Raw genomic sequence first — 144179 nt, forward strand, 5'->3', positions numbered from 1 at the left:
TTCCTAGGGGAAAGTGCTCTTCAGTAGATGGGTGCACGACACCCAATCTGGAAAACAAGCGACTTCTTGAATTTCTTGCAGGGATCCGTTTTCAGCCAGGATGGAGCATTTGCAACAGAATCTTAGGTAACCAAGCCCCCATCTCATCTGATCTAACCTAACCCAATTTAGCTCCCATTCTCAGGCCCAAAATCACCACTGGAATTGCTTTCCACAGCACTTGACGGCAAGGGGCTGGGTACTTTATTGATAAAGATTAGACACTCAGCAGGGCTTGTTCAAGAACTAAAATTATACATCTGCCACACAATGATCACAGAGACTTTCAACCATAAGGCAGATGCAAGTTCCGTGTGGGAACTCAATTCAGAAGAGTGAGACAGAAGCAGGGGCCCAATTCGATTTGGAATGCAGTATGGCAGGAGAGGCTCCTGCCTCCCCCAACACCAATGTCTCAACCTGAAATGCTGGTGTGTGTGTGTGTGTGGGGGGGTTATTTGCACCATCAAGGAGGCTGCATATGCACTGCTTGCTTTCATGTGCAGCCTCGCATCCCTTCCACCCCCCTCACAGGGTAAATCACAGCTCAGGCGGTTTCAGGTCAGGAAAATGGGATGGGGGGGGATGAAGGATCCCCTCCCCCTGCTGCAGTCCAGATCCGAATTGGGACCCTGCGGTGCTTCTTAATTGAGTTCCTCTGGGGAACTTGCAGCTGCCATATGGATGAAAGCCCCTGTGGCTATCACGTGGTACATGTAATGTGTACTTCATTAAGAAGTGTATGATGGAACAAGAAACTGTTTCTCAAATTCTTTTCCCTAATGCCTTTCTCTCCCAGTTCCCTTAATAGCATTTTCTGAAATTTTCCCTGCCATGGGGAATTAGTAAGAAAAGGAAGTAAACTGTGTGCCTGCTCATTACTGGAATTCGTGTCTTGCCTGTTATAAACACCGTGTACATTGCAAAAGCAATATGTGGGCTCAGTAAAAAGAGACAGCCACCTGTTGAACATGTGCTCATTTTTGCATGATGCCTTTCGAAACAACAACACACTCCTGGCTCCTCATCCATTCTCTACTGCTTTTGGGTTGAAATTCCACTTCCTGTGAAAATCGGCATCTCATTAGAGAAACATTAGCCTCCCTATAAGTGTCTTCCCTATGTTTGGGCAAAATCTAGGCAAGCGAAACAGGGGTCTAGTGGCACCTTAAAGACTAACAACGTTTATTTATGAGACTCTGGAGAGCTGCTGCCGGTCTGAGTAGACAATACTGACTTTCATAGACCAAGGGTCTGGTTCAGTATAAGGCCGTTTCGTATGTTCAACTCCACCATGAAGTTAGTTCTGACTCACTTTTGTTTGTCTTAAAGGGGCTGCTGGAGGCTTGTTTTATTTTGCTGTTACATGCTAACACAGCTACCCATCTGGAATTCTCATCATTTCTTGTTAGTGAGTCAGCCAACCACCCAACCTGATTTTATCAGGAAGTGTATGTATCCGAAGTTTGCAAACAGCATGAAACATGGCAATACAAATTAGCCTAAGTGCTAATCACCTGTTCTGCTCTAGGAGAGATCACCTACATGTCTCAATACTCCCAAGTAAGAAGAATTTGATTAAAAAGAACACAATCAAGGCAAAGTATGCTTTTGCTCTAAAATGAGTGGGCATCATTAGAGAACTGCCTTTCAGCCGCTACCTAGAAAATGATAGTAGGCATCTGTCAGTAACCAGGATGCCTCTTAAATTACATAAAAAGTAACAGCTCTCCAGAAAGGTCTTTCATTACTGTGCTTCTACTTAATAAGGTCACATCTGGATCTCTGGGAGGCGGAGCTCAGTGGTAGAGCATCTACTTGGCATGCAGAAGGCCCCAAGTTCAATCCCTGGCATCTCCAGTTAAAGGGACTAGGTGATGTGAAAGACCTCAGCCTGAGACCCTGGAGAGCCACTGCCAGTCCGAGTAGGTAATACTGACTGTGATGTTCCAAGGGTCTGATTCAGTGTAAGGCAGCTTCATGTGTTCATGATCTGTAACTTTTCTTTACAGCTTGTAAACAAAAAATGGAAATCTGATAAAATTTCATCAGCGAATCAGTGGCTGCACAAAATGTGGGTGCTCTTTGTCATGGAGAAGTGCTCACATCACAACAGAGAAGCGACCGGTCTTGAACATCCTTCTAACATGGGATCTTTTGATCTTAAAACATCTGCTAGCAAACCTCAGCATTTTGTTTTGCTTTGTTTTTCACTTACATATCTGACCTCTTTTTTAATCTACAGTGAAGAAGCTCATCACATCACAACAAATTGTAAACTGGCAGCATAGAAAGATGTTACCAGAAGAATTAAAATTAAGCACATTTCAGATTTAAAACATTACCACTGGTTACTTCTGTTCTGTTAATTTTTATTAAGAAATTCTTATCCTGCCTTTCAGTCAAAAAGCTTCTGACTAAGCTACAAAGTATGATTAAATCATCATAACAAAGGAAGTTTTTTTGAAACCCCACACAATAAACATTATAAACAGCAACTCAACTGAGTACCAATCCCAAAGCAATTCAGGAGTAGAGTGAAAAAGGAGTGGGAAATTAAACACACATACAAGAAAAGCAAATCAACATATAATTGCAAAGTGTTTTAGGAATGGAAATTCCAAATAGTTATTAAAAAAAAGAAACATACCATATTTTTCCGTGTATAAGACAATGTTTTTTTCTTTAAAAAATTAGTAAAAAAATTGGGGGTCTTCTTATTCACAGAATGCACAGTTGCTTCTGGCCGCACCCGTCAGCTGACGGGCGGGGAAGAGAGCGGGCGGGGAAGAGCCCGGTCGCCCTGGCCGGCCGACATCTAGCCTTCTGATGGTCCCCGCTCTCTTCCCCGCCCATATTTTTCCATGTATAAGATGCCCCCATGTATAAGATGACCCCTGGTTTCTTAATTTTGGGTTAAAAAAAACAGGAGTCGCCTTATACATGGGGGCGTCTTATACATGGAAAAATACTGGGCATCCATTCAATAGACAGTTTATGTCAGCACAATTCCTAAGGAGTAAATCCCACTGAATGAATGTACCATAGGCACAGGTAGGGGAGGGGAGGAAGGATTGTCAATGGATTTGCAGTCATTATCTTAGCAAAGTCACATGGAATATGTTTCATTAAAAATCAGTGGGGTGAGGATTGCTTCTGTCAACTCAGACATCTACCATGATTTCCAAGCACTACTGAAGACAATTCACGCTCAACTTGTTCCACTGGTTTCAACAATGTTTACAGCACAATCCTGTTCATGTGCTAGAAAAACATGATCTGGCTTGGAGTATTTAGCCTGGGGGGTGATAGGGAAAAGTGTTCTAATGCAGCTTCTGCTGTCAAACAGCCTTTATAATCTGTTTTAGCAGCTGGTTGTTAATGGATTTTTGTGTCATTTCAGGCACAACCGTTATGGCTCCAGGTTGCTAACGGATTTTTTTTTAACCTTTTCATACAAATCCGCTTGTGTCCCGTTTGCAAAGCGAGATTGAGCCAGTTTCCTTTTAAAGCCTTTCGCCCCCTTTCAGATTACCGTTCTAAATCGGATGTCATCCATTGTTGGCCTGAATCCAAGTAAAGCGATACAGGGATGGGTGTTTCACACAGCTCATTTCAGTCCGTCTATGAACCGTCTCAGAAGCACTCTGGCTGTTTCAAAGAGTGCCACTATTTTTCCCTGTCTTTTTTCAGGCCAGGTCCTTTTCCAGCTTTTTAAAGAACATTCTAAGATTTGTGCTATAGCAGCATCATTGACATGCCTGTAGCTGTTGAAAAAGAACACGGCATGGGGGCAAAAGGGGGGGGAATAGTGGTTCTTTTGGAAGCAGTCCAGACAGATAGAACAGCACACTGGAGCAATTTAGAAGTGCAAGGAAGAACTGAAAATGAAAGAAAGAAGTTTTCATAAAAAACAGCTAAGCCCCGGGATGTATCCTGTTGATACAAGCAGCTTTGTCAGTGGTTTTAAAAAATCCATTAGCGGCCAGGAGCCAAAGCGGTTGTGTCTGAAAAGACACAAAAAAACTGTTAGCAACCGGCTGCTCAAATGGACTATGGCCATTTATGCATGGGAGGTTTTGATTTGGATTTGCAGCTCTCTAGATGCACATTTTCCCCATCCGAATTCTCAAAACTCTGCATGGGGGCTTACTGTTGAATTTTGAGTATTTGAATGGGAAAAATGTGCATCTAGAGAGCGGCAAACCCAAGGCAAAACCTCCCATGCATAGTCTGCCTATCAGGGCAGTTTGAAAGGGGCCTTTCTTCTGTTTTCAAGTCTTCTTGGCGCTTCTGAATCGCTGTAGTGTGTTGTTTGAAATGTCTGTGGCACCGCTTCCCTTCCCCCCGCCACTGCCTTTTCCATGGTGCAGTCTTTTCCAACATTTTTTTTAAGTTCTAACTTTTGTGCTATAGCGCCAGACCAAGATAGCAATTCAATGCTATAGTCACAGCATTCAGATGCTTCCACACACACACACAAAAATACGGAGAAGTGCTGCAAAAGCGAGGAGAAAGAAACAGTGTGGTTTGAAATGGACAGAGCGCTTCAAAGGTGGCTCATTAATGGATTTAAATGCGCTGTATGAAACCTCCATCCCAATGTCGCTTTACTAGGAATCGGGCCAACAACAGATACACCCGGTTTAGAATGGGAAAGCGAAAGGGGCCCTGGGATCAACATCCCAAGCCAAGGCAGTAGGGGCCATTTATGCCTGGGAGGTTCTGCCTTGGGTTTGCCGCTCTCTAGATGCACATTTTCCCCCATCTGAATTCTCAAAACTCAACAATAAGCCCCCGTGCAGAGTTTGGAGAATTCAGATGGGGAAAAGGTGCATCTGGAGCGCAGCAAATCCAAGGCAAAACCTTCCGTGCATAAGTGGCCAGCGTCTAGAGCACTGGTTCCCAACCGGGGGTCCGCGAGAACTAAATTAAGGTCCGCGAAACAGTTATAAACCCATAACAAATTAATATTTTCAATTAAAAGTTCTCTATTATAAAAATATATATTCAAATATTATTCTAAGTTTAACGTTTAACTAACAGTTATGATTAAGGTTTATGTTCAAATTCTCGAGATTTTTAATTTTGAACCTTGGGGTCCCTGCTCCGAACAAAAAAGTCCTAGTGGTCCCTGGTCAAAACAAGGTTGGGAACCACTGAGAGACCCATAGATCGCATCGTACTAACAAAGCTTGCCAGCTTCCAACCAAATCCCCACTGCTCCCTCGGGCTTTCACCGCACCCCCTCTCTCATCCAAAGCAGACGGGCAGCTCTGCGTGTTAAAAGAGCGGCAAGATTATTCGCCCCACGGGAAGGAGCCACGATGAAGATTTGTGTCCCGGGCTTCTATTCCCGGTCGAGGTCAAAAGGTGTGCCCACTCCCAGCCTTTCTTCCCTGTCGAGCCACCGTTTCACATCTTGGATTGTTTCTAAGGAACGAAGAGAGCGAGCAGGGGACACCCCGGACAAACACCAGTCAAAGGCTACTAACTGCTTAGAACCAGTGCGGCTGGGAGAGAAGAAGAAGAGCCGCTTTGCATCACGGCCGACAAGGAGCCGGGCGGAAGCCCAACGGTGTCGGCAGAACCGACGCTTACCTGGCAGGAGGCAAGAGATGCAGGTGAGCCGACCCCGCTCCCGACCCTCATCCTTTCTCTCCCCTCCTTAGTCGCGCGAAAATCCTCCACTACAACCAGCAGGCAAAGCCGAACTGTGTGCCGCGCGGTGCACGCTGGGGCTTGTAGTCTTCCGCCCAGGCAATCGCCCGAGCCGAAGCACATGTCTAATCCCGCAAGGACTACAAGGTCCCTACGGTGGCGCCGGCGGCTCAAACGAATAAAGAGCCGACGCGCAGAAAGAGGGCGGAGAACTAAAAGGGAACGGCAAGTCCCGAAATGCTTGGCGACCAGCGGTGTTTCCTTAAAGAGCGGCTCGTGGGCCGGCCTTTAAATTTGGCGAGCAAAGTAGTTAAAATGTGTGAACTTCGGCAAAGGGGGCACCCCTCGACGCCACAAGGGTTTTCGTTATTTTGCACAGAAGTAGTTTTCTACTGACCTGGGTGGCCCAGGCTAGCCGGATCTCGTCAGATCTCAGAAGCTAAGCAGGGTCAGCCCTGGTTAGTATTTGGATGGGAGACCACCAAGGAAGACCAGGGTTGCTGTGCAGAGGAAGGCACTGGCAAACCACCTCTGTTAGTCTCTTGCCATGAAAACCCCAAAAAAGGGGTCGCTTTAAGTCGGCTGCGACTTGACAGCACTTTACATACATACATAGTTTTCTACTGCCAGAGCCTCCACATTGGGGGTGGAGGAAGAGAGTACACTTTACTGGTGCCTGGAGGTCCAGGTGCCTGGAGGCGCTCCAGACTTCCATCCCCATTGCCAAGAGGAAGAAAACGAGAGAACTATAGATCATGCAGTAGTAGAAAAGGGCCAGAGTCCAGTAGCACCTTAAAGACTAACAAAAATATTTTCTGAATATTTACCAGAAAATATGTTTGTTAGTCTTTAAGGTGCTACTGGACTCTGGCCCTTTTCTACTACGGCAGACAGACTAGCACGGCGACCCACTGTGAACTATAGATCATGCGTAATGGTATTTTTAGAAACTTGAGCTCCTTGTATCTATTGTCCCGATCGCTTGTAAGATTTGCTGGAGCCAGAAGTGTTAGAGCAGTGGTTCCCTATGTGGGCAGTACCACCCCCTGGGGGGCGGTGGGATTACCTGGGGGGGCACTAAGAGGCAAGGGGGCAGCAGGGGGGTGCTAGAGGTGGGCCTCTTCAATTGTGTTGCTGGATAGGGTAGGGGGTGCTGGGGTTGAGTTTGTGGCCTGAAAAGTTTGGGAACCACTGTGTTAGAGCATCAATCTCAAGCAACATTCTGGACTGCTGGACCTCTTGGCCCAGCTTATGACCCTTTTCTAGAATAGGGTGGTTGTGCGGTTAAACCAGGTCTATGTGAGTGAGACTGAGAGACAGAGATTCCGTTCCCCTGTATTTGACGTGGTTTATCGTATCAGGTAGGGAGCCTCGTGGCGCAGAGTGGTAAACTACAGTCAAAGCTCTGCTCATGACCTGAGTTCAAGCATAACCGAAGTCAGTTTTAGGTAGCCAGCTCAAGGTTGACTCAGCCTTCCGCGGTTGGTGAAATGAGTACCCAACTTCCTTCTTTCTAAGGTTGGTGAAATAAGTACCCAACTTCCTTCCTTCCGAGGTTGGTGAAATGAGTACCCTACTTGCTGGGGGTAAAGTGTAGACGGCTGGGGAAGGCAATGGCAAACCACCCCGTAAACAAAGTCTGCCTAGTAAACACCATGATGTGACGACACCCTATGGGTCAGTAATGACCCGGTGTTTGCCCAGGGGACTACCTTTACCTTATTGTATCAGGAACTACAAGTCCAAGAGTGTCTTGTGCATAGGAGCCCTGTTACAGCAAATGCATGTACAACCTGCATGTGAATGCGAACACCTGATTGTAAGAAAGAGTGGTGTGTGGTCATGTTACAAATGGAAATGGGGACTGTAGGGTTTAAATCATATGTTCAGCTGTACATGTGTTCAATGTATCAGAATGAACACATTTACATTAAAAATCAAGTGTATACTGTATACAGATTGTACATGTGTTCACTGTAGCTTGAGAGCCAGGCTAGCCAGGAGGGAGAGGCACCCAGTGGGGAGGGCAGAGACACTGGAGCAAGTACTTCAGCTCATTTTTATGCCTTTGGATGGCTAGTTTGTGGTTCAAAGCTCTTTCAAGTACTGAGGACAGAAACATGGGCATTGTGGCACAATAGCCAGTGAAGAAGAGGGATAAAATGGAAATGATTTCATGAAGCATCTGAGCCTGAGAAATCATGTCCTACAATCTCTGATGAATCAGATTTTGTATACAAAAGAACCTTTGGATGCAACTTTGGACAGCGTCACCTGTGCATTAGGGCACAGATTCAGAGCAACCAATAGCATTTGTTTTACATTCCGTTCAGTCCTAAAATATGTGACTCTACTTCACAGGTCTCCTCATGATCTTTCTGAGAATTTTCCTTGTGAAGTGCTGCACCTGAAAAAAATCTTCAAGTCTGCTTTTGGAAAGAATATGAACTACTCCCATTTATATTATTAAATGAGATTAACAAGAAACAACTGCAACTAGTTTTCAGTTAAGTGTGGATAGCCGTGGGGATTTTTTGCACACTCCCAGAGACTGCCGGCAGAAGCTGAAAGACGTTTCAGCAAACTAGAACATCAAAAAATGCATGCATTCTAAAATGGGACAAGAATAGCATTCTAAAATGGGACAAGAATAGCATTCTAAAATGGGACAAGAACAGTTAAGAATAGTTAACTTCTGCCTGTGGCTCCAGCCCTCTGGAATGGCCTTCCCAAGGAGCTCAGAAGGGTACCCACGTTGACCCATTTCAGGAAGTTGTGCAAGGCTGTTCTACTTAAAAAGGTTGTTGAGAAGAGGGTAATCCTTTCACATGAGCTCTAAGTAGTCTTCACTGATTGCTAGGGAGGGACTGTGGCTCAGTGGCAGAGCCTCTGCTTGGCATGCAGAAGGTCCCAGGTTCAATCCCTGGCATCTCCAGTTAAAGGGACTAGGCAAGTAGGTGATGTGAAAGACCTCTGCCTGAGACCCTGGAGAGCCCGTCTGAGTAAACAATACTAACTTTGATGACCCAAGGGTCTGATCCCGTATAAGGCAGCTTCATGTGTTCAGGTGTTATGGTATTTTAATTGTTACAGTGCTGGTGCATGTTGGTTTTTGTAAGCCACCTTGAATTGCTGTTGATAGAGGGAAAGGTAGGGTATAAGTATTTTAATAATACATAAAAAATCTTTTGTGAGCTTTAACATTTAGGTGTAATGTATTCCGTGTTCTTTTTGGGTGTCTGTTCCAAATAAGTTGAGTTGGAATCAGCCTGAGAGAACTCATAGACCTCATGTGCCCAGTCTGTGCATCCCCATGCTGAGTTCATCAGTACCAGTTGATTCCAAACAGCTGTGTTCACACTTACACCCATCAGAGTGGCTGACACGTCTCTAAGTTCATGAGTGCATTTTAACAAGCTGTAATAACCCCCTTTTATAGAGCAAGTAGTAAGTAGACTAGATTTTCCAATGACTCCAGATAGACAAGACTTTGTGCTAATGTGCTACTTTGTGTTAATGGGTATGATGCATTTTTTTTTTAAAATGTATGCATTGGCTTCTTTCTGCTTCTGTTAATCATGGAGAGGTACAAGAAATAGGCTAGGATAAAGACAGCTCAGAGGACAGTGGAATCTTCCGCCATGGGGTGAGCCTAGCTTCCTCATGCCTTTGCAATTTTACTAACAGTTGTACATACCAACAAATTAAACACTAGTTACAGTTGTAAATACTGCCTCCTTCATCCTCATGTTTGACATTTGCCCTTCTTTGTATTAAGACCTCTGCATGTTTATCTATTAATTTGTTTCCTTTTATTAATAAAACAAAACCTCCCAGATATTTTTATTAACAGTGCAAACTGCTTTTGAGGTTTTTTTGGAGGGGGGATTGACAAGGTACCTGATGATAAGCACTATGGTCGGTTCACTTTCACTCCTGGTCTGTCTTGGTTGTTCCTTGGAGTTACGCATGAGTTTTCTGTCCATTTGAGATGACCTCGTGGCCAGCCCTTGCAATTCCCGGGATTTCCCATTCCTCTATTAATCCAATTCTACCATCTCCCCTGAGCTGCATAAGGCAAAACATGGGACGGAAGCTTGGGGGAGTGACTTTTTTTTCAAAGAAAGCACTACAGTCAATTACAAAGCAGCGTGTCAAGGGGCAGGGATTCAAATGCTTCCTGCTTCCTCAGAGTTCTTTCTGAGCAGAAGAAAGAATTTAAAAAACAAGGCTTGGGCTTCCTCCCCTCCCCTGTTTCTTTTAGAAAGCTCCGGTTTTTAAAATGCCTTTTTTCAGGGCACTTGGGTTTCCACGGGGGGGGGGGAGACGGGGACTTTTTTCTCACAGTAAGTACTAAAGCCAATTACAAAGCAGCGTTTCAAGGGGTGGGGACTCAAATGCTTCCTGATTTGAGCTTGGAGACTGCTGGTGCATAAACCCGCAATAGGAAAGTGTAGTTTCAGTGAGCAACGAACTTCAGATAAACTCCCATGCATAAATGACCAGTCTTCTGCTACCAAGTTGAAGAACCAATTTGCCAGACCCGGGAAACAAAAAGATTATTTGAACTAAACAGAGGGAGGTTGCTTCCAGAATCAGGTTCATCACTTTAATAGTATTTTCATCCCTTTTCTTTTTACCCCTGGGAGTACAAAAGCCCAACTTGGCCAGTCATTTCACATTTATCTTCACAGCCACAAGAAAAAGAGAACTGCAGAAATTCATAAGGATTCCGAACACAATACAAAAGTCTGCACTTGTACAGGGAGCTTGTGGGCACAGAGAATACACAGACCTATTAATAACCTCCTGCTGGTACAACATGCCCATAGGGATATAAAGAGTCCAATCATTGCTTCTTATCGTGAATGTACTGCTCAAGAATAAATAAGGAGAAAAGAATGGATGCCAAAAGTGTTTGAGCCAACCCATGAACAAATGTGTTTAATGGTTTTCAGCAGACCATAGCTTTTTTTAGGAGCTCCACTGTCTCATCTATTTGAAGATGGACATACAGTAAACACAACATTATATGATACAACCCATCACAGCTGGATTAAAAAAATACACAAAATATATAATACATACAAAAATGGTTTTACAATGTGGACTGACAGAGCTCTAAAAAGGTGACCATAACCCTGGTAAGCTTTACAAAGTCTTTAAAAAAATAAAACAGTACTTCATGTGAAATTCATAAATACATGGGATGTGAGGGGTGGGGGGAAACTTGGTTAGTGACTTTTGGAGTACCTGTATTATGTCCGGCTAAGAGAGATCCATGCAGCTGGCATCTCCTTAGCCTTGCTGCCATTCTTTGCTGGGGAAGTACAATAAAATGGGCAGTGGTTTGCGTGTACATTTGTGCCTGCAAGCTAGGGGCCAATGGGTGAAGGGATGCTGCAGCAGGGAGGCTGGGGGGCGGGGAGGGTAGGATTTAAATGCATGCTGCTCAGAAACTAAAAACTGTATGACATCGAAGGAGTGAAAAAGAATGAGAAATGTAACACAGTCCAGTTTATTGGGGGAGATATGCCAAAGACTCTAAGCCAATCTCCAAAGATGATTGTGGATAAAATGCAAGGAAATTGTTATATATAAAAAGAAATGTGGGGTTAGGCAAGACTAAAGTCCCGCATTACTCTCCCCCATTTGTACACTTAAGTCTGCCCAGTGATGGGGGTATGCATGCATGCATGTGGCTCCTCTCTTAAAAGGCATGTTTAATAGGAAAGAGGTTTTTTTTTTTTAGTGTATATGGGCTCAGGAGAACAGGGAAAGCTTTAACCTTAATTCCCAGAGTTGTTAAATCTAGGAGTGAAAATAAACATGCTACATATAAACTAACCACAGCCCGCTCCTCCTTGCATATGCAGAGATCTTGGCTGTAATGGAAAAGGAATTCAACATCCCACCTCCTTTCTAACTATGCCTCTTCCCATTTTCATTACTATGGGTGTTAGAAGAAGAAAAGTTGGTTTTTATATGCCGACTTTCTCTACCACTTAAGGAAGAATAAACCGGCTTACAATCACCTTCTCTTCCCCTCCCCACAACAGACACCCTGTGAGGTAGGTGGGGCTGAGAGAGCTCTAAGAGAGCTGTGACTAGCCCAAGCTTACCCAGCTGGCTTCATGTGTAGGAGTGGGGAAACCAACCCGGTTCACCAGATTAGCATCCATGGCTCATGTGGAGGAGTGGGGAATCAAACCCAGTTCTCCAGATCAGAGTCCACCGATCCAAACCACCATTTTAACCACTACACCACACTGGCTCTTAGTTGATTCCAAGGATGCTGTATCTCTGCACAAGGGATCTCCAAGCGTACCTGAATTTTGAACCAGCACTACAATGTTTTGGCACACCAGAGACCAGCTGCACAGAACAATCACACACAATCATGCCTGCAACCATCCACGTTGCCCAGAAAGACTGTGTGGCAGAATCAACATATTGGAGGCAGGGAGCAGAAGAGATGCTCGTCTGAACTCTGCTTACAAGGTTCTTCCTGGGACTTCCAGCACCTGTTGCTCATCCCCTGGCAGCGCAGCACACATTGCAGACAAGGCACTGTTCCTAAGCGGTGAATATCTTGTTGTTCTACCAAAGTGGCCCCACGTACCGTTACCATCAGGGTTACCATTTCAGGGAGTCTGATATAATACACAGAGGAGTGTTCATTTCAACGTCCTGGTGGAGTTCTCCAGAAGTCATCCTTGGGTGGCATCAATTAAAAAAACACTTCAGAGGAAAAATCTTACATTAATTAAAAATGTCCTTCAAAAAAGTTGGGAGACTACTCTGTCAGTCATTCACATGGTGTCGCTTTGTAGCACAACAGGCTACATATTGCATTCAAGCGACAGTCCAAAGACTTGTAGGAACTTTCTTAGTCTGCTACTCAAAGTCTGCATCAACCAATGCCTTTGTTCCTGGTCCTTCAGGCAAAGATGACCGTCCAAGTAGCTGAAACACATGTGCTAACGCAGCAGTGCAGTGGCGATGCAGGCCAAGACTGAATGCAAGGCCCAAGTCAGCTAGGAAATGTAGGGCATCGAGACTTTTATTTTTAAAAGCTCAGTCTCCATGACCTCACCTCCTACCTTCTAAGGCAGATGACGGCAAGTAAAAACAAGGAAAAGGAAATCTTCAGAGCGATAAAAACATGTGAAGGGTGGATCTCTGGCTTTTATATCCCAACCTCATATTCTAATGACATGTACCAAATGTTTTGCTTCTTCGGTGTCGCTGTTCTTATGTTAACAGACTTTTCATTCCAGCACAATCCTGAATTCCCAGCTCCCTCTCACTTCCTCTCTTTTTTTTAGGAGGAGGTGGCATTCCACACATACTGATGTCACTATGAAAATCATTCTGGTGGTGAAGCCTCTTTTTGTAGCACCTTATAATAGATTATATATAACACCAGACGGACATCCAGGTATTTGGATTTGCAGAAGCAGGCAGACTTAGGCCTGGGCATTCTATTTCCCTCTTCTTCTTTTTGGGCATCAAGTCACATCTGACTTATGGCCACCCCATAGGGTTTTCAAGGCAACAGACGTTCAATGGTGGCTTGCCATTGCCTGCCTACACAATCTTCCTTATACTCTCCCTCCTTGAAGCAATGGCTTTCGTACCCTTTTGTCAAAGACTCGTTTTGGGGCACCTCCAAAGGTTAGCACAGAATGCTGAGTGGAGGCTAGTCTGATCAAGTTTATTAGGATTATACCAGGCTTTTTTTAAAAAAAGAGGGAGTAAGGAAGGGGAAAAAACCAAGTCAACCAATGTTAAAAATGGGCAATGTGGCCGAGGAAAAGTTGAAGGACAAGATAAGAAAAGTTCAATGGTAGAAAAACATACAAACCATACATTCTGTTAGTTCCTCTATTATTTAAAACTACAAGCTAAGCAACTTAAGACAGACAAAGTATAGCTAAAACCTATGGGTCAGAGCCCTGGAGGTGCCCTGTGCAGTGAGGGCACTGAGGTCTTGGCACTATTCATGTAACAGGATTCCTAAAAGCACCAATTTAAATTGTGGGCCCATCGGATTATACTCCAGGCTGGAGGAACAGGGGCTCACGTTCATACTGAAACCTTCCATAGAAACTTTCCCCCAGTATGGCAAACAGTACAGCATTCCAATGACAAGGGGTATACCCAAATTGTAAGTCATTCCATCTTGTCAGCATGTCACTGGATTTGGGCTTCTAGATGACTCAATTTTCACTTTGGTTCTAGCCACCCCCTCATGGGAAATACAGAATACAGGGGAAAGACAGCTCACAACCTGTCCTCTTGTCTTGGTTAACTACTGCAGGTGAACAGAGAAGCAGAAGGGGAAATGAATCTCTCACCCCAAACAATGCCCAGAGAGCAAAAACTTTGGTCTAAGCTTTCCCCTACTTTTTTAACATGGCAGACATAAAATGCTTCAAGAGCTGGTTAAAAACCCATGGATTTCCCCTTCAAGCTTCACCAGCCCAAATATTTCTCCGAACCACCATTTCACCTCACAGCCCAACTAGAACCAGGCTGCTTATCTTCAACCTGCATTCTGTTTTATCAATAAGCTTCCTGACTTGCTTTTCTCCAGCTATGCCCTCCTTTCCTTCCTCCTAAAACATACTCAAACCTTTTCTAGATCTCACAGACACTTAAGAGCCCCCTTTTCTCATTGTGGTTAACACAAATAACACTCGTTCATTCTGAAGCCACACTCCCATGTATGACCCAAATGTCTGGGACATGGGTGTAAGGTGGCCGACGACTAACTGCTGGTGCCTTCCCCAGCTACACCATAACAAGAGATGCAGTGGCAGGTCTGACCCTGCAACGGAAAATGGGAACCAAATCACTTTCTTATAATTAACCAAATGGGTCAGTGCCACCCCAAGATGCAATCTGCCAATTCCCTGTGCTGCCTCTGCACGCAGCCTGCAGCAATAGTCTTCATTGTCTTTGTCAGTTTCCAGAGCAGAATGGGGACCAGTTGCATAAGCAAGGCAACACCTGACTTCTCCTCGCTTGTCAGAACAGACATCCTCAGTGTTTCCGCACAAACTCTTTTCTGCAGATGAAAGCCACCAATTTGGTTTTGAGGACAGAACCCAAATCTCAGCAAGAAAAACAAAACAAAACAAAACAAAACAACAGGCATGTTTGGGTATTAAGAAGAGAGTGACAGTCTCATTTCCCCAGATGCTGTTGTGGTACTGTGTGCTGGGAAAGGCCTCCAGAGATACCAGGCCTTAGCAACAACCCATCCTGAAATACTGATGACCTAAACCCCAGGGACAGTCCCGCCCCTGCTGCATTCAGATATAACTCCTCCGACTTCATGGTTTCCTGTATTTTTTTCTGTTTGTTTTAAAAAATAGTTCCTAAGTAGAAAACATCTGTGATTGTGAAACAGTCCTTTTTGGCATTTTGTTGTTGTTGTTGTTTGCTTTCAAAAGACTTGCATCAAGGCATCCTATACGGGTGGCTTCTCTTGACAAGACTTCTCTCCTCTCTCAAATAGCCTGGTTACCCAATCGGGGCCTCTAGTCTTTGACCAACTTGTATACATGATGCTGGGCACCGTGTTCACTGGTGGAGACCTCAAAAACAAAGGCTATGCAGAGCAAGGTTTCCTGGGTATCTCTATTCGTAACAACCTAGGGAAAGAAGAAAGCACAACGTGAGATCAAGAAAAACAGAATGTGGGGGAGTCAGACTTTGGGATATGACAACTTAGTCTAATCTTTTATGCAAAAACAAAAGTTCATAAACGTATCCACCTATTTCTGCTAGAAATCGATGCAAAAAGCTTCTCCTGTCAAATTAAACTTTAAATTCAAATTAAAGATTACAAAAGGACAAGGCAATCCACTAAAGAATCAGGAATCTGGTTTCCACTAATTTCCCATACTGATTTTTTTAAACTGATTTTTTTAAACTTAGGTATAGATAACCCAAGCACAATGGGTTTGTTCAGTGGTAATCTTCTGCCAGCAGAAAGGCAGGGTTTGCTGTTTTCATTGATTTCCTACCTCCCATAGATGACCCTGAATTGCCCCCTCGTGCTGTTCCTGATGGTCCCCTGGAGCAGCATTTTGGGGAACTCGGTGGGAGAAGGAGGTGGGAGCCAAGAAAGTTCTGTTCCACTGACAGAAGTTCCTTCCATGAGCAGAAAATTATTGCTGGATCAAATCCAATATGCAGGCACTTGATGCAGAAATAGCTGGAGAGATTTCTGTAGCGCCAAAAGCTTATTGCTAAGCTAATAGCTATGGAGAGGGAGTTCCAAAGTCAAGGTGCTGGAAGGACTTATCTCTTGTCATTTACAACCTTATTCCCCATGGTGAGCATACACACAACAGGGCTTCTGGCAAATAATTTTAGCTGATGAGTATAATTATGTGGGAATAAGGACTGACAACCTACACTGGGAGAGTGCATCCCTGTTGGTTCTCCTGGATCTGTCAGTGACTTTTGATACCATGAGCCATGGCATCTTTTCTGGAGAGGCTGGCTGGGTTGGGAGGGGGGGGCACCATACTTTCGTGGTTCCGCTCTTACTTGACCAACTAATTCCAGAAGGTGGTGCCGAGAGACTGCTGCTCGACCCAGTGGCATTTATGCTCTGGGGTTCTGCAGGGTTTCCGCCTTATCTCCCGTGCTATTTGACATCTACCTGAAACCACTAGATGAGGTTTGGATTTGGAGTGAGTGGTCACCAGCATGTGGATGACGCCCAGCTCTGTTTCTCCTTAACAGCTACGTCTGTGGAAGTCCTGAATAGGTGCCTGGAGAAAGTAACGGAATGAATAAGGGCTAATATATTTAAGCTCCATCCAGACAAGACTTGTGGTGCTGGTCAATGGAAAAGTTGCTCAGGGACTGCGGAGCCAGTCTGTGCTGCAGAAGGCTGCACTCCCTGAAGGGGCAGGTTCATAGCTGGGGGGGGGGGGTACTACTAGAGATGGATTGACTCAATGAAGGAAGCCACAGCCCTCAATTTGCAAGATCTGAGAAAGGCTCTCAAAGATAGGACATTTTGGAGGACTTTGATTCATAGGGTCGCCATGAGTCAGAAGTGATTTGACGGCACTACACACACACACACACACACACACACTAACTACTAGATCCTGGCCTACGTGGCATGTAGTGCCTTTTCCCAGCTCCAGCTGGTTCGCCAGCTATGACCATTCCTCAAAAAGTGGGATCTGGCCACACTGATCTATGCTGTGATCACATCCAAGTTGGATTATTGTAATGCGCTCTATGTGGGGCTACATTTAAAAATAGTTCAGAAACTTCAATTGGTCCAAAATGTAGAAGCCAAGCTGTTGTCAGGGGTGGGTCACAGGGATCATATCACTCATTCTAAAAGATCAGCACTGGTTATCCATCTGTTTCTGGGCATGATTCAAAGTGCTGGTTCTTGCCTTTAAGCCTCTGAACATCATGGGGCCAGGGTATCTGAAGGACCATCTCCTCCCATACTGTCCAGCCTCAAGCCCTGCTCTCTGTGCCCATAACAGCAGAGGTAAGGCAGGTGGTGACTAGAGATGGAGCATTTTCAGAGGTGGCACCCCACCTCTGGAACACCCTCCCCCTTGCAGTTTGCCTGACGCCTACTTTACCTTCTTTTAGGCACACTAGAAATATCCTAAAGAAATACATAAAAATCCAGAAAGACCCTTGGTCAACAGTGGAGCCATTTAATGATCAACAGCACCACAGTCTTGTATGTGCCCGGTAGCATGAACCAGAAGATGAACTGCCTGTCTTCTCCCTTTCTGCTGACTCTCCAGGCGTACCTGCCAGTGGGTACCCTCTTCTTTCCTCAGTTGCTACACAGTGGCAGCAACCAGGCAGTCCATCTCTCAGGTCCATGCATACCACACGCCATTTTAAGCAATGGAACATGAAAACTGCAGTGTACGCACTGTGCTCCCTAGCATTAAACCAAAGCTTGCTCAGATTCTGTGACGCTAAAATGGGATCGAAATCTCTTCAGGCATGGCTGCAATCCTGCCCCTAGTTAATGACATGCAAGTCCCATGTAGTTAGTTAGCACACGTAACTGATGGTAGAAATAGATTTTAAACGAGATAGCCCCAGAATAGCCCCACAACACTCATTCTCATCATGAGAAAAACCAACATCACTTGATAATCACTAAACCACATCCTGAAGCAGCTCTGAAGGGAAGAAGAAAAAGTAACAGAAGAAAGGGATGCAACTGTCAACTTTTAAGTCTAGAAAAGCCCATTAGGATAATCCGGTCAGATCTTCTATACATTTAATGTCAATCATAATATGTAACTTGTTGAAAACCACCACCAAGTATACGTAGAGAAATTGTGCAAGCATAACACATGACCTGAAGGGGATGTAGATTAAAGAGGGGAAAGTAACAGATTTTTTTACCTGCAGGATGGTGAAATTCTCCAGGACGCTGTTCATCATGTATTTTTCTGGGAGGTGTTTCAGTTTATGGATGAAGTTGATCATATACTCGCACATAGGGGACCGATGGATCCGGTATACAAACCGTCCATTTTCCATCCGTGCATACTCAGTCTGCATAAAAGAGCCCCACAAAGACATTAGATCTCATACAAAAAGAGGATAATATAAAGCTGACAGAGGAATCTATGGGGGCACCGAGAGTGATGGACCCAGGAGAACTGCAGACATGAAACACTGCAGAACTCCATGGAGGGGAAAAAAGTTTATTTGGAGGCTGGAAATAACAGGGCTGCATCCCACACATCCCTGGATATTCCACTATAATCGCACTACAGCAATCTTTTGCTACTAGATTGTGTGTCTACACAGGAAAATGCAGGTGCGAACGAACTTCTGCTATTGCAAAATGATACTGCAATATCCAAAGATGGCTGTATGGAATCGAAGGTACATTCAGACACTTCCACTAATCTTGGGACCCACTCATCTATCGCAACTACAAGACTAAAATGAGACCTGGGCCCTGGGGGAATTAGTTCAATTCCGCAGGGCCTGCAAGATGGAGATGTTCCGCCAGGCCTGTGGTTGAGGGCAGCTGATGGTTCCACCATAAGCTGGCCTCCCTATTCCACCTCTGATTTATCTTTATTTATGCCCGCCCGCTTTCTCACCTGACTGTTTTATCACTACCTCTGGTATGGTAAGCACCATTTGGATTTATCTGGATTTTTTTTATTTCTCTGGCTTTAAATTGTTCAAGTTTTAGACTATACTATAGATTTTTTAATGATATTTGTTACTTTGTTATGATATATTTATGCAATGATAATATCGTGATGAGAATATTGTGAATGCATTGTTGGATGGAAGCCGCCCTGAGCCCAACCTTGGTCAGGAAAGGGCGGGATAAAAATCTAATAAAATAAAAATAAATAAAATAAAGCACTTTCCCCTTTCAGTTTTAAGCTTCCCTACTAGAACTGAAACAGAGTTCTTAACTTCCTGCCCCACACTGACAACTAGGCAGTTCTCCCCTTATCCCATCTCCCTCTAGCTGGACCCACATACACAAGAACCCCAGGACTCACCTCCACCTTCTCGACTACTTGCTTCCCAAAGGAGCACACCTTAGTGGAGACTGTGATGGTCATGTTTTCTGCACTGCTATACTGACTGCTGACACCATAAAAAGCACCAGGACCATCCTGAATGGTGCTGTTCAGATCCGCCTACAGCAACAGCAGGAAGGAGATGTTACAAATCAAGGGTGAATTACAAGGAATTCTCAGTTTCTGTCAGGGATGAACAGGTTTCGGACAGAGTTTTGGGATTCTTGCACTGGGGGAAAGAGATGGTGACATGAAAAGTGTTTCCATGGCGATACTACTAACAATTTATACAGGTATTAAACCGCTTTTTTTAAAAAAGTGTTTCATAACCCTGATCTCATTCAACCTCATCACAACAATTCAAGGCAAGTCACTACTGTGCTCATTGTGCAGATGGAGATTTAGAGTTATGTAACTTGACCTGGATGGCCCAGGCTAGCCTGATCTCATCAGATCTCAGAAGCTAAGCAGGATCAGCCCTGGTTAGTATTTGGATGGGAGACCACCAAGGAATACCAGGGTTGCTGTGCAGAGGAAGGCACTGGCAAACGATCGTCTCTTGCCATGAAAACCCCAAAAGGGGTCGCCGTAAGTCGGCTGAGACTTGACAGCACTTTACACACACACACAACTTGCCCAAGGCCTCCTCCCAGAGGTGCACAAATGAACTGCAACTTGCATTCAAGTTTCAGAACTGGACCAAGCATTACTCACTACCTAGGCTACCACACGTTTTGAGCCAAAAGTGGAGTAGATGAGCTGAAGATGGTCAGTGTACACTCCCTACTCTTATTAGACCTGTGGGCACAATTTTGAGGACCGGTAATAGGTGCCAGAACAAAATGACTGCCGTGTGGGGGGGGGGGACCAATTACAAAATGGCTTCCATGGGGGGCTGGGTTTATTAATAAAATGGTGGAAGGGTCAACAAATTTTGGGAAGAAGCAGCAAGTGGGTACCAGGAAACATAACAGCAGGTACCATGGCACTTATGGGCATTATGTTGGTGTTCACTATGATGAAACAAAAACTGTTCTTAGACAAAGGGTGAGGAGCACGATGGCAATGCCGGGTGTATTCACTTAACGGATTCAAGATAGGACAAATGTCACTAGAAAATGCAAACAAACCAAATACAGATGCCAACTATTCTTACAGCATGTGCTATGGAAACCAGAACACCCACTAGACAAGGCATTGATTTGTCTTAAATCTTAATGTATGCTTATTAGCAAGTGGAACAAGTTTTTGACATTCCTTAAAAGCTCCCATTCAGGTACCGGCTTCTATCTTGCCACCTGGCCCAAGTGTGTTTAGCAGATAAAAGCTGGCGAGACCACATCCAACACAAAATCTGTTTGATGTTGGGCTGGCTGGCTTATGCCCTGTCTGAATTCTGATTTAGAAGATAATGGAAATTATTTACAGAAAGATTCTCTGGTTCATTGCCTATCCAAATCAATCTGATGGATTGCTATTCATGCTTTGCCTCTTACCCTATTGCTATTGAAGCAGCTAAGGCTCCAACTTGACATTACGACTTTTAATGCTGTGCAGATTCAAAACAGGGCAAATAACATCCCTAGGCTGTTTCGGCTTGGGAAAACAGCATAGCAGGAAGGCGGAAAGCCTCTCCTCCCTTATGCTACAATCCCAAGAAGGACTGGGCCTCTGAGGCTCTTTAAAAAGCAGTTCCCTGTAGCTCCTGCGTGACTGCAGGAACATGAGTCGGGTATGGGAAAGCCCAACCCAATTAGTTAAAAGTCATGTCTAGTTTGAGCCTAAGAATCCCAAGAATGGGTTTTCAAAAGAGCCTTGTTCAGCTTCAGCCCTGCTTGGTTCTTACCCAGAACTTCACTAGGAAAAAGGAGTTCTGAGGTCCCCTCTCGTAGAGCTCCTTCAGGCCACCTTTCTTCTCAGGAAACTTGTCATAGATCTGGCGGATGTCCACTGCCTCCAGCAGAGGGTCACTGTAGGAGGGGTTCGTCTGCCCAATATGCACAAAGAGGTGCTTGCTATACTGTAGGGGGAGAAACAAGAGGTGCAAACATGTGGGAGCAGATGGCACCATTCCCTACCACAAAGGTTCAGCCATGGCAAAGGCAATCAGATGCTCCTGCTGATGCTGCACTGGGAAATTCAAGGCTCAACTCCCTTATTGCCAACCACCACCAAATGGCCTACAGTAATGCCTGTCTTGCACACAGGAGCAGCAGAAAGTCAGTCTTAGGTCCCAACTGCAGGGACCTGTTGCTTTTAAGAGCAGGGAGGTTCCATTAGCACTCCCACCCCCCCAACCTGGGTTGACAGCAGATCCAGCCTTTCATAAGAGTTACCGTTTCTGGGTCCCGCTGCACTTCCATGAATGCTGAATACTCAAGGAGCCGCAGCTTGGTGGAGGCGATCGTACGGTCCTGCCAGACTGGCACAGCCGAGGCAGCAGGTGGGAGAGGAGCCAGGGGCTCGTAGCCTAGAAGAAGAAAGAGTTCTGACATTTCTGAGCACTCTAGGAGAGATTTCAGCTGCAAAGGCAAGCAGAAATCTATTGCTAGGCTCCTGTCTAGCTGGGAAAGCCATGTTTCCAAGCAGCCAAGGATTATTTTCTACATTTTTGCCTTTTAAAAAAAATAGTGGGATGAGATTTCTCAAATTACTGGAATTTTAAGAAATGTATTCATAGTTTAGATTTGCATATTTAGTTATATGAAAAGCTCAGAGCTGCTCATTAATTTAGCAGACACCAGTAGCACAATGGATTCCCAGGACCAAAACACAAGTCTACTTATATACCAAAAGGTGGAATTGATTAGCAATCTCCTAAATTCCAGATGAAGCTATGAGGAAGCACACAATGAGACCATCTTCCTTGGGTAATGTGTCATTTAAGTGCTCATGTGCCAAAGCAATCGACCCACCTCTACTCCCACTGAAGTGTCTTTAGCTGAAGAGCATGAGAAACATCACCAGACAAATCTGTTTCCTAGAGAATTCCATAATTTCCTGGGATCAGGAAGGTTTTCCATCCACACACCCCATCTCACAGATGCGTAGCTGGGAAAACTGAAGTGCCACCTTGCTTCCCCCCCTTGCAGTGTTCAGGTCTCCGAAAGGAAGTATGGATTCAAATCCCACTCCTGACAGCATGGCTTTAGGGAGGAGCAGAGGCTCAGTGACACAGCAACTGCTTTGCATGCAGAAGGTCCCAGGCTCAGTCCTTGGCATCTCCAGCTAAAGGTGCTGGGGAAAGGCACCTTTCTCTACTTGAAACCCAAGGAAGTCACTGCTGGTCACAACAGACAGTGCTGAGCTAGAACACTCAGTAGGAGGCAGGTTCATATGCTCAAAGTGAAAAGCTCAAAGGGCAGTCAAGCAGGATAAAAAACTTTCTCCACATTGATAGGCAGTTCAAGCTCTGTGCTGTTTGGGCTGCAGCAGACTGCTATCTCTCTCAAATCTGTCATATTATGGAGGTTTTGCCCAGCGTGATACGACTGGGAATAATTTTGGTGGGAAAAGCAGCACATCTGCACATAATTTCTCAATCCTCTGCATTAAAACGTTTCCTGTACTTCTGCATTTGTATTCAGATGCTCCCTCCTTGCAAGTGCTATTTGACCTTGATGATAAAGACACAGCAGCTCAACACTGGCTTGGTCTTGTTGAGAAAACGGACTACGAGACATATTGCTCCAGCTGGGGAACATATAGCTCGAAAGAGTCGGATTCACTCACACAGGAAATCCAAGCCCTCTGCAAAAAAAAACCCTAGTAAACCCAACCATGCCATGCGAAGGCTGAAACCACTCTCCTGCCAGTCATGCTTTAGAATGGGTAAACGAAACTAAACTTCAAATACAAAAAAATGGACTAATGGGATGGGCAAAGTCTCTGAAGGAAGCAGGGGAAATCTACTATCCTGGCTGGACAAGGAACAAAAATTCAGACTTAGAGAGGTCCTGAAGTAAAGCTGTGTATATAAATGAGATAAGAATGGGAAAAGGGTAGCTTATAAAACTTTGATTAACTTTGAGGCAAAGAATTGGAGAAACCCAGTGAACCAGACCACTTACTGGCTAGTGATGGAGGCATGGGTGGCTGGATGGGGTAGGCTGGTTGTGTGAAAGGTTTAATGCTGAAAAATAAATGGTGAAGCAGGTTAGTCAGAATCTTATTTTATAAGCTTTCTGCTTATCCACCCACACCTCAAATCAAAGATGGATGTATCTCTTTATTATTATGAATTTATCATATTTTATCCCTTCCTTCCGCCAAGGGTGGCATACATGACCTCTCCCCCATTTAATTTTTACATCCACTGTATGAGGAATGCTATCCTGGGAGAGAGTGTGTGTGAGTGGGTGGTGCTTAAGGTTACCCAGTTCTCCCTGGTCCTAGCCTGACTGTCTATCCACTACACCAACTGGCTTCCAGTAAGTGAAACCAGTAAGAGCTTCTTATAGACCCAAAACTATCACTTCTCAGTGTTTGTCCCTGACCTGCCTTTCCCACTCTGTGCTCAGCAGGAGTCATAACAGGAGCCCTTCTCTCTCCAGGCAAGGCAACTAGTTCATGGGGGCCTGGACCATCATAATCGTGGCAGCACATCTACTGCCTGTTGGTCTATCTATTAGTATTAACTTGTTGGTTATCAACAACAAATAACTGCTTTCTTGGGGCTTTCCCCCCCCCCCATTGAAGTATTTATATTGGAGAAGCCATATATGCCTCTGTGTAGGTTAGAAGTCCACCATGCAAGTAATTTTTCTTCCTCCTAAACCACAGAAATCCACTTCAATTGATGGGCAGAGACACTCACCCTATGCCCCTCTGTTGTAGCAAAGGTTGGGGCACAGGACAGCATCCAGACCTCTGGAAAAATGGTGGTAGGAATAGCTAAGTAAATAGCACAAGACTGAGCTCTCGCATGAGATCTATGCTAGTCTATCCCGAACAGCACATTTCTTCAGTGTATTAGAGGATCTCAGAAAGGTTTTTATTTTTGTTTTTATCAATACTTCAAAGACTAGAGATGGAGGGCTGATTTTCATTCCAACTGATAAGCTGAACAGGGTTGTTGTCGTTGTTTTATAAATACATCTCAGGACATCTTGTAGTTGTACCTCCAAGTACCTTTCACCTAGCCATCACTAACACCTACTCATAAGGCTGTTCTGCACACTGTGGGCCAACCTCAAATATACATAACCCAGGTGGAACAGTATGCAGCTGCCACGTCGCTTATTCAAAAACATCAGTTGGACAGATACAGAATTTCACGTCAAAAGCTCACCTGATCAGATCAAGAAATTTTCATTTAGTCTCTTTCTCTCTCTCTCTGGCTGTATATACATGCAGGTTTTTCTCTGTATGGGCTTCCCTTCAACTGCACTATTTTGCGTAGCATCTGAATGACGTCATCTATTCATCTTGTGTCTGCTTTCCCCCCTGCTTTGCTAAGTTTGATACTATCTTTGTGGAAAGCTTACCGCCAAAGGATCATTGGATGCTGTGTGGATGGGAAGGTGCACATGGGTGCCATTTTCCTTGATTCAAGCCCTCCACTGATGGCTGCCATTTGCCCCACTGCCACCAGAGGGCTTTTTCAGGATTTTAAAAACAAAGCTAAAAGGTATAGTGCTACAGCTCTATACTGCAACAATATATTAGTTCCCAGCTTGCTTGGTTGCAGAACTCTAAAGGAAAAGATACTTTGTATAATTCTGTAACCCAAAGTGCTAAGAGACTTAGATGTTCAGAGGTGGTTTGCCATAGTGTGCCTCTGCGTTGCAACCCTGAACTTGCTTAGTAGTGTCACATCCAAATAATAACCAGGGCTGACCCTACCTAGCTTCCGAGGTCTGGTTATCCCGGGCTATCCACGCAATACCTATTACTTTTTTGTTGTTGTTGAAAAAAGAAAACCTTGAAAAAGCCCTCCGGTGGCAAGAGGGAGAATAGCAGCTAAGGAGGACTAAGGCAAGGAGAGGGGAAACCGAAGTGTGGATACTTCTCTGCCAGTCCAAATGCCTCTGCCTTTGCAGCACCAACGAGAGCTTCAGAGAGAATCATCTCATGTAGAATCAGCTTCCATCACTGTTTTTTGAAGTGACACACTATTCTTGAATGGGTGGAGTTTTCAAACAAACACCTCCCCCTCAGCAACTTCAAATCTGGTCAGTTCCCATCTGAGGACTACATCACAATCATTTATGTATGCTCGAATCAGCCCTTCCTTTGGAAGACTTTGAATACAGTGGTTTAGAAACCCGGGAATAAATGAACGACCTGGTCAGAGGCACAGCAAATTAGCATCAATTTCTGTGGAACAATACAGGAACCCTACACCAGCGTTTGCCTTAAGCAACACAATTCTGAATTCCAAAGATACATGCAAGTCTAACAGATGTCTTTACTTACTCCTGAGAAGGTCCAGACTGTCCTGGGATAGGCCCACTCCAAAACTAAGGAAATGAACACAGAAAACAAAATGAAGGTTATTCCAGATAGCTGACTTCTTCACCTTCATTGCTTAGATCAAAGCAGCTTAAGGGATTTTTATTGTAATGTAAGGTAACAGCCAGCCTATGTAATATTTTTTGTGGCCTGGAAATGCTTTGACTACAGGGCTGAGAAAAGTTAGAATGGGAGCAAGCTGGAGTTTTACACAAAGCCAGGGCATAGCCCCATTCTCCTGTGAACTTCTAGGGGGAAAATCTGGATGAGATTTGCCACAGTTTAGTGGTGTATATGGAGCAGAGAAGATGAGGATGTTTCCTCGTGGCATGGGTTTAGAGGGATTCTATGTATACAGGGCTGGTTCATGGCACAAGCAGCTTGGCATGCCAAGAGGAAGGGGGCAGCCCTTTTGTCCCAGTGGCCCTCAGCTTCTTTGGCTATCTTATTCTTTCCCTGTGCCCCCCCCCCTCTGGTCACCCTTCCAGCATGGTGTAGTGGTTAAGAGCGGTGGTTTGGAGTGGTGGACTCTGATCTGGAGAACCGGATTCAATTCCCCACTCCTCCACATGAGCAGCGGAGGCTAATCTGGTGAACTGGATTTGTTTCCCCACTCCTCCACATGAAGCCAGCTGGGTGACCTTGGGCTAGTCACGGCTCTCTTAGAGCCGTCTCAGCCCCACCTACCTCACAGGGTGTCTGTTGTGGGGAGGGGAAGGGAAGGTGATTGTAAGCTGGTTTGATTCTGCCTTGAGTGTTAGAGAAAGTCGGCGTATAAAAACCAACTCTTCTTCTTCCTCTTCCCTCTGATTGTAACCAGAGGACTCATATCATGGAGAAGCACCACCTCAACTGAATTGCTAGAGTCAGGGCAGAGCTTCTGAAAGATATCAAGGCCCTAATGATTATAGGCAGGTGGAGGTGAGGAAGGCAGTGAGGACAAGAGCAGGTTATGGGAGCAGGCTGGAGACTAAAGCTTAAAAAAAAAAATAATGCAAAGGTTTCATCTCTCTCCTGCCCTGGGCCCAAGCGGCAGCAGCCAAGATGAGAGGAGGCTTCAGCTGCTCTGGCCTGTGCTTGATTACAGGAGAGGTTTGATTCCAGAAGAGGCTGCAAAGGTAGAGGGGAGGGGCTGTGGCTCAGTGGTAGAGCATCTGCTTGGCATGCAGAAGGTCCCAGGTTCAATCCCTGGCATCTCCAGTTAAAGGTACTAGGCAGGTAAGTGATGTGAAAGACCTCTCTGCCTGAGACCCTGGAGAACCGCTGCCGGTCTAAGTAGACAATACTGACTTTAATGGACCAAGGGTCTGATTCAGTATAAGGCAGCTTCATGTGTTCATGTGTAAGACTTATGGAGTTCATCCTGGCCTCTGAAGCAGTGCTGCAAGGATGGGAAGAGGCTCCCCCTCCCCAATCTGTGCCACCATTGCTTCAGTCCTGTGCCTTGCCTGCTTGGGGCACCTAAATGGTTGAGCTGGCCCTGTGTGCGTAGTTCCATTTGTTAGGTTTATAAAAGTATGTTTTGGGGGGGAGTAGGAGAGGTAGGAAAGGATAGGATAGAGAGGATATATTGGACATAGAACAGACATCGAAGGGAAGGTATGCTCAAAATGTTCTAAGGCAAAGACTGATTCAGGTGGATTACAGAGATAAATACACAGCTAGATCTTCTAGCAAAGACTTGAAACAACTAGTGCTGAAAGTTAAAGGAGAAAGTGCCAAAGCAGGTCTACAGCTGTACATCAAGAAGACAAAAGTAATGACTACAGGATAACTACTCAACTTTAAGGTTGACAATGAGGAAATTGAAACTGTTCAAGACTTTCGATTTCTTGGCTCCATCATCAACCAAAAGAGAGACTGCAGCCAAGAAATCAGAAGGAGGTTGAGACTGGGAAGGGCAGCCATGAAGGAGCTAGAAAAGATTCTTAAGTGTAAGGATGTGTCAACTGGCAACCAAGATCAAGGTAATTCATGCCATCATATTCCCTATTACTATGTATGGGTGAGAAAGCTGGACAATGAAGAAAGTTAATAGGAAGAAATTAGATTCCTTTGAAATGTGGTGTTGGAGGAGAGTGTTACAGATACCGTGGACTGCCAAAAAAACAAATCAGTAGGTTCTAGATCAAATCAAGCCTGAACTGATCCTAGAAGCTAAAATGACTAAACTGAGGCTGTCGTACTTTGGCCACATTATAAGAAGACAAGAGTCACTGGAAAAGGCAATAATGCTAGGAAAAGTTGAAGGCTGCAGGAGAGGAAGACCCAACAAGAGATGGATTGACTCTATTAAGGAAGCCACGACCCTCAGTTTGCAAGATCTGAGCAAGGCTGTTAAGGAGGACATTGATTCATAGGGTCACCATTAGTTGGAAGCGACTTGACGACACTTAACACACACACAGATCTTCTCTTGGTGCCGTCTCCACTTGTGCCAGCCCCACCCCCTCCATAGATGCAGCAGCTGACACCATGGTAAGATCTATTCTCAGAGTCATCACCTCTGGGTGTGACCCTCACACAAAAGGCAGGAGCATGCTGGAGCATCTCTTACCCTGGGAGGAGCAGAGAAGACAGCCTGAGGGAGTGGCGGAGGGGGGCTGAGCTTGCTCTGCAGGACGCTGGCAGAGACAATCTGTGCAGACGACATGGAAGCCATATTCTGCAGAGCCTTGTCCTTTGAGACCTGATCCTTTCAAAAACAGAGACAGAAAGAGGAACACAAAGGACTGTTATCAACCCACACCTTTCAAGGCTACAAAAGTCGCAGCCATTTGGGGTTGAGTGCCAATTTACATAACACTTATTGATCACATTAAGCCTGCTGGTTTCTAATCAGGGAACCATTCATATAAGCAGTTTCTCAGGAGCACAGACTAGAGGTTTGCAGTCCCCACCCCTTAAAATATACTTTCAAAGATCCTACTTGCTCACTATTACGAATGATACAGCAGGCATGTAGTTCAGAGAAGCTGGTGTTTAGCAATGTTAATGGTCCAATTCTCCAAAAGGTGCCAGTCTAATGGCTATTAATTTGGTACTTCCAAAAATTTCATTTAAGCCTCCACTGAACATCAGGGTTTGGATCTTCTAGACTGTTTCCAAGGGTGGCAGCCTATCCATGGGAAATTAAAGGGTGGGGGGAAAGGAAACTGAACTGCACTTACCAAGTTCATAGCCTGTTTGAAGGGAAAAGAAATAAAAAAATGTTAGAACTTCTATCAGAACTATAGGCACTGGGGTATACATTATTCACAACAGCTATCAATACAATTGGAATTCAGTATATCAAAGGCAGTTGAGTTTCATTTTGCAAACAAAGTAAATCTGATTATTTAGCACTTATAGCTCAATTGGGATAAGAAAAAAAGAGTGGACTGCAAAGGACTAGTAGCTTATCTGTCCTTATTGGGACAGGAAACTTTTTTACATTTACAAAACAATGAAAGTATGTGGGAAGTTAGCAAAACATTAAGAAGGGCTTTCTCCTTCTGCGGCTATAGAAGACTGATCCAGGTCTGTGTGTAGATCTTTCACAAAACTGCTTATGTATGTATGTATGTATGTAAAGCACCATCAAGTTGCAGCCAACTTATGGAGACCCCATACGGTTTTCAAGGCAAGAGATTAAGAGAGTCCATTGTCTCCCATCCAAGTACTAACTAGGGCCAACCTTGCTTAGCTTCTGAGATCTGTTGAGATTGGGCTAGCCTGGGCCGTCCAGGTCAGGGCCAAAACTGCTTAGACACTGGCAAAAACAATGCAGGAGGTCTGGTCAGTGCTCCCTTCTGCTATATGCCTGCATAACTACATAGAATAAATAAGAGTGCATTGCTATATGAATGAGCTCAAGCTACCTTGGCTTTGTGCACACCACTCTCAAAGTAGACACAAAAGCACAAGCAGAGTGAACAACATTGAGATAATTAAATTACGCTCTGGTATTTTGGGAGGGACTAATTTGGCCAACCCTAAGTAAGTACAAAAATATTAGCTTCGGCCTACAAATTCAGTTTGCCTCTGACCTCCCTTAAGGACCCAGGTGGCAGCTGGACACAGTAAAGTATGAAACAACATTGTGCTGAGGCTAACTGGTATTCAGCAGTATAGGAGTGGTATATTGGTCAGGAAGGAGGACTGTGCAGCATGGTGCAGAAAACACTATAGAATATTAAGTTTCAGCAAGTTTTATGGTGACAAAGCAAAGCTTTGTGTGTTTAGGGTAAGGGCTTCTATGCTCTGTCCTGTTCTCTTCATTTCCATTACTCTAATTTTTCAAAAATCCTGCATAATACTACATGCACACACATCACTTAAAAGTTCTCCAGATGGGCTCACAACAGCACAACGCGGCCACAACTGGGAATCTCCAATGCATCCGTTCAGAGTGTAGCTGTAGCTGAGTGTAGCTTAGCTTCTTGAAGTATAAGTGGAATGATGTACAGCTGACGTGGGGCAGATGCAATAATAAAAAACAGAAGGTTGGTACATGGCAGCAACACTGTATCAGTGGTTCCCCAATTCTACTGCACTGCAACTGAGATTTTTTTCAGCAACAATGTATAGGTCAGTATATATACTGGAATATTTCTTTAAATACATATATCTGTTTTCACCAGGGCTTTTCTCAGTTGAGTCTCCTCTTTTACCTTCCTTCCCATCTTGGCTAATTAGATTATAAGTCTGCTGAAGGGGCATGCTATATTTTTAATTGGTATGCAGTGTCTAGTATTTTTAGTTTTTATCTTAACAACACTATATACATCATATTTTCTAGGAAAGGCAATAACGAGGGCTATGGAGTCCTGGGAGATGTTATGAAAGCCACTATTTCATTATGGGAATGCACAAAGCCCCAGCTATGGGGATGTAGATACACAGGCAGAAACTAAACTGCTTAGCAAAAGTAACTGCATTAAATAGATGTAACTAATATATATACTGAAGCCCCGTTATTCACTTTTTAGTACTCCTCCTACACCCAAAAGGATAAGGCAGAAGTCTCAAAATGAACTCTGAGGCAAAGACATGCTATAAAGCAGATGAATTCCAACATGATCTACCACTGCATACAATCCTGTAACATTTGCTACTGACAACATGATGAGATTTTGCCACTATCTTACATTGCTCTAGAACAGTGAGACATGTTACAATATGTACTATGCATTTGGGACAATAAATATGGAGAAACTCTGCTTGTGGGCCAGTCAAGATTTTCGTTATCCTCAGGGAGAAAAGATATTATTCATACTGAGTATTTACTGTTGCTGCTGTCTTGTGGTTTCTAGACAGGGGAGGTTGTGCGGCTCAGATGAAATAGTTTGCTTAGCTGATAGGGGCTGGAATCTCTAGGTACTTTCCAATGCATAGAACAAAAAACAGTGGGCAGAGAACCAATTAAATAACATTTCAAAATACCCCTCACCCTTAGACCCGCCTTGCCTTTAATATACCCTCCTCCCATATGTGCCTTGTGTAGGCACTTACTCTGCAAATCACAATACACAGAACATACGGAGGACAGAGTTATAGGAAAGGTTAGCCAATCTCCAGTTAAAGAAAAGAGGAGGAAAGGAAAGCCAACCACAGAAGAAAAGTTCTCCAGTTTTATCTCTGCTCAGCTTCCTTTGCTCCTGGTCCACCAGCTCCAAGCATCCTGAATCAGCAACAGCAAAGCAGTTTTTCTACAGTTTTACGCTCCTCCATCCTAATAGGGTTGTCACATTACATGGGCACCCAAAGAACCTTCTCAGATAATGCCATATTTCCATCCACATGACAGAAAAAACCACACCCTTCAAACTTACCTATTCCTACACTTATAAGCTAAAGTTAAATCACATGGGCCTCAACTGCACATGAACAGCCATTCTAATGAACTCTTGAATATTAGAACAATGTTCTGGCCATAATTTGTGTATCTGTCTATTAGATTGATATACTTTTCCCATATAAAATTCCTGCCAAATTGTTCCAGGGCAGATGTTTTTACCTTTGTTAATGTTTTGGTCTGGTGCTTCAGTGGCCATTCTAGGTCAACCCTGGTTTAAGGAGCAGTTCTGTCCTACTGACCGACCCAGAACTACAATGAAAATCTTGACTCTAGGGTAGTGGTTAGTGGACTGCCACTATTGATCAATTAAGTGAGGGGAGGGGAGCACATGCTTAATGGCAGGCACCTTCCCTCTCTGTCAGTAGCAACAGCTACTGCTTACTACTACTACACCTTCTCACTCTCTTCCAGTGATCCTACTCCTCTATTTAGACAAGATCCCAATATCTGTGACTACAGTGGAGCACTCACACCTGGAATATACCTGCCTTGCAGGGTTGTTGTGAGGGTAAAATGGAGGAGAGGAGAACGATGTAAACTGCTTTGGCTCCCCATCAGGGAGAAAGCAGGGTAAAACTGAAGTAAATAACTAAAGGTTGACATATGGGGTGAAAGAGTACTAGTAGATGTCTGTGGAGAAATATACAACTACTGCTTGCCATATCATTACCCACGGACTTCAGTGGACTCTGGGAAGTCATTCTCCCACCCTCCTTATTGCAGCTGGGATGGTTTCACCTTCTTGGAAAGATGCATTAGAGGGTTTCAAGGTGACTACTCTAGCCAGATTCTGACAAGCAGGGGTCTCCTATTCTATGTGAATCTCCCTGGCATTACTGACGTGCAAACGCAACCCTGTTACAAATGCCATTCCATATGGAGGCTAGACTTAACTTGGCAAGAAGCAGGGCCTTTTCTTTCAAAGCACTGTGCTTTGGAAAGTCTTCACATTACAGGTTCACTGAGTTTCTCCTCGTCATTTTGAAGACACATCAAAAACCTTGTTTCAAAATGCTTTTGATTGTCACATCTGATCTTTTCATGTTTACTTTATTAGCTTTACTGTATTCGCGCCAATTCCTAGTTTTAACACCGCTGTGCATTAATTTTATTTGTTGCACACTGCTTTTAAATTTTCTTTTGAAAAGCATGTAACTTAAAAAAAAAATACAAAAACCTCTCGCTTTCCTTCTAGCTCTTTCTTACCTCGGCAGGGTTTTTGAAAACGTCTGGTCCCAGGAACAAAGGGAGGGGGGCAAAGACATAAAAAGGAAAAGAGTGGCAACCACAGGGCAAAGTGTGTTAGTCGCCAGCATGGCCACGGCTGAAAGTTGGGAAAGCCAAGGAAGCGCGTACCTTCAGTTTGGACTGAATCTCACGAGATTTCCGTCTGGCTAGAACCTGCAAGTGGCTAGAGACCTGCAGAGAGAAAAGCAGAAGGAGAGGGGGAAAAACAGCAGAGCCGTCAACCAGAGGAAAGGAGAGGAAGGAGAGGGGGCTGCCCATGCTCACACACCACGGATGCATGGGCAGGGTCTCCAACGTACCTTAATGCCAACCTGGTACTCGCGCACCTTCTTCCGAGCTAGAACCTGTATATGGCTGGACACCTAAGTCCCGCCAAGCCATTCAAAAAGGAAAACACAAACAGAATGAAGACATGATCCCACAGTGTTCTGCGTGACAACAGTGCTTCAAGCACCAGGCCTCTTAAGCCAGCTGCGGTTCCAGAGGAGCGGTATTGGCACATCTGAACAAATAGCAGCCAAAGATGGCCATAAGAATATGGCTAAGCCCGCATCTGGAGGAAATGGGTACCACCCGCTGAACTTAAACAGGTTTAAACTACAACACTTGGGAATGTTATCTCCAAGAAACAGCATCTTGGAACATACTTTGCTTTCTGATGGCAAGTACTGGCAGCTGCATCATTACTTTCTCTCTGTGACTTCTGTACGCTTACTACACATGGCTTCAGGGATCATCCACCTTGCAGATTCTGGGCTACTTCCAACATAACATTTGTGACGCTCCAGACCTGTAGCACAGCTCTGCTCTCCCCCACTCGTCAAAGTCAGATGCACTACTTTCATTTGCCTTAGCAAGTGACTGAATTGATCCCTTACATACAGCCCAGGATGTTGAAAAATGTTTCCGTTCAGGATCTGACACATCGAGTGCTCCTCCACTCATCCCTGGCCCTTAAAACACTGTTGCCGCTACCCAGGAATTTGAAATATTTTTCAATGGAATTGTCTTCAGAGAGGAGAAAAGAGGGCAGTTATAATTGCCATCAGTGGGGATTTCACCATCCCAGGCTGGCCCGGCGTTCTATTTCTATCACTTGACCAACCCACAGCAAGGTAGAGCCTTTGTGCTTGCAATGTTTAATGTTCTACCTTCAGCTGTGCTAGCTGGGAGGTTTCAGAAAATCCCATACATAAACAGGCTCTGCCATTGTAGACCGAGATGTGTAGAATCATTACAATGTGTTTTTCTGTAATGCCCTTTTTATGCTGACATTCGGGCCAAATTCCTCAATTCACTCCTAGTTGAATGGAAAGGAGCCCCGGACAAGTGTAAGGTACAGCTCCTCCTTTCCGGACAAAATCCTGCCACAATAGATGTGTGTGTGTAAAGTGCCGTCAAGTTGTAGCCGACTTATGGCGACCCCTTTTGGGGTTTTCATGGCAAGAGACTAACAGAGGTGGTTTGCCAGTGCCTTCCTCTGCACAGCAACCCTGGTATTCCTTGATGGTCTCCCATCCCAATACTAACCAGGGTTGACCCTGCTTAGCTTCTGAGATCTGACGAGATCAGGCTAGCCTGGGCCATCCAGGTCAGGGCGCCACAATAGATAGGGTAGCAAAATTTTTGCAACAGGCTATGAGGCTCCAAGAATTTAAATCCTGACTTTGTTTAGTCCTAGTTTTTATGCTGTCTAGGTCTTTGTACTTATTGTGAAAATATGCAAATAAAGGCGTTGTTGTTGTTGTTGTAAACTGCCATCAGCATTTCAGAAGTTTACTCTTGCCACAGAAGTTACTAAATGTTAAAGAATCTAATTTTAGGCACAAGGGTGTGGAATGTTCTCCAATTTATCACTAATTTAAGCAACTAGAACTCTGGAGGCAGGCATAAAGCTACCTTTTGTCACCATCACTATGTGACATCCCTCTTGTTTGTCCAAGGCTCTGGACTCCTTCTGCAGAGCAGGAATTGCCAGTTAGCCATGAAACTATAGCTCTGACACGTAGGTAGCTGTTTTGGATAGAAACCCAACTGGTATTTGGTGCAGATGTGCCTCCAGAAGGAATCTCTATAGTAATTGCAAAGCATAGTTCTCCACTATAAAAACAGAATCCGAATCTGGCATATGCTGTAAGTGGCTTTTTGACAGTCTTAAGAATGCTGAGGCAAAGGCCACCAAGTACACTAACTATCGGTCTGTGTCAGAGACTGCCTATGGAGACTGGTGTTTCTCCAGTGTTTAGGCTAATCTATTCCAGTGATCCCTTCTATGTTTCTATGAACATAGCACTATACTAGAGCACCTCTCCAGTGATTAGCGAAGTGCGTGACATGTAATAAGTCAATGAGCAGCAAAGGCAAAATGAAGTCTGCCCTCTTTTACCATGTCTCCCACCATCTATCAAAAAGTTACAATCAAATTAAAGGAATTTAAGACTGTGGTACACGGCAGTTTTCAGTTACCTACTACCTTCAATATTTGGCCTGACCTGCTCCCAGCTGCTCCATAAATTCTGATATTAACAACATTTACAGAATTTGTGGATTGTCAAAACATTCCTCCTGTAGGCTGACATCAGAATGTCACAGGGGCACCAAATCTAGGGGCTGGGCTTGGGTGTACAGAATAACTGCAGGTACAGGTAAAGTTCCCTAATGCAAAGGGTCCATAAGAACACCTTCAGTCAAACATGAGCATAGTAGTACCTGGGAAACCAGCACAGATAAGGACTTGACACTGGTAGCTTCTCAGCGTTAAGAAGACAATAAATAGGGTCCAAGGAAGACAGCAGATGTAATCTTTGCAAATGGCTTTTAGACTGTTTCTCTACACATCCCAACTTCCATTAATTTATTAATTGTGCATTCCATGAAGGATTTTCCAGTTGCCCACCTCTAAAACCTGAACATCCTGGGTTTCTACCGCATGGTAGTGGTGATGGTGCGGAGTAGCAGGGAGGAGAAAAGAGATGAAAGGAAGAACTCTCTCTCTTCCCGTGTCCTTGGTTGCTGGGACAATTGCTTCACCAGCATTTCAGATGTCTATGCAATTAAACTCAACCCATCACAAGATACAAAAGGTGCAAACTTGGAATACAGATGGACCTGGAGCTATGTAAAAAAGGGAAAGGTAGTCCCCTATGCAATCACCAGGTCATAACTGACCCACATAGTGACGTCACATCACGATGTTTACTAGGCAGACTGTGTTTACGGGGTGGTTTGCCAGTGCCTTCCCCAGCTGTCTACACTTTACCCCCAGCAAGGTGGGTACTCATTTTACCGACCTTGGAAGGATGGAAGGCTGAGTCAACTTGAGCCAGCTACCTGGAACCAAATTCTGTTGGGATCAAACTCAGGTCATGAGCAGAGCTTTTGACTGCAGTACTGCAGCTTACCACTCCGAGACATGGGGCTAAGTTACAGATTGACTATATGGTTAAACATGTGTTACAGAGGAATTCTAGATTAGGTGTTTGATCTGACTTCTTGTCAGATGCTCTCTGGATTCCAAGGAAACATTTACAATATCTTATAGTTAGCCAGATTATTCCTGCAGTACAATGACAAATAAAGAAAACATACCCATTGCTGTCGAGAGGCCTGCCTGTATGAGGATTTTTTCAACTCTCAGATGGGCTCATCCAGTGGATCCTATCCCCTCCCACAATCCATATGGCCTCCCTGCCAACTTATCCCCTCATAGACTGCAGGGTGAATGCGTGCAGTGCCTCCCATCAATTCTTGTTTTCCTGCATTTCCAACAGGGCACAAAGACACTGAATCGGAAAAGTGGGGGGCACAGGACTCTTATGCTCAAAGGGCAACAAAGATCCAGCAGTGATGTCTAGTCCAGGGTGCCTTTTTGTGCAATCAGCCACTGTTATTCATAAAAAGAGGTCGTGCGATCTGCATCACCTCCCGTGATGTTACAGTTTGCAGTCCATCCTGGGTCTCACACACAAAATCTTTCACTTCATTAAAACTGGTCTCACGCCAGGCCTCTTCCTGACCACTGTCTCATGTCTTCTACTATGAACAGCTTTTAAAATAAATTACCTGTGCACATGAATTTGAACCAGTGGACCCATGCAGGTATTCACTTAGGCACTATGTTTTATTTCCCCGGTTAGCAGGAATTTTAAACTTCTGATACCAAAACCTAGTGACTCACAATCCCATTTCAAGGTTCCCTCCATATTTTGGGGATGCACCCTATAAGGTTTATTAAGGATGGGTGAAGTTGTTCAGATTCAGCATTTATTACAAAAAATTAATTTATCCTAACAATCCAGGAAGAAGCCCCATGTATAACATGGGTAATGTGCAGATATTAGTTCCCGAGCAGCAAGAGACAGAAGTGAGGCTGACAAGAATGCAACAGTAGATGCTCTCCTCACCCTCTAAGGGTCTGAGCGCATCTACAGCTGTAAGTACAGCTGGTAACAGCAATGAGTTGTCAATAGTTTACCCCAGTGGCCACTTCCTTTTTGAAATGTATCCACACCAATCCCACTCCTGTTGTCCCTTTGGCCATCTATCAAGTCCGCTGCTGTCTGGCAAACCCTGTTATGCTGCATAATAAGCTTCTTATTCAGAGCATTCCACTAGACCAAAGAGGACTCAAAGAAGAGAGTTTTTAGAAGTCTGCGCTTACTGCTTACAAAAAAGCACAGTTGTCAATATGGCATCCTTCCTATAGCAGCTTCCAATCAAGGATGCAAACCATTAATCAGGCAGATGTTGATGCTCATAACACTTATGTGAGGCAGGCAACTATTATCCATGTCTGGAAGGAAAAAATTGGCAGAGGGTGGTGAAGCATGGGTCTGACAACATACTAAGGAACTAAGCCAGAAGAAGAGCCTCAAAGTTACAGGTCTCCCCTTCATGTTGGTTGCTAACTGAGATGTGTATCACCCAACGCAAGAATAAATCAAATTATGAAAATGGATTACGTATGCACACGCATGTGCATGCACAAACACACACACACATGATTTCAGTGGGCCCTCATATGGTGCTCCTTCTTGATACAACTACACTCATTTTTTGGTAAAGCACCAAGGACATCTTTACCTGTTTTCTTGTCCGTGTTTTCCCCGTTCGTAACTTGATGTACCTTGCTATTAATTCATTGCGACCTAAAACACAGAAAATAAATAGAAGCAAGATGAAAGCTATAATTTGGTCTCTGAATCCTTCTTCAAACTCTCTAGCGTATGAAAGAAAGCCTAAGATTAACTACCCCTGCATGCTCAGTCTATAAAACACCGAGAACAAGATCCCTGAGTCAATGACATTTTACCAGAAGGTGGCACTACTACAATGGTTGTCAAAATGTACAGGGCAGCCATGAAAAATCTGTGCCTAAGGCCCTGCTTGTTTATACAGTGAACAAGACACCTACAACTCTCCACAGGGATGGCTGAAACTGAATGATGCACACTGTACACTCAAAGCAAGACACAAACCCGGGACACCCAGAAACCTAGCAGGAAAGCCACCGCTCCCATTGTGTTAGTTACAGGATTTCCTCCCACTGCCTTGGGAGGGGCTGAAGACTAAGAGGCCACTGCTGAAGACCGTGCTGGGAACCTGGAATGCTTCTTGCCCAACTCCCCTGCACTCCACACTCACAGCACAGGTGAGTTCTTGATGCTTTGTTCCAGAACACCTAAGAGACTTCCCTGGCCTTCCCTTGTGTGACTCCAGAAAGAGGCTGCAGCATCCAGAGTTCAAAGAACTATTGAATAAAGGCACAGAGCAACCCTCCCACTCACCCCCCGCAGAATTTGGGGTTCTGTTTTATGACACTCGACAGGACACGCTCCCTACAGAAAGTTTTAAGTGGCACTGGCCTTTTAAAAAAGCACTTCCCATCCTCCTCATCCCTAATTTGAAGCAGAAGAGCTTTTGCTCCACATTTTACAGGCCAGCTGTGGCCAATCTAAATTCAAACGTCAGAGCAGCTGGGAGCTTTCTTTTCCCTCGTCCCCTCCCCTCTGAACACAGTGGGGGTGGGGTGGGGTGGGGGGGAGAACGGAGTAGGGAAGCACGCCAGATTTGTTTTAATGGACCAGATGGTGGTGGCTGAAGCTGGCTGAAATGCCCTTGCAGTTAGCTTCATATGTCTTAAAGAAATGTTTTAGAATCCTTAAGTAACGGTGGTTGTTCCGGCGGTGCCCGCAGCCCTGAGTTCTCTTCAAGGCAGGCATGAGATTAGAGCTTTGAGAACAGGCCTCTGTCTGCAAATTCCCCCGCCCATCCGCCCCCCACTCTTCAACAGACAAGGCCAGGTGCTCGGAAGGGTCAAACAGCACCCTGCGAGATGGACACAGAGAGATGGTGCCATATACTGGCGTTAACAATGCCCGCCCTTTAAAAGCACACTCGCACACAGCTGGACAGTCTGTCAAACCCACGGCATGTCTCTTGACACGTGTCGTTCCTGTCGGGAGCAGGTCTCAGAGCACTTGCTTCCTCCTTACTGGGGGGGGGGCAGGAATCAGCACAGCTCCATAAATTTCTCTTTACAGTTGGCCTTTTGACAGTTAAGGGAGCACATACTTTTGAGCCTGAGAGGCCAAGCAGCAGCTCCCTGAATTTGTGAGGAACTGTCACTGTCTCTATTGTAGGTATGGCCAAATCACAAATATTTATTTTAACAATTGGTATTTAATCTCCCCCCCACCACATACCTTCCCCCCACAAATTCACTGTGAGGAAAATGGGGGGAAGAACTACTCAAAGATCTGATGTCAAAGCTTCAAGAATCATGCTTGGCTTCTTGATTGACAGCATCGTGCCCTGGATTCCCCATTGTGTTCCCATGCGAATTTTAGAATGAAAAAGATTCACTAGAGGCTGCGGGGCTCAATGCTATATGTAGAGATATTGGCACTTTCTTTTTTTTGGGGGGGGGGACACTCCTCAGTCCAGCAATTCAGTTGTCACTCTGGCTGGAAATACTCAACTTAGTCTTTCAGCCATATACTAGTTCAAAAAAACATGAATTCTGGATCAGACTATCCATTGAATATTGAAATAATCACATCTGCTGTAATGGCAATGCTGCCACAACTCCATGTGTCCAAGTATTTATTTAGTTAATAATTGTTTAAAACATTTTTAAGCTGCCTTTCCACCCAGCTTAGGGGCCTGTAAAGCAGATAAAACATTAAAGCAAGATTCAAGTTCTTCACATAAATATATACAAGCAATTTAAAACAATGAAAACAAAACACATAAAAGGGATGGTGGTATGGGACAGAGCAACTCAAGCGTGCCTCCATATGGAGGCCCTGTACTCTCAAGACCCTTAATTGTGGTTGTGCCTCCAGACTGAGGAGCTGCTCGCGAAAATCTGACTCTTTGCCACAACCAGGTTCCTATCCATGTGTGCTACAAATCCCATACTAGGCACAAGCTGCAGGCAGAGGTTGGCTCCTCATGACCTAAGGCCATTTTGACAAACAGCTATGTAAACAACACACAGATGTCGCTAACTTTACTGAACACCAACATTCAATTTGCCTCTTTTTCTCCTGCTTGCTTTCCTCCTTGTATTCCACATTCATATGAATTAGCCAATCATTAACTAGAGAGCCTCCAACAATTCCTTTGGGTTGGATCTCCCCCACGTGGGCTCTGACATCACACTAGATCAAAGCAACATCCACCCCCCCCAGGGGAAGCGTTTTAAGTCAGGATGTCCAGTTCCTGTACTGACTGAATCACTTTTTCCATGGATGCACACTGCATGCCTACTACCTGGGAGGGGAAAAAAACTTGGCTTTAAAAAATGCTTTTCTATAGACTTAAATATTTTACTTATAGGCCTACTTGTGTTAAAAAAGAAAGGTGTGCAGGATTACACAAAAAGAGTATGTGATGTCTCTTTGATACATAGACTGCTTGCTCACTTTCTCCATACTCGTTCAGTTGCAGTATCACAGAGCTGTCAAGAAGACGGCAGCTTTCCTGTTTGTCAAACTCGCCTGTTGAATGCTGGACTTCCTGGTTCAGGCTTTACTTTAACTGTTACAGCTGCTAGCACCCGGAACACTAGCACATGCCACCATGTGCATGCTAAAGGGCAGCACACAAAGGAGTTGTTTCTTTGGCATGTGACTTGCCCAAACCAGAAAGTCTTGAGGATGACCAGCCTTTACGCACCATGGAGCTGAGCATTTGGCAGATGACTAAATTGACTACTGAATTTCTCTCTTAGTTTAACCAGCTTACCAGATTGCTGATTTGATAGATTCAGAAGCACTTAAATGTATGTTGACAGTTTTTTGCAGTCTGTTTTTGGAACAATTTGTCTTTGGCAAATGAGTTCGTGGACTAATGATTTTATGGTACTAACTGAATTATCTTGGTTAGCATTGTTCCCCTTTTGAATATTCTTCTTCTAAGTGTCAACTGATCATTTTACTGGTTGGATGGATTCCTATTGGCCAACTTTGTCAACTATTTATTGTATGCCCATATATGTACATGTGTCAGGATGCTGCATTGCTGGAGAGCAAGATGGAGAGGAGAATATCCTTTGTTGAGGCAGCAGTAACAACCTTCCACCTTCCATTCATGTTGCTGGCCTCTCTAGCCATCCTCTCAGCCTTGAATTGCTGCAATAGACAGAGAACAGTGGAACAACAGGAAAGGCAAGAGACCATCCATAGCCACCACCACACTGTGTTCACCACCCGGCTGCTGAGACTCCACCTACCATCAGTCCCCAACAGCTGCCTCCACAGTGGCTGAAAAACACAAAGGAACCTCCTCTTTGTCTACACTTCTTCTCCACTTTTTTCCACATAACTGGCATTTTCTTAGCACGTATCTAGCACCAGAGGACCAGCTTTTCATATAAGAACTTTCTTATACCATCATGAAAGATGGCTTCAGAAGCCAGCCTGAACATTTCTCAAGTACTTTTAATTAACTCAGCCCAGTCTAGAATTTGAGGATACCCACAGCTTGATTTGAGTTGCTGGCCTGGAATTACATCTGCAATCTTGTCCAGTATGAACTCCCTCATAGTCTTCTATGTGTTAATTAGTAAGCACTCAGAGATCTGACTGCTGTTGCTACTGCTTTGGTACCTCGCCTGAAAGCCTCACTTCAGGGGCTGCAGGTACCTCAGTGCAATCGGCTCTTCCATAGATGCCATGAACTAGAGTGTATAGAGTTGCTCTGGTGTCAATGTAAACTGTCACTAAGAAAGGAGCCACTTCAAGCTATTAGAGCTATCAGAGGCACTGGTCTGAAGGCAATCTGCTAGCCAAGAACAAGAAGGCAAGCAAATACGGGCGGTCCAAGACTGGCCAATGAGTTGTTCAAACCAATAGAACAGGCTAGAGTCAGGTGAAGCCATATATCGGCTCCTTGTGTCACCGGCTGATCAAGTAATATCAACCCATCGCCAACTACAGTGGCAGCACTGAACTGCCACAGAGTACCCACCTCCACCAACAAACCGCTGCAGCGACGCAGAGTAGTGTGCTTGGATCTGACTGCTAGAGCTCCTGATTTCCAAACACATGGTGCCTTGAAGAGAGGACACTCCCTCAATGCTGTTGTGCCCAAAGAAAATGTTCATGGAGGCATCATGCGAATTTTAATTGGCTGCTTTATGGGTGATCATAGGCCAGTTCAGTGCAGTGGTTAGACAGTCAGACTACGATCTGGGAGACCCCGGTTCAAAACCACGCTGCTGTGGAAGTTTGCTATGTGACTCTGGGCCAGTCACACACACACAGCCTAACTTACCGTATATACTCGGGTATAAGCCGACCCGAGTATAAGCCGACCCCCTCAAACTTGAGGGGGTCTATAAGAAATTCCCTTTTCTGGTAAAGCTGCGCTCTAAAATGGCGGCCGCCATTTTAGAGCGCAGGGGAGATCTTGCCCCTGCCCCAGGTCGCCCTCCCACCGGCCTCCCGGGACCTCCCAACCCACCCCGACCCCAGTGCCATTCAAGGGGGGGAGGGGGAAGAGCCCCTGAACCCCCTACTCACCAGGAGAGTCGGCGGCAGCAGCAGCGGCGCAGCCTTCCCGGCCCTGCAGGAGGCCCCTGCCGGCCGGAGGAACCCTTGCGGGGCCGGCGGCGGCGGGGCGGCCTTGCCGGCCCTGCAGAAGGCCCCTGCCGGCCCCTGCCGGCCGGAGGAACCCTCGCGGGGCCGGCGGCGGGGCGGCCTTGCCGGCCCTGCAGAGGCCCCTGCCGACCGGAGGAACCCTCGCGGGGCCGGCGGTGGCGGTGACAATGGTAAGTTCCCCCCTCCCTCCTCCCCTACCGTATTGACCCGCGTATAAGCCGAGTTCGGCTTTTTCAGCCCTTTTTTTGGGCTGAAAAACTCGGCTTATACGCGAGTATATACGGTACCTCACAGAGTTGTCGTGAGAATAACACAGAGGAGGAGAGAATGCTGTAAGCCACTTTAAGTCCCCATCGCAAAAAAGTGAGGAATAAGGGAAGTAAATAAAAACAGCTGCCTTGCTTCAGTTGATAACTTCACTTGATTCAGCCAGTTGACAACTTGCTGGAATTGACTTCAGTACTATCAGGGCTTGTTATTTTACCAAGTTGATAAAGCTGATTAGGCAATAGCTTTCTTATGGAGGTATTAAGCGCTAGGCTACCAAAGGAGGTCACAGTTCTTTTGTTTCATATGCCTCTCTGCAGTAGTCAGTACTGGCCATTGCGTTGCTGACAGGGAACTCGATTAGACGGACCATTGTTGTGATTCACTCTTGTGGTTATGTACTTTGTACTGAAAGTCTAAAATCCATGGGCAACACACGAGAGTAAGTATTAGTAGTATCAAATCACACACATGCATGATATTATTACAAGTGGAAACACGCAAGGACTTGTGGGAGGCATCTTATTCCCCCTCCCCCACTATTTCCTCTTTCCCTTTCCTGAAAGCCTTCATAGTCTCTCCCCTTTCCCTGCCTCCTTTCCCCCTTCCCAACCAACAGCCAACCTACATTTATGTGCCCCTTTGTCTTCAGGTTTCCCTCTCCCCTCCAGGCAGCCTCTACCTAGCAAAACTATGACCCAGTTGTGTGGTGCCAGCCACTGGGCAGGCCCACTTGCATGGTAGGGAACCCTCAAGGACTTGTGGGGAGAAACCTCACTTTCTCCTGTAGCCCCCTCCCCACACGATTTCCTCTTTCCCTCCTCCTGGCAATCCCCATATCCTCTCCCCTTTCTCTGCTTCATTCTCGCCTTCTCAGCCATTCACTGACCTTTGTTTTATCTGCTCTCTTTCTTCAGCTATATTTATTATTTATTTATTTCATTTATACCCCACCTTTCTCCATAATGTGGGCCAAAGCAGCTCATATTATTCTCCTCTTCTCCTTTTTGTCCACACAACAGCCCTGTGAGGTAGGTTGGGCTGAAAGTGTATGACTGGTGCAGGAGGAAACTGAAACCTGGATCTCCCAGACCCTGCTCTGAAGCTCTAACTTCTACACCACCCTGTCTTTCATAGGGTCACTGCTGTTGAACAAGCAAGCAGCAAGGCCTAGCTGAGTAATGCAGCTCAGGTGGTATCAAGTCACCCAGATGTTGCTGCCTGGCCTAGGGTTGCCAACCTCCAGGTAGTACCTGGATATCTCCCAGCATTACAATTGAACACCAGATGACACAGATCTGCCCCCTGGAGAAAATGGCTGCTTTAAAGGGTGGACTCTAGGGAATTATATCTGGCTGAGGGCTCTGCTCTCCCCAAGCTCTGCCCTCCTCAGTCTGCATCACAAAATCTCTCTAGCAACTCTAGCATGCCTGGCCCCAATGAGTTGTCCCTCAAAGGCCAAAACAACACTGGAAAAGGGCTCTGCCTCCTTCCCCTGTCTTTTACTGAGGAAAACCAAGTTTTACTGAGGAAAACCAAGTTTGGAACGCTTTGGCTGCCTACCAAAGGCCATTGAGGGGCTTCCATTTCTTAAAGCTACAGGCACTCCTTTCATCATTTTGAGTTTTTAACAGGAGGCTGAAGTTGGTTCCTTATTCCCAGTTCGTTCCCTATTCCCAGTTCCTTATTCACATTTCCTAGTTCCTGAATGATTTTGCGGACATTACAAAAGCTCTACACCCCAAGATATGGATTGGACCACCACATATGATACACCCCCACATTCAGGGGACCGTGCCCTTCGAGATGGCGCATGCTGGGTCCTGGTCCAAAGTTCGGTTCTTGTGCCAGCGGCTCCCAAGTGGGGTGCCCCCAGGACAGATGCCCATACAGGCACTGCACCCCAAAATAATCTTTGGACCACCCCAAATGACACATCCCCACACTCCAGAGACTGTCCCCTCCAAGAAGACATGCAGTGGTGCCCGGTCCAAACACTGGTTCTGGTGCCATTGGCTTGTTTTTGGGTTCCCCCCCCAGAAACCTGTATTGCAAAGAGGTTTTGAATAAGGAACTGGAGCTCTGCACCCCAAAATATGAATTGGACCACCACATATCATACACCCCCACATTCAGGGGACTGTGCCCTTCGAGATGACATATGCTGGGTTCTGGTCCAAAGTCCGGGTCTTGTGCCAGCGGCTCCCAAGTGAGGTGCCCCCAGGGCCAAGGCACATGCAGACCCTGCACCCCAAAATAATCTCTGGACCACCCCAAATGACACATCCCCACACTCCAGAGACTGTCCCCTCCAAGAAGACATACAGCGGTGCCCGGTCCAAACACTGGTTCTGGTGCCATTGGCTTGTTTTTGGGCCCCCCCCCCAGAAACCTGTATTGCAAAGAGGTTTTGAATAAGGAACTGGAGCTCTGCACCCCAAAATATGGATTGGACCACCACATATCATACACCCCCACATTCAGGGGACTGTGCCCTTCGAGATGACATATGCTGGGTTCTGGTCCAAAGTCCGGGTCTTGTGCCAGCGGCTCCCAAGTGAGGTGCCCCCAGGGCCAAGGCACATGCAGACCCTGCACCCCAAAATAATCTCTGGACCACCCCAAATGACACATCCCCACACTCCAGAGACTGTCCCCTCCAAGAAGACATACAGAGGTGCCCGGTCCAAACACTGGTTCTGGTGCCATTGGCTTGTTTTTGGGCCCCCCCCCCAGAAACCTGTATTGCAAAGAGGTTTTGAATAAGGAACTGGAGCTCTGCACCCCAAAATATGGATTGGACCACCACATATCATACACCCCCACATTCAGGGGACCGTGCCCTTCGAGATGGCGCATGCTGGGTCCTGGTCCAAAGTTCGGTTCTTGTGCCAGCGGCTCCCAAGTGGGGTGCCCCCAGGACAGATGCCCATACAGGCACTGCACCCCAAAATAATCTTTGGACCACCCCAAATGACACATCCCCACACTCCAGAGACTGTCCCCTCCAAGAAGACATACAGAGGTGCCCGGTCCAAACACTGGTTCTGGTGCCATTGGCTTGTTTTTGGGCCCCCCCCCCAGAAACCTGTATTGCAAAGAGGTTTTGAATAAGGAACTGGAGCTCTGCACCCCAAAATATGGATTGGACCACCACATATCATACACCCCCACATTCAGGGGACCGTGCCCTTCGAGATGGCGCATGCTGGGTCCTGGTCCAAAGTTCGGTTCTTGTGCCAGCGGCTCCCAAGTGGGGTGCCCCCAGGACAGATGCCCATACAGGCACTGCACTCCAAAATAATCTTTGGACCACCCCAAATGACACATCCCCACACTCCAGAGACTGTCCCCTCCAAGAAGACATACAGCGGTGCCCGGTCCAAACACTGGTTCTGGTGCCATTGGCTTGTTTTTGGGTCCCCCCCCCCCAGAAACCTGTATTGCAAAGAGGTTTTGAATAAGGAACTGTAGCTCTGCACCCCAAAATATGGATTGGACCACCACATATCATACACCCCCACATTCAGGGGACCGTGCCCTTCGAGATGGCGCATGCTGGGTCCTGGTCCAAAGTTCGGTTCTTGTGCCAGCGGCTCCCAAGTGGGGTGCCCCCAGGACAGATGCCCATACAGGCACTGCACCCCAAAATAATCTTTGGACCACCCCAAATGACACATCCCCACACTCCAGAGACTGTCCCCTCCAAGAAGACATACAGAGGTGCCCGGTCCAAACACTGGTTCTGGTGCCATTGGCTTGTTTTTGGGGGGCCCCCCCAGAAAACTGTATTGCAAAGAGGTTTTGAATAAGGAACTGGAGCTCTGCACCCCAAAATATGGATTGGACCACCACATATCATACACCCCCACATTCAGGGGACCGTGCCCTTCGAGATGGCGCATGCTGGGTCCTGGTCCAAAGTTCGGTTCTTGTGCCAGCGGCTCCCAAGTGGGGTGCCCCCAGGACAGATGCCCATACAGGCACTGCACCCCAAAATAATCTTTGGACCACCCCAAATGACACATCCCCACACTCCAGAGACTGTCCCCTCCAAGAAGACATACAGCGGTGCCCGGTCCAAACACTGGTTCTGGTGCCATTGGCTTGTTTTTGGGTCCCCCCCCCCAGAAACCTGTATTGCAAAGAGGTTTTGAATAAGGAACTGGAGCTCTGCACCCCAAAATATGGATTGGACCACCACATATCATACACCCCCACATTCAGGGGACCGTGCCCTTCGAGATGGCGCATGCTGGGTCCTGGTCCAAAGTTCGGTTCTTGTGCCAGCGGCTCCCAAGTGGGGTGCCCCCAGGACAGATGCCCATACAGGCACTGCACCCCAAAATAATCTTTGGACCACCCCAAATGACACATCCCCACACTCCAGAGACTGTCCCCTCCAAGAAGACATGCAGAGGTGCCCGGTCCAAACACTGGTTCTGGTGCCATTGGCTTCTTTTTGGGTCCCCCCCCCCAGAAACCTGTATTGCAAAGAGGTTTTGAATAAGGAACTGGAGCTCTGCACCCCAAAATATGAATTGGACCACCACATATCATACACCCCCACATTCAGGGGACTGTGCCCTTCGAGATGACATATGCTGGGTTCTGGTCCAAAGTCCGGGTCTTGTGCCAGCGGCTCCCAAGTGAGGTGCCCCCAGGACAGATGCCCATACAGGCACTGCACCCCAAAATAATCTTTGGACCACCCCAAATGACACATCCCCACACTCCAGAGACTGTCCCCTCCAAGAAGACATACAGAGGTGCCCGGTCCAAACACTGGTTCTGGTGCCATTGGCTTCTTTTTGGGTCCCCCCCCCAGAAACCTGTATTGCAAAGAGGTTTTGAATAAGGAACTGGAGCTCTGCACCCCAAAATATGAATTGGACCACCACATATCATACACCCCCACATTCAGGGGACTGTGCCCTTCGAGATGACATATGCTGGGTTCTGGTCCAAAGTCCGGGTCTTGTGCCAGCGGCTCCCAAGTGAGGTGCCCCCAGGGCCAAGGCACATGCAGACCCTGCACCCCAAAATAATCTCTGGACCACCCCAAATGACACATCCCCACACTCCAGAGACTGTCCCCTCCAAGAAGACATACAGCGGTGCCCGGTCCAAACACTGGTTCTGGTGCCATTGGCTTGTTTTTGGGCCCCCCCCCCCAGAAACCTGTATTGCAAAGAGGTTTTGAATAAGGAACTGGAGCTCTGCACCCCAAAATATGGATTGGACCACCACATATCATACACCCCCACATTCAGGGGACCGTGCCCTTCGAGATGGCGCATGCTGGGTCCTGGTCCAAAGTTCGGTTCTTGTGCCAGCGGCTCCCAAGTGGGGTGCCCCCAGGACAGATGCCCATACAGGCACTGCCCCCCAAAATAATCTTTGGACCACCCCAAATGACACATCCCCACACTCCAGAGACTGTCCCCTCCAAGAAGACATACAGAGGTGCCCGGTCCAAACACTGGTTCTGGTGCCATTGGCTTGTTTTTGGGCCCCCCCCCGAAACCTTTATTGCAAAGAGGTTTTGAATAAGGAACTGGAGCTCTGCACCCCAAAATATGGATTGGACCACCACATATCATACACCCCCACATTCAGGGGACCGTGCCCTTCGAGATGGCGCATGCTGGGTCCTGGTCCAAAGTTCGGTTCTTGTGCCAGCGGCTCCCAAGTGGGGTGCCCCCAGGACAGATGCCCATACAGGCACTGCACCCCAAAATAATCTTTGGACCACCCCAAATGACACATCCCCACACTCCAGAGACTGTCCCCTCCAAGAAGACATACAGCGGTGCCCGGTCCAAACACTGGTTCTGGTGCCATTGGCTTGTTTTTGGGTCCCCCCCCCAGAAACCTGTATTGCAAAGAGGTTTTGAATAAGGAACTGGAGCTCTGCACCCCAAAATATGGATTGGACCACCCCATATCATACACCCCCACATTCAGGGGACTGTGCCCTTCGAGATGGCGCATACTGGGTCCTGGTCCAAAGTTCAGTTCTTGTGCCAGCGGCTCCCAAGTGGGGTGCCCCCAGGACAGATGCCCATACAGGCACTGCACCCCAAAATAATCTTTGGACCACCCCAAATGATACATCACCACACTCCAGAGACTGTCCCCTCCAAGAAGACATACAGCGGTGCCTGGTCCAAACACCGGTTCTGGTGCCATTGGCTTCTTTTTGGGTGCCCCCCCCCCGAATCCTGTGTTGCAAAGAAGTTTTGTACAGGGAACTACTGTCCCCTGCAAAAGGACATACAGTGTTGCTTGGTCCACACACTGGTTCTGGTATCACCTGTTTCTATTTGTGGTGGCCCCTGAAAATCCTGTATTGTGAAGAAATGTTTGTGACATTTGTGAGCCTTCTGCACCCCAAAATTAAGTTTTGAGCACCACATATCATACACCACACATCATACATTCAGGGTACTGTGCTCTTCAAGGGGGTTTGTGCTGGGTCCTGGTTCAAAGGCCATTTGTTCTGCCATCTGCTCCTAAGTGTGGTGGCTCCAGGACAAATGAGTAGTTATCAGCTCCCTTAGCATTTGTGTTAAAGGCCCACTTGCAGGTCACTTTATAACTGACAGCCGTTACCTAAGTAATTAAAATTCTATTCAGGGATCTTGGAATCATTCCTTCTTCCTGGGAAAACTCTCCCCAAAACCATTTCACTCATCTGGAAATGTATAGCGAATACTTAACAGTACTTTTTCCGAATAATCTGGGTATTGTGCCTCTCTATTTCTATCACCTTTCCTTTCTAACTAAATGTTCAAAGGTAATATAAAAGCAATCAGTTCATTGTCCCAAGGTTGTGTTAGAACATTTACAAACAGGTGTATGTATGTGTGTGTGTGTGTGTGTGTATATATATATTGCTGATTCCCCCAAATTAAGAGGAGACCCATCTAACTGGTGTAACACTGTCATTGTCTGCGGTTTGTTAAAATGCCTTGGAAATCCAGACACAATGATCCTGCCTTTGAGGACAAAATCATAAATGCATTCTTGGAAGAGTATCCTTTGCTACAGAGACAAGGCTATCGAAAGAACACTTCCATCTGGGGAAGGATAGCAAGTAAGTTACATTCAAATACTATACAATTCAGGAAATGGCTGTATAATTTTTGGCATGAAGACAGAAGGGGACTCAGAACTAAAACCATTCTAAAGATTCAAGAGGCGGAAACATCTCGTTTTTTAAAGAAGCCTGAAGTTTCACACTCTTCTGTGCAGTGTGATAAATGCAAAGACTGGTTTCCTACAATTAACAGAAGCCATGAATCTATAGTTAATGTTGCACAGCAAAAACCATGGCTTTGTCCCATCTGTGAGGACACCAAAAACAGTATACTTAGCAATGATAACCTATCTGAAGATAATACTGTTGACCTTCATGATGATCAGCTATCTATTTCTGGAGACAATGAGATGAGTCTCAGCAATGGAGAGGTGGTGGTTAGAAATTCTACCTTGCAGCAGATGCTTTCTACAGAGCTACCTGTTTCCACTTCTGGGGAATTTAGAGCTTCATGCTTACCAACCTTTACAATCACTTTGTGTATAAGTGAATGGAGGAAGATATACTTCAACACATCACAATCTGGATTACAGGCTGGTTGGGCAACTGTGTTGGGGAGGAAAATTCAGGAGTACAATAAATTTTGTGTGTTCACTTTCACATACAACCGCATTAAAAGCAAGAATTCTAGGAAAATAAATGCTCCATTTTGGTATGGCAAAGCAAAATGTAAATTTAACGGGTGCATTATGCTATACATGAGTATTAAGAATAGGCCTCAAAAGGAAGCAAATTCTGTTAGAATCAATATCAATGTGAGAGGAGAAATCTGTCACAAAATTGGCCACGAATACAAAAGACACACACGGCTTCCAGAAAGAATTAAACTAAGAAAAGAACTTAAAGGAGATACTCCAAGTCAGCTGAGGATTAGGCTCATCAATCGTTGTGATCCTAATGCATTAATTGCAGGCAACCACAATGAAATAAGGACTTCTTCAGTACTCCAAAAAATTTCTAGTGAAGGTAATCTTGATGGGCGGACAGACTGCAACATTTTCCAAGACTGCATTAACATACAAGGGAAACAGGATGCTGCTGAACATTTTGTTTATAAAACGGGTCATTCATATGTTCAGTACATTGCTGTATCACCTTTTGCATTACACATGTATATGGAAGTGCAACTTCACCTGCTGTCAGATCTTCAGAGAGTAGGTTTATGTGAGCTATACCTTGATGCCACAGGATCTGTTGTAAAGAGGCAACCTGCAATTAAACACCAAATTTTATACTATGCCTTGTGCACCAGAGTACCCTCAGACTCATCATGTATACTTCCAGTAGCGGAGATGCTTACCTCAGACCAGAGCACTCCTACTATTTCTCACTGGCTGGCATTACTTTCACGTGATGCATTTCGAATCACGGGACGCCATCTGAAGCCTCAGAAAATAGAATGTGACCATCGCTGGGCTTTAATACATGCTGTCACAGAGGTTTTCAATCATGTGACACCACTTCAGTACCTCTTCATGTGTTATGAAGTCTGTGTTAATGATAGAACAATCAATTTCACAGTAGTACATATCTGTGCAGCGCATATGATAAAACTTATAGTTGGACATGTTAGTAAGTTAAAGCTTTCAAGAGATGTGAGGAATGTTTTCCTATACTCATTTGCACTGCTTCAAAATGGAACAACCACACAAGAATGTGGTGAACTTATTAAATGCCTCGCCATTATTTTGGTACTAAATACATTACAGAGGCTTGTAGGGTGGCAGTCAGCACTGTAAAAGAGGCTTTGAAAAACCAAACAATATCAGTAAGTGATCAAGACTCCCATTTGAAAGATGATATCATGGAGACACCGTTGGACTCTATATATCAGGCATCACCATTTGCCAAATTAATTCCACAAGATAACTTTGAAGATGAGATGCTGAACAGTGCTTTACAGCCCAAAGTCTACTACAATACTGAACTTAAGAAACTGCTCTCTAAATACACTCGGACACTGCCATTATGGAGTGGAATTATGCTGCAGGCTAAGCAGTGCCCCCAAACCAGAGACAGTAATTCTACTGCTGAAAATTGGTTCAGAATTGTTAAGAATCAAGTTCTGAATGCCAAGCTTCATCGAAGACCAGCAGAATTTGTTGAGATCATGAAAGATACTATCCAGGGAAAACTACGTGTGGCTGCAATAGGCATCTTCAAGGAAAGCAATCAAAAGAAGCAATTTAAAAAAGGAAGGCCCTCAAAGAACACAGAAAAAATCAAAGATATTCCACATCCATTGACTCTGGAAGAAACTTGGAGCAAACGCCCACAATCAACAGCCAAGAAAGTTCCAAAATACTACAGAGCTCCACCGGTGTCCCTGCACAAAGAAAAAAATGGAGATTCTGACTGTCCTCCTTGGAATGGAACAGCTCGATTACAGAGGAGAAAGATAGTCCTCACAAACACTTGCACCATTGACAATCTTCTGTACATCATTCATATGAGCATGGAACAATACCCACAACTGAAAAAAGAGATCCAGGCATTGCAGAACACTGTGGAAACAGCCAACATTCTTCTCAGAGTAAATGATGCCTTTCAGGAAAAGAAATGGAGTACAGGGAAAATTGAATGGCTGTTGCAATTCGAGAGGTTCAAGGGAAAGAGTTTATGGGACTGCTATGGAACTGAAGAAGAGATGGTGATCTCACAGCTTTCCTACTTCTTGCTTACCATTCAGTACTCCACCTGTGACAACAAAGATTGCTCAAAAAAGGAACATCATGTTACGTCTGCAGAGATGGTTGTGTGGTGAGTATGCATTGCTCGAACGTCAACCAATCTATGAAGTTATGTATGTGATGTCTTGTATCATCATTATTGGTCAGTAAAGTTCTTTTATTGGTTTTATTATTGTGAACATAGTTTGAATGATGCCAAGGAAGTCCAGGAGGCACTAAATTTATTTGATGAACCATCTTCTTTGCCATGTCCCATGTACTTTGTTGTGAAAAAAATGACCATCAATGAACAGAATGCTTGGCTCACATGTCCCCAAGGTAGCAGGTAAGTGTTATATTGTCTATGATGTATTTGTGATTTGACTAATTCAGTCAGATCTTACAGCACATGTGGAAGTCACACAAATATAGATGACAGCACATTGTTCAATCTTTCATCCCTATGGAGGGCAGGTTTTGCAATTTAAATTGGGTTGCAAACCAAACAGAAAAAATGGATTTTCTAGATGTTGGTATGTAACCAGGCCAATTATTTCATTTGTCTATGTAATGTTTTTTCTTGAGATGGGGGAGGGGGGGCTACGTGACAAGGCCAAGTAATCCCCATTTCCCAAACTTGAAATTAGGGTGTGTGTGTGTGCAGCAGTAGGTCTGATCAAGAGTTAAAATGTAGAAAGTGACTTTAAAAATGAAGGATTTATTTTGTCAACTTTATGTTATGAAACTGTGATAAGGACATCATCTGATGACTGAAATCATTCTGATATACTCAAAGCACCCTTTCAATGTCCATTTCAGAATCACTATAAAAAGCTGCGGAGGCACACGCCAATTGGGCTCTCGTTTATTTGCCAATGGACCACCATGTATGCTGCTTATTACTGTTGCAGTCAAAACTCCATACAGAAATACAGACCAATTTGACCCACGGAACTTCCCAGCTGAGATCTCAGTGCTTAGCATTATGTATGTCGCAAGCTCAATTTTCAACTTTAAACACATTATTATGCTTCATTGTAATTGAATATCTATGAAGTAAAAAACCTGATGTCTTCTTTAAATTGTAAGGTAGTCCCCTGTGCAAGCACCGGGTCATTACTAACCCATGGGGTGATGTCACATCCCAGCATTTACTAGGCAGACTTTGTAAATGGGGTGGTATGCCATAGCCTTCACCAGTCATGTACACTTCACCACCAGCAAACTGGGTACTCATTTTGCCCACCTCAGAAGGTTGTACTGCTGAGTCAAACTTGGGTCGGCTACCTGGACCCGACTTCTGTCAGGATCAAACTCAGGTAGTGAGCAGAGCTAGGACTGCAGTACTGCAGCTTACCACTCTGCACCACAGGGCTCCTGATGTGCTTTCTACTTGCTCATAAAGTCAACAGGAAAAAAATTAGACTGCATTCCTCCCATCTCCCCACCCCAACAGTGCAACACATTAACAACTGTATATAATAAACAATTATGTTTTCTCTTGTCCAGATACAAAGTTGTTGGCATAACTTATAACACAGGACAACATTTTGTTTGCTTCCATAAATGTGGAATGAAGGGCCACTGGCATCTATATGATGGACTGAAGGAACTACAGAGCTCAGGACATGGCAACATAGAGGCTACAGAAGCTGTCTTCAGCAATTTTCTCAAACGACATCCATTTCCCAACCACATTGTTGCTATACGTCAGTCGTGCACCTAATGTTCCTTGCCTCACCTGGAGAATAGACTCACATTTCCAGGGACAGTCAATAAAAAGCATCTGAAACAAGTATGCAGTTCCATTTTTGTATGATTTATAATTTCATGGTCCATATACACTAGGATCACAGTTAGCTGTATTGTCAACTTCCTTGGCATCAGGGCCATCAGTGGCCAAGGGCATGTAAATATATTTTCTTGTTCCTTAAACATAAGGGTGTAGCCTCCTTGGTGCATTCAAAGTTAGCTCCCAAGAAAAGTCCCTTACAGTTTCTTATTCAGATTTTCCATGGCTTTGGACAAGGACAAAGCATATGCCCTCTCGGATGCCAGAAGCGGTGTTTGGACCGGGCACCGCTGTATGTCTTCTTGGAGGGGACAGTCTCTGGAGTGTGGGGATGTGTCATTTGGGGTGGTCCAAAGATTATTTTGGGGTGCAGGGTCTGCATGTGCCTTGGTCCTGGGGGCACCTCACTTGGGAGCCGCTGGCACAAGAACCGGACTTTCGACCAGGACCCAGCATGTGCCATCTCGAAGGGCACAGTCCCCTGAATGTGGGGGTGTATGATATGGGGTGGTCCAATCCATATTCTGGGGTGCAGAGCTCCAGTTCCTTATTCAAAACCTCTTTGCAATACAGGTTTCTGGGGGGGGGACCCAAAAAGAAGCCAATGGCACCAGAACCAGTGTTTGGACCGGGCACCGCTGTATGTCTTCTTGGAGGGGACAGTCTCTGGAGTGTGGGGATATGTCATTTGGGGTGGTCCAAAGATTATTTTGGGGTGCAGGGTCTGTATGGGCATCTGTCCTGGGGGCACCCCACTTGGGAGCCGCTGGCACAAGAACCGAACTTTGGACCAGGACCCAGCATGCGCCACCTCGAAGGGCACGGTCCCCTGAATGTGGGGGTGTATGATATGTGGTGGTCCAATCCATATTTTGGGGTGCAGAGCTCCAGTTCCTTATTCAAAACCTCTTTGCAATACAGGTTTCTGGGGGGGGGGCCCCAAAAACAAGCCAATGGCACCAGAACCAGTGTTTGGACCGGGCACCGCTGTATGTCTTCTTGGAGGGGACAGTCTCTGGAGTGTGGGGATGTGTCATTTGGGGTGGTCCAGAGATTATTTTGGGGTGCAGGGTCTGCATGTGCCTTGGCCCTGGGGGCACCTCACTTGGGAGCCGCTGGCACAAGACCCGGACTTTGGACCAGAACCCAGCATATGTCATCTCGAAGGGCACAGTCCCCTAAATGTGGGGGTGTATGATATGTGGTGGTCCAATTCATATTTTGGGGTGCAGAGCTCCAGTTCCTTATTCAAAACCTCTTTGCAATACAGGTTTCTGGGGGGGGGGACCCAAAAAGAAGCCAATGGCACCAGAACCAGTGTTTGGACCGGGCACCTCTGTATGTCTTCTTGGAGGGGACAGTCTCTGGAGTGTGGGGATGTGTCATTTGGGGTGGCCCAAAGATTATTTTGGGGTGCAGTGCCTGTATGGGCATCTGTCCTGGGGGCACCCCACTTGGGAGCCGCTGGCACAAGAACCGAACTTTGGACCAGGACCCAGCATGCGCCATCTCGAAGGGCACGGTCCCCTGAATGTGGGGGTGTATGATATGTGGTGGTCCAATCCATATTTTGGGGTGCAGAGCTCCAGTTCCTTATTCAAAACCTCTTTGCAATACAGGTTTCTGGGGGGGGGGCCCCAAAAACAAGCCAATGGCACCAGAACCAGTGTTTGGACCGGGCACCTCTGTATGTCTTCTTGGAGGGGACAGTCTCTGGAGTGTGGGGATGTGTCATTTGGGGTGGCCCAAAGATTATTTTGGGGTGCAGTGCCTGTATGGGCATCTGTCCTGGGGGCACCCCACTTGGGAGCCGCTGGCACAAGAACCGAACTTTGGACCAGGACCCAGCATGCGCCATCTCGAAGGGCACGGTCCCCTGAATGTGGGGGTGTATGATATGTGGTGGTCCAATCCATATTTTGGGGTGCAGAGCTCCAGTTCCTTATTCAAAACCTCTTTGCAATACAGGTTTCTGGGGGGGGGCCAAAAACAAGCCAATGGCACCAGAACCAGTGTTTGGACCGGGCACCTCTGTATGTCTTCTTGGAGGGGACAGTCTCTGGAGTGTGGGGATGTGTCATTTGGGGTGGTCCAAAGATTATTTTGGGGTGCAGTGCCTGTATGGGCATCTGTCCTGGGGGCACCCCACTTGGGAGCCGCTGGCACAAGAACCGAACTTTGGACCAGGACCCAGCATGCGCCATCTCGAAGGGCACGGTCCCCTGAATGTGGGGGTGTATGATATGTGGTGGTCCAATCCATATTTTGGGGTGCAGAGCTCCAGTTCCTTATTCAAAACCTCTTTGCAATACAGGTTTCTGGGGGGGGGGGGCAAAAACAAGCCAATGGCACCAGAACCAGTGTTTGGACCGGGCACCTCTGTATGTCTTCTTGGAGGGGACAGTCTCTGGAGTGTGGGGATGTGTCATTTGGGGTGGTCCAAAGATTATTTTGGGGTGCAGTGCCTGTATGGGCATCTGTCCTGGGGGCACCCCACTTGGGAGCCGCTGGCACAAGAACCGAACTTTGGACCAGGACCCAGCATGCGCCATCTCGAAGGGCACGGTCCCCTGAATGTGGGGGTGTATGATATGTGGTGGTCCAATCCATATTTTGGGGTGCAGAGCTCCAGTTCCTTATTCAAAACCTCTTTGCAATACAGGTTTCTGGGGGGGGGGACCCAAAAACAAGCCAATGGCACCAGAACCAGTGTTTGGACCGGGCACCGCTGTATGTCTTCTTGGAGGGGACAGTCTCTGGAGTGTGGGGATGTGTCATTTGGGGTGGTCCAAAGATTATTTTGGGGTGCAGTGCCTGTATGGGCATCTGTCCTGGGGGCACCCCACTTGGGAGCCGCTGGCACAAGAACCGAACTTTGGACCAGGACCCAGCATGCGCCATCTCGAAGGGCACGGTCCCCTGAATGTGGGGGTGTATGATATGTGGTGGTCCAATCCATATTTTGGGGTGCAGAGCTCCAGTTCCTTATTCAAAACCTCTTTGCAATACAGGTTTCTGGGGGGGGGGGCCCAAAAACAAGCCAATGGCACCAGAACCAGTGTTTGGACCGGGCACCGCTGTATGTCTTCTTGGAGGGGACAGTCTCTGGAGTGTGGGGATGTGTCATTTGGGGTGGTCCAGAGATTATTTTGGGGTGCAGGGTCTGCATGTGCCTTGGCCCTGGGGGCACCTCACTTGGGAGCCGCTGGCACAAGACCCGGACTTTGGACCAGAACCCAGCATATGTCATCTCGAAGGGCACAGTCCCCTGAATGTGGGGGTGTATGATATGTGGTGGTCCAATTCATATTTTGGGGTGCAGAGCTCCAGTTCCTTATTCAAAACCTCTTTGCAATACAGGTTTCTGGGGGGGGAACCCAAAAACAAGCCAATGGCACCAGAACCAGTGTTTGGACCGGGCACCGCTGCATGTCTTCTTGGAGGGGACAGTCTCTGGAGTGTGGGGATGTGTCATTTGGGGTGGTCCAAAGATTATTTTGGGGTGCAGTGCCTGTATGGGCATCTGTCCTGGGGGCACCCCACTTGGGAGCCGCTGGCACAAGAACCGAACTTTGGACCAGGACCCAGCATGCGCCATCTCGAAGGGCACGGTCCCCTGAATGTGGGGGTGTATGATATGTGGTGGTCCAATCCATATTTTGGGGTGCAGAGCTCCAGTTCCTTATTCAAAACCTCTTTGCAATACAGGTTTCTGGGGGGGGGGCCAAAAACAAGCCAATGGCACCAGAACCAGTGTTTGGACCGGGCACCTCTGTATGTCTTCTTGGAGGGGACAGTCTCTGGAGTGTGGGGATGTGTCATTTGGGGTGGTCCAAAGATTATTTTGGGGTGCAGTGCCTGTATGGGCATCTGTCCTGGGGGCACCCCACTTGGGAGCCGCTGGCACAAGAACCGAACTTTGGACCAGGACCCAGCATGCGCCATCTCGAAGGGCACGGTCCCCTGAATGTGGGGGTGTATGATATGTGGTGGTCCAATCCATATTTTGGGGTGCAGAGCTCCAGTTCCTTATTCAAAACCTCTTTGCAATACAGGTTTCTGGGGGGGGCCCCAAAAACAAGCCAATGGCACCAGAACCAGTGTTTGGACCGGGCACCTCTGTATGTCTTCTTGGAGGGGACAGTCTCTGGAGTGTGGGGATGTGTCATTTGGGGTGGTCCAAAGATTATTTTGGGGTGCAGTGCCTGTATGGGCATCTGTCCTGGGGGCACCCCACTTGGGAGCCGCTGGCACAAGAACCGAACTTTGGACCAGGACCCAGCATGCGCCATCTCGAAGGGCACGGTCCCGTGAATGTGGGGGTGTATGATATGTGGTGGTCCAATCCATATTTTGGGGTGCAGAGCTCCAGTTCCTTATTCAAAACCTCTTTGCAATACAGGTTTCTGGGGGGGGGGCAAAAACAAGCCAATGGCACCAGAACCAGTGTTTGGACCGGGCACCTCTGTATGTCTTCTTGGAGGGGACAGTCTCTGGAGTGTGGGGATGTGTCATTTGGTGTGGTCCAAAGATTATTTTGGGGTGCAGTGCCTGTATGGGCATCTGTCCTGGGGGCACCCCACTTGGGAGCCGCTGGCACAAGAACCGAACTTTGGACCAGGACCCAGCATGCGCCATCTCGAAGGGCACGGTCCCCTGAATGTGGGGGTGTATCATATGTGGTGGTCCAATCCATATCTTGGGGTGTAGAGCTTTTGTAATGTCCGCAAAATCATTCAGGAACTAGGAAATGTGAATAAGGAACTGGGAATAGGGAACGAACTGGGAATAAGGAACCAACTTCAGCCTCCTGTTTTTAACCCCCCATGTTTCACGCTTTTCTGGAAATCTAGGCCATTTTTCGGGTTTGCAAAAAGATCTGTCTTGTCCATTCACAGTTCCAATCACTGGATTTAAGTATCCTCAGATTCAGCTGACTTGGCTATAAGTATATAGCCAAGTGGGGACCAGCAAGAAACTTGTGAAGAGGGTGCATCTGTCCCCCCTTTGCTTCCTTCCCTCTTCCCCTTCTCTAACAATCCTCCTCCTCCCTTTATTTGCCAATCTACCTCCATCATTTTGCCCCCACTCCTTCTCTGTCAACCTATCCCATTTCCCCCTTATATGCTAGCCTACTCTTCTCTACCTTTTGCCCTCACCCCTTCTCCATCAACCTATCCCCTATTTCTCCTCTTCTCTTATCTGTCAATCTACTCCTCCATCTCTTTTGCCTGCCACCCCTTTTCTATCACTCTACCCCACCCTTGCTGCTCTCCCCACTTACTGCCCACCCTTGGCACTCCACTCACCCCCACCCTTGCAGCTCTCCCTATCTATCTCCACTCCCTTGTTGCTCTCTCCACCTACCTTCCAGCAGGCAGGTGGTGGGCTTGCTGGCTCAGCCGAGTGGGGTGGTGGTGGCAAGGACTTCCTTCCCAGCTGGGGGGGGGGGCTGCAAGTCTACCAGAAAGGAGAATCCCATTCACCCCCACACTCACTTTCTTGCCAGGCTGGGCTGAGGGAGGTACACCCCTTCTTCATGCACAATGCACATAGACTACTCTTTTATTTTGGAGGGGGAATTTAAACCCCTCAATGTTTTTTTTAATGTCAGGTTTTTCTGCAAATCTAAGGGGTCCCCTAAGTTTGCAGAAACATCTGTTTAGTGCAAGAGTGGCCCCGATCTGAGGATTTAGACATCCACAGATCGGGGGCACATTTGGAGAATAGTATATAGATGATATTCAAATAAGACTTCGACAATATAAGGGGGAAACAACACAGACTTTAAGAAGTTCACCAATGTGCCCTCAACTGACATGGCAAACCTGAGTATCCGAATGCTTCAAGGGAAGATGGCCGCCTTTTTGGATCCAGGCACAGGACATGCAGACATTCTTCCAGCAGTGCTCCTGATGGGGCAAAGGCTTCAAGAAGGCATCAAGTCCTACCTGGAACCCCTCACCAAGTATAAGGTCTACATGTTGGTGACCATGTATAACCTGCACATCAAGGAAAGCCTTGCCAAGCCTGCGGGGGGGGGGGGGGCATACTGCTTCCAGAAGAGAAGGATGAGGGGGAAAGCAGCTTTGCTGCTCTACCCACCACTTCCCCTTTTGGGCAAAGTCCCCTAACAGCCAATCCCAAGATGGACATGGTAATGGAGGCCACTGGTGAGGAAGTCAGTATCAGTGGGAACATGAGGTGAACAGGCCAGGTTTTGGTGGGCGCAATGGTGAGGGACTACTCATCTGAGCCCTATGAGTTGCATGCCACTGATCCAGTGAGCTACTGGGCCACAAAAAGACTGTCTGGCCAGACCTCTCCTGTGGCTGACAGGTTCCTCCTCCTGTGCCCTCCAATGAGGGTGCAGAGTGAACATGTTTTTTTCTGAGATGGGTAACATTGTAAGCTTGAACCTCTCATGTCTGCTCCCCTAGAAAGTTGAGCAATTGCCCTTCATGAAGATCAATTTGCCACTCTTCAGCTACCCAACTCTGGACTTTCAGAGTGAGTGAAATGAGCACATGCCTGTGCCTGTATCCTTTCAGGCTGTGTTGGGGAGCCAGAGGAAAATGCTCTTCCCAAAACATAAAACCCAGAAGTAGAATGAAACAGCAGGGAAGTGTTTCTATTTGTCTGGCACTAAATACAATCCACATTCCAAATTCTATTCTAAAAAAACCAACAAAACAAAACTCCTCAATTGAATGCTAGCTGCCGTACAGCACGGGGAGACGCTGGTGGAACTCAGCACTTCTTAGCACAATTCTGCGCAGAAAATAAATAAGAGCTACAATTTTGGCAACGTATCAGTCTCATAAAGAAAGACCCTCAAACATGCCGTTGGAAGAAGAGATGTTAGTAAAGTAGACAAGTATCTCAATTAAAACAAACAGAACCTAGGGAAGCACCTAAAATGAAGCTCATGCATGCTGTATTGGTGGTGTGTTTTGTCTTTACAGGGGATGGAGGAAACAGGGAACACCGGAGATCATTACAGTTCCCAGGTACTATCTAGTTCGGTAGCAAAATGGAATAGTCACCTAGCTCATGTGGACGTTGCAAAGTAAATACACTCATGACTGCAACGCTTTTCAGCAACTTAGAACTGATACCCAAACACCTGATGAAATGCAACACCAACAGGGCATCTGCACAGCCCACAGGAAACCCTTTTTAATCCCATCTCACTGCATGGCATTTCTGTTCCTGTCTGCGCCTGCCGAGAGGTTCCGCACATGGGATCTTCCTTCTCTAGGGCACCAGCCATGGCTAATCATCTCTCCCTCTCCCCCGTACCAGCAGGCACTGAAGAGCTGTCTCTGCTCAGCTGTCTCAAGTCCCGTGATTCACCAGAGGTTGTGCCATTCCCTCTCGGAGGGCACGTCCTCCTCCAAATTACTACATTCCCCAAATTCCTCTTCTCTGACACCACCACGTGAACCAGTTGTACAGCTCTGTTAAAAATAACCTAGTGGGGCAATCTTCCAGCCAATCAGCATTCAGCAGCATACCAGCCCTGATAGAGCGCAACTCAAGTTACACCTGCTGTCTGGGGCAAGCGCACAGCCTCCCGTGCGCCTGGCTCTGCTCTCACCCACCAGAAAAGAAAGAAATGCCCCTTGCCATACACGGACCAGACCCTTTGCTGCCTGCCTCTCCACTCTTGCACACTGGCCACTGTTCAAATGCTATAGGTTACCACAGGTCACGGCTCTCCCTCCTTCATCCCCTCAGCCACTCTTCACAGCAGCTGGGAGATCAGTCCCGATGTCAGTAACCGGCTCACTTTTAGCCAAGTATGACCCATTTATTGTAGGCGTTCGGCTCGCCTAGTCAGTGTTCTGAGATTCCTGAGGCATCCTACTTCCAGCACCTGCCTGAAAACGAAGCTTTGACCTTCCAGAAGCCCCCTTTTTCCTACTCACCCATGGTATGAAAGAAGAAATGTCTCACCAAATTCAGTCTCAACACTCACACTTGAAAAATGCTGTCCCTATAAGAGTGCTAAAAAAAAAATGCTTTGGCAACCAATTTCTAAGCTTTTTGTATTGTATTCATAACAACTAAAAGCAATAGGCTAGATTTTTTGGACATTACTACACCTAATAATAAAGTGGCTGGCCCCTGCAATAAGCACAAAAGCAGAACAGCAAGGCCACCCATAGACAAAGTAGGGGTTTCTACGTGTATGCAAACAAAAGGGAAAAAAAGAGTAAATAATTGTAAGTAACCAAAAGGAAAAGGAGGGGGGGGGGAAACCCTGAAAAGATCCTGGTGAAAATTGAACATGTTGTACAAGGGACAACATTGTTAAAAGCAGCTGAGTATCAGTTAAATGGAAGGGATGGAAAGTTAACCTGCTCAAGTCCTTAAGGATGCATAGAAGCCAGAACAGCAGATATTTGGAGTAGGGATGACATTTCCAAACTGTTCCCCTTCCCACAATTCCTTGCAGGCCCCCAAGTTTGTAAATAAAAACACTGAAAAGGAACAAACGCTAAAACATGCAGCAAGAAAAGGCTTCATACAAAGCAAATAACATTAGGTACTACATAGCTGGGATTACTCTGGTTGGTGTGGCTAACTTATATTGTTCACATGCTTTTTATATACCAACTCTCAAACACTCACGTAGAGGAATTTGTCAAGTTGAATAATTCTAGAGCTATCTCCTCTCTAGACTGAGAAGGCTCATCTTGGTCTACACCACAAACTCAGGCCTGGGAATTTCTGGAGTGGACCCTGTTATGTTTGTCTGTGTGAACAAGATACAAGAGCAGACTACAAAAGTCTCCAGAGTCCATATTCCTTGATTTAAGTTTCATGATGAGCACTCTACTTTTGGCATTTTCTCTTGCAGATACCAAAATGCCAACTAGAGTTCAGAGACCGTTGTGGACAGCATGCGCTGCACACATAAAAAGCAGCTGGGGGGGAGGGAAGCCCTGCATAGATGAACTTGAAGATCTTCAGCCAGCACCTCAATATCCTGCAAAAAGACCTTGCTGCAAACAACACTGCAAATTTCACTGTGAACGAGAGAGAAGTCCCTGTAAGTGAAAGCACTGGCAAAATGGAATGCTTCAAGCACTTTCTCCCTTTTTAAAGGATGAAAACAAAAGGGTTTGGGCTTTAAAGAGCCAATGGTCCCTTTCCAATCTATTGTCCTGTAGACAGGTCTAGAGGCAAATAAGACGATTTGCACTGGAATTAATTAATCTAGGAATCCTTTCCCCAACTTGCTTAAAAGTTAAGTGCCTGTCCCTTCCTTCCAGTCATACTCTGGGCAGGAGGCCAACTAGAAAACTTTACTCAGCTCTATTCTTATTGCAGATGTAGTCTAGAAAAGATTACGGCGAGTGAAGAAAAGCAGAGGTGGGGCACAGTGTAAAACAAGGTAAAAACAAGCTTCTAAACTGAAAAGCAGGCAAATTAAAGACAGAAGCAGAACAGAACTGCTGTCTCTTTAAGCAACTGCCAGATGTCTCCAAGTAGCTGGAAAAACCAGTTTGTACACTTTGGTTCGATGAACAAAGGCCAAGCTCCCCAGCGGCACTTCAGCTATTCCTGGAAAAATCTAAAAAATGTGCTTCTTTGGAAGCCTTCCATCTCTGCTTCTGTCACAGAGACCCTGGGCAGGGGGACACACTTGCTAAGTTGCTAAGTTGGCATGCATAGGGGAGACAAGGTGCAACGTGACCACTGCTTTTCCTTAGGTAGCTGCTGCTCCCAGGAACTGGGAATGGGAAGTTGTTTTGCTGTGTTTATTGTAGAATGATGAGGAGAGCTCAAGGACTCTAACTAGACCAGAAATAGAAGTGAGCTGGTTGAAAACAGCTCAGGGCTCAGCCCTAAAATTTGGGAATTAATAACAGAGTGCCTCTGAACATAAGCAGTTTCCTCACCAGGGGCAAACACAGCCTCTTCACATCCATTTAGGATAAGGGATGGGTTTTGACAGCAGAGGATATCTGTTCCAGGCTGCCTCAGACCTCCAGGCCTTTTCTTTTCCTTGTCTGAATTTTTTATTTTGCAAAATTTATATCCCACCTTTCTGCCCTCACAAGGGCCACCAAGGTGTCTAACAAATTAAAACATACATAATAAAATCACACTTTAAAAGCATTTAACTCTCCCCAAAACACATCATTAAAACAATTAAAAGCAGAGCTAAAATACATACAAAGATATAAAAACAACAATTAAAACAATTAAGTTTTTTATGGGAGGGGCCGTGGCTCAGTGGTAGAACATCTGCTTGGCATGCAGAAGTTCCCAGGTTCTATCCCCAGCATCTCCAGTTAAAGGGACTAGGTAAGTAGGTGATGTGAAAGACCTCTGCCTGAGACCCTGGAGAGCCGCTGCCGGTCTGAGTAGACAATACTGACTTTGATGGACCAAGGGTCTGATTCAGGATAAGGCAGCTTCATGTGTTCATGTGTATATTTGTGCCATGCTTTACACATAAACCTTATATTTTCCTACAAATAACTGTGTAAGAAAACTGTAATAAGTGAAGAGACCCTGAAACTCCAGGAACAATTCTGCGGACACACAGTCTGCAAGACTCTGGGACAAAACAAAGAAGTCTTCACCCGCTGATAGAAGATGACAACAGATGGAGACAGATGAATTGAAAGAAATTAACCACTGGAATTTCTAATGCCTTGGTTCACACAAATGTGGGTAGGGAAAAGACGTCTAACTGAATCTGGCCAATCGTTTAAGAAATCCATGAACAACACACGCATACAGGTTGTAAGGTGCCCTTAGACATTCATCTGGGAGCCACTTTATCCTGAGCATTTTGATGACGCAACTATCTGGGTGGGGTCCAATTGTCAGAGACTGTCCCACGGAGCTGGCACCAGGAGAAAGAAACACACAACCAGACCTCGCCCACGTGGTCATTAGTGTGGGAGCTGCTCATGGTTAATTGGCTAGGAGAATGCCTAATGAGTACCTTGTTCCCTGTTCCCCAAAATGGAAGAGAACAGGGCTCATTCCTCTGGGTAAGGGGGACAAACACTTCGGAAGGCACAAACGTGCTTCCTTGACTCAAGAAGGTTGCTTGCCATGAGAAAATTGCAATTTTGCACTTAAAGCATTGCGCAAAACTCGGGACTAGTGAGCACGACTCACTAGGCATGGTCATTAATCTGGCGTTTGTTACGGGACCATCAATTCCCAAGGAGATCATTCTTTGAGGTCATAAACATAGGATTCTGACATCATAAAACAACTGCACAAGAAGCAGGAATCAGCAATTCAATGTTTATATATTTCACTCCACAAAGAGCAGAAAACACAGATTGATGAGTCAGGACCTAAATCCCACAACAGACAGTAAAACCTGATTAAAGGAACTTGTCCAAAATCAGCAATTCTCATAAACTATAGTGATATCCTGGATTTTTCCTTTCCCGCCAAACAGAAATAGGGGATCTTAATTTATTCCTTTTCCCATTTGAAAAGTTTTCTTTAAAGAGAATGTGATAATTTAACTATCCTTAGGAATGACAATTCTAATGATAATACTCACTGTAAACCAAAATTGTTGTTCCTATAACCACAGTTGAACTGTATCAAGGACAATTTGGATTCTACAGCTCACTCATTTTACAATCTTTCTGTGAACGTTATGGGGTTTTGTTATTAAAAGTAACACTACACTATTTCTCAACCCCAGTTGATAAAATACCACCTCATTCAAGCCCACACGCCCAATGTTCGTGAACCTGCCTAGACAGAGCTGGCTCCAAAGATACACTGGTGGTCACCTTGAGCAAAAATCTGACTCACATAAGTGGTCCACTCATTTGAGAAGAGCAGCATCAGAACTGTGATTTCACATGAACTGATGGCTTCAAATGTTACTTTGCTCTTACAAGCAGAGCACTTGGAGGAGCAGAGCTTTTCTCAAAATGTCCACTGGGGTATTTTTGAAACCAACTGACACAGGCAATATAATTGTTATTTCAAGATCTGACATAAAATAACTCCATTTAATACTTAAGAGAATGCATTCATAAACCCAAAGATAGAAAAGAAGAGGAAGAATCTTAATACTGTAAATCCTACAGAGAGTTGTTGGGCTCACTCACTGAGAAGAAGAGTTGGTTTTTATACCCTGCTTTTCTCTACCATAAGGATTCTCGGAGAGGCTTACAATCACCTTCCCCCCCCCCAACAGGTACCTTGTGAGATAGGTGGGGCTGAGAGAGTTCTGAAAGAACTGTGACTGGCCCAAGGTCACCCAGAACGCTTCATGTGGAGGAGTGGGGAATTAAACCTGGTCCGCCGCTCTTAACCACTACACTACGTTGGCTCTATACCATGCTAGCTCTTAACCACTACAGCAAAATATCTATGGGAATTATGGTTGCCAACCTCCTGGTGTGGCCTAGAGATCTCTCAATTTCAACTGACCTCCAGGCTAGACAGAGCAATTCCCCTGGAGAAAATGGCTTCTTTGGAGGGTGGATTATGTGGCTTTATACTCTACTGAGGTCCCTCTCCTCCCCAGGCTCCAACCCCAAATCTCCAGGAATATCCCAGCCTGCAATTGGCAACCCTAACGGGAATATCCTGTTCTGCACTGTGCGTAAAGAGAACAATTTGTGATGTCAGTGGCTTAAGTAGGGCCTATTAAGTGTGAAATTTAAGAGGATACAAAGGTAGGAGTGGCTCTTTCATTGAGATCACAGATTCAGTTTCTCTCAAGTTACAGCCTCATAATGAGAAGCAAAAATAAAAGTCATTCATACAGGCCACACTGTGGTATCAAAAAAAAAAACCTAATACAAGGAAGATGGTAATGATCAAATCTTGAAAGCAGAACAAAGTGTTTTGTTTATGACCTGCATGATAGGCCAGATACACCACCTTTCACGCCCAACAGCAGGCATGTGGGTTCTTCAAGCAGACAAAAATCAATCTCTCCCTGACAGGAATGAACTTACCAAACCAGTCAGTCAAGCAAGGCAGAGAAAAGAGTGGGAGGGAGAGAAGAGGTGAGGCATAAGGGAGTGGGAGGGATATATAGACTGAAGGAAGTACAAAGGAAATATGACTCACCAACCTAGGGAAAGAAGAGTTCAACATTACCCTGGAGTTCTTTATTTGCTTCAAGATGGCCACCCCCACAAACATTTCATCACCCTTAAATATGGCCTTCATGTAGGCCATCTCCTTCACATCCAGCTAGCACAGAAATTAAACACAGCAAGGGCCACGCTATTAAAGCTGACTGAAGAGCAACAGGCTCAGGTGCCACCCTCCACATTTTTAGCTTCCAAGGCCTCTGTGTCAGAAAAACATATTTCAACTTCAGAATGTTGATAAGATTATCTTAAAAACAAACTTCTACTCCCCCACCATGATCTGACTAACTATGGGGGTTACCGCACTTTGTATTCCCAGCGATGTTTTAAGAGTTTGAAAATGTTATAAAAAACATCGCTTTAAAAGGGTTTTTGGATACCATGGCTTATAAATGGTTGGAAGATGTCTTCACAGCTAAAGGGGCCAAACAAAGTGCGAACAGTATTTTTTATAACGTTTTCAAACTCTTAATACATCGCTGGGAATACAAGTGCGGTAACCCCCCAAGAGTTGTGTGGCTTTAATATGTCCCAACGCATGAACTTGTTTATAGGATGGCAATTGGGCTAAGACTACTTCAGCAACAGAACTGCAGATTACAAGGCTGTCATTTATTTATACTTACAATAGCTTTGCAAGTTAAGCTACGAAAAAGGAGGAAGTTGTCCACTGCTACCCAGCAAATGTCACTGCTTAACCAGGAATTGAACCTTGTTCTCCCACTTGGAAAAAATAATATCCATGCTCTATGTACTTCATCATATAGGCCACTATACTGGATACTCTCATTCTATTATCCCAGTGCTCACTAATACAAAGCCTGTGAGAGATGTTGATGACCATTTTCATCAATTTATTACCATTAGATCTTGTCTGAAACCAGGTTTAGGTCACATGAACATATCAGTGTCACCTGGTCACTCACCATACATCTTGCCCTCGTCCGAGAGGATAATCTTGCGCCGGCCACAGGGCGGGTATATCGCCAGTGCCTCCTGGAAGCTCTGTTCAATGTCTGGACTCCACACTCCTTCGGCATCATTGTCCAGACTCTTATCCATCCCTTCCTGTCCATCTTCTCGCCCCTCCCCGGGGCTGCCGCTGGCGTTCCAGCTGTTGGACGCTATTGTGATGGCTGCTCTGGGCTCCGACCCTGAGCCCCAAATGGCAACTCGTCAATCTGGATAAGGACAAGAAAGGTCACTGATTAATCAAACAGCCAGTGCCAGGCCTTTCAACAACTTTTTTGTGCACTCCCTCACCACTCTGTCAGAAGCACATGAGAATCAAGAAGAAATGGCCAAGTAAGTAATTTTGTGGGACATGAACAGAAAGGGTTGGTGGCAGGTACAGAAAAATGATAGAGTGCACCATATACTTTATTTATTAATTAAAACAATTTATATATATATATATATATATATATATATATATATATATATATAGAAGAAGAAGAAGAGTTGTTTTTTACATGCTGACTTTCTCTACCACTTACAAGGGAGAATCAAACCAGTTTACAATCACCTTCCCTTCCCCTCCCCACAACAGACACCCTGTGAGGTAGGTGGGGCTGAGAGAGCTCTAAGAGCTGTGTCCAGCCCAAGGTCACCCAGTTGGCTTCATGTGTAGGAGTGGGGAAACAAATCCAGTTCACCATATTAGCCTCCGCTGCTCATGTGGAGGAGTGGGGAATCACACCCGGTTCTCCAGATCAGAGTCCACCGCTCCAAACCACCATTCTTAACCACTACTCCACGCTGGCCTTTCCTTTCCTATAGCTTTTCCTCATGGTTCAAGGTGGTTTACTATAATAGTTAAAAACATTTTCATTTTTTTGGATTTTTAGTTCAAATGCATCACATGTGTAAAAGTTCTTCTAACAGAGTCAATTTATAGATATAACTACAGCAAAGAGGCCACCTCTTTCCCCTATGGACTGTTCACAATGTCTCTGAAGTCAACCAAGAACACCCATCATCTTGACCATATCTGAAGTGTGGATGGCAGTTTATCCCAAAAATGTTGTTACTGACCTGCCCACAAATGTGAAGGTGCTACTGGTTGTTGTTTTTTTGGCACTAAAAATGGATTTGACTCCAGCTAGACTAAAAATGCAGTTTTAGCATTTGCTATATACCAGGTCTTTCTAATATACATTTATGTTGGTTTTAAAGCATTGTTTCACCCAACAAGATTTCAAGATGGACAAGCCAGATGCTAGATATAAAAATAAAGTCAGAACTGGCTACAAGATATATAGAACACAATGGAGTAGAATCAGAACAGTCACAGTGATGTCCTCACAAACCCCCTGAACATCTGACTCCAAGGAAGCAGAAGGAAACATCATGTCACCTGCCTAAAAAAAGAAGCATTGGGATGTTGTTCTGAAGTTGTTCAGGCAATAATGGGGGTTAGCAAAGAGCCTCACACCAGCAGGGATTCAGAAACCCCCAAGACTTCAAGTACATCACAATGCATGAAATAGGTCTAAATAAAACCTTGAGAAATCTTGAGAATATAAACTGTGAGGTAAATTTTAAATTTAACTTCTATAGTCGTAGTGATAAGTCTGAAATGCTTATGCAGTTTACTTCATGCTTAAAAACAAGAGTGTCTGGGAAAGATTGTCAATCATCAAACAGCATTTTTCTCAACTTTACAAAGCTCCTGATCATTCTCCACAAAGTCTTACAACTTTTTTTGGGGAAAGGGACCTACTGAGGCCGTGCTTCCTTGCCTTGTTAACAGCGAAGGTGAGGTCACTTGCAGCACCCAGGATTATGTGCTACCTCTTGCATCTGCTCATAGAAGTAATGTCCACAATGGGAAATTCCATCTTTATTTTAAAGGTAGGATCTCTGAGTCTGAACTTGTGGATCTGTTGAGCAATCTCAGTGGATGCTGTCCAGAAATGTATAGCCAATTCCTATTATATTCATTAAAAATGAAATGTTTATGGTATTATAGTAACAAACCTTCCTGAAGGTTACACAGATTGATTCTTGTTGAATCTACTACTGTGTATTTTTTTTAAATCCAAAAATTAGTACAAGTGGCTGGACACCTATACTTCCTTGGTTCAGAGAAAAGAAAATTATTTAGGCTAATCACAACATCTACTATTTCAATTGTTTTACATCAATAAATGTAAAAATATAAAAATGTATTCATCCTCTGACTGCAAGTATAAAACGCTACTGGCCTCATTGTATAGATTGGAGTAAAGAAGCTCAGATGCATGGGACTACTTCACATATACATCTGTCTTTTAATGACTGCACCATCAAGAGATCACTTGCATGTGAGAATAAACCCCCACAGACTGACCCTACTAGAGACAGAATGTTCATATCACTTCACATAAAGCTTTTCAGTGGCATCAATTTGCACATTCCGCTATGAGTCAAAGTATATCTATGCTAATGTGAACGTTCAGGCCCATTTTCTGATGCAATTTCTAGAGTAGCCTTAACTGATTATGATGCAGCATGCTCTCCCATATCTCAAAAAGGGCTAGGTTGTGATATGGATCAATATAAGTATCACTCCCAAAATAGAAAAGCGGAACTCCCTGATTAGCCCCACCCACTTAAGACTGACACAAAACTCCCAAGAGTTCGAGAGGAGACCTAGGCTGTAAGTTAACAGATGGTAGAAGACATTTAAATAGTAAGTAACATTTGCCATTCATTGAAGGCAAGAATGTAGTCAATTCTCTTTGATAGAAAACTGTGCAGAGATAAAATTTTTTTTTAAAAAAATTAAAATATGGATTCCTTTTTTAAAACTGGAGTTTTATACAAGTTTTGAGTGTCTTAAAAGGACCAGTTTTAAAATTAAATCTTAATATGTTAAAGCCTACATTTCTGATCTCTTAAACTGAATCATAACCATCCATCAAATACTGAGTTGCTTTTCTACACAAAAGAGAATTGGGGGGGGGGGACCTAATTCTGGAGGTTAAATATTAGAAATGATACAGCGTCTTGTATATTAATGTGGGCTTCCCACTGGACTCAGTGTCATCAAGTCATCAGAGGCACTAGGAATCCAGAAGATGCCATCTTGTGCCTCACAAGGTTAATTCGCAAAGTCCATATGGTTGTTTTTATGCACTACAATAACCTGAGCTCTGCAGATGTGGTCAGCTCTTCAGATTGTGAATATTTATGATCTACCAACCAAACACAGACATTGATTTTCCATCTTATAGGGAAACACAGTTTGGCTCCGATACGTTCAGCTCTTCTGTCTGGAAAGTTCTAGAGCAGAGGTCCTGACATAGTGCCCATGGGTGCCAGAGCACCCGCTGCCTACTTTTCTGCAGCTCACCAAGTGTTTTTAAAGTGGGAAGGGGCAGATTGGGCTTTTCCCCAGCAAGGCTTCTGACTGGCTGTGCAGATTTTTTAAAATGTTGCTTTTGCAGTAGCTACCAACACAGCACAAGGATCTTCCCTGTGTGACTAAAGGTAAGCTGTGGCAGCCATTCTGTGGCTGTGCTCACCAAGCTGTGTCAGAATTCCAAGGGTGCCTGCTAGCTCAAAAAGGTTAGGGACCCCTCTTCTACACCTATTTAGCACTTACTTGAAAGTAAGTGTCATTTGATGAATGGGATTTACTAATGCCTGCATTTGTGGAAGATTGCAGCCTTAACCTTCAGCTAATTTCTTGGTAGTGTGGTGTAAAGGTTAAGAGCAGTTGACTCTGATCTGGAGAACCGGGTTTGATTCCCCACATGAGTGGCGGACGCTAATCTGGTGAACTGGGTTTGTTTCCCCACTCCTACACATGAAGCCAGCTGGGTGACCTTGGGCTAGCCACGGCTCTGTTAGAGCTCTCTCAGCCCCACCTACCTCACAGGGTGTCTGTTGTGGGGAGGGGGAGGGAAGGGGATTGTAAACCGGCTTGATTCTTCCTTAAGTGGTAGAGAAAGTCGGCATATCAAAACAAACTCTTCTTCTTCTGTATCCTTGCATGTGTACACGGACCACCAAACAGAAATCTCTATTGTCTCTAAGCGAGAAACTGGAAGCATTTTAAATAGGACTTGCTTTTTTTGGTGATTCAAAGCATAGACTGAAAATCATATTGGCAAAATGAGCCTGACAGAGAGCAAAAGGGGAACATGCTGCTCCGTCTAATCACAGGTTGTCTCCATGGGCCCAAGTACTCCCCAGTATCTTTCAGAAACACCTCTCAACAATGCCCGTAGGGTGCAGCTTCCCAACCCCATGAAGTTTGGTCACTGGGCCTTGAAATAGTCCTTGCCACTCGGCCTCACCCCTCTCCCCCAGAGCAGCTGAGCGTCTTTGCAACAACATGTTCAGCAGCAGCTGCTGCTGCTGCTCGCGGGGAGTTGAGAACAGAGCAGAGGCTTCCCAGACGCAGCACAACGAAAAGTCTCCAGCACAGATCTCCTTTTAAAGAAACTGCTGTTACCGAGCTGGCTCGAGTGTTTCCCGATTCTCTCCCCACCCCTCCAACCAACTTTTCTGCCTATCTCCGAGCTCTGTGATGTCATCCGGCCTCCCTCTGGCTTGCTTTCCCCTCCTTCACCCACCCCACCCCTTCTTTGGGAACAGTGTAGCCAAATAAGGAGATCAGAACAAGAGCTGCTAGCCAAAACGAAGGGGAGGGATGGAGGGGAAGGCTGCTGTCCGCACATGGCTCCTAACACACTCTTATTCATAGTCTCCCCCTCCCCACCCACCCCCTCTCTCACACACACACAGAGGGAGTAAGAGGTGCCCAAGGATCAGACTTGCAAGGGAACATTTAGGAAGCACAGGATATACCAGGAAGTTGAAAAGCAGCCACACACACCAAAATTTGTACGGGGAATAACTATAGAAGACACTGCGAACATGTGATTGGAGGGTCGTTTACATAATCTGGGATATAAATGTAGGTAGCATGGTTTTTTTTTGCTGAACATAAGCCAAAGCGAGACTCCTCCCAACCATTATTGAATCTCAACATCCAATTGTTATTCATAAGAGGCAGCAATCTCCCAAGATTCCTCTCAAACCCATACAACATGAACAGCAGAACACAAAGGAGTCCTCCTTAAGCAGTCACATCTGATGGCTTCTTCACACATTTCCCCACTGCTGATCAGTCTCTCTGGAAAATGTACACCTAGTGCTATTTGGATGATTTAAGCACCTGCACCAAAACCAGACACCTGTACCACTATATGAGAGAATATATTTTGAGTCGGGGGGGGGGGAGGGGGAGGGAGAAGTAACATGTGAAATGGCTGCGAACCAGATGTTCCAGAATTTCAGAAATCTCCACTGTGTTAACCAAAGACCAGTGGTATTTAGGGAAATAAGGATGTACACAACAGTATAAAGTTATATTTGCAAAGGTGCTACAACAACTGTTTTTCACTTCCACAGGTACCTTGTTATCCATCCCAAATAAGCACAGCTCCATGTCTGTGCAGGAACTGGTCTCAAAGTTTGTACTTATACTGGGCCCAATTTCATCCCTCACTTAACCCATGAGATTTCTTGATGGTCCCTGCTAGTAATACTTAAAAAGGGAGCTGGGTGGGTACTGAATTTGCCTTCTGTCCCTGGCAATTCCTGGTTTGGGTAGGGGGAGGTGTTGCCCCTCTCAACAGTCTTGCTGATTACTACCTCACAGGTCCTTTACTTATTTGGGAAGCATGGTAACTCTGGCTCATTCTTACCTGCATAACCCTTTTTAAAAAAACAAACAAAATAAAACAAGATTCCACCTCTTCTATTGTTCAAGGCAATTGCAAACCTTCAAACGCAAAGCCTTATAATTCCATTTCTTGGTCAACTAATGCATAACAAAGATGGAACCTGCATACTGACATTTAGAAGGGAGGGGAGCGCTAAACAACAGTAGGAAAGTGGAAAGCTAATCCTAGGAAGCAATTTGGGAAGTGCTCTCTTAGAGGCTTTGCCCAGGCTGAGAGAATCTGAGTATTCAAGCCCTGCCACCAACAAGGTCTGCAGGCAGTTAGCCAACAGAGACGGTTACGGAGGACGCACGAGAGTTGGAGAAGCAGCAACAGTAGCAGTTTTGTGGAAAGCCTTCTAAATTGCTACTAGGTAAAGCAGTCTCTTTCCACCTGAATTCTTCAACCTACCCATATACAATGGCAGCTGTTGAAGAACACTGTCAGGAAGGAGTTTTATGACACCAAACACTATCCATAGACAAGCACGTTTTGTGGGGCCTGATTACCCATTCTCAGAACAATTCCTTTTAGAGCTTTTCCAGGAGCTTTGAAAATGAAGCTCAAAAGATTACAGGCTAATCAACATCTAATTATCATTATGCCACAATAGGCATCATTGATCTACCTTTTCCATCAACCCTCCCCCCCAAAAAAACTCCAACGAAAGAGGAGGAAAGGAATCAAGAATCAGAGGAAATTACATACGGTATTACTACACTGGCAGTGATTCTCTAAGGATTCAGGCAGAGGGTCTGCTACCAGAGGTCATTTTAACTAGAGTGTCTAAGGACTGAACATGGTACCTGCTATATGCAAAACACGTGATCTGCCTCTGAGCTATGGCCCTCCCTTCCCACAATGTTAAGTGGCAGGTAAAGAACAGAGTTTGGGATTGAAGGGATATTGCCTTCATTACATACTCATTACATACATATTCATGCCATCGTATTCCCTATTACTATGTATAGGTGTGAAAGCTGGACAATGAAGAAAGCTGATAGGAAGAAAGTAGATTCCTTTGAAATGTGGTGTCGGAGGAGAGCGTTACGGATACCGTGGACTGCCAAAAAAACAAATCAGCGGGTTATAGATCAAATCAAGCCTGAACTGACCCTACAAGCTAAAATGACTAAACGGAGGCTGTTATACTTTGGTCACGTTAAGAGAAGACAAGAGTCACTGGAAAAGACAATCATGCTAGGAAAAGTTGAAGGCAGCAGGAAAAGAGGAAGACCCAACAAGAGATGGATTGACTCTATAAAAGAAGCCACAGCCCTCCATTTGCAAGATCTGAGCAAGGCTGATAAGGATAGGACGTTTTGGAGGACACTGATTCATAGGGTTGCCACTAGTTGGAAGCGACTTGATGGCACTTAACACACACACACATACATGTACTCTCAGCATTTTAAGATATAACAGATGGACAGAAAGGCAGGAAAATGCAGTTATTAAGGACCTTGCTACGTTTTCTGGAGGGAGAGTGTTAGCAAAAGGAAAATCAAGAATTTGATACACAATCTCTTACAGATTAATCCAAAACTCCACCCAAATTTTTCAAAACTGCAACAAAAACAATAACAAAGCTAAATATGCTGGGCAGGTTCTTTTTCAATGTATCATACTACCGTTCTGATCCATGCACAGTTTAGAGGCCAGAGACTCCCTATGAGGGGCTGTTTAGACTAACATTCTTGCCCACATTTTATCTCATTTCAGTCCCTCACTCTCTGGGTAATCTTTGTGATTGTCCTTCTCGTGGAAATGAAGGCTTATGGGGGTTTCCCTTTCTTTTCCTCCTCCTCATTACAATTTTATCCCACCCTTCCTCCAAAGAACACACAGCAACAAACGTGGTTCTTCTACCACTTAATAAACACTTAATTTGAACAACTGCACCCATGCCCTAGACATAGCCTGATAATTACAACACACTTTCCCCCAATTGGGATGGCCTTGGGATAGAACTGTGTAAAACCAGGTTTAGTTTCTGTTGAAAGAAACCAGCAGATAAAACTAACAAGGTGTCTAGGAGAAATGATACAACTACACACCTTCATAATTAGAAAAATAAGAGTTTGATGAGAGAAGGATATGACAATGGCTAGGAACTGGGAGAGTAAAAGATTTCTGTCCAGAATAAGTCACACAAAAGTTTGCATCTCTCTGGTAAGTGTCCAAAACAGAAAGCCTGGCAACCATGGCTAGCTATGAGGACTCTGCCTGCTTCTCATGTGAATTTTTGTACTAAGAGTGGTCTGGACCCAGGTTTAGATAGCACTTAGTGACTCTTGCTTCCATTCGAAATCCTATAATCACTATTCTCTGAGCAGCTCATACAGGTTCTGTATAATATATGTTATTGATTTTAGCCTGTAATAAATATATACATATTTTGTATTGACATAACCTTTATATTGCATAACTTTTGGCCTTGGATGATGATTTTTTTTCTTGACCCTTGGGTACTTAATTCTGTTTTCTGACCATCATGGCAGCCTGCCCTCCAACAATTACAGATTTTTCATATTGGCACACTGACGTGTCAAACCTTCTTGGAGAGATTACACAGTAGGGTGAACGGTGCCTCCAGTACTTACATGAGATGTCCTAAATATGAAGCTGAAGGACAGTTCCTTCCAGACCAGAAAAATCCTGTGATTTAAGGCATCATGAACCCTTAAACACTAGCCTGCCCACTTACTGGTACAGGCCTTTAGGTTATTACCACTTCTGCAATAAGTCAAATAGTAGCAACTGCATTTCTTAAACTAGCTCAGCGATTTCTCCCTACATCTGTTTTCTGCAGTGTATAAAATATCTGTATACAAATACAGAGAAGACTGTTCGCAACAGCTACAAACGCAGCACCAAAAGTAAGCTAATGGCTTAAAGAGAGAACATTAAGTCACCAAATTCTCCAGTTTACTGAGCACCATAAATAACCAAAGTTTAGTAAACACCCCTAAATCACTGGTCTTCAACCTATGGGTCAGGACCCTCAGACGGGTTGTGGAATCCCTGCTGCTTGGTCACAAACCTACACGCAGCCCTTCCCTTGCTGCTCTCGAGAAGCACTTAAGGCTGTTGTGAACGCTTACAGAGGAAGTGTGTCATGCCTCCTGCCTTTCCCTATGCTGAAAGGAAGGGAAAGATGGTGTGGCGAAGTCACTTAGTGGTTCAGAGGATGCCTCCATGGCTCTTGGGTCATTCACTACAGTACACCTGCTGGTGCTTGACTTGTGCTTTCTGTCCCCAGCTCTCTTTGTCTGCTACCCACAGTCCTGGACTTTACACCAGTGAGGTCACCAATCACTCTGCCCCCCTTCCTGCCATGGGAGTATGGGTTATCTGCTCTGAGTTCTAGGATGTTGGGAAGTGGTCCGTCGTCCCCCCCCCCCGCTTTCCCCACAGCATCATGAAGCATTTGTGCAGTTCCCAAGGTTTTGCCAACTTTTCTCCAATCTTTCTCAAACTTGCTTTGCTGCAAAGTTTTGGGAAAGATCACAGGAAGACCCAGACGGCTCTGATGTGGGTGGAAGCTGAAAATTCATAGAACCTGTTATTCACATTGTTATAACATTATATCAATATAATAATATCCTAGTGCCATTTTTAACAAATGAAAAAGCCATAGCGGCCCAGGAGAAAGGGATGGCCGCTGCCAAGGGACTGGGGCCAGGAAATTGCAGGGAAGCCTGCCAGGCGGAAGCCCCACCGCTGCCGCACTTCACCAGCAGCTGCACCAGCAATGGGGAAAGCACACAAGCCTGTCTCCTGTGGAAAACGCCTGCACCACCACATGCTTGTGGCTTAGTGGCCCCATGTTGCCTGGGGATTAAAGCCTTAATAAGGCTGAAGACCACTGCTCAAATAATGTTTTAGTAATATTTTTGTGATGGTATTTTCTTTCAGTCTTATTAAGTCTTTCCTTCAGTCTTTTAAAAAAAGGGCACTTAAGTTTTCTTAATGTGGTTCAATCCAGGCCAGTAGAACTGAGGTGCCCCAGTAGAAGAGATTCAAATTCTGTCGAAATAGATTAATCTTTACAGGGCCTGTAAAACGGAGCTATTCTGCCAGGCATATAACTGAGGGCAGCCGCAAGTTTCTCCATCATTACTGGTCTCCCCATCCTTCCTCCACCCACTCTTAGCATCTGTGGGGGGTTGACCTGCCATCACCCAGTTACACTGTGGCGTCTGAGTTGTTTTAAGGCCATATGGTTTATAGTTTTAATGTGAGTTTTTAAATTATTGTTCCATAGTTTTATGTATTTTAAAGGTTCTTACCCGCCCTGAGCCCAGCCTTGGTTGGAAATGAGGGCGGGCTATAAATTTGAATAATAAATAAAAATAAAATAATTAACCAACAACCACCATCCATGGCATATCATGCATAGTTCTTTGGGCTAAATATTAGTGTCAACAGTTTTCAGTGCCTTTGTTTTTTCTTAAGTTTTACAAGCATTAGTCCAATAAAAATAATCTGGATGCAACAAGATCCCCTCCAACTCCTTAATATACCTGGCAAAATTAGGATATGAGGGGAGGAAGGAAAGGAAGCATATTCCAGTTCCACAGATCATGTCTTCCTCCTCTAAAAATAGTTCAAAGTGCCCTTGTTGAGATAGATTGAGATACATAGTTTTCAGAAGGGAAACAAACTACTGAAAACACCAAATTAATATGTACATTTTTTTCAAAATGCTTTCTATGTTCAATAACATTCAACTCAACATTTTAAAAATGCCCATAGCATTCTCTTTTTTTCATATTTTGAGCACTTACTTGCTTTAAAACTTCAGAAAGATTAACTCAAAGCAAAGCAGAGGTAAAAGAAAGTTATATATTTTCTGATATGTGAGCTGGTTAGCTTGCAATAAACTCTTCTTCCAACCTTCCAAGAGAAGTGCACAAGGGCCACCTCTGCACTGGGGTGGCGAGGCATCATGCTTACTTCAGCATTCCCTGTGTGGAGGAGACTGCAACTTCTACCTCCCATTCTGCCTCAGAGGAGGGATCATCCAGAGCGGTGGTTCCATTCTCACACCTTGGAAGTCCAAAAAGTACAGAAATTGCCTAGCACGGGCAGAAAGCTTAAAAAAAAAAAATCTTACCTGTCCAACAACACCATCTCCTACTGGTGGTATGGGAGTAGCAGAAGGCAAAAATGACTCTTATGCTGGCATCACTGCCAGTGCTGTCAACAGACCCAGCCTTCTTGACATTTGCAACTGTGGGAATATCCATTTGTCCCAGAGTACAACATTTTGCATTTCACAGATGGAATGATAATATGATTGCATCACATGGCCACATACTCGCAAACAGCCAATATGGACTTAACCTTCAAAAATATTAAATTTGCTTTTACAGTATACAATGGAAGAAACCAGTTTAAAACCCATCTTGCACTATTTGGGATTTATGATTCAATGCATCTCAGTAGCAACCTCTTTTACACATACCTGAATCTAACTGTCCCTTCTTTTAATCTCCTCAAGATCTGATATAAAAAACTAGATGCCATGCCCACAAAAGCCCTACTAAAATGTATTTTTTGAACTAAGCCTTCCTAGGGATGCTTTGCATTTTGGTATCAACTACTGAAGAAATATCAAACGTTCAGCAGCCGTAGCCTGCTCCCACAGAACTAGCCTGAAGAACAGTACAATTGCTATGATTTGTCTACTTCTTCTACCCCAAATCACTTCCGCAGAAAACATTTCCAATCAAAACAGTTGCATCTGTTGTAAAAAAGGAGACAGAGGCGGGAAGAAAGCAGACAGACAAGTCAGTAATGATCAAATGGATCTCTGAGAGGTGCTTTGAATGGATAGACATTGATGAGAGTGGAGAGGTGATATGTAGGCACCCACTGACTTGACTCTGATCTTGTTTTAATGCCTCAGTAGCAGATCAATGAGACTGGCTAGCACTGGGTCAGTTCTTGTGGGCCCCACAAAGGAACAGGTCTCTTTCCCCTCCCCACCTCTCAAATCTTTTTGAATAGGATAAAAGTTCACCGACAAGCCTGGACAGGAGGCTGCCGCCTGGGAGCTACAGCAGCAAGCTGCACCTCTCACCTGCAAAGAAGAGAAAGCTTCAGCTTACAGCTTGGGTGTGACCTCCCCCAGCACAGAATTTCCTCTTTCAGATGGAAGAAAGAAAGAGAAGAAAGAGAAGAAAGAGAAGAAAGAGAAGAAAGAAAGAAAGAGAGAGAGAGAGAGAGAGAGAGAGAGAGAGAGAGAGAGGGGGGGGGGAGGGAGGGAGGGAGGGAGGGAGGGTAGGGAGAAACCAAGATTGTTTGAAATAGAACAGCAGTTAAAGAAAGGTAGTCCCAAAAAATACAGTCACCCTCTTTGGCTCTCTAACAGTACAGAGGTGATCTAGGCCTGCTTATAGTTTTAACACTGGAAGGGCGGTCAGACGAAGAAAGCACTCTGGTGTGCAGGAGACTTTCTATTTGCATTTGAACCAGAAGCTCAAGCTTCTAGTGAGTCTGATGAGTACAGATGAATGACTCTTCCTTTTCCACCTGGCTTCACAGGTTCAAATCCACTCCAATCACTCCCCCTTTCAACAGTCATACCTGCAGCATACTATGGGAAGATTTATAGGAAAACCTGGTTACAAGAGAATGTTTTGTAATGAAGAAGGCATTTTCATTGACTACTATGGTATACTATTTGAGTTTAGTAACCCCTGATTTCTTTCAGTACAGAGAAGAACTGAAAAAATGAAATCAGGATCTAGGCATCAGATGAGGAAGTTACTAGAAAGATTCAAGAGAGAATTATCTCCGCAAGTCCCCACCCCTCCACATGCAGACCTGACAAGGATTCGGAATAAGTCAATTGCTAGAAGGAAAACCACTTCTTTTGAAATTTTCGCATCTGGACTCTTTCAACAGAATCCTTCTACAGAATCTAAATTACCTGCCAGTCAAAGTTTGAAATTAAAAACAGTAGCAAGTGGTATAATTAAATATGGACCTGCATACATTAGATTATGAGATTTGTTCAAAAGAGTCAAGAAGGTAACTGTTACCAATCATTAGGACAAACATGGACATTTCCTTTCTTAGATGAATCCAGTCTTCTTTCTGAGGCCAGACAGAAAGTAAAGACAAAATAGAGTGATTTGTTTTCAGCAAAAAGAGCCCCCCCCCCAAAAAAAAGCCTGTGGCTTCCCCACTATAGAGCTCCACCATCAGAGAGTCTTATTGTAGGTATTTATAGCAGAGGGGCATTGATTAAATTTTAGTGTCAAGACTAGCGGCAATGGCAGTAGTCTGAAGGCTTCACAGTGTTCACAGTTGCCCAAAGGAGACAGTAAAATGTGGTCTACAGACAGGCCCATGGCCCATGCCGGGGTGTAGCGAAAGGAGCAAAGGACACAATCTTGACTGAAATCCCCTTACCCCCAAGGTATAGGAATGGGTCACAATTAAAACAATTGAGCTTCCTCCAATTGAGGTTTCACAGCCAGAAGGTAAAAGGAGGAGACAATATAAAGCCACTCCTTTTCAAGGGCTGTTAAGATTGAAATGTCACGCAGAACCCTTGTCCTACAAGAACTCAAGGAGAACATTCCCATGTCTGCAACAGGCAGCTGTCGATCACTTCATCAACCTCAGAAGCTGCAGATTAGCACAGGGTATTCTGCAGGACACGAGCAGTCACACCAGTCCTATCTGGAGAAACAGGCTGCAGGCCACTAGCTTTTCAGTGCAAGTGAAGGCCACCGATGGCAGAGGTTCAGAAATAGCACAAGGAAAGATGAGCTGGCTGAGCCAGCCAGCTTTGTCAACCCTGTACTGGAATAAAGCACAGACTTTCATGAGAGACTTCGAAAATGCCACTGAAGATCTCCCAGCCCAGCACAGAGCGCAAAATGGCAGTCAAATAGTTAGAAAGGAGCAAACCCAGAAAGCTCTGTAGCCCATGCAAGGTCCTGAGGAGCAGCAGTTAAAAGCTGACCTATCTTGGGAGCTGTCTCACTAGTCCTAAAAGTTAGAGGAACAATTCATTGCACAGGGCCTACACAAGTAGCTCTCATTAATTCAAATTTTCTTGCCACAAGTCTACATTATAATTTAATTTGAATTTCTTTACCACCCAGGCCTGGAGACTCACCAAAAGCATTTAAGACAGGAACTCTTCTCTCTCTGTGTGTGTGCGTGCCAAAACATTGTCTACAATAAACACTTTTTATAATTTCATGATGTTTTATGTGGCAGATAGTGCAACAGAAACATAGAAATTTTCTAGCATAGCATGTGTGAAAGTGTTCCCTAGCTCCCTCTCCTAAAAAATACCTTAAGGCATAATGGCTCTATGGATCTTTTAGAAAACAACTCTCCTCTGCACCCAACACTTAGGCAAAAAGAGAGAAAAGAAAAAAGGAGTGTCTTGAAAGCAGGTTGTGGACTCCAACAGGAGGAAACAATTTTCAGGCACGCAGAGGCCTTCATGAATATGCTTCTAATTTTGGGAAGGAGAGCGTTTGCCGGGGGCATTCTCCATGATGCTGCATCTGACAGACCATGACTGCTCTATGCTCACCCGCCCTCGCTCCCAGCTCTCGCATACTTATTGTGTCTGTGTGCTAATGGGTTTTATCGGTCCACATACATGGGAAAAACACAGGGGGAAGGGGGGCGAGAAGGTGAAAAGAAAATGGTTGGGGAAGCACCTGCCAAAGAACAGCTCTGGGTGGCTTGGATTCAGCGCTTTCGAAACGTTCTTTTTCTGGAGACTGCAGGGAACAAGAGCAATCTGTCCAGTAGGTCAACATCAGGAGAGATGATTCCTCAAGGAAGATGCTGGCCAGAAAAGACACTTTCCAGAAAAAGGGCAAAAAGACAGGAAGCCAACCGATTATCTTTGTTTTCACTTTGAAGACCATGGGTGAATGAGGCTTGGTAGCTTAACAGTGCCTGCTACTTCACACAGACAACACAGTAAATTTTAAGTACATGCCACCTCAAAAAGCTGCACCAGCAAGATGAGTTTCTGGACAGAACAGTTTCCCCCCTTGGGAAGTCACGTGATCTTGATGTTGAAAACACAGCTGAGGAAGGCCCCAAATAATGGCATTCAGTCACTATGCAAAGGTACAATGTATTTCCTGCTTCGCTGGCAGTGCTCCAAGCGCTGGGGAGAAATGTCATTTGAATTGAATGGCAGGTACTTTTCTCACCCAAGATCTGAGGGAGTTTAAATCTTTGCATATGGCATTTGAGCCACAACCTTGATTGAACAACTTATTGTCAGCTACTGCTTCACCCTCCCACAGTCAAGCTTCACCATTCAAACAGGAGGAATGACAAACAGGAAAGAGATATAGCCTGGCAACCATCTCAGACAGCGGGTTCTGAACTCAACCCTTGCAGTTCACAGCCCTCTGATCCAAACAGTGATTTGGGAACTCTGTGTAATCCACCTTGAGTCCAAGTGAGAATACAAATAACGTAAATAACTAAATTAAAAAAAAACCCTACCAAATATGCTCTATACTGCAGGATAAATCCTGTAGAATGGTCGACATTAACCACATGTTGACTGATCAATTCTTGTCATATTTAGCATGCAAATTCAGAGTGTCCTTGTCTCAGAGACATCATTGATCAAAGATTTCTTCAGATTCCATCACATGTCCATCACAAAAGCTGCCTCCACAGGCTCTTCATATCAACCATATTTCTAGAGACCAGCTCCAAAATGGGATCATCCATTAAAAGCTTGTGGCTTTGAACTATTAGTGTGTTCACTGCAGAGAGGCATTCCCTATTCCTCAAGCTGTCAAAAACAATCACAGCATCTCGGCCAAAACTAGAAGGTGTTTCAAAGACCCTGCATGACTGTACAAACACAAGGTTTACTACATCTAAGGTTTTCCCAGGCCAGCCTCATCCTAGAAAAGTCCAACGAAGAAGCTTCATGAAGGACTTCCTTCTGCAAATTCCTCTGTTATTACCATTAAATGCAGTCCTTAACAGAAATAGTTAATATGGAGTTTTATTCTTTCTCTTTTTTCATCACACTGAAATGTTTTAAATCCATGATGGCCATCGACATTGATTTTAACTCATTTTTTCCTTCACCCAGATTTTTTTAAATCTTTTCTTTTGTTTGTGCATCATTTGAACATTCTCTAGCTTGCATACAGCTTTCTTAATGTATGGCATCTAAGCAATAATTTCCAGCAGTTATAAGCAATATAACTAGCTTATGTTTTATATCTGTAAACATGATGACTGATGAACAGCTCTTAAGTTAATTGTCTTAAATTTTCTATTTTAACTTAAACAAATTATATTTATCAAGGTTCTGCACAATCCCAATCATGTTGTTCAGTGAGGACTTTAGCTATCTTTCATTGTTTTATATTAGCTTCAGCTCAGTTCCACAGATTATCAAGACCACTTGAATTTAACCACAGTATGTGAAAATACCCTCCCGGTTTTTACTATCTGCCAAGTTCAAAAAGTACATTCTTGTCCTAGCAGTAAGTCAAGCAGTGGTCAAAAACAGACTCTTAGGCCTTTTATGCATGGGTTGTTCCCGTCACGGTCACCCTCTGACTACTTTGGGGTTTCTTTTTAATTATGTTAGTATTTTCCGACCTTCAGAAGTTGCCTTGCTCTCGCCTTGTGTTTTCCCTGCATTATCAGGATGCTGCTTTGCTCCGAGTTTAAAGTCTACCTCGATCCCAAATCGAAAGCCGGTACTGTGCATACTTGTCACTTCAGGTTTTTCTCCCCAAGCTCATTCTTGCTTCTCCCTCCCACATGTCTGTCCCCCTTATCCAACCCCTCCCCCAAAGCCATTTGCGAGTGTACTAGTAAGAGAATAATGCTGGAATACCATGAAGCTGCTTACTTGGTCAGTTTCACAGCGAGTGTGGGTCAGTTTCAGATCAACCAATTGAGAGAATGCTGAAATAATCACAAATGACCTATGCGGCTGCTTATCTGGTCAGTTTTATTGCAAGTGTGGGTCAGTTTCAGTTCTCAGCAGGATGGAACAGAGCCGGGCTGATTTGCTGCCCTCCCCTTATACACGCCCTCTTACAGGCATCAAAGCCTTTTTTTGCAATGCAAAACTATTAATGGAACAACTAATGTCACAAATGACTATGTGAGTGTTTTTATGTTCTTATGACCCCTGCATTGAGTTGCGCAGAATCAAGTTGGTCATTGGGGGAGCCAATTACAAAGCAGCATTTTCAAGGGGGAGGGACACACAGATGTTTCAGAAGCTCTGCATTTTCACTAGGGGTGCATAATTGAGAATTCTCAATTTCTTCGGGGCTAAAAGTCCCTGTGCATAGTGTTTTGAGAATTCAACTGCAAATACTGTGCTGTTAGAGAGTAGCAAATCCAGTGGAAACAGACCATGCATAAAAAGCCTTACAAAGCACCAGCTGATTCCTAGAGTGTCATCTAGTAATTAGTAGCTATACATTGTACTGCATGAAGAAGAATGTGCCATTGAGTCACAACCAACTCATGGTGACCCCATCCATGGTGCGTTTCAGGCAAGAGACGAGCAGAGGTAGTTTGCCAATGCCTTCCACCACCTGTGTTCCTTGGTGGTCTCCCATCCAAGTACTAATCATGGCCGACCCTGCTTACCTCCCAAGCTCTGACAAGTTTGGGCTAAGATGGGCTATTCATGCAGCATATCCTTCCAAATTAACGCTCAGCCCCAGAGGATTAATTCATTGATTCTTTTTAGACGTTTGAGACGCCTACACTTAGAGGTATGCTTAAAATCAAGATGGCAGTATGTCTCATATAAGTAGTCAGAAAGCACATAAATATGTACAACTTTTAATTATTGAAGTCAAAAAGGGCAAGAGTCCAGTAGCACCTTAAAGACTAACAAAAATATTTTCTGGTAGGGTATGAGCTTTCATGAGCCACAGCTCACTTCTTCTTTTAATTATTGAACCATGATAGCTTCCAAGTTTAAATAGCAGGGCTTCATTCCTACTTTAGGTTACTGGAGATGGATTACACAAGCACAATGGCTAGGCACCATATCTACAAACCATGGTCTGGAGTAGCAATTTTTAGTGGCATATGGTTTTCCACAGGGAAACCTACGAATCTTGGGAGGCAATGGGGACAAATGTGGGGTATGTGGGATTTTAGGCATCCCTTTCTCACTTGCAGTGGGTTCCAACAGCAAATCAATTAAAGTTATTTAATACCGCTCACCTTGCATAGCAGACAATATCCTAGATTTCTTCCGAGGCCCTTAAAGAAGCAGCACACAGTAAATAGGAATCAAACCTAACATTAACAGCATGGTGTAGCGGTTAAGAGCAGTGGTTTGGAGTGGTGGACTCTGATCTGGAGAACCGGGTTTGATTCCCCACTCCTCCACATGAGAGGCGAGGCTAATCTGGTGAACTGGATTTGTTTCCCCACTCTTACACATGAAGCCAGCTGGGTGACCTTGGGCTAGTCACACTCTCTCAGCCTCACCTACCTCACAAGGTGTCTTTTGTGGGGAGGGGAAGGGAAGGTGATTGTAAGCCGGTTTGATTCTTCCTTAAGAAGAAGAGTTGGTTCTCCACCACTAAAGAGTAGGCTGATGGCCATCAGGCACAAGGGCCTCATTGAACATGTGCCTGAGGTCAGTGTATTGTATATATCTTAAATGTATCTATATAAAGTTGTGTTCTCTAAAGTGCTAATTTTTTACTTATGAGTCACGCTGTTTGCCACTTCAGATTCTCCCATGGCTTTCTCCCAGCTGAGACCTCTCTTGAAATTATCTGCTCAGCCACAGCACAGGACCATTCCTCTTTAGTGCTGGCTGCAGCATTACGAAATGCCCTTCCCAAGGAGGTGCAGAGAGCCCCTATGCTAGGCATCCCCAGCGCAGTGCCTGTGGATGCTGTGGTGCCCACTGATACCTTTCCCGGTGCCCACCAAGTGTTTTTTAAAAGTGGGTTGAGCCAGGTGGGGCTTTTGCCCAGCAGGGCTTCTGACTGGTCATTGTAGATCTGACCAGCTGTGCAGTTTATTAAAAAACATTGCTTTGGCAACTGCTGCCGCAAGAGGAGAATGATCTTCACTTCACTACAGCAGCCACTTTGCGGCTAGGTCCGCCTCCTGCAGCAACCATTTTGTAGCAGCATCCACCACCATCCAAAGGTGCCTGCAGATTCAGAAAAATTGCTGTCCTCTTTCTGTAAGAAATGTAAAACCTTTTTTTAAACTAGGCGTTTTGCAGTTAATCTCATAAGGAGACTGTGTGCGTGTGTGTGCGCGCGCGTGTTTGTGGCTTTAAGCCAGATAAAACACAAATAGTAATACAAACATTAAATTTACATGCCTAATCTAAAACAGCCACATTCCAGTTAATTCATTGAGGTTACTCTATGACGTCATATCTTCACTGCAGCCACGCAGAATTTTGCCACCTGAGATGTAATCAAAAGATTATCTCCCATCAGAAACTTATTAGTCCATTCTCCCTCTCTGCCAATGCTCATTTTCTTTATCAGAGGGTACGATGATCTTATTCCAAACGGTCGTATAGAAGTTACATCTGAAAAGGACTTGTTCGGTAGTTTCCAGATCTCTTAACTTACAGGGGCAAAATCTCTCTGCCCTGGGAATCTTCTTAAAATTCCCCTCTACCATTGCAGACAATAAGGCTGAGCACCTAGCGAATGTAAAAGCACATAATGACGATATTATACTGAAGGTAAGTCATACAGCTGTGTTTTTCCAAGCCTATGTTTTACATTTTGTCTGTTACCTGCGGTTCAGATGTTTTTTGTAAGCAACTCTGAGCTGATGTGGCTGATAGGAAAGCTATTATATAAGTATTTACATAAATAAGGGATTCAACAATAATGTTGCAAATGAGAGGTGGTGTGGTAGTGGATCAAAAGTTAAGATCCACTGGTCTGAGGTCTACCATATTCATGCAAATTTATCTTAAGTATTTTTATTAATGGTTTAGCACTTCAGTTCTTTATCAGTTAAAAAGAAGTTGCTCAACCTTATTGCAGCCCATGGTTACTTGTTTAAGGTACTCTTGTACCTTGTGTTTTCCACAAAGCATGTCCTGCCTACTTTTCTCCTTTGCACAATGGTCTAAATGAAAAAGCAATATAATCTATTTGCACACAGTTAAAGGGGGGAGAACTTACAAAGAAGAAACAGATGCAAGTTTTTGCATACATTAAAGGAACACCCAAGATTTAAATATACTGCATTCCCCTTACCTATTTCAATAAATTTCTGTGCCAGAAGAGGAACTAATTTATTTGGCAATTACTTTTCCTCTAGGACTTTTCAAACTTCTCTTGTACCTGGCTCTTATAACTTCCTAAATAGTACAGTCAGGATGGTTTATGTTTGTTTTATTTTCCCATCTTCTTTTTAAAAGATAGTGTACATTTTTCCAAACCTCCTGGAACCTCCCATGTTTGTAACAACAAAGATAATGCCCCCCAAAAGTACTGTAGAAAAATGTCTTTGCAATTAGATTCTACCATAAAAAGGACACAAACATCTTTTTTACCTTCGAGAACATATGTGAACCCCTGAAGATTGCTTCTAAACAGTCCTGATCAGTTGTAACAAACTTTGCCCCTACAGGCACATTGGCTTCTTCTGTGTCTTCCTCCACAAAGAATCAGCTTGTATACTGTCTGGGTCAAACTCTGGTCATGCAACATGGTAATTCCCAACACTTCCATAATACAGAGAGAAATCATCTGGTAGAGGATGGCACCCATCCAGATACATTTTTTTAAAATCACATAGCGGCGCTCAGACTGGGCCACTTCAGTTTGATTCAACAGAATTCTCCACCGATTCCTTATCAAACTTAAATAATGTAGAGGGAAGGACACAAGTATGCAAATTGACTCCCAAATCTTTAACATACTCATATAGTTAATGGGCAGATAATAGAATAAGACCATCCAACAGTTTAATTTTCCCCTCAAAGCAATTACTCACAAATATTCCTGCAAGTGAACAACATAAGAAGTGGCCCTGGGCAACAAGCATGCTTTTCAGGAACTTAAGCATGCTTTTCAGGAACACTCCCTCCCCCAAAATCCTTTGGGACAAAGCTGAGCCTAGCCAGACAGTAAAGAGCCCATCTAGCATTCAGCTCCTGTCTAAAAACACGCATCTCATTACTGCAGAGGGCAGGATCAGTTATTGACCCTCTCCACCAGGTTGTTGTTTTTTGGGATTTTTTGCTGTCAAGTCACAGCTAACCTATGGCGACCCCATAGGGTTTTCAAGGCAAGAGGTGTTCAGAGGTGGTTTGCCATTGCCTGCCTCTGCATCATGCCCCTGGTATTCCTTGGAGGTCTTCCAACCAAATACTAGCGAGGGCTGAGGCTGAGAGCGTACGACTGGCCCAAGGTCACCCAGCAAGTTTCCATGGCAGAGTAGGGATTTGAAACTGGTTTCCCAGATCCTAGTCCGACACTTTAACCACTACACCACACTTGCTCTCTCCCTCCTCCAGTAGCAAAAGCCAAATTCCACTTGCCTCTGTTCTGTGAAAGGGGTTTGACTTTCACCAAAATCTATTCCACAGAACAATGATGGGCCAAAATCATCCCAAGACATCGAGTAACCCAAGAGGCTCCTCATATGATCCAAGAATTGCTCCCTAGACTCTTCAACAACTGTGGGGGTATAGGATGCTTTTAAAACCCCTAAAAGTACTGCACCTTCACGGGACCCTCTGGGCTTGTCAGACTGCAAAAGAGAAGCTTATTGAAAGTGGGGTTTTGATGTCAGAGGAACTAGAGGTTTCTGCCTAGGATTGTAGGGCAGAGCCTTTTGCCTACAGACTGTTGGGATCCAGTCCAAGGACCAGAGATTAGTCTTTCCTTGCAACTCACTGCAACCATCGCATATGTTTACTTTCCATCCATCCTAGCAAGATCTCAGTTGGAATAGAAGAGTGCCTTCTGGGGAACAAATGGGGTTCTGAAAGGTCCAGGAAGGGAAAGTCTGTAGCATCCTTCAATTTGTCCAGCCCCTTGCTCCCCTGTGAGAAACCCAGATTAATTTCTATTTCCTCTATCACTTCCCGTCCTTTCCGGCCTGGCACAAAGCTCAGGAAGCAATCTGAGTAAGAAACCGCAGAAGGCCACGTGGCCGGGAGGCCACAAGGGACACCACAACACCAGAAGGCAGCCTTAGAAGGACTGTGAAGCTGCATCAAAGCAGAGGAAGAGCTTAGAAAGAAAAACTCCTCCCCCTTCTGCTTTGACATGTAGCTGGATTCCTTCTTCCGAATTAAGTTCGAATATTCCCACCCAACTGGCTATAGAACAAACTGCAAACGTTCACGTATGTTGACCACAGACACTGGTTTTCTTGCAAGTGTCCTACTGAAAATGGCTGCCACCAAGGTTCCTAGAAAACCAAACTGTTACCTATTGCAGGATGGAGACAAGGATCAGCCTTCAAAGAGAACAAGAGGTACTGCCCACTCCCCTCTACCAGCTAAGGTGGAAGCACACACACACACAGTGCTCCAGTAAAAGAGCAGAAGAGTAGTCAAATTTGTTCCCTTAAAGCTCCTCACTTAAGCCTTGTCTCTTTTCTCTTATGAAGAACAGCTGTCTGGTGATGGCCGAGCACATGTTGGGGGGTAAAAGATGAGCACACACAAATATTTGGCAGCCAAAAGATTTCCCCCAGGCTCTTAAATAAGACATTGTAGCTATCAAGGAAGAAATGATTGGGAGGGTCACATTCTTGATTTTGAAGCATGCCAATTCAAGGGCCTGGGACAACTTCCTCCAGCTTCTCACTATGAAACTTGGGGCATTATCAACATGTTACCCATGGTGGAGGTGGGACTTGGAAAACTGGGAAATTGGGGGGTTGTTGTTAAAAATGCAGTATTTTCTCTTTCAGAACAAATCAGTAAAATTATGTTTTAAATTATGATTATGCTACTTTCTGGGCTCTCTCTACAGACAAAGAGGTCTACATTTTTCTAGGGCCCAGATAATATAGGGCCCATGTATTCCTCAACTCTGCACATGCATACACACAAACACACAGAAATCTAATTGAATCCTAGCTTTAATTTTTAAAAACCAAGTTTTAAGCTCTTACAGCTGCAAAAATAACCTTTAAAGAGCTTTGGAGGTCTTTAAGCAGAGGTTGGATGGCCATCTGTTGGGAGCGCTTTGATTTTGGGATCCTGCATGGCAGGGGGTTGGACTGGATGGCCCTTGTGGTCTCTTCCAACCTTGTGTGATTTTGTGATTTTTTGTGATTTGTATGTGGGCAATGTCTGGTGAAGTCTTTGAAGGTGGCAGAATAAGATGGCCATTGGTCAGGGGGAAGGAGTTTCAGTGACCAGTCCAACTTCCCTCACTATTAACAGCCCAAGCACAATTACACAAAATAAGAAATATGCAATTTGCATACTTTATTGGCCACAGAAACCAGCCTTTATTGTTGCAAGGTACCCCCTCTCAACACACACACACACACACACACACACACACACGGGTATACATGCTTCTCACACTCCATGCATCGCAATTAAGATGGCTGGCAACTCTTGCACAAGGCACCAAATGCAGGCTCCACCAGGCTCCAAATGCAACAGCCCAATTCTATTACATGGCTTTAGACATTTGCAATCTTATCTCTCTAAATTGGGCACTGTAAATCTAAACTAAACACACACTCAATAATCATTATACTTAGTATCAGATTGTGGTTTTTGAGTGTCCAAAGCATTTCATATACATTATCTCAGTAATCCTTCCAACAAACCTGCAATAAAAAGATCTTAATATAGACCTGAGGTGGGTGTTTGCGTTCAGCGTGAAAGAGAGCAACTTGCCTAAGGCTAAGTAGTGACTTCACATCTAAGGTGGTGACATCTGAACTGGGAACGTTCCAGGCACAGCTTATACCCTGAGCCTGTACTAATTCTCTTGAAACAGAGCAGTACCTGTATAGATGATGAACTAGATAGTAGACTGGTCCAGTGTTCCTTCAAGCACTGATGCTGAATATTGGGACACCCAACAAAGAAGTAGCATAGACTCCCACCATAGTGAATCATATTAAGCATTTCAGTTTTAAAAGTTAGTATGCATTGATTATTTCTAGCATTGGCATTTGATTGCAGGGCAGACTATAAGAGGTTCCAGTGGCAGGATGTCACCATAGATCTACTGAAAGTCAGTGGCATTTCAGACTGTGGCATAGTTAAATTGTGGAACTCCCTGCCCCAGATGTGGTGATGACTGCCAACTAGGAAGGCTTTAAGAGGAGTGGACATGTTAATGGAGGATCAGGCTATCCATGGCTACTAGTCAAAATGGATACTAGTCATGGTGCATACCTATGGCCACGTGGCCATAGTCTGTTCACACCTGGTTGGCCACGGTGTGAACAGACTGCTGGACTTGATGGGCCTTGGTCTGATCCAGCAAGGCTTTTCGTATGTTCTTATATGTTCTAAACCCTGCCACCCTGAATTAAATGTGATTAAGCTCACTGACTTTAATGGAACTTCACTGTCATAGCTCAACACAAGATTACAGCAAAGACATCTTATTCCTTTGAAAGTCTTCTAAAAAAACACTGCACACATATCTTTCCTTCTGTACTGCCACAACAGCAGCTTCCAATGATCGGTGGCAGCTTCCAATGATCGAGTTTTCTTACATTATGCTTTTGAATCTAAGTACAGGCCTATCCCACAGAAGCATGCTGTTCTGAGAGGACAGCCAGGCATTAAGCACCTCCAGAGAAACCATATTGTCTGATCCATATTGTGGAGGTGGTGAGCTCCCCCTGACTGACAGTCTTTAAGCAGAGGCTGGACAAATACTTGTCAGGGATGCTCTAGGGCCTAGGCTGATCCTGCATTGAGCAGGGGGTTGGACTAGGTGGCCTGTATGACCCAAGTCTATGGGGTATTCTTCATGGATATTTGCTGCTGCTTCGACGCTGTTTTGCGTCGGAGGCAAATTTTGGTTATTCACTGCAGAGCCGTGTTTTCACTCACTGAGCAAAATAAGCCGGTTTAAAAGAGAGGCAATCCAAACCACTTCTGAGCCGTACTTTCCAGTAAAAGAGCGTTTTTTTGCTCGGATGCCCATGAAGAAATGTTTGCTTCGCTCCCCGGGACGTCTCCTTTCTCCTCCCCCAAGAACGGTGATTGGCTGGGGGAGTTGCCACTCTAACAGCATCGCACCGGCAGGAGGGAGACCCAGAGCAGACTGGCTGCCCCTCTTCAGAAGGGTGATGGGGGTTTTGCCGCTCTCAGGATTCCCCTCCCCAACACACACACACATAGGATCGCACCGGCAGGAGGGAGACCCAAAGCAGACTGGCTGCCCCTCTTCAGAAGGGTGACGGGAGTTTTGGCTTGGGTTTGCCGCTCTCATGGTCCCCCCCCCCAAACACACACACACACATAGGATCACACCGGCAGGAGGGAGACCCAAAGCAGACTGGCTGCCTCTCTTCAGAAGGGTGACGGGAGTTTTGGCTTGGATTTGCTGCTCTCATGGTCCCCCCCCCACACACACACACACACAGGATCACACCGGCTGGAGGGAGACCCAGAGCAGACTGGCTGCCTCTCTTCAGAAGGGTGACGGGAGTTTTGGCTTGGATTTGCTGCTCTCATGGTCCCCCCACACACACACACATAGGATCACACCGGCAGGAGGGAGACCCAAAGCAGACTGGCTGCCTCTCTTCAGAAGGGTGACGGGAGTTTTGGCTTGGATTTGCTGCTCTCATGGTCCCCCCCCACACACACACATAGGATCACACCGGCAGGAGGGAGACCCAAAGCAGACTGGCTGCCTCTCTTCAGAAGGGTGACGGGAGTTTTGGCTTGGATTTGCTGCTCTCATGGTCCCCCCCCCACACACACACATAGGATCACACCGGCTGGAGGGAGACCCAGAGCAGACTGGCTGCCTCTCTTCAGAAGGGTGACGGGAGTTTTGGCTTGGATTTGCTGCTCTTGGGATGCCCCCCCGCCCAACACACACACACAGGATCATGGGAAGAGTGGGCGGGATTAGGCGGATTTGGAGCGGTGAGTCATGAGCGGCAGCAGACGTAAGCAGCGCAGAGAAGTGCGCTGTTTCTCCCGTGAAAAATTGGGATGGGGGGAGAATCTGCACTGCCATGAAGAAGCTATTTAAATCAGTTTATTATTTGCTCCGGTTCGAAACCGAAGCAAAATCCACCGTGAAGAATACCAGTATGATTCTATCCAGGCCCTCCGTGCAGATTTAACAGGCACAGTGTTTCAATAATACTGTGTCAGTTGTCTTCCTTAGATCATTGCAACCAACCTATACTTGCATAGAGTTTTGTATAACTTCCCCCTTTTTAAATTAAAAGCACCCTTTGTGAACTGCAACAAGGAGTGGAGGGCTGATGCTTAATTGCCTCCCTATTGACTATTTCCCCTCTCAAATCATTCTCTTGGCTGTTTTTCTCTGTGGGGAAAAAGCTGAGGGATTTTTATAGCCTTAAGTGGTTGCTTGTCATAAAACACACATGCATACCAGTGTCTAGCTATATGGCACTCCAGGAAACATGTAGTTTGGCCCTATTAGTATGGCACAAGGCTTAATTTGCTGTTCATTACAGCCTATCTCCTAAAACCAATTTGTAAACCTCACAGGATTTTACCATTCAGAGCAATCAATATTTAAAAATGACATACAATTTTTCTTGCAGATTTAAGCCTGCTCTCCCCGCTCAATTTTCATGAGGATAGCATAGTGTCCCCCAACCCCTAAACTGAAATTCCAAACTAGAACTGCCTACCATAGTCCAAAACAAATTTATTTGGAAGTCTAAACCACTGATGATAATGTGAGTAAGCCTCCTTCAACTGCATGGGACCTCCTTCGAAACAGACATGCAGAGGACTGTAAGTCACATGGTATCCATTCATCCACACAGCAAAACTAAATAGGATGATTTCTCCTATTCTTGCTTGGCATATTAACACATACTAAATCCTATGCAGGGTTACCATAAAGCCGTTTTTATACCTGCCTGGCCATTTTTCTGCACCACCCATTGAGCATAAATGTTATGCAAAGGGTTATTAGAACATTACTATACTATTGGTTCTTGTAGGTTATCCGGGCTGTGTAACCGTGGTCTTGGAATTTTCTTTCCTGACGTTTCGCCAGCAACTGTGGCAGGCATCTTCAGAGTAGTAACACTGAAGGACAGTGTCTCTCAGTGTCAAGGGTGTAGGAAGAGTAATATATAGTCAGAAAGGGGTTGGGTTTGAGCTGAGTATTGTCCTGCAAAAGACAGCATTAGAATCAGCACCTTACAAACCTACAGTCTGGTTCAGGTTCGTAGATGATACATTTACCATTTGGAGCCATGGTGAAGAAAAATTAATGGACTTTCTAAACCATCTTAATAATATCCATCTAAACATTCAGTTTACCATGGAAAAGGAAATTGAGGGTAAACTCCCATTTCTTGATACCCTTGTCATCCGTAAATCAAACCTTCAGTTAGGTCACAAGGTCTACCGGAAACCAACTCACACAGATCGCTACTTACACAAAAACTCCAACCACCACCCCCGACAGAAAAGAGGAATAATCAAAACATTAATGGACCGTGCAAGACGGATCTGTGAACCACAGTTTCTCAAGGAAGAAACTAACCATCTAAATCACACACTGCTAGCAAACGGCTACTCCAAGAATGAAATCAGAAGGGCCATTGAACCAAACAAAAATCAGAAAACTCAAGAAAAACAGTCTCCCATAGGAAAGGTATTCTTGCCATTTATTAAAGGAGTCACTGATAGGATGGAGAAACTTTTGAAAAAACATAACCTACAAACAGTGTTTAAACCCACCAAGAAAATACAACAAATGCTACGATCAGCAAAAGACAAAAGAGACCCCCTCACCTCTGCAGGAGTATATCGTATACCTTGCAGCTGTGGAGAAGTTTACATCGGGACCACAAAACGCAGCATACAAACAAGGATAAAAGAACATGAAAGATACTGCAGACTTGGCCAACCTGAGAAATCAGCAGTGGCTGAACATGGACTGACACAAACAGGACACAGGGTCTTATTCCAAGACACTGAAAGACTGGACAATTCTACCAACTATTTTGTCAGATTGCACAGAGAAGCCATTGAAATTCATAAACATCAGCACAACTTTAACAGAAAAGAGGAGAGTTTAAGAATGAATAAGGCTTGGCTTCCTGCCCTGAAAAACCTCCAGACAAAGACAACATTCAACAATAGCCATACAGATTAGTTTTGGATTACACACATTAACAGATCACTTCAGGATACAATGGTTCCATATTAACATACCATACCCTCATTAGCACATTATCTTGATACTTACAGGACAATACTTTTGCAGGACAATACTCAGCTCAAACCCAACCCCTTTCTGACTATATATTACTCTTCCTACACCCTTGACACTGAGAGACACTGTCCTTCAGTGTTACTACTCTGAAGATGCCTGCCACAGTTGCTGGCGAAACGTCAGGAAAGAAAATTCCAAGACCACGGTTACACAGCCCGGAGAACCTACAAGAACCAATGAACTCTGACCGTGAAAGCCTTCGACAATATTACTATACTAATTTCCAATCAAGCCTGATCATCTGTCATGGAGCATCTCCCTTGCTTTGGAAGAGGGGGCATCTCCTCTCCTCAGAATTACTGCCCTGAAGTTTTACAGTCTTCTGTGGACAACCCAGATATCACATTACCAAAAGTACTCTGGAGATGGCTGAAATTTATTCATAACATTAATTCAGAATAAATACCAGCCTCTGACTTTGACCCAACAATCATAAACATGGACTGAAAATTGTTACTCCGGTCTTTCAAGTTGTTCTTTCACATCTCATCCTCCTGTGCATGTTTACAAGAACTTTTAGAATTGCTGTACGTTTCCACTGGGTAAACTGACCTAAAACTGTCTGCACAATTACTAACAGACTAGAATTACCACTATCTTTTGGAAAAGAGAGAAAGTCCAGCAATTAATCATTTATTAACCATGCATATTAACAAAATTGTGGTTATTAAAGTGAGTTAAATGTATAGCCTGTTATGGGCAATGATAGCTATCTCAGAATGCTCCTCACCTGTATCTTCAGGATCATAGGGGCCAGAAGCAAACTCTGGGCAGAAATATGTGGGGAACCTGGAAACATTTGCTCCTTAAATCACTTAGGGCTCAGGTTCAAGATCACTTAACAAGGGTAAATTATTTCTTTACTCTTTAGTCATACTGTTGCATTCACAATTAGGATAATTAAAAATAGTAGTAAGAGGTTAGCCTTCTTTGCTATTTCACCGCACACTTACAGGTGAAGAAATCCTCCTCTGCATTCCTGATTAGGCATATACAACAAGTTTTAGTTGTTTGGGGTAAATTAATACATAGATGCAGTTTTATGCATGCACCAAAGCTAAGACAAGTTATAGGCTTGTTCATACAAGAATTCAGCTCACTGCTAGGACAGAAGTTGGTTTGGGAGCATCAGCTTCTACACTTCATGTAAAGGTTAGTTGGCAGGAACTGACTCTTTAAAGCTGCAGTGTTCATGCCTGCTTTGGCTTCCTAGCATTAGGATAACATACATTCATTTTAGAATTTAAGATTATCTGTCCTGAGGTTAAATGCAGAACTTTTTGTAAAGTGGCCTTTATGTGAATACAAATTATGCTATTCAAACCTGGAGCTCAGCAGACATTTTAAAAAGCAACTCTCAAGGTATTTTCTTTCTGCAGGTAAAGGCCCCTTTAACAAAACTCCTTGCCTTAGGCTGCCTATCCCTTCTGCCCCCTTAACACAAAGCAACAGAGTTGACTGTGTTTCAGAGGCAGGTTTTTGCAGGCCCCTCCATGCTTTATGACCAGGCCCGGGGGAGGGGGAATCCAAACCAACCAGAGCATTAACAAAAGTGAGTCTTCAAAAACCAACCCTGGATGAAATATAAACAAACTGGGCACAGCCCAGTAACACTTAACAGGACACTAATGGCAACAGCCCCCCCCCCCCAATCTCTTATGAAAAGGCAACTTTCCCCATACAGAACCTTAGCAAAATAAATTTATCCACCCAGATGGCTCAGGATTTCTGTGCCCCCTCTCCAGATTCTGCAGCATCAGCGGGATTCCCCTTTCATGAGACTTCGGCGATGTGATAATTTCCGTAAGTATTTGGGTCCATTTCATACATTGTACAGAGGTAATAATCTGTGTGCGGACAATCAATGTTCTGGGCACTTTAATAAATGACACCCAACTCTTTCATTACAGAATTCACATCAAATACCTCACAGAGGTAACTATACAGTGACACGTATAAAGCTGTACCGGCCGACCTAAAAAAGCTAATGTGGGAACAGAATTTCCCAGAGGGCTGCAGCTTTTTTTTCACCAGCTGAACAGAATCTACTGGACACTGAACAGAGGGACTGATAGAGTTGTCTGTGAGATAAAAACACAAACACACACAGCCTTCTCTGTATATGAGGTCACCGTAGGAGGAGTTCGGTTCCATTAGCTCCCAATCACCTCTTCACCTGGACAGTCTCCCACAATGGAGGACTTAATGTGCGCAAGTCAACAGAGGCTGAATTCTGGCATACGCAATGGTAGCTGATAAGGCTTGCCTGAAACTCTGGTTGCGGTGGTGATCAGGACAACTTTTTGTCACCATGTGGCAAGGAGTTGAAAGATTCACACCTCTTAACCACAATTCATGCTTGTGTAAGATCAAAGCAAGATTGGCAGTTGCATTTGCAGTTCTTCTGTGCTGACCAGAATAGGATGCAATAACTCATTCAATAAGCATTTGTTGGGGAAATCCTTACAAACCTATGTTAACCTGTGCTATTTATTTTAGTTAGTCCAGGGAGGGGCCACTGCTCAGTAGTAGAATATCAGAATGTCCAAGGTTCAATCTCTGACATCTCCAGTGAAAAGGATCGGGTAGTTGGTGATGTGAAAGACCTGCCCCTAACACCCTCCTGCCAGTCTGAGTAGACAATACTGCCCTTGATGGACCAATGGTTTGATTCATATAAGGCAGCTTCATGCGTTCATGTGTAGTTAACCTCTGAATCAGATTAGAATCTCTCTTGTCCCCTGCATTAGCAAGTGACGACACATTCTTTTTCATCACTCTTAACCAATCCTAGTTGTTCATACCTGCGAGATATTTGTAAAACCACTCAGAATGAAATCTGTAAAAAAACAACAACCCTGTAAACAATTTTGAGTTTGACTCTCCATTTATGGTAGGCAGATATACAAAATTACTTACAGTTAAAGACTTCCTCTGAAGAGAGGCAAAGAGAGTTTTGGTATACTCTCTAATAAACATGTGGAGGGGAGTTAAAATTGCAGCAACATGAGCAAAACTATAAGCTTCCTGCTCCTGGGAGGCAAAGTGGTTAGATGAGCTGGCACGAGAATAAGGGCCCATCCTCCACTAACTGGAAATCATTCTAATCCTATGAACTCTAAGCATCTTCTGTGTAAGTTAGTGACTATTGTGAACAGCTGGATCTAATTTAGGAGGAGATGGGAGGAGACAGTCATCAAGAAACAATAACGTATCTCAAAGCTCTTCACAAACTTCCAGAGTTCTCAACACTTCCCCCCAAGAAGAGCATTGCTGAGCCTTTCACCCTCAGAAGGAAACTGAAGCACAGAGAGAAGACAAAGGTCATTTTTTCACGGAGGTTTGCAGCGGTTTCACTTTTGTTTTGCCATGCTGCTAATTTTTGATTTTTCATGACTGCTTCGAATTTGAGGGGGAAACGACGCTTCATCCCCGCGTCAAGTCAAACCTGTTTTGGTCCGTTCTTTTCTTCTGCTACGCGGTTTTTGGCGCAGATCTCCATGGAAAAACTCCCTGGAGTCGGATGTATTATCTCCGCCCATGCAGGCAAATTTCTCCTCCCTCCCCGTGACTTGTCACGCACGCGAATGGTGATTGGACAAAGGGGTTTTTGTGCTCTGACAAGTATCACAGGACGCCATTCCACCTCCACAGAAGTCTTCCGGCCGGAGATGTGTGCGTTTCCTCTTCATAGGAGTGCCGGACGGCGCATAGCTGCTGCAGATCACGCTCTTTGTTCTTCGGAGAGCGAGTGCCCGGCTTTGCTTACGGGGGTGTATGTGTGTCTGTTTAGGGGATCGTGCCCGGGGGATGGCCTACCTCCAAGGCAGGACGGATCGGCATGCTGCGAAGGGAAGGGAGAGTGTTTGGCCATTTATGCATGGGAGGTTTTGCCTTGGGTTTGCCACTCTTTAGATGTACATTTCCCCATTCAAATTCTCAAAACTCTGCTTTGGGGGCTTATTGTTGAGTTTTGAGAATTCGGATGGGGAAAATGAGCATCCTGAGAGTGGCAAATCCAAGGCAAAACTCCCTCCCGTCACCCTTCTGAGGAGGGGCAGGCCAGTCTGCTCTGGGTCTCCCTCCTCTCCCCCCCCATGCATCCTGTGCATCCCCAACCTGATAAAAGAACAGAACAAAGGAACTATGGAAATCTTGGGAAAGTGTGCGGATCGGCATGCTGCAAAGGGAAGGGAAGGGACAGTGTGCATCCAGAGAGCACCCAGAGAGCGGCAAATCCAAGGCAAAACTTCCCATACATCCGGTTGCATGAAAATGGAGTCGAGCGATTTGGTCTCCTGAGCGCTCGCCACCAAGGCTAGCCCCCAAGGCTGCCAGCCCTCTTGGATGGAAGTTCCTGCCACTGGACGGCAGGAGCTCTACTGGGGGTGGGCACAACGATGACCGTCTGTCAAAGTCTGGGAAAGGGGGGGGAGCATCGCCAAGTATGGGGGTGGGGGGAAACGGGGAGCATGGTAAATAGAAAAATTATATAAGGAAACCAGAGGGACTGGTGCTTGTTTTTTTGCACTGGGGCTGTGTCCTCAGAGGTGAACTGCACAAGGTAATCTGCTGGGTGGAGTTGGGGCGGAGTTGGGGGTGGGCATAAACAATGAGTTTATCAGAAGGGGAGGGCTCCAGCAAAGGGGCAGACCAAACCGTTGTAGAATACTGCCTGCTTTGTTCCCATGAAAAACCAAAACGACTTCAAGATTGACGGGGATGATCCGTGGCCATGAAAAAAAATTTAAATCGTTTTTTTTTTTTTTGCTCCACGGCAAGAGAGAAGCAAAATCTACTGTGAAAAGTTGCCCAAAGACTCAGTCTGGATTACATAATCCAGGTTAAGACATTTTGGTTGACTGTAATTAACTCTTTACTGGAACAAAGAATACAGTCCAAACTAGGGTACCCACACAGAGGCTAAAAAGAATTAAATAGGATGTTTAAAATTGTAACAGTCTGCTTTATGCATGTGAACAGTCCATCTCCAAACACTATCATCAAAGCACAGCATTAACTTTCTGCTCCAGGTAGAAAGAGACTATGATAAAGTGAATCTACAGTTCCGTAGAGCTGCAGATTGACTTGAAAGGAGTTGTGATATTGCCTTAACTCTTTAAAAATTCAAGCCATTTATGGCAATCATACCTCTACTCAAAGTCTTGGTTCTAACATAAAGCCGCTGCTTTACAGTTGTTATTATGTACAAATGCAAGTCACTCCACTATGCCTAATAAGGGTCCATCAAATCAGGATCCAAAACCATGAATTGAAATTGCTTTACTGATCACAGTTTTAACTTTTCTTTGACATACACATTCCTGGCCTTATCCTCGATTGCTTCCTTTGCTCTGTTGAGTGTTCCCTGGGCACAGCAAAGTTGATGAAACTAGCATGTGAGTGATCACCTGAAAGCCGAACCCTGGTTTCACAAACTAACCACAGTTAAAAGAAACCGAGTTTGCATATCATGAATTTGAGCCAAAGACAGAACTTTAGTCTCACAGGTCAAACAACACCCCCCCCCCCGCCCCAATACCCTCTGTTAGTCTCTTGCCTTGAAAACCCTACTGGGTTGCCATAAGTCAGCTATGACTTGACGGCACTTTACACACCCATATTCCTAACATCTCACTGATGGCAGAGAGTTATTCTAAAAGCTTCTGAATTAGCCAAAACACAACATAAACACAGTATTCACTGTAATAATTAAACAAAACCACACATAAAGTACAACTACCTTGTTGCATAAATATGAAAGCTTACTGAGGAGCTCAGATCAATGTAATGTCTGTGCAGATGTTTAGAGTACATGTGAAGGAAAACGCAGGGTGTATATGACTGGGCATGCATCCTCTGTGGTGGTGATTGGCAGCAACATGGCCTTATTTCTTTATCCTTCTGGTGCTCTCCTTGTGAGAACGGGGGTGGTGGTAATATGCCCCCATTGGCTCTGCTCCTAGCTGGCTGGCTGCTTTCAGAAAGTGGTGTTGAGGAGCTGCTTCTCAACCCCATAGAATTTATGTTACAGGATCCCCCAAGGGTCAATCTAGTATCCCTTGCTATTTGATACCTACCAGCATGGTGTAGTGGTTAAGAGAGGTGGTTTGGAGCGGTGGACTCTAATCTGGAAAACCAGGTTTGATTCCCCGCTTCTCCACATGAGTGGCAAAGGCTAAACTGGTGAACTGGCCTGGTTTCCCCACTCCTACATATGAAGCCAGCTGCGTGACCTTGGGCTAGTCACAGCTCTTAGAGCTCTCTCAGCGCCACCTACCTCACAGGTTGTCTGTTGTGGGGAGGGGAAGGAAAGGTGATTGTAAGCCGGTTTGATTCTTCCTTAAGTGGTAGAGAAAGTTGGCATAAAAAAACACAACTCTTCTTCTAAAACCACTGGGAGAAATTGCCTGGGGGGGGGGGGTTGGACTGACGTGTCAGATCTGCAAATGACCCTCAGCTCTATTTCTCTGTACCAGATGAGACAGGAAGGTCCTGAATAGATGCTTGGAGAACGTAAGGGGATGGAGAAGGACCAATAAACTGAAGCTCAGTTATGTCAAGGTGCTACTGGTCAAGAGAACAATGGCTCAGGAAATCAGAAATCAGCCTGACCTGGAATCATAGAGTTGGAAGGGACTACCAGGGTCATCAAGTCCAACCCCCTGCACAATGCAGGAAATTCACAACTACCTCCCCCCTCCACACCCCTAGTGACCAGAAGATGGCCAAGATGCCCTTCCTCTCATCATCTGTCTAAGGTCACAGAATAAGCATTGCTGACAGATGGCCATCTAACCTCTTCTTAAAAACCTCCAGGAAAGGAGCTCTTACCACCTCCCAAGGAAGCCTGTTCCACTGAGGAACCGCTGTTAGAAAATTCTTCCTATTGTCTAGACGGAAACTCTTTTGATTTAATTTCAACCCGTTGGTTCTGGTCCGACCTTCTTGGGCAACAGAAAACAACTCGGCACCATCCTCAATATGACAGCCCCTCAAGTACTTGAACATGGTTATCATATCCCCTCTCAGTCTTCTCCTCTTCAGGCTAAACATACCCAGCTCCTTCAACCTTTCCTCATAGGACTTGGTCTCCAGACCCCTCACCATCTTTGTGCCCTCCTCTGGACACGTTCCAGCTTGTCTACATCTTTTTTAAATTGTGGTGCCCAAAACTGAACACAGTACTCTAATTGAGGTCTAACCAGAGCGAAGTAAAGCGATACCATCACTTCGTGTGATCTGGACACTATACTTCTGTTGATGCAGCCCAAGACTGCATTTGCCTTTTTAGCTACCGCATCACACTGCTGACTCATGTTCAGTGTTTGGTCTACTAAGACCCCAAGATCCTTTTCACACACACTACTGCTCAGACAAGTCTCCCCCATCCTATAATTATGCATTTGGTTTTTCTTACCTAAATACAGAACTTTACATTTGTCTTTGTTGAAGTGCATTTTAGTAGTTCTAGCCCACTTCTCCAGCCTGTCAAGATCATCCTGCATCTTGGCTCTGTCTTCTACCGTATTTGCTACCCCTCCCAATGTAGTATCATCTGCAAATTTAATAAGTATCCCCTCTATTCCTTCATCCAAATCATTTATAAAGATGTTGAACAACACAGGGCCCAGCACAGATCCCTGAGGAACTCCACTAGTCACTTCTCTCCAAGTGGATGAGAACAATTAACTAGCACTCTTTGGGTACGATCTGTCAACCAGTTGCAGATCCACCTAACAATAATGGGATCTAAACCACATTTTCCCAATTTGTCATCTCGTTCCTGGCACTGTTCCTGAAAGAGCAGGTTTGCAGCCCAGGGATGCTGCTGGGTCTTTGTCTACAACTGGAGGCTTAGACCTCTTCCACTAAAGTGACTTTACCAGCTTCTGTATTAAGTAATGCATCAGCTAAGGCTGTTACTTGAATGGCATGATTTGGCCACAGTGATTCATTCTCTGAAGACATCCAGGTTTCATTGCTGCAATGCACATTGCATGGAGCTGCCTTTGAAGCCTGCCTGGAATCTTTAATCCAGGGGTGGGGAACCTCAGGCCCGGGGGCCGTATGCGGCCCCCGAGGACATTTTTTGTGGCCCTCGGGAGCTCTGGGAACCCTGTTGCGGAGGCGGGGCGCAGGGCAGCCCTCCCCGAGGGTGTTCCTGGGGCCACGGCTTACAGCGCCCTTGTAGCGCCCTTTGGACCGCCTCTCACTGACTGTCAGTTGTTGGTCGGCGAGAGGGGAGGGGGAGGGATGCTTCCCCAAAGGCTGCCCCCTACAGCTGTGGCGTGCAGGAACGCTGTGGCACATTGTAAGCCCCTCTCGCTGCCTGTCGACTGTTGAGCAGTGGGGCGGGGGGGGGGGAGAGGCCGGCGGCTCCCGGTGGCAGAGCATGCATGCGGGAGCCGATTGGGTTTGGGTTTTTTTTTAATGGACTCTGGGGGAGGAGGGCATGGAGACTGGGGCCCGGTTGCTTGGGGCTCCATGCGCCGTTGTGTGTGTGTGTGGGGGAGGTGGGGAGGCTGGGGCCCGGTCGCGCAGGCCAGCATGCGCGGGTGTGTGTGGGACGCTTTTCTCTCTTCCTCTTTTTCTGTCACTCTTTCTCCTTTCTCTCCCTCTCTTTCTCCCTCTTTTTCTGTCTCTTTCTTTGTCTCCCTCCGTCCTTTTCTTTCTTTCTCCCCCTCTCTCCATTTCTTTCTCCCTTTCTCTCTCTTCCTCCCTCCCTTTTCCTCTTTCTCTGTTTTCCTTCCTCCCTTGCCAATCGACTGTGGGCTGCACCCCCCTGGTGCCTCGTTTTCTGGAGCTCACCGCTGGCTGCCCTCCCACCTGGGAGGGGGGAACGGGGGCGCCCTGCAGGCCTTCTCTGTGTGGCCTCTCCTGGGGTTGCCAACCTCCAGGTGGTGGCTGGAGACCTAGCAACCCTGGCCTCTCCCCCCCCACACACCGGGAAATCTACACCTGGTATGGCCCCCGAAAGATGTTATAAATGTGCGAATGGCCCTTGGCAGGAAAAAGGTTCCCCACCCCTGCTTTAATCAGTCAAAAATGTAGCAGTCAGGTTTCTATCGGGGCAGAATAAAAGATAATATTGGCTACCTATTTGCTACCAGGAATAATGCAAAGTGCTAGCATTTATATTTACAACCCGAAATGGCCTAGGGCCAGGGTACGTGAAGGCCCAGCCCAGTGGTGTAGTGGTTAAGAGCAGTGGTTTGGAGTGGTGGACTCTGATCTGGAGAACCGGGTTTGATTCCCCACTCCTTCACATGAGCGGCAGAGGCTAATCTGGTGAACTGGATTTGTTTCCCCACTCCTACACAGGAAGCCAGCTGGGTGACCTTGGGTTAGTCACACACTCTCAGCCCCACCTATCTCACAGGGTGTCTGTTGTGGGGAGGAGAAGGGAAGGTGATTGTAAGCCGGTTTGATTCTTCCTTAAGTGGTAGAGCAAGTCGGCATATAAAAACCAACTCCTACTCCTTCCCACCAGTCCTCATCTCAACTATTTCTGGTGCCCCCACCCACCCAGAGAAGTTAGGCAGTCTGTGAGTACAGGTGAAACTTTCTTATTGGGGGTGCCCTGATTGCAGAATGCCCTCAAAGCTCTCTTGGAGCCTACAGAACTGGCTTTTAGGTACTTTTGTTAATAATGGCTTTTAATGGAGTGTTATCCTTTTGCCCTGTTTTCGTCTACCGTTTATCCTGTTGCTTTTATGTCTGCTTTTAATGGCTGCTGTTTTAAAATACTGCTGCAGTTTTAGCCCTGAGTTTCAATTTATTTTAATAGTTATATTTTTAAAAACTGTATTATTTAGTGTCTTGTTTCATGTTATAAGCAACCTCCAACAGACTCCAGAGACTGTGGGATAGAAATATTTTAAATAATTAACTAAATCAAGACACAATGAACTACAGATGTTAAATATGAACGGGTTTAAACACAGAACAGGCTAAAAGAGGGTCAGAACAAGAGGTCTTCAAATACACAATCAGGTTCCAATTTGGTTATGCAAACTCTTCCCTATATAACATGCAGCCTATGGTAGACACATAAAATAGCTACCGTCAGGGAACAGACGTTATTGACTGCAGGTGACTGATTATTGCTTAAGGATATGCATTCTATTACTTATTGGATCAGAGTTTAATGCATGTTTCTGATTCCTGGAAAAGTGTTCCCCAGCTCACATAACTGTGCCCAAAAATGGACTGCAGTCCCTGTTCTGCATCACCATTGCATACCCGGCCGATGGGAATTTGGGGGCAACAAGGAAATGCATGTCCGAACTGAACACAGTGCAGAGGCTTAGCATTCCCTTCCTTTCCAATCAGGGCGAGACAGTTACACCAACGTATTGGTTTTTAAGTAATAACTGTTAACCATTGATTTATTTGAAGTGGTCCTTTAAGAACTAATCAGTCAGAAAAATGGTAGCCAAATCCCAATATGCTAATAGCAGTTATCCCAAAGCTGAGGAAGAATTCTGATATGAAATCAGAGAACTACGGCATGTGAGCCCTGACCTGGATGGCCCAGGCTAGCCTGATCTCGTCAGATCTCAGAAGCTAAGCAGGGTCAGCCCTGGTTAGTATTTGGATGGGAGACCACCAAGGAATACCAGGGTTGCTGTGCAGAGGAAAGCACTGCCAAACCACCTCTGTTAGTCTCTTGCCATGAAAACCCCAAAATGGGTTGCCTTAAGGTGGCTGCGACTTAACGGCATTTTACACACACACACACAATCAGACTGTGGTCTGACCCAGCAGTCAGCTAACATAAACTTCATCTGCTGAAGGAGAACTACTTCACATGTTACATTTTTTTCTACAGAGATGAACAGTGCTTTTTTTGTATATACATTAAAAAGTGCCAATACGGATATATGTTGTGCTGATTTCTACCAATTCCACCTCAGGACTTGGGAGAGCCCCCCCCCCCCAAAAGCTGCCAGTACTTAGTACTGGTGAATACCAACACACACAAACAAGCCCTGGAGTTAACTGCATAGCAAACATGAGTATTTACTATCCTATATAATGACACAAAATTTGTTATAAAGAATGATGCAAAATATAGGGGAGGGGCTGTGGCTGAGTTTGTAGAGCATCTGCTTGGCATGCAGAAGGTCCCAGGTTCTATCCATCCCTGGCATCTCCAGTTAAAGGGACTAGACAAGTAGGTGATGTGAAAGACCTCAGCCTGAGACCCTGGAGAGCCACTGCCGGTCTGAATGGACAATACTGATGGACCAAGGATCTGATTCAGTATAAGGCAGATTCTTGTGTTCATGTGTATATTTGTGCCATGCTTTACACATAAACCTTATATTTTCCTACATATAACTGTGTAAGAAAACTGTATTAAGTGAAGAGACCCTGAAACTCCAGGAACAATTCTACATACATACAGTCTGCAGGACTCTGGGACAATAAAAAAAAAAAAGTTTAGACAAAGATCTGGTTCATGGTATACCAGCTCATCATTTGTATCCACCAATACTGTATCTTCTACAAGGCCACTACTCAAGTTTACCTCTCAGAGACATGTTTTCAGCTTGGCTTGTTGCACTCAGCTAGATTGCACAGTCATGGGGACAAGCCAAGGCCAACCCACGACCAAGCAGAAAGCAGGCTGTCATACATGCAAGTTTATAGACTTGATTTTATAGAAGTTATTAACCACCAAAGGGACTGTAAATTCAAATATGGAAATAACCAAAGGAGGAAATAACAACCCACAAACACATATGGGTAGAGAACTGATTCATGCAAAATAGAACACTGTGGCCATTAGATATTTTCTCTGAGTATACAGTACTGCAGATAGGACATACATCAAGGATGGATCAAAGAAAGAATACCATTAATTGGTTTGTTCATAGCTTAGACACAAGAACATACTAGCCTGTTTGTGAACCCATTGGATTTCCTTGGTACTTTTGGTGTCATGACTATTTCTTGTTGGAATAATGAAAATGACAGATGCTCACAGAAGAAAATACAGCTCAGGTCTTTATCACTGAAGTAACCAGAGAGCGATCTGGCAACATTGTACCCACATGCTGACAGAAGATGTGAAGCCCACTCCCAAATGGAAATATTTGGGATGGGGGTGTTTTTTTTTTCCTGAGGACATTTTTTCCTGAGGACATTGTAAATTGGGGGTGTGTGCTAAAATATTCCTACTAAAATATTTCAAAAATATTCCTATGAAGTATTTTTTTCCTTTTGGAATGAGTGAATTCTTTTAAAGGAAATGTTTTACTCATTCAAAGTGTGTAGTATCAAGATTTTTATGTAAACAATCTACAGCATTAGATTATAATTGGTGTACACACAGTTGACATGTACAATATATTTTCAAGAATATGTTTTGATTAAAATGTGACTAACTATGTGACTAAAAATGCACTTACTGTTTTCAACTTTTATTTTTCCTACCTCTCTGATGGCAAAAACTAAGATACATGTGCTGAGGCAGCACAGTAGTTTGGAGCATGCAGTGTCTCTCCTCCTCTTTCTAATATTGGGTTGCTTGTAGACAACAAAAGTATTTATACTTTTAAATGTCATAAATGTGCCTCATTAGTACAATTTTGTATGCTAAGTTATCAATGATGGATTTTATATTAAAGACCTAAAATAAGTTTAGGGTTGATAAGAAAGTAAGTATTGCACCTATGATAAGCATCTTCCAGTACTTGAAGGGCTATCATATAGAGTTACCAGGTCCCTCTTCACCACTGGTGGGAGGTTTTTGGGACAGAGCCTGAGGAGGGTGGGGTTTGGGGAGGGGTGGGATTTAATGCCTTACATTCCAATTGCCAAAGTGGCTATTTTCCCAAGGTGAACTGTTCCCTATTGGCTGGAGATCAGTTGTAACAGCAGGAGATCTCCAGCTATTACCTGAATGTTGGCAACCCTATATAGAGAGGATGGTGCGGCAGTTTTCTGTTGCCTTAGAAGGTCAGACCAGAACCAATGGGTTGAAATTAAATCAAAAGAGTTTTTGGCTAAACATAAGAACTTTCTGACAGTTAGAGCGGTTCCTCAGTGGATAAGGCTTCCTTGAGAGGTGGTGGGTGGGCCCTCCTTCTTTGGAGGTTTTTAAGCAGAGGCTAGATGGCCATCTGACATAAATGCTGATTCTATGAATTTAGGCAGATCATGAGAAGGGAGGGCAGGAAGGGTTTCAGTGCTTGGCTCTCATGGCCCCTTCTTACTTGCCCAGGGTAATGTTGATTGCCGCTTTGGGGTCAGGAAGCAATTTTCCTCTAGGCCAGTTTAGCCAGGGATCCTGGAGGGTTTTTTTGCCATCTTCTGGGCATGAAGCAGGGGTCAGAGGGGATGTGGGGGGAGATAGTTGTGAATTTCCTGCATTGTGCAGGGGGTTGGACTAGATAACCCTTCCAACTCTCCGTTTCTATGATGCTTTCTATTATCCGATTTCAATTTCTTCCAACATTTTAGGGTGTGTTTTTTTAAGTCAGGGGAAAAAAACCAGTCTGGCCCTCCCCAATCACTTCCACATTTCCAGAAGAAGAGGGAGAGTTGGTTTTTATATGCCGACTTTCTCTACCACTTAAGGAAGAATCAAACTGGCTTACAATCACCTTCCCTTTCCCTCCCCACAACAGACACCCTGTGAGGTAGGTGCAGCTGAGAGAACTCTAAGAGCTGTGACTAGCCCAAGGTCACCCAGCTGGCTTGATGTGTAGGAGTGCAGAAACAAATCTAGTTCACCAGATTAGCATCTGCCGCTCATATGGGAGTGGGGAATCAAACCTGATTCTCCAGATCAGAGTCCACCGCTCTTAACCACTACACCACATTGGCTCTCATGTTATATCTCTAACCTGCACCTTAAAAAAAGAAAAAGCAAAGACAAGAATGTATGTTCTTTCAAAATCAGGTCTTGTGTGTGTGTGTGGGAGGGGGATTAAGCTTTTTAAAATGTCCCTGGAAATACTTCCTGCATTAAGCGGGGAGAAATAAATTGTCCAATATTATTGTTCCCATCGTTTACAACAACCCTGTATTGTAGTGCAGAGTAACCCCCATGCTACAAGCTGGAATTGTGGGCCTGAGAGACTGAGCAAGCAGCTCTGTGACGTAACATCACGCAATGAAGTCCACTGTGAGCATCCATCCCTACATTATAGACTGAGAGATCTAAGCAATAGTGGCTTTTAACAATTCTGTAAATTCTAGTCCAGTATTAATAATCCCATATTGAAGTCTAGTTTGTGGGTTAAGCGACCTGACATTATGATCTCAACATTTCAGATGGGTGCTCAAGTTGACAGGCAGTAGCTTACAATGTTCCTAAAAAGCCTTTAAGAACCACTGCCTACTCAGTCTTCATTGACAAAATTCAGTGTTGCAGATACATATTTCCAATAAAATAACGAGACTGTACAATTAACAATGTGCAGGCAGAAGAGCAACTGAATGGGACATACATATATTTCAAGTGAATTAATTTTGCTAAGGGTTTGGTTATCTAATCACCTGGGCAGATGGTCATGATAAGAACACACAGTACAGAACAATATACTCACCGCAAGAGAATTTCAGATTGCAGCAAAGCTTATTCTAGTTAAATTGCCAACTCTAATGCCTCTCCGCCTCATTCCCACCTAAATTCAGTGCTCAGCTGAATGCTAATGCAGTGCTCTCCATTCACTGGCATGCAGACCCACTATGCTTATCATCATGCTTGTTAAGTGCCGTCAAGTTGTTTCCGACTCATGGCGACCCTATGAATCAATGTCCTCCAAAGAGTCCTATCCTTAACAGCCTTGCTCATATCTTGTAAATTGAGGGCGGTGGCTTCCTTTATAGAGTCAATCCATCTCTTGTTGGGTCTTCCTCTTTTCCTGCTGCTTCAACTTTTCCTAGCATGATTGTCTTTTCCAGTGACTCTTGTCTTCTCAAAATATGTCCAAAGTACAACAGCCTCAGTTTAGTCATTTTAGCTTCTAGGGTCAGTTCAAGCTTGATTTGATCTAAAACCCACTGATTTGTTTTTTTGGCAGTCCGGGGTATCCGTAACACTCTCCTCCAACACCACATTTCAAAGGAATCTACTTTCATCATGCTAACACTTCTCAAATCAAACCAGAAGCCAGGTTATGTGGCGATCTAGTCTATATACTGTTCATCAGGTGGTGATGTCTTGCTGTACCTCTAACTTACACAGCTAAAAATGTTGAGGCATAAATTTTATGTACATACATGAATGATGCTGCAAACCCCAGAGAAGCCACCTGGGGCTTATGGATCTCAAACCAGCCAACAAGCCTGAGTTTCTACTATTAATTTTGCCAAAAAGAGAATGAGCCTCCTCAGAAATGCACACTGCCAAGTTCTGAGCATTAAATCTTGCCCAGATTTAATGGGTGGATTTCCAAGAGGAGGAAAGCCCAGCACTCAGTATCTCCAACACTCCCCTCCCCAGATACTATATCCTAATCTATCAGCACATCTGAATTTTGGCAAAAGCAATAAGAGGTGTTGCAACTCTCCCTCTGCCCATTATAGCCATCAGAAATTCAAGGCACCTTGACATGACTGATGTGTAGGCTCTCAAACTGTTAGAACACATACATCACAAGAACACACAAAGCTGCCTTATACTGAACCAGACTATCAGTCCATCAAGGTCAGTACTATCTACTCAGACTGGTAGTGGCTGGTTCTCCGGCTGAAGTCTTTCACATCATCTTCCACCTGATCCTTTTAGCTGGAGATGCCAGGGATTGAGCTTGGGATCTTCTGCAGGCCAAGCAGATCCTCTGTCACAGCCCTTTCCCATCATCTGATTAAACAGCAGTGGAAACAGCAGCTACCAGTAAAAGCATGACTTGTCAAGACAGGGTATTCTTTGCAAGGATGGAAGACCCTCACTAGAACCTCTTAACTAATCCCAAGGAAAAGATAAGAAGTCTTTAAAATGTAATTGAAAGAAGGTAGAAAACAAGAGTCATCAATGTTCTAACACATTACATAAACAGTAGCCATGTTATCACTCAATACCTGTAATAAAAATGTATATTCAATTAATGGCTTGGGAAAGGAGGATGAAAAATGAAGTTATGACATATGCTGACAATGCCCACTTTTAAAAGATAATGAAGCTCAAGGAGGGGGTGTAAAGCATGAATGAAAGACTTTCCAACATTAGTAGGCTGAATTAAGGGGCAGGGGAAAAAACCCAACTTTGACCCACTAATGACTACTACTGCATGGAGCACAATGAACACCTTCCCAATGGCCTTTGGTCAGTGGAAAAGGAATTTGGAGGAGCTGATAGCGATGTGAAGGCAAGCAAGATAGAGCAGCTGCTTTGGCATGTAAGAGGATTTTGGAGATCAAAGAGCGGCATGTGAGAAAAGAACTTAGATATTAGGGACCCACAAGCTGTAGGTGTGTGTCAGGACCAGAGGTAGTATTTATTTATTTAGAAAATAAGATGATGATTGTGGCAGCACTGATGCTAGCGAAGGAATTTTAAGCAGGCAAGACATGGGAGGGTGACATGGTATTGGAAGATGAGAGGGGATTAAAAAAAAATACCCTTAACGCTGGTCCTACTACTGGTCTCTCTCCCCATCCATACTGAAAGGAACTAAGAGGTGAAATTATAGGTGTAGTACCTGGGTGAAGAGTTTGACCCTACAACCCATTTGAGTCAGATAATGCCAAATTAGAGATCTCTCTTCATCCTCAGTGAAGTTCTTACATTTGCCAAATGGTAGAAATCAACAACAGGAAATGCAGCATACTCTCATCATTTTAATGCTGGTCTCTTAGCAGTACTAGGTTCAAACAATTCAGATGGACTATGATATTAACCATTGTAAGTATATTAATTTTTTCTTACTTTATGTCCCATCATTCAATCAAGAATGTCAAAACGATTAAAAACAAACATTATCTGAGGCTTCGCAGATCTTTCCGCACTGCTTACTTTTTTTTTTTAAGACCTGCCAAATTAAATTGAGGGCACATTTGTACCGATCAAAAGGGTTTTAATTAATTAATCTAACCTTAATCAATGCTTTTGTTCGCATTTATGAAGGAGTGTGTGTTTTCTGTTGCTGTTCTTTGTAACTTTTGTAATTGCCGCAATGCTTTTCTGGAATGCTTTAGTGATGACTAAATTCTATGACAGGCATAGGCCACCCCTGGCCCATGCACCAATAGCAGCACACCATACAATTTTGCTTGGCACTCAGGACCAGATTTCTACTCAAGCAACTAAGGCCCTGGCAATGACATACATAAGGAAACCTGATCATCAACATCACCTTGCTCTAACTGAATTTTCCCCTGATTCGTGGAGGGATGGATTTAAATTATCGATAGGTATTTGTGAAAATCCTGGCTTCCTTTTTGGGGTTTTCTAAAGAGGGTACAAAAATCCCCTTCTCACACTCTGCAAATGTTTCCACCAGACTGCCCTATTAACTCAGACTTAAGTGGCTATGGAACAATAACAATCTCTTTTCATTCACAACATCAACTTAGAACAAGATGCCCAGGAAACTCAGAACAATTGTAAAACTTTCTAATTCAGTTTCTGTACAGCACAGAGGTCCTTAACATAATTCCATTGTCTAGCTTCACACAATTCAGGCTGTAATCCTATCATAATTACATAGGAATAAGCCCCATTGAAAACACAGTAGCGGTTATTTCTAAGCAAACAGGTTGCTAGTTATTTTACCATTTATCAGGCTTCTCTCATACCCCAATTCCTTCAGTTTGATTGTGTATGGTTGCATTAGTGCAACCATACAGCATTATACACAATTCAGCTCAGGTTAGAGGCCAACCCCTCAGAACGCCCCAGGAACATCTCCCGGGACACTGGCGCGGGGACTTGCGCCAGGAGAACGCCAGCGGGGGGCTGTACCAGTGTCAGAGGGCCATGCTACTGCCGCAGTCCAAAGGGGCAGGCATAAGTGGCCCCACACCAATGTCTGTGCCAGTTTGCACAGCATAGGGGTCATGCCGCCTCCTAAGACGATTCGGGCTCCAGCCTCAGGAATGCGCTGTGAGTCATGCAGCCGCCTCTTCAAAATCAGGCCACTTGGCAACCCTAGCTCTATGCCAATGGGTATATGGCACTCTTCAAGTACAAATCCCAAAGCTTTCATAAATATGCCACAATGACACTCCCCCTTTTATAAGTGTACAGGAATGGCACACTGGCATGCATCAGTATCTATAATACTGGGTGTCACTTGTCATGGATGACTGCTCTTTTTAACATATCTATCAGATTCTAATGATAGTAAATATTTCTGATATGACATTACTTGAAATATCCATTTCAATGATCAACAATATCATTTCAATGGTCTTTAGCTGTTCTTGAACAGCAGTGACATATTTAGCAGATGGCATTTTAAAGTTCATATGGTAAAATATTACTTATTTTGACATTATGTTAATACCCTTTTACAAAAGGGAATAAAGCCAACAACAGTTCAATTAGAGTTTATGTTAAATTTCCCACGCACTCTCCCACCCAAAGCATAACAACTTTGAGGGGCTTCCCCCATAGGATAAACCAGGGGTCTCAAAACTGCGGCTCCAGAGCCGCATGCGGCTCTTTGGCCTGTTGAGTGCGGCTCTCCGAACTTGGTTCGGAGCCCCTGCTCTTGCGCCCACTTTCGCCGGCAGCCGGGCTGCGGAGCTGGCGCGCCTGAGAGAGAGCGAGAGCGGGCGAGCTGGCGCGCTGTCTCTCCCTCCCCCCCCCCCCGCCATGGAGAATGGCCGGGTCCCCCTTTCCCTTGCCCTCAGTGGTTGGGAGGCTAAAGCCTCCCCTCCCCTCTAGCCGCACAATTGCTGGGCGGGCGGCTCGGCGGTTCCTGGCCCCCCCACCTATAAGCTGTTGGGCGGGGCGGGCTTCCTTTGTAGACCTGGCCTCCGGCTGAGTCCCATTGGGAGGCCATGTCTACCCACTGGCTTTCTTGGCGGTAGACCTGGACTCCGAGGAGGGGAAAAAGTCCCCCTTCAGAGGCCTGGTCTACCAATTGGCTTCTATGGGCCTCCGGAGGCCAGGTCTACTGCCAAGAAAGCCAATGGGTAGACCTGGCCTCCCAATGGGACTCAGCCAGAGGCCAGGTCTACCAATAGGTTTTATGGCGGTAGACCAGGCCTCCAGACGAGGACTCCGGACGGGGAGGGGGAAATGGCAGGGACTTACAATTTAATTTTTATCAATACACAAGATCACTATTAAGTATGACATCAAGTTTTATTCAGTGTACCTATAGTTTAATTAAGACTTAAAAGTTTAATTAAAGTTTATTAAGTTAATAAACAGTGTACCTACCTATATAGTTTAAGTTTAAGAAATTTGGCTCTCAAAAGAAATCTCAATCGTTGTACTGTTGATATTTGGCTCTTTTGACTAATGAGTTTGCTGACCCCTGGGATAAACTATAGGCTGTCCCCTCTATCTGCACTTCAGTTCTAAAGACTGCATTATTTGCTTTTCTACATAACAAATGCTGCCTAAAGGTGTTTTCTGTTTGAGGTGCATTGTTTTTCCAGCCACATACAATCACAGCTCTGATTGGACTATAATTGCAAAATTCAACAAAGCAAGTCTGGCAACTGCAGGAATTTTAATGTGCATCATTCTTCTGCCTGTTGTTGATTTAGTTGCAAGAGATGCATTTTGAAACTATGTTTGAATATCCACAAAACTTTTCTATAGCCGAATAAAGATACTGAACAGGTCATTGTTAAGCTTTATTACAACTGATAAGCGCGAAACATAAATCATATTTCAAAACAAATCAAGTTACTCACAGAACACAATGCAAACTCAAAGGTTGTGTTTGTTCAAATCAATATATCTAATTCTCAATGTGGCCTCACCTGTGAATACATATATCCAGAAATTGAGGCCATGAACAGACAAGACAGATCTTTCTTACAAGCCTGAGAAAACCTCCAGGTTTGCAGAAAAATCTGAAATAAAAAATACATAGTTTTTAATCCCCCAAAACAATAAAAGCAAGGCCTCTGCTGTGGACATTGTGGGAGTTCCTAGGCAATCACAACAATATCACCAGCCTTCAAGCCTTGGTTTCTGTTAGTGAAAGGCAGGTGGAGGGAGCAGGCTGCTTTTCAGGACTGTTTTGGCCTGTAAGGGAAGACTCATCAAAGACAGGCTCAGCAGCAACCACTAACAGGCCTGGCTGCTCATTACCATTCAACAGTAGCCACTACATGAAATCCAGTGTGCTGTAGTGGTTAGCATTTCAGGCGAGGATCTGGGAGACCACTTTGCCATGTAAGCTCACTGGGTGACCTTGGGCCGGTCACACACACAGCCTACCTTACCTCACAGGTTGTTGTGAGGATAAAATGAAGGACAGGAAACACTGTAAACTACTTTGTGTCCACACTGGGGAGAAAGAGAGGATAGAAATGAAGTAAATATAGCTGAAGATGGGAAGCAGATAAAATGTAGGTTGGCTGGTAGGTAGGGGGAGAGAAGGAAGCAAGAAACAGGGGAAAGATATGGGGGCTGCTAGGAGAAGAGAAAAGGACGGTGTGGTGTAATGGTTAAGGTGTCAGACTAGGACCTGGGAAAACCAGGTTTGAATCCTCACTTGTGCCATGAAAGCTTGCTGTGTGACCTTGGGCCAGTCACACTCCTAGCCCTGACCCTGGCTAGTATTTGGATGGGAGACCTCCAAGGAATACCAGGGGCGTGACGCGGAGGCAGGCAATGGCAAACCACCTCTGAATATCTCTTGCCTTGAAAACCCTACAAGGTCACCAGAAATCAGCTGTGAATTGACAGTAAAAAAAAAAAAAGGAGAGAAAGAGGAAATAGTGAGGGAAGGGATACAGGGGAGAATGAGATGCCCCCTACAAGTCCTTGCTGGTCTTCCACTTATAACATATATTTGTTCAAATAATTTCATTTCAAATACAACCACTGAAGTAGCAATGAGTTCTATGTCTAAATTTGATATATTAGTAACTCGAACACCAAGAGAGTTACAGTAACAGACCCAAGATCTCAGAGGAGGAGGATACAGCAACAATAGTTCAAAGCAAAACCTTGTGAAAGACAACAGCAAGACTACAAAAGGGACTGTCTTTCAGGCAGGGCAGATACTCTCCCCACGCTGTGCTTCAGACCATATTCACTCCTGACACGAACAGCTTTCCCACAATTTAACCCTGCGCTTTAAATAATTACTTAGGGAAACTTGCCCTCAACACTGCTCCTTCCTTCCCACCCCATGAGAGGTTCAGTGCTACAAAAAGGTCTTTCAATCCAGCTTCTGTCCTTACCAGTTAGATGCAGAAATGAGGAATCATGTGTTGATTTCATAGCGCTGCCCCTTTAACACAAAGACCGAAGAGAAAATGAAGAGCACATGTGTGCACCTACCCGCTCACTCCAATCATCCTCAGAGGCCCTGCTTCAGTTGCCCCTGCCATCTGAGGCTAGACTGGTGAAAATCCAAGAAAGGACCTTCTCCATCTTGGCACCAAAACTTTGGAACTCCCTTCCCGGGAAGATTAATCTATCTCCCTCTATTGGTGTATTTTGCCAGCAGGTGAAGTATTTTTTGTTTCGTCAGGCACACCCCCAATAACAGTTATTGGCCCTCCTTCTAGTGTTGTTTGTTTATGTGGTTTTAATTGAATTTTATATTTTAATTGTATTTTTAATCGTTGAATTTTTTAAAATGTTTTTTACATTTGTAGACCCTTTTTGGGTAGAAAGGCGGCATAAAATTGTTTTAAATCAAAAATCAAATAAACTATACAATACTGCTGTGTGTAGAAATCACACCAAAGGAGGTGGGAGCACATGTGAATATGATGGGGTGCCATGTGCTGTCAACAATACTGCCAGATGCCAGATTGTACTGGTGTGAGAAAAAGCCGTACATTTTTGTATTGGCAACGTCATACTGGCCCCAAAGTGATGCCGTAATGCCATGAACAATCGTTTAGGTTAAAAAGAGCTTCCCTTTTCCCGACAACTGGAATTATGGAGAGCAGCGCGATGCTTCTGGTTCTTCTGTGGTACCTAAGAGGTTATATCAGGAGTGGAGCCAAGTGTCTCTGCTTCATTCACCGGGGTCAGGCAGCTGTAGTAATTCTGCCTGTGCTGCTGCAGCTTGTAGTCCCAAGCAAAAGCAACATCACTGAACTTTCCAAATGCTCACTTATTATGATGCACGAAAAAGCATGATGTCTTATGCTGAAGTAGCAAATTGTATCATCTCACCTGCTTAGCACTGCCTACTTTGTTCCCAGCTCTGCCTCCTGTGACTTTAACAACAACTCAGTGTTATGAAAAACTCTCTGCTCAGCAGTCCTGATAAAGAGTCCGCTCATTCACCAATTTTTTTTTCTTGGTGCAAGGTGACACATCGCAATCCACTTGGAACCAAGTTATATAGGGAATGCAACATGTGATTGGTACATATATTTGGTAAATCTGAGTTGTTTTTCTTTTGGACCTCATAGCCCACAGTCTCAACCCACTGTTGCATCTTTCATACAACCCAGTTCCATTATCCCATTTTTATCCCACTGGAGAGCCAGCGTGGTGTAGTGGTTAAGAGTGGTGGTTTGGAGCAGTGGACTCTAATATGGAGAGCCGGGCTTGATTCCCCACTCCTCCTCATGAGTGGCAGACGCTAATCTGGTGAACAGGGTTAGTTTCCCCACTCCTACACATGATAGTCACAGCTGTCTTAGAGCTCTCTCAGCCCCACCTACCGCACAGGGTGTCTGTTGTGGGGAGGGGAAGGGAAGGTGATTGTACGTCGGTTTGATTCTCCCTTAAATGGTAGAGAAAGTTGGCATATAAAAACCAACTCTTATTATTATTCTTTCTCCAAAGAGCTCAAGGTAGCATACATGGCTCTTCCCCCTCCCCCGCCACCATTTTATTCTCACAATTACCCTGTAATGTAGGTTAGGCTGAGATTGTCCGACCCAGGGTCACACAGCTGACTTAGAATTCGAACACGAGTCTCTGTAATATTCAGAAGTCTAATCCGTGCTTCATCATGGTTTCAGAGTACTAGAAGCTGGAGTAGTTCCACACCAGGTCTTACTTATAGCTATCTACTGGCTGGATCTACGACATCTGCCATGAAGGACTCGGGGTGGGCATCATTCTCCTTTATTCAGAACAAGCAATATCAGACAAACTGATACTCTGCTTATGCAGCCCTCAGCATATTCCTGAGAGACAGCATCTTACAAGTCATAGTACAACACTTTAACTACACTTGCTCTTCCTCACTGGAAAAAAAAAAGAGTAAAGATCACCATACAGGGGGAAACACAATTCAGCAAATCTCCATTACTTAGTCAAAACAACAGCCTGGTCTTGTAGAGTGTGTGTAACAAGATATGGATGGCATTTCACATGAATACATGAAGCTGCCTTATACTGAATCAGACCCCTAGTCCATTGAAGTCAGTATTGTCTACTCTGACCGGTAGCGGCTCTCCAGGGTCTCAGGCAGAGGTCTTTCACATCACCTACTTACCTAGTCCCTTTAACTGGAGATGCCAGGGACTGAACCTGGGACCTTCTGCATTCCAAGCAGCTCCGCTACCACTGAGCCACAGCCACTCCCCAAAGTCTGAACACATTCAGCCTGACAAAGACATGCTTATGTCCACAGCCCAGCAAATGCATCTTTCCCCTATTCCTCAATTAGCAGTTTCCCCCACCCGCCACACAAAGAAGAACTTGATTGCCTTCAATCATACTTAAATACAACTAAGCAGTTTTTACTATGGACTTCAACAAGCTTCACAGAAGCAGCAGCAACTACAGTTGCTTGAGGCTGTAATCTGAAGGTGATGCTGTAAATGCAGGGTTAGGATCAGGGCAGCTCTACACATTAGGATTGCCCTGCAGCAAACATGACAAGTGTAGATGTCAGGCATGTTCAAATGTAGCCTTAGGTGTTTGTTTACATGTGTTTGGGAACCATACCTGTAGATGGATACTTGTAAAGTATGGTTGTTTCACACATGTACATGTTTGATGTGGGAAGCAGAGTTATCCACAGCAATAGTAATATGTGGTACTGTCGTCAGCTGGGCAGCTATTGTATTTTCCAAACCCCACTGTGTTTCTGGTAGATAGGGCTGACACAACTATATTCACAAGGATTTTTATTCAGATTTATTTGGAAGCATAATACAAAGTGGATAGTAAACGACCTACTCGCTGGCCGATTCTTCTCATAGAAGCTGGGAGGGAATGTTCTACGCATGCTTACATAAAAAAATCACTCTTCTCCTATAAGCCCTTCCTTGCCTTCACTATTCTTAGCAAAGCTCTTCACTGACACACCTTCCACTACTCAAGATCACCATTTAAAAACCCAGGTATTTCAAGTGGACTGGGAGGAACAATGCAGCCTACGATCCCTCACAAACTACACTATTGCAATGAGATTGTGGCAAGCCTAGCCTAGCACTCCAGCTGGCGCTCCAAGAACCATGCCCAACCAGGGACAATTTAAAAAGTATCCAGTAAGGGGTTTGTTCATGAAGCAGACCACAGAGTCCTTGGAAAAAGCAGGGAAATGAACAGGCAAAGGCTACCCATCTGAAGTTACTGTATATCCCAAACCCAACAGAAGTAGAGAAGCAATTGTGCCTGCTCTCTACTGAAACTGCAAATAAGGAGGGCCAGTTACTGTCAATAGGGCTGGTGGTTTCAGCGAGATGAGGGCCGGTCCCATAAGGAAACTGGACCAAGAGCTGTCAAACTTGTTTTGCGAAAGGTATCAGATTGTGGCAATTGTCATGACTTCCAGCTTGGTTTGGTTAGTTCAGGCTCTTATACAAAATGAACTGAAATCACAGCCGCTCAAACATCATTGGTATTTTAAAATGGGTCTGTATATTCCACTAAGATTTTAAAATTGGGGAAACGCAGGAGGCTGCAGTCCTGGGAATAAGTTCCACTGGATACAGTGGGACTTACTCTGAGCAACGAGAAACGGGATGCAATACTTTCATAAGAGAGACAGAAATGTATACTTATTCTTGGTGAAATCGAGCACCACATTATGAGCACCTGCAACAGTGGGTTGTTGCAGCATTTATACAGGAACAGGGACTTTGGAGCATGACCTTCTCACTGCCCTCTTCCACAGCAGTCTGAAAAGCTGTTCCTGTGGGTCCCCACAGATATGCTATACTAGATCCAACCCAGTGTTTTTGTACTCTTAATTCTTACTACTAATATATTCTAATTTGAGAGAGGCTTTGTCTACAGAAGGAGAACTCTGATATTTTCAGGGGGGGGGGGCACCCCAGTATAAATTATTCGATCCAGAGGTACCAGGGAGCATGCTTCCACAGGAAGAATTAAATAAATCCCTAGTTTGGGATCTGTCATTTGAAAGCACCCAAAATGCATATATGGTAGCTCTTCCAGCTACCACCTACAATAGCATCCTATCCCCCCTCGTGTTAAATAAACTAAACCAAAGCATTTGAAACTGAAACTATAAGTCTTGTAACATTTGTTGCATTTCCCATTGATGAAAAATTTAAATTTTTTAGTGACAGTGGGCTTTTACATCAGTTTCAAAAGTTTCACTCTGTCCCACAAACTTAAACTTTCTGCCTACATTTCACAGCATTATTAATTGTACACATTTGAAACCAGAGTTGAAACCTTCTCAGATGAGAAATTAGTTGGATTTAAAACTGCCAACAGCCAGCCTGAGCACTCACATTAACTCTCTGAGTAAGGAACCTTTTTAGAGAGACAGAGGACCACAGGTATGCATATTATTATGAAGTCTCCAATCAACCTTCTCTTCCTAGATCAACCTAAGTATGTAAACAAGGAGATTTGGCAAAGCTATTAATGACCCAATAATCATCATCTTGTCTTATATGTTTGTATACAGATACACTTAAAGCTGAAGTGGGGGGGACTACAAAAGTAGTCACCATCTTTGGTTTGGCTTTATATGTAAATTATTACTGGAAATAAAAGTCACAGGAAAGGTTTGGAATGTCTTCCTGCCAAAAACTTGTTAACATTTTCAGTATCTATAATATAAATGCATAAAATCAGACATATTAATATATTTTTTCTTAAGCCATAATAGTTTTAGAACACATCATACCATGTTTAAATGGTTCTGTAGACAAGAAGAACATCACCTTCTGATGACGTTTTGTTAGCGGAGGTTTGCAAAAGATCCCTTAGAACTGCAACTGTGAGTATTAACACTTATCTACTTCAATATATTAATTTGCATTGGTTTAGGGAATCTGAGATTACTCGTTCTTATTTTCCGTTTGCTGTATGTTTGGTACATTACCATCTGCAAGCTGAGCCCTCGGCCTATCCACTCCCGCCTCAGTTTCCCCAGATATAAACCAAAGAAGGGCACGAGACTTCATCTGTACAACCATACACCACTGTTTTCATAGCAGCTGTTAAGACAATGGGGAGGCCAAGCTCCCCACAGAAGCAGCTCATTGGTGAGGGGAGCTTGGGCTTCACACAGCAGCATACAGCGCAACCCAGGTGCTGTTTTCTAGGGAAGCTATTTCCCTTGTACAGCCCAAGTGCTTACATGCCTGGGCCTGCATGATCATCAGCCATACATCCAGCCCTGCAGAGCCGCGACCAAAGAGCAGCCAGCCAGAGGGGCCTCTGGTACAAAGGGCCTTCCCCTTAAGAGAGCCAGCGTGTCAGCTCCTTCAGTCATGCCCTTCCCTTTTTCACAAGAAAGCATGTTACCTGGAAGATGCCCTGCATCATTCCCCAGCTCATTTCCTATGTAACTTCACACAGGCAGGCAAATGGCTGCCTCCAAAACTTATCACCCATTCTGAACACTATCCAGTTGGCTAGGAAGGGAACTGACAACAGCACTGTCCTTGGTGCAACTATTAGTGTCCCATTGCTTTTATTTATGACGGACAATAGGAAGCTCCTCCCCTGGGACCTCTTTTCCTTTTAGTTCTCTTGCCCTCTGGGTCTCCGTGCTTCCTTATTTCCTTTGTTAATCCATTATCATTACAGGTCAGTTGTCCAAAACCAATCAATCAGAACTGGATTTTCTGGGGTGTTTATGATTAATTTATGGCGTAGCTGGTTCTCCCCAACTCCACCTAGGGCTTTTTAAAAACCTTTGCACGTTGTTTATTCTCCTCCCACCACCCTAGCATTGCTTCTGTGCTTCCTCCCTCTCCGATTAGGAAATGTGCCATTTTTACATGTAACTTTCCTCAGGACGATACAGCACATACAGGCAAAGAACCTACAAAAGCATTCGCGCTTTGACGCACGCAGCCAACAAGCGAGAAATACAGCCCTACGCAAATCTCACACAAAACTAATTATTTAAGGAAACGCGTTTGTGCAATCCGTAAATTGTCAACACTGCTCTCCTACGGCCTAGGTAAAAGTTGTTCACTGTACAGCCAGAGTACAATTCTTTTGGCTGTCCGCACACAAGAAGAACAAATCCTGTTTTAAAATACTTCTGCTCCAACTAGAATTAAAAATAAAATAAAAACACACAATCAAAATGGGGGTGGGGGCACACAAAATGTTAATGTTTGGGAGGCAAACGAGATTATATAATCTATTTTCCCCCCATAGAGATATCTACTCTGTTCTAGCTATCAATATACTGTCTATGGTGCACCCAAGCCCTCTTGGCCGAAGCACAGGCCGTAATCCCAGTTCCAACCAACTAGGAAGTACAAAGTGTAAAGAAAAGAAGACGAAAGCCAGCCGAATCTGTTCCAGGCCACTGACTCCAACACTTCCAACGGAGAAAAACTGGGACTGGAGCAGAAACCCAAACTTTCTAAAGCACTTCTGGGCGCGTCCCAAGTGGGAGCTGTAGGACTTTTCCTCCAAGTCCTTGGGCTTCCCCCCCCTTCCCCCCAAGTTGGCCGAGTAGGGAAACTTCCCCCCCCCCAAGGACGGAGGTAGCCCCCCCCAGAGGCTCCAAGGACACACTGGGCGAAAGCGCACGGTCGCTTGAGCCTCCTTTCTTCCCTGTTCCAGCCAGGATTCAGCCAGGATCGAACGCACAAACGTTCTTCCCTGTTCCAGCCAGGATCGAACGCACGAACGTTCCAGGATCGAACACACGAACGTTCTTCCCTGTTCCAACCAGGATCGAACGCACGAACGTTCCAGGATCGAACGCACGATCGTTCTTCCCTGTTCCAGCCAGGATTCAGCCAGGATCGAACGCACGGTCGTGAGTTCGATCCTGGCTGAATCCTGGCTGGAACAGGGAAGAAAGGAGGCTCAAGCGACCGTGCGCTTTCGCCCAGAGGAAAACAAGACATGGCCCACAGGAGTGAAACCAGGGGGCTGTGCGTGAAAAAAAAAAGGGGGGGGGCTTCCTTAGTCCCCCTGTCTACCGCAACCAACTATATGAGCGGGAGAGAGACTGAAAGGGGGGGGATCTGTGAAGGGGTAAGGGGCGGGGAAACTGCGTAGTGTCGCTCCCCCCCCCCATCTATCTCCGGACCACCGAAGAGGGGCGCGCAACCGCGGCTGCTCTTCCCCCTTCCCTCCCGAAAAGAGTTTCCAGGAGGGAGGGAGGGATGGGGGGGGGGAGAAGAAAAGAGTCCCGAGGGCTCCTTGCCTGCTCGCTCGCTGACTTACTTGCTTCGTCCGGGGGAGGGTGGGCTGGCTGGCTGGCCGGGCGGGGGTCCCACGGATGCAGACGGCGGAGGCTTTGGGTCGGTGGAAGAATGACAGGGTGGCGGGGAGGAGGCGAGGGGGGCGCGCGGCTGGCCGGTCGAGGAATCCGCCGCGCGCGGAGCGGAGCGAGCCGGGGACCGCGCAAGAGCGACGGGAAAGTTTGTGCGGAGGAGGGAGGAGCAGAAACTTGGGAAGGGAGAGAGAAAGAAGGAGGGGGAGAGAGAGCAAGAGCCTGGGCCAGCCCCCGCCCTGCACGCGGACGGACAACCTTCTCCGCCACTGGGGGGGGGGGAGGAGGAGGAGGCCTCCTCCTCCTCTGGGGGAGCGGGGCCCTCTCCCCACTCTCTTGGGGTGGGGGGGGGAGGCGTTTACTGGAAAAGGCTGGAGCGTTACGGCTAACCCAGCTCAATCTCGGAAGCTTTGTCGAAGGAGGAGAGCTCGGGGTGGGCGAGCGGGGATCGGGGCCACCCGCGCCCCGTTTGCAAGCGCGAGAGCAAGTTTCACCCGAGAGGAATCCATGAGCATCATGCAGTAGATAGAAGCGTCGGGGCTGAGAGTTTGAGGTTCAAAGCCCGCCTCGGCTGTAAAAATAGTTCACGGTGGGTCGCCGTGTTAGTCTGTCTGCAGGAGTAGAAAAGGGCCAGAGTCCAGCAGCACCTTAAAGGCTAACAAGAATATTTTGGTAGGGTAGGAGCTTTCGTGAGCCACAGCTCTGTTAGTCTGTCTGCAGTAGTAGAAAAGGGCCAGAGTCCAGTAGCACCTTAAAGACTAACAAAAATATTTTCTGGTAGGGTAGGAACTTTTGTGAGCCACAGCTCACTTTATGAGCAAGGGCAAGAGTCCAGTAGCAAGAGTCCAGTAGCACCTTAAAGACTAACCAAAATATTTTCTGGTAGGGTAGGAGCTTTCGTGAGCCACAGCTCACTTCTTCAGATACAGCTAGAATGTGAATCCATCTGTAGAATCCATCTACTTAAAGACAGATGGATTCACATTCTAGCTGTATCTGAAGAAGTGAGCCGTGGCTCACGAGAACGCTCCTACCCTGCCAGAAAATATTCTTGTTAATCTTTCAGGTGCTACTGGACTCTTGCTCTTTTCTAGGACTCTAAAGGGTAGTTGTGTGACTTCAGGCCAGCCGCTCGTCGACCTCGCAGGGTTGTTGTGGAAGGCGCGGATGCCACCGCTGAGCTCCCTTGAAAAAAGAATGGGTTTAGCATTTTTTTTTTAAAAAAAAAGTGGGATCCCTGCGAATGTTTCCTGTTGCCGAGGAAATTTCGCGTGGGATGGGCTTGCGATCGGGTTGCCCCTGTCGCAAGAGCGGCCGCGAGACAGGAACGCCTGAGCACTGGAGGTCCTCCCGGGCAGGCAGAACCTGTCTGGAACAGGCTGGGCGGGGTGGCGGTGGCCTGGCCTCTCCTGCCCCGGGGAAGGCCGGAGACCCGCCTGCGTGGGTTTGGGCTCGGGGGTTGCAGGAGGCGCTCCAGGGTCTCTGCGCAGCAGCCCCCTGCCCGGAATCCCCGCCTCCGCCCTGCAGGGCTGACGTCACCGCGGAAAGAGCGGCTCCGGTCGGATCCAGCGCGGCTACCGAGCCGGCTCCGTGGTGGACTTCCAAGCCCTGGTGCTCAACCTCCCGCGGCAGCGCCCCCTACCGGTCGTGGGCCCCGGCTGCAGCAATTCATCCTCGCCACACTCCTTGAATTGCAACCCGCGAAGCCGCAGTCAACAATAGAGGAAGTCGGTCAGACTTCGGGGAGCTTGTTTTCTTCCACCCGCCACCGACAAGGAAACCGACCCGACCACGACGAGGACACCGCTTCCCTCGCGCCCTTTTTGGCTACTCCGGCTATAACCGGGCTTCGTGTGAAAGAGGCGCAGTCCCAACCGTGACACGTCTTAACATCTGGCCTGCCGTCCACTCGCCATGGGCCGCACGGTGTTGTGAAACGGGCAGCCTTCAGCAAACAAAACCTCAATTAATCCCGCACGCACATCATCCGGTCTGTTAAAAAACCCAGGGCGCGCCAGGAAGACTGATAAGGATCCCGGACAATATCCAGACTTGGACAAAGTTTGTAGGTGGCTCTGTTGGCCCATGGAAAAAATCCAAAAACAACAGTCATGTAATACCTTTGTATGAGGGCCAATCACCAGACAGCAAGCTTTTGCCTTCTCTAGGCCAGAAATTTTCTTCAGGCTGACTGTTCATTGAAAAACAAAAACAGGGAGAGATCAGACTTTTCTGGGCATGGTGAAGCCCCCACTCAGTTTGAAGAGCCATAAAATGGAATAACACGTCTCTTACTAATATTTTGATCAAATATATCGGTTGTTATCTTTTCCGCTGAATGGCTTCCATTTTTGCTGCTTCCCAACATGGCAGGGGTGATATCACGTAGCCACACTCTGTGTCTGCATCCTGTACGATACATGTAGGATGCTTAGGATGTAGCTAAACTTCCTACAGGTATTGTACAGGATGCAGACAAAGAGGGCTTAATGCCATGACATGGAAAATGTGTTTCTCTCGGGCTCTCGCTTTTTGTTTTAACATCCACCCTGATGAATAGTTCTGGAGACCTAAAAAGCTTGCACAATGTGTTACATTATTTTGTTTGGTCTTATATGTCTTTTGGTTTGGGATAAAACTGCCAATAGAATTGCAGCATTTTAAAGGTGACCTGTAAAAGATGCCCTACCTATTTTACTGCCCTATTTCCCCTGCTCATGACCTTTGATCCTCCATCTCTAGCATCCTAAAGGCTTACCTTCAGCCTGTTCCCCCTTGCTCTCCCCTATGCCTGGAATTCTCTCCTGGAACAACTGGGCAATAACACCTCTCCTGAAAATCCACCACTCCTGAAACTTATGGTATAACCCCTTAGTCCTCACCTTTAGTTTAAAAGAAGGTTTAAGAGGGCAACAGTGTTTGTTAACATTTACTGTGGTTACCTTGGATCTTGTTGCACATATGAAATAGGAAGAGTGTGTGATGTATGTAAAGTTTGTTTCATTAAAAATAATTTTGAAATTTTGATTTTTTTTTACTGTGGTTACTTGTGCCTCTCCCATCCATTCATCCGCTCTGTCCCCTGCTGTATAAGATTAGATTGCTGTCTCCTTCATAAGGAGCTTGACTTTTGCTTAAATTATTCTGTCAAGTGCCTATATAAACAAAATCAACCTGCAAATGTTGAGTTGTCGTTGAAAACAGAATGCATGATTAGATGGTGTTTGGTCTGATCCTGTGTACTTGAGAATAAGACATTCGTTTCACACACCTGTGTCCATTGAGGCACACTTCAGGAGTAAGTTTTGTTACTCTGGTGCAGTTCTGTCCGCCACACTCTTCTACTGGTGGTCTCAGCTGTTGTAATTTGCATATTATATGAAAACTGCATATAATAATCTGCAAATAATATCTGAATAATATTAGCATATCCAATCTAGGCAAAAATAACTTCCATTCTATAAAACAGTACTTTCCTCACAATAGTTTAAAATAATTCTTGGGGAGAAAAAACTTTTTAAAAATTGGATTTACCTGATAAGAACAAAATTAATGATCAAATACAATGAAGGCCCTCCACACACACACACTTCTATAAAAAATAAAATGTTTTAGATGCATTTGTATATTGCCTCTCAACATGTTTCCAAGATAGTGAACAGGTTAAAATATGTGAAATAACATATTAATGTAAGAAATCATATGGATTTCTCTACAGTTCTTGCAGTCTCCAAAGCAGTCTTTGACCCCATACTTAAATGCGAAGTAAATAATAAATGCCAAATTCTTGACAAGTACTGAGAAAATAAGGAACTAATGAAAACATACGCACAGCTCGATCAGTTAGCCAGATAACATTTGACTGGGTTGACCTAATATTTGTCCTGGATGAGATTATGATTGATAATTTGAAATTAGGAACAAACACAGCCAGCATTCTGGGACTGTACTGTTGGTAGAAAATCCAACCTATATACCATCTAGTGAATTCATGCAGGGTAAGTTTTTCCATGCCCTGACTGGATGGCCCAGGCTAACCTCATCTTGTCAGAACAAAGAAGCCAAGCAGGGTCAGCCCTGGTTAGTATTTGGATGGGAGACCACCAAGGAATACCAGAGTTGCTATGCATAGGAAGGCAATGGCAAACCACCTCTGTTAGTCTCTTGCCTTGAAAACCCTACTGGGTTGCCATAATTTGGCTGCAACTTGATGGCATTTCACACACACAAGTTTTTGCAGATGAAAAGTTTTTGCAGAGGGGGCAGAAGAATCTTTGAAGGGTAGCTGCAGGAAAGAGACGTAGTGGCATAGGATCTGTAACACACAATGGCAGTGACAAGCTAACCTTGGTTAGTATTGAGCAGAAGAAGACAATGGTAAACCACTTCTCATACCTTGAAAACCCTATGATGAGACAACACAAATTGAAAGATATAGTGATCAAGGTGTATCTCCTGCCAAATAAGTATAAAGAAGATGTAAAGAATAGATTTGCAATTTTTTCAGTTTAATATAAACCGGAAGAACTGTGCATTGAAGCTGGAGACATTATCAAGGAAAAATGTGCAAAGACACAAGGAGACATCAAGGATCTCAGCAACTATCAAACCATCACATCAATTTCCCATGCAAGGAAAATGATTCTCAAAACTTTACAACAAAGACTCTGACCATGGATGGAGTGAGAAATACCAGATGCTCAAGCTGGATTCAGAAAAGAAAGCGGTGCTAGATATCATATTGCATATTTACATTGGGTACAGGAGCATACAAGAGAATTTTAGAAGAAAAGGTTGTGTTTTAAGTGTGGATCGTGAAAAGGTATGGGTGGTTTTAAGAAAAATGGGTGTGCCACAACATCTTATTACTTCAATGCACAACCTGTTCTCTGGACAAGGCCGCGGTTTTTTTATTAGCTAGGGTTAATGCATTCCCATCTAGGATGCTCTCAGGCTGATATCTTCAGATCCCCAGGCATGAACGCTTATGCCCATGTGGTTTAAATTTGCTTGATACAATTGATCACATCCTCTTGGATTGCCCTCTTTATGTGACTCTGCGGGATAAACTGTTCTTTACTTTGCTCCAGTTCATGAGACACAGGAGCAATGAATTGAAATGTAAATTTCTCTTGAGTGATCAGGATCCTAAAATTACGGCTGCTGTGGCCGAATTTCTTACAGGAGTTCTTAAAGAACAAGAAAAGTTTTATTAACCCGAATTGTGAATTATATGTATTGTCCTTTGGAGTTATATTGTTGTTTTATTTTTGTTCTCTGGCATGCCAATAAAGGTTAATGATGATAATGATGATACTCTGGACAAGAGGCTACTGTTAGGAAAAAATATGGAGAAACAAAATGGTTTCCAAATAGCAAAGGTGTCAGACAAGGATGTATATTATCTCCCTATCTGTTCAGTCTATATGCAGAACATATTATAAGAAAAGGTGGATGAGATTTAGATTTAGGTGGAAGGAACATTAACAATTTGAGATACGTAGATGACACCACATTACTGGTAGAAAATAATAAGGAAACAACTGGTGTTGAAGGTTAAAGTGCTAAAGCAGGATTAAGAAGACAAAACTAATGGCTACTGAGGAATTACATAATTTTAAGGTTGAGAATGAAGAAATTGTTAGAGATTTTCTAATCCTTGGCTCAATCATCAACCAAAAGGGAGACTGCAACCAAGAAACCAGAAAGAGATTGCGACTTGGAAGGGCAGCCATGAAGGAAGTAGAAAAGAGCCTTAAGTGTAAGGAAATATCACTGGGGACCAAGATCAAGACAATTCATATGATGGTATTCCCCATTACTGTGTATGGATGTGAAAGTTGGACAGTAAAGAAAGCTAGCAGGAAGAAAACTAATTCATTTGAAATGGGTTATTGGAGGAGAGCTTTATGGATCCCATGGACCAGCAAAAAGACAAATAAGTGGGTTCTAGATGAAATCAAGTCCGAATTCTCGCTAGAAGCTAAAAAGTCTAAACTGAGGCTATCATAGTTTGGTCACATTATGAGAAGACTCACTGGAAAAGACAATAATGCTAGGAAAAATTGAAGGTAGTAGGAAAAGAAGACCCAACATGAGATAGATTGACTCCATCAAGGAAGCCTCAGCACTCAGTTTGCAAGACCTCTGTTTGCTGTTAATGATAGGACATTTTGGAAGTCATTAATTCATACGGTCACCATAAGCTGGAAACATCTTGATGGCACATACCACACACAACCTTTTGCAATCTACATTGTGGCTGTATAAAGGTAGGATGCGACTTTGTGGCTGAATGTCTATGAAACCCTGCCCTAGGTCTTCAAGGGATGTGCCCAATCCAGAGAGAAGAGGGAGCTGGTGGGCCATGGACCAGATCTGAGTTGTCCCCCACAGCACTAGTAGAGCTACTGGGGGTTGGCTGTGCTTGCTCCTGGCTGCCTGTGGCCCTCCAGGAACTTTCCCTGTCAGTTAAATGGCCAATCCATCCGTGATCCTCATCACCATCTGATTCAGGATGAAACTTAAGCAGGGAGGATTTATCAGAGTGATCAGTCAATGCATGTTTCAGCTTCATATGATCAATTATGCAATAACCCCCAAGCCCTGACAGTTTTGCAATAGCCAGTCTGTACTTGTAATAGAGGGAACATATTGTTTACCCCTTTTAAAATAATTGGGATGAACAGACAAAGCTGCCATACTAATTCAAACCATTGATCCACTTAGGTCACTATTGTCTTATTAGCTGAGGTTCTGCAGGGTCTCAAACAAAGGAAAGTCTTTCTTAACATCTGAGAGATGCCAGTGGTTAACTGGAGATGCCAGTGGTTAAAAATGGGACTTTCCATGCCCCTCCCTGGGAAAAGGTACCATTTCCCAAACAATCCAGCAGAGTTTACATAGGATTTCAGCTGGCCCTTTGGTTGAAGACGCAGTCTGACAAGGAAAAATGCAACGAACCCATGAGAGCTGTGACTCCGAGGAGGAAAGGTATATAGCCTTAAAAAAAAAAAAAAAAACCTAACAAAAGGTGAAGAATTTCCTGCAGTTGCAGGGAATGGCTGTGTGAAAAGTAGTGTGGTGCTTTCAAGATAAATGTTCCCGTAAAGGTTTGCCAAGCAAGCTCTCATGCAATATATAAAACGATCTTGTATGGCATGAAAGTGTGGGAGTTTTGTTGACCATCATCACCATTCACAGAACAAGTAACATCCAGATGGTGCTCATAACAGTTGCCCATCACATTTCATGCAGCAGTCACAGATGTGCACATTTATTTCACAATCTGGTAATAAATTGTATTTTCCAGGTAGAAATTAACACACTTGAATGCTTAGGAAATGCAACATCTCCAAAAACAGAAGGGGTGGCTTGGGAGAAGATGTATCAATTGCATGAAACAAACACATAACAATTGAACATTTTTATTCTGTGAGGTAGAGAAACATGACTTTGTATAAAGGCTCTGATGCCTGTTATTTACCAACCACAGAGCAGACAAATCTTGAACAATCTGCTTGCATTTTTACATCTCTACTGATCTGTTTTTTTTTGGGGGGGGGGGCGGTAAACATGTATGAAAGGATCTACCCAATCACCCACCCACACCTTACTTGTTCACAGTGCACTTCAGAATATGAAAGCTCCATATCCAACATAGTATTTCTAATGCCATATTTGTATGTCAAAATATTGAAGCCCCTAGAGATCTTGTGGAACATTAAAGCAAAGAAAGGAGCATATGAATTGTTTTGAGGCCCTTCTAAAAACTGGGGTGGCATTCAAAGTTGCAATGATTGGGTGTAGGAGAGGGAGTGGTTAGGACACAGCTGTGGGTATAACAAAGGAAGAAACAAGGTCAGAGCTGTTGTGAGAGTGGAGAGACACAACTGGGTAGCTATTCGTAGTAGTACTACTTGTACTACTAAATATTACTTGAACCCATAGGGATTTCAAGGCAAGAGACGTTCAGAGGTAGTTTGCCATTGCCTGCCTCTACAGTGCAGCCCTGGACTTCCTTGGTGGTCTCCCATCCAAATACTACCCAGGGCTGACCTTGCTTAGCTTCCATGATCTGACGAGATTGGGCTAGCCTAAGCCATCCAGGTCAGGGTGAAATTATCTCTCAGTGTCCCTAATTACCATGCATCTCCATGTGCAATGATTGGGTGGCTTGTGGTAAATCAACACTACTGAAAATTGCATCTTGAAGTCTCTGTTGTACCATAGAACATCAAGAGAAATTCTACTCTGTTCCCAGCAACAACTGAAGATTCCTTTTTAATTTATATCAGTGTATGAATACTGTTTTTTAAAAACTTTGATGCCTACCAGATGCCTATGGTGAATGAATGCCCAACTTACTGAAGTTGGTTAACTGATATAAAAATCAAATCACATTTGTGACATCCTTGAGTCAATATCAATGAACAAGCAGGAGGCCCTCAAGGACTTTTTCTGCAATCTGGAGCTTTTCTCAGGTTTGTAGAGAGCTCTGTCTTGTCTAGCCATGACCGCAGTCTCTGGATTGAAGTAGCCATGGATTTGGCCGTGTTGAGAATTAGATGTCTTAACAATTAATCTTTTACGCCTACGTGGTGCAGATGCCATTTTCCACCAAATGGGATGGGCATCTGTCATCATACTTGTCGACTGCCATTGAACACTGACAAAAAATGTAATATTTAATTGCTCATGGCAGAAACATCTTAGGCTTTTTGACTAGGCCAGTTTGGGTTTCTAGAACTAGAAGATCAATTTCATCTCAGTTAACCCAGTGAGAAATTGCCTGTTCAGTGTACCTGGTTATTCAGTAAATTAGTGACTGTAAATCAGGTTTAAATATGGCCATACAAGAATATTAGTATTCTGATACTAAGCACATTTACCTTGGGCCATATGACCAGTATGCCTTACTTCCATGTAAGTGTAAAGATGACTGCCCAAGTCTGTTAATTCCTGGTCTTCTCAAGAACATAATCTAGTACACAACAGCAGCTCTGATAGATTCACTCAAAAATAGTCATTACATCACAATCATTGTATTTCCAAATAGACACAGGTTAATGCGGCTGAAATGTGGTGTTAGAGGAGAGTGTTATGGATACCGTGGACTGCCCCCCCCAAAAAAAAAACCAAATCAGTGGGTTATAGATCAAATCAAGCCTGAACTGGCCCTAGAAGCTAAAATGACTAAACTGAGGCTATCGTATTTCGGTCACATTATGAGAAGACAAGTGTCACTGGAAAAGACAATCATGCTAGGAAAAGTTGAAGGCAGCAGAAAAAGAGGAAGACCCAACAAGAGAAGGATTGGCTCAATAAAGGAAGCCACAGCCCTCAATTTGCAAGATCTGAGCAAGGCTGTCAAAGATAGGACATTTTGGAGGACATTGATTCATAGGGCTACTATGAGTCGGAAGCAACTTGATGGCACTTAACACACACACAATTATTATGGCATTACTAACCAAAGACCCAATACTGATCAGCCCTGATAATACAAGGCTGCTGAAGCACAAGATGCTTACATCAGTTATTGCACTGGGAGTATCTTGGCCCTGCCATCTTAAGCAGAGTTACACCCTTTGAAGCCCGTTGACTTACAATGAACTTATAAGGATGTAACCCTGTTTAGGATGACATTGTTAATGCAAAGAATAGCTGTCTGGAAAGTATGATTCCAAAAGGATGCTGCTATGTTTCATGCTTCCAAGTAGGATTTTTTCCAGAATTGGTTCATTCCCAACTTAGCAATAAACTTCAGCTCCCCTTGTCTTTGTTTGTGCATGTTTGCAGCAATTTTTGTTCCAAGAACTCACAACCAAGGTCCCATTGCTAGCTCTCTACTTTTGCTGCTGTCTTCAAAAGGAGGCCTGTTGAAAATATCTGCTCAGCCTTAACAATCCTAGCTGTTTCTCACAGAAATGGGCATTCACTACTAGCGACAATGACAGTTAAGTATGCTGCAGCGACACATGGGAATGGGAAGAAACCGAGCCAAATGTACAGTGAGTTGCTGGGAGGAACGGAGCACATCAACTTATGTCACAACCCGATACATGATTATGGCTGAGCATGCGCACACATACACATGTGCGCACACACACACACAATCATTATATGGTTGTTTTCTTTTTAAAATCTCTTGATTAAAATCCAGTAAATTCATTATTAAAACTCTGCAGTTCAGTTATTCAATTTGGTATTCACTTCCAAGTTCCATAGGCTACATTTCCCATCCATAACGTTTTTCTCCCATCAAATTTAGGATTAAATACTTACAGATTGCACCCAAGCGATTCCTCCCTCCAGATTTCACACAGAAGAGAAAGCATCCCTGTGTTGTAGGCAGTTAAAATTCTCACTGAGAGGTGTTTGGCCACCCGAGGAAGGGAGTGGGCACAGATAATATATAAACTGGAGGTCCTTGAAGATTTACATCTATCTGCCAATTCATGTGTAAAAGAATCAGAGGGTGGAGTGAGGAGCCTTATCTCCCTGCCCTTTGGAATGGCCAGCTTTTATCTCCTGACACAACTCCCTTTTGGTATCAGAGCCAGCCTGGGAGGAAAATGTTGAAAATAAAAGAGTACAGTAAGGTAAGGGGGGGAGGGAAGGTTTAGTTCCCCTGGCAGAATACTCTGCTTAGTCTGCTATTGTTTGCAAATAGATGCCTTCTTTCATTACCCATTTTATAAATGAACAGGTGAGTTCATGTAAATATGTGAAAAATGTTCCATCACATTTACGTTGGGCCTGAAAAGATCACCAGTATTTCTCTCTACCAGAACTAATAGCAGCGGAAGGGGGGAGAGGTTAATATTTTTCAGGGAAACACACAGAGAAAACAGAAGAAATGGTTCCCTTCCCTTCCCAAATCCTTCCTCCCATACAGTTAACTTTAAGGAACACTGAGGGTTTTTAAAAATTCTCACCACTGATCTCTTATAGCATGGGTCCCCAACCTTTTTGAGCCTGCAGGCACTTTTAGAACACAAGGTGGGGGGCACAACTGCAAAATTGCTGCCATAGGAGGCACAGCCAAAAACAAAATAGCTGCCACAGGAGGAGGAGCCAATCACAAAATGGCAGGGAGTGAGGTTATGCGTAACTCTAGTAGTACCTCTCCAACATTTCAGACAGAAGCTCTGTTTAGCAGGATGCCTTCTAATCTGCACTGACTATCAGATCTCCAGTGGCCAACCAGAAGCTCTGCTGGGCAAAATCCCTTCCTGGCCCTGTTCATTTTCTAAAAACACTTGGTGGGCACCAGGAAAGGTGTTGGCAAGCGCCATTGCACCCATGGACACTATATTGGGGACCCTTGTCTTACTGTGCACACAAGTAAAATGTTTGCCTCTCTTTGTCCTCCCAAAAGCAGGACTGTCTGTCGCTTGATAGGGAACAAATATGGACCTTACAGTCTGCAGTTCTGCTGCCTGTCTGTACAGGATGTGGAAGCAAAATATTTGTACCTAGCATACACAGCATTAAAGAAAACGGAATAGCAAGCAAACAGGAGCCATTGTTTATGTGAAATCAAATTAAAGTTCTCCACAAGCCAATGTGATTGGTGTAAACCAGCGCTCCCCAACCTTTTTGGTATGGCGACCCACAAGTCCAAATTTACTTGGTATAGTGACCCATCCAGGGCTGACCCAAGGGTTTTGTTGCCCTAGGCCAGGGGTAGGCAAACTGCGGCTCGAGAGCCGCATGCGGCTCTTTGGCCCCTTGAGTGCGGCTCTGGGCTGCAGGATCGCGGCCGCCCACCTGAGAGAAGCCACCTTCCCCGGGCGCGGAGGGCGCAGGGGGTGGTGGCTTTCTTCGGTGGAGGATCGGGGCTGCACGTCGCGGCGGAGTAGAGCCTGGCATCCCTTCCCTGCCCCAGCCGGCCTCTGCACGCACGCAGAAGTCCCGTAAAAGTTCTCCGCCTTTCCGCCAGCCCAGAGCCGCTGCCGCACCTGGGGGGGGGGCGGCGGATCTTTGCAACGTGCTGGCCCGAGCACCGGGAAGAAGGAGGGAGGCCCTGATCCAGCACACACACACCCTCCCCCACCTTCCTCACCTGCAAGCTCCAGGGCGTCCCCCTCGTGGCCTGCCCTTCCCTGGAGAACGCCAGTGAGAGGGGAGGGGGGAGGACATCCCTCCGCCTTCCTCCTCCTCTTCTTCCTCCTCCTCCTCAGAGGCTGAGGTGTGAGGAGGGATGGACGGGCAGACAGCAGGCCGGTTGGGGAGGGAAGGAAGGAAAGAGCCCAGGCGGCGGCGGCAAGGAGGAGGAGACCGAGAGGCGAGCGCGGGAGGCCGAGGCGGCCGGGATGTACCAGGCGGCCGCCGAGAGGTCAGTGGGGTTCGGGGAGATGCAAGGCCATTGTTCACATTAAGTGTTTGTCAGTCATTGTCATGATTTAATTTTATGGATACCTTACTTACAATTAAATTTTTATCAATAAATAAGATCATTATTAAGTATGATATCAAGTTTTATTCAGTGTACCTATAGTTTAATTAAGACTTAAAACTTTAATTAAAGTTTATTAAGTTAATAAACAGTGTACCTACCTATATAGTTCTTCACACAACGCGTGGTTAAATGGTGGGACTCCCTGCCCCAAGAGGTGGTGATGGCTGCCAACTTGGAGGGCTTTAAGAGGGGAGTGGACCTGTTCATGGAGGAGAGGGTTATCCATGGCTATTAATCAAAATGAATACAAGTCATGAGGCATACCTATTCTCTCCAGGATCAGAGGAGCAGGCCTATTATATCAGGTGCTATAGAACGCAGGCAGGACAATGATGCTGCACTGGTCTTGCTGGTGGGCTTCCTGGAGGCACCTGGTTGGCCACTGTGGGAACAGACTACTGGACTTGAAGGGCCTTGGTCTGATCCAGAACGGCCTTTCTTATGTTCTCATGTGTTTACTGCGTCTGTGAATCTAGAGAAAAGTTTGCTCACATTGTTCACATTAAGTGTTTGTCAGTCATTGTCATGATTTAATTTTATGGATACCTTACTTACTTTTTTCCCTCCTCAGAGGCCATGTCTACCCACTGGCTTTCTTGTCGGTAGACCTGGACTCCAAGGAGGGGAAAAAGTATCCATCAGGAGACTTTTTACTTGATCAAAACGTATATGCAGTGAAGAAAAAAATAGCAACTAATGTATGATACGGAAGATACCGTTCCCGGGTCAGATCTTGGTTTCCAAGCGACAAAAGAGAACAATGGAAAGGGCAGGGGCGGCCATTTGGGAGGGCTGGCCTGAAATTCACTTTCAGAGGCTTTGCAACCCACTCTGAGTCCCAACCCACAGGTTGGGAAACACTGGCGTAAACAACAGTTTGGAAATACAGAATTGTCAGTGGCACCTTCTTCCATGGCATGGTCAGTGCGTAACTTTGCTGATTGGAAAATGTGTCTGTCAGTTGCATGTGTGTGCCGAATCATTCTCTCTTCACTTTTACACTCCTCCTTGAATCTTGAGTGAGACAGCTAGACACCAAAATATTGGACAGATCCAAAGATTTCTGAATATTACCAACTGTCATTAATTTTTCAGTTTTTCAATCAGTTATTCTGGCTTGGACCCCATGAGATTCACTAGCAGGACAGTGATCATGGTGTCAGATTTTGCTGCCTTGCCCTTTCCCTGCATCCTACTGAGCCATTTTGTTTTTGGGATCAGTGATCCCTTATCAATAGCATATGGGGAAAAGTAGGGGGTCTGCAATGAGTCAGAAGGAATTGGTAGAAATCATTCTTCTGACAATGGAAATGCTTTTCCATCACTGGAATCTCAAGGCAGGATACAAGCCAACGACTATACTAATGAACAGGAGATTTCAGCTCAGGTTTTGACAAGGCTATAAGCTCCCTAAAGTGGACAGAGGCAGAGAAACAGTGTCTAATCATGGTCCATTTAAGAGCCATCTGCAAATATTTGCAAGAATGCAAATATATTGAACTTCCTGTTGTTTTGTGCTGGCCAATGGCTGTAACAATAAATGTAAATAAATGTAAATGTAAATTGAACTTCAAGTAAGGTATATCACTTAAATCCCAAAGAATTATGATCTGTCACTGTTGGTATAGAGCTATGGTTTCTTGCATGTAAAATGGGTGTCAGTTTAGGGAGTTTCCACCAAAGGGAGTTTCAGATAAAATACATTTCAACCTACACTATATTCTTAAGAATGTCCACCCCTGATATTTTATAGTTTTAACATTTTATAATTTTTCTTACTGACTGCTGATAGTTTTAAGCTGTGTTTAAGATTTATGGTTGGTGTTAATGTGCCTAAATCTTGTAATTATTTTTTTTACTGTTGTTTTATTGTTTTATGCCTGTTGCCTTTGTGAGCAACTGCCTCAAAAATCAGTTTTGGTTGAATGGCACAATAAAAATATTAAACTTAATTTAAAATAAAATAAAGGTTGATTAAATTTTCAATATTTCCATACAATCAGTATACTTTCTATGCCCAAATAGCATCTCCTCATTCTCTTTGCGTATTTAATATTTTACTCTGAATTCAACTCTCCCCCAAAACAAGTCTGTATTTTAAACACCCCTTTGACTCATGTGCTTTTCCTCCTGTTATTGGCAGTAATGGGCAGAGCAAGCAACGTCCCAAATACCTTTGCTGTGCCTTATTTTCCATTTTTTAAGGCTTTGTGCAACCATGGCTGTCTGTATATGTTTTGTACTTAAATACTTTAGTACATTAAATTGCTTATGTATCAGAACACTTTCTTAAGTTGTTGCTTGGTTATATGCTCTGGATTCCGTTTGCTAGCCTTTACTAAAACTTTCCCTCTTCAGCTTTATAGTACCAACATCCCACTAATTTAGGAGTAAGACCCATCGATATCAGTGAAACCTTGATTCCAAGTAACAGTGTTTAGGGCTAGGGTTTTAAGAACTGGATCCTATAGAATTGTAAATTGAGAGGTTTCCTGGGAAAGATTTTTGCTGCCTCTTCTTTCCCATTGCACCCCATGCTGTTTCTGAGAGTCCCCAGACTATCAAGATGGTGGTGGGAAGGAGAAAGTTGCAAAAAACTCTTCTGGGAACTCACTTTCTCCATGGTTTGATTGGAAACTAATCTAAGAGCAGATGCTCACTTTAAAAGCTACTTTGTGACATATAGGATTGTTGTTAATATGGGGTAGATCACAGAAGAGAAACTGAATGTGCACTGTAGGCTTTGCATTTCGGTTACAGACTGAGTTAAGGCAAAGCTGGTTTAAGCTTTGTGTGTGAAAATGCACAAAGGCTTTTTAAGGATGTGATGGACAGTTAGCAGAGTTGTATTTGGAGAAGATAAAAAATATTTTTTTCTAGACGTCAGAGTTAATGATAAACAAGGCTAGAAAGATTTGGTTGTTTGGGCTGGACCCAAAAGGCATTAACTCAACCTGTGGAAGAAAGAGTGGGCTGGAAGTACCATAATAACAGGTCTTGTAGTGACAATTCTGGGAGTCATCAATTTGTTTCTCACTAATCCAGAAACACCACTCAGGCATCCTCTTCCACTCCCGTCCATTTAAACTAAGGCAGGTTCCATATAAACAAAGGGGGAGGGACTTCTTAAATTTAACTAATCTTTTCCAGATATAAGTAGAGCATTTTTTCACAAATTCTATAACAAAAGGTGAAATTAAAATTTGTTGTCCTTCTCCAAGTTACATATACTGTCTTCAAAAGGGTTTCCACACAAGATGAAGGCCTTACACAGATATCACTCACATTTATAAAACGATAACACATTGTACCATATGTACCAATCACAGGAATCTGCCGTCGATTATAGCCTCATGACATGTATGTACGCTGTCAAACAGTCAGACATGTATGCTCGCCACACATGAGAAAATACATTGAAGAGTTTATACACTATTTCCCAGACAGCAGAAATGATAACTACGTTGGGAATTCTTTTTATAAAGCAACCCAAAGGTAAAGTCACATGCAAGTTCTCCAATTCATTCATTAATGCAACTCAACTTTTATAAATGTATGAATTGCTCCAGAGTTGATAAAAAAAAATGCAGGCCTTGGGATGATGCTGATTTGAGTTGACAGGATGAGTCATTCCAATTTTAGTCAATACCCAGGCCCCACCCTGACCAATTTAAGGATGTGATGCTACTTGGAATCACCTTAGGGAGCTTTTGAAATTGACATGATACTCAGGGGATTCTGGCATCATTTCATTAGGCTGTACCATTGGGAAACAGTACTTCTGAGAGGGACTATCATGCAGTAGACTTAAAATGGTTTGCAATACAGGGCCTATAACATCTTCCTTCTTCTTACATGGATACCCATGGGAAGGGGAAGCAGAGAGTGAGCATCCCCTGGCCTAGACTGACTTAAATTGGTTCCTATTTTGAGTAAGAGATGGCCAGTCACCGCATAGAATTTACTCATTATGCTTTCCTTTCCACATGGGACTCAAGGAGACATACATACAGTTCACAGGAGGTTTCCCATCCAGGCAGTAATAAGACCCAGACCCACTAACTTCAACAACGTAATAACATCATGTAGTTTCTGTGGCCTTCGGTTTAGAGGGGGGGGGCTTACTCTGCCTTAGTAATTCATGTGGTTTCACAGGAATCAATGGTTGTTTATGCATGGGTACTTTCACTCATGTTCATCCCCCGGTCTTGGTTTGAGCTTGGAGACTGCTGGTGCATAGATTCCCAACAGGAAAGTGTGGGTCCAGCGAGCAATGAACCTCAGGTAAAACTCCCATGCAAAAATGACCAATGAGTTCAATTGAAGGTAAGGGGTTAACATTAAAGGACTTCTGTGCATCCACCTGCATCACTTTGAGTGCCCAATTTGATTAAACAATCTGGGTATGATCCGAGGCTTGTTTAGCATTCCATGCTGAGCATTACAATTTGGACAAATTCATATATTGAACCAGGTTGTTATGAAATTTTAATAACAGTTGTTCCTAGTCCACAAAAACTTATGCTTCAATAAAAACTCATTAGTCTTTAAGGTGCTCTCACTACTTAGTATCTGAAGAAATGAGCTGTGGCTCACGAAAGCTCATACTACCAGAAAATATTTTTGTTAGTCTTTAAGGTGCTACTGGACTCTTGCCCTTTTCTATCACTACTTAGGTTATCAAAGTGAGCTGGGAGCTTCCCACTTGTCTTTTGCATGGGAGGAGTGTGGAAAAATCTGTTTCATGGCTGCTCGGAGACTCAGATGTGAGGAGTGGGCTGTTAATTGAAGCTGTTTTTACTCTTTAAGGATTCTTTGAGTTCTTTCTTTTACTTGTGTGAGGCATCAAAAAAGAGTGTATGCCAATTGTTTTGTTCCCAGTAGGGCTACAATTCTATTTGCTTTGGCTACAATAAAAACTTGTGCTTATGATTAACAATTTGGCAAAGTTCAGCTATGGCTTAGCATCATTTTTGCTAGTGGTGTGAACTTACGTGACAAATGACCTCTATGGCCACCATTTCAGATTGTGGTGAAGAAATTTTAGCTATGTGGAGACTCAATGAAGTCCAAAGTGTTCATGGTTGAATTCCACCTATCCACTATATTGTAAGAACATCTTTTAAATATATGCTTTATTAATATAGACTTCATTATCAACATAAGGCAGGCACCCTTTTTGAAGCAATGGTACTTGGGCTTTTGGTATGCGGGGTTTTTTGGCTTGATTACACTAGAGCCTTTCCGCAGAACGTGGGTTGTTACTTTTTCTTTCTGGCTGGTCAAAATGCCCCTCAAATTTTTCAGGGAGCATTTTGGACTATAGTGGAGGTGCGTAAGTCACTTTCCACAGGCAGACATTCTTCCATCTGTGGAAATGCTTTGGTGGATCCAAGCCAGGATGTAGATAGATCCATTCCATTGTTTATAATGGCAGTCCACCAGGGTGTACAACCTATGTGCTCCTCAGAGTCAGAGCTAGTCCTGAGTAATGATTATGGCATTTGAAACGGGGGTAAGCTGCCCTCGCCCTCACGCAATGGGCCCCTTAATTGGCCCCGTGAGAGTTTTAAAGTATACAAAACAGAGGTTGCTTTAGGGGTGTATGATGAGAAATGAAAGGATACCAGAGGCGGGGAACCCAAAGGGGAAATTGCACTACTCGACCCAATGTTTTATCATATGCCACAACAAAATTTTAGGCTGTCATGTACATTTCTGGATCAAAGATTGGCTTTGATTTCCCAGCAAGAAACATGTTAAATGTTGGCACTGGGAGGAAGCTGTGCATGGTTAAATCAATAGTTCCATATTAAGAAAAAGGGCAAAAAGGCCAGACTTTATACTCTGCCTGCTAGGTGTCTTCTCCAACCCTTTGCTCATTAATAAGAATAACAATAACAATTAATTACAGCTCACATATAAAAAAACATTTTCCA

General features: G+C 44.7%; 1 protein-coding gene across 6 annotated transcripts; it reads right to left on the reverse strand.

The window, feature by feature from the left end:
• Positions 1 to 14874: 14874 nt before the first annotated feature.
• On the reverse strand, positions 14875 to 69037 carry TEAD3 (TEA domain transcription factor 3). 6 transcript variants are annotated; one of them, XM_056867736.1, is made up of 13 exons: positions 68789 to 69037; positions 37900 to 37964; positions 33117 to 33179; positions 32926 to 32988; positions 28901 to 28912; positions 28288 to 28419; positions 25695 to 25738; positions 23348 to 23409; positions 21614 to 21747; positions 21124 to 21297; positions 19257 to 19397; positions 18127 to 18279; positions 14875 to 15362 (listed from the first exon to the last, which is right to left on the reverse strand). In XM_056867736.1, the coding sequence occupies exons 1-13, from the start codon at positions 68922 to 68924 to the stop codon at positions 15249 to 15251; spliced, it is 1293 nt and encodes a 430-aa protein (XP_056723714.1). In that variant the 5' UTR covers positions 68925 to 69037; the 3' UTR covers positions 14875 to 15248. The 6 variants fall into 6 exon arrangements, with proteins under 6 accessions (XP_056723714.1, XP_056723713.1, XP_056723718.1 ...); XM_056867735.1 differs by having other exon boundaries at positions 28288 to 28425; XM_056867740.1 differs by lacking the exon at positions 33117 to 33179.
• Positions 69038 to 144179: the final 75142 nt, after the last annotated feature.

Source organism: Euleptes europaea, chromosome 2, assembly GCF_029931775.1.
Source record: "Euleptes europaea isolate rEulEur1 chromosome 2, rEulEur1.hap1, whole genome shotgun sequence".
Taxonomy (NCBI): Eukaryota; Metazoa; Chordata; class Lepidosauria; order Squamata; family Sphaerodactylidae; genus Euleptes; species Euleptes europaea.

Bases quoted from the DNA above. Each gene is read 5' to 3' on its own strand.
- TEAD3 (XM_056867735.1), bottom strand. From the start codon at position 68,924: ATGGATAAGAGTCTGGACAATGATGCCGAAGGAGTGTGGAGTCCAGAC. The intron at 37,965-68,788 runs GTGAGTGACCAG...TCTGTGTTTTAG, and splicing joins GGACGAGGGCAAGATGTATG to GTCGCAATGAATTAATAGCA. The intron at 25,739-28,287 runs GTAAGAGATGCT...TCATTTCCTTAG, and splicing joins TCTTCTCTGCTCCTCCCAGG to TTTTGGAGTGGGCCTATCCC.